General features: G+C 44.1%; 1 protein-coding gene across 3 annotated transcripts; it reads left to right on the forward strand.

Annotated features, from left to right (window-relative positions):
- The first annotated feature begins 25,967 nt into the window (after positions 1-25,967).
- On the forward strand, positions 25,968-121,596 carry LOC112573113. 3 transcript variants are annotated; one of them, XM_025253160.1, is made up of 4 exons: positions 25,968-27,166; positions 44,865-44,987; positions 85,654-85,833; positions 117,524-121,596. In XM_025253160.1, exons 1-4 carry the CDS (start codon positions 27,141-27,143, stop codon positions 118,017-118,019), a joined length of 825 nt encoding a protein of 274 aa, XP_025108945.1. In that variant the 5' UTR covers positions 25,968-27,140; the 3' UTR covers positions 118,020-121,596. The 3 variants fall into 3 exon arrangements, with proteins under 3 accessions (XP_025108945.1, XP_025108943.1, XP_025108944.1); XM_025253158.1 differs by lacking the exons at positions 25,968-27,166; positions 44,865-44,987 and adding an exon at positions 59,311-60,677; XM_025253159.1 differs by lacking the exons at positions 25,968-27,166; positions 44,865-44,987; positions 85,654-85,833 and adding an exon at positions 59,320-60,677.
- The last annotated feature ends 300 nt before the right edge of the window (positions 121,597-121,896 follow it).

The raw sequence follows: 121,896 nt of genomic DNA on the forward strand, positions 1-121,896 counted from the left end.
GACTGGCACGAAGGAGAATTATTTTTTAATTTTTATTTTAGGGGTAGAGGTTGGGGTGGGAGAGGTGGTCTCAGTAGTGCAGGCAAAGCACGTGTCTAGCGCTGCACGTGCGAAACAAAATAAATAACTAAAGGAAACAACAGGAGCGACGCTCGGCCGCTTGAAACATTTAAAAGGAGATAAAGAGCGCGTGAGGGCCTCTAGCTGCACGCTCACACTGTGCACGCACTGCCTTGCATGTGCACCAGGGGCCACAGCACGTGCCACTACGTAGGTTTGTCTCTCCTCTGAAATAGAAAAACCAAACTGCAGCTAAGAAAAAAAAAGTCAGGGGCCAGTTGCACAACAAGCTTTTAATTTAAACACCTTTAGGTCTTAAGTCTGTTAAGATCACCAGTTGTATATAAAAACATTGCGCAACACAATTTTATATATTCCCAAACTAAAATTGTTTTAAATAAATAAAATAACATTTCTGAAGCCAGACTTTCGGTCTCGTCAGCACATTTGTGTTTGTGCAAAACATCGAAATGGCATAAGAGTGATTTAACAGACACATCGTATTGATGTACTTATACAAACAAACGCCTTGTATTACTGAAACTATGTGATTGTAGGAAATGTAGGAATGCAGAAAAAACTGATCAAACAGTAAAAGATTGTGGGGGATGAAGGGAACACGTGACACACCCAACATGACGTCATCCAGCGACATGGCGCCTGCATAATGATTCATTAATGTTTTAGCCTTGTGTAACAGAAGTTGGTTTTGCCAAATATTTACCCGCTAGATGCTTACTGTCTTCATACAAACTTTTCTCTCTCTTTCTCTCTCCCTCACACAGAGAGTAACAAAAGAAGGTTTCGCCGGGCTACAGTCACCCAGGGTGCAGCATTATAACAGTTTATGGTCATATTTCTTGTCAAACTGCGGGCCAGAGATCTGTCTGTCTCGGGTGCACACAACCCCGTCAACATTCACCTTCCACCAAAAAAAAAAAAAAAATCCCTTTGTGAATATTTAGACGGAGGGCTTTAAACTCTACAGTATCGCGAATGTACTGAACCCACCGGCTGATAATGGGTGCTTGAGCAAGATGGTGGAAATAGGATGTTGTGTAATAAGTCGGGTGGGGGCCAACAGCCGTTAGACTGGTGTATATTCGATAAAGATGCTTTAGCTGTCATTCTGAAAGAGGTACTTGGCTCATGTTTAATGTTTCCGGCACTGCAGCTCATAAAGTTCTCTCAGTGTTCCACGACAAAGACAAAGAACTCTCCTGCCATAAATGTATTTCTTAAAATTAAATGGAAACTGAGATACATTGATCGGTTATCTGTGATGCATTAGTGATGTTTAAAGTTTTATGTCTGGCTAGTAACAATATTTAAATATGAGACCAAAGGACGAATGTGTATCTTTCTCTGATCGTCCGGAGTCTTGGTGTTATCATCGATGCATCATTATCTACTGAATCTCACATCCATGCTGTCGGTTGGTCTCTCGTCTTTGAGCTTCGCCAGATCACTCACATCAGGCCCTTCCGCTTTCATAGATAAGAGAAATTCTACTTATTTTCGGTTCTTCATCTTCATCTGTGCAGTTAGTAAAAGTTTACTATGATGTCACCTGTTTATTAACGCTTGTGTTTGTAATGTTGACTTTCAGCTCGTTTGTAGGCTTTTGTGAAGAATGCATTGGGTTTGCTTCTCCGAGGGGAAATGCGCTCAACTAATTATTATTTTATGATTATTGCAACTTGGTGTGGTCTGTGTGAATATACTGCGCCATTATCATATGAGAAAGGAAGAGGACAGAGAAAACAGATGATAGAATGGAAGAAAAGGAGATAAAATGGAATAAGGACAGCAATTTCCTAATGACAAACATACAAATACAGAATTTGGTGGAATCGCCTTAATGAAGTCAGGACCAGCGGTACAAAGAGGTCGCCTTGTCTTGTCATCCAGTCTGCCCAGCCCCAGCATCCTTCACGGTGCCTGCTGATGATGGAGACAGTTCAACTTCGTTTTCTACGGAGCTTTACGGAGAATTATGAATGAATGTAACGTCCACCCCGAGTGTCAGCAAGAACTATACACAAACCGGAAGAGCCTTAAACGACAAATCTTTCGCGCATATCTTTTGCGCACTTAATTACGAAAGAGGTCCATACTCGCAGCGGATAAGGCCTTTTTAAGCAGACACACTTGTGACTGTCTTTTGCAAATGTTATTTGAACATCAGGTACAAACTGGAATCAGGATGGGTCTGTCAGACTCACCCTAAGGGACCCAACCAGCAGATGGCGCCACTGCTGATTCTTGTCGCGCAACTTCGTCATGTCACGGGTACAAGTTCACCCCGAGTGTTCATTGTGATATCGCTCATGGCCTCATTCTCTACGTATTCATCCGCCGGAAGACACCAGCAGCCTCTGCTCCCACACTCCACCGCTACACCTCAGCGTCCACCAAGGGACTGCTCCCTATCCCCCCAACACACCCTCCCCCCGACTTGGCCCGATGGCCGCCAGATAGCGCTAGTGTCGGGCACGCCGCCTTTCCTAACACCGGGCAAGAAAGAAGGGCGATAACTCGCGCTTAATTAGTTTCCCGTGCTTTTCCGTGAGGATGACACAGTCATAACGAGGGGAGATAAACGACCGCGAGACGAGGGAGCATGCAAGAAGGGGTGGGGCGGGGGAGAGAGGTGATGATGGGGTGGGGGTTGAAGGTGAAATGAAAGTGGCTGGGGGAGAAGTGAACACGATGCAATAATGAACACAAGCCTCATCACCAGCAATTTCCACAGTGCCGCTGCCACAACTTTTTTTGCTCTGCCGACATCAGGAGGCGGGGGAGGCGCGTCACCCAATTTCTCGCGATGCACGCGGCAAACAAACGGTGGATCGTGATTGTTGCAAATTGCAAATGGCCGCCAACGAGGCAAGTCACGTGCCTTGCGCCATGCTCACTCTCTTCCGGTTTTTTTTTTTTTTTTTTGCATACCTGCGATTAGTTCTCTTGTCAAGCCTGCTCAAATGACGTCTGCATTATCAGCTCGCCGTCACCTCACCCGCTTATAACGAGATGTGTAACAGGGCGGGGTGACGTCAGCGGCGATAACGCTTGATGAGCTTTACCGTGCGTTAAATTACTTCCCTTGGCTGCCGGGTCAGACAGAAACATTAATAAATCTTGATGAATCTGCGATGATTCCGTTTTCATGGCAGTTGAAATCATCATTGTCGTCGTAGTCATCATCATCGTCATCGTCATCGTCATCGTCATCACGTAACATCGTGTACTTAAATGGTCGATGATGCTTATATGATAGATCACTAATTTTAGTGAAAAGTAATGATTAATTGGCATCAACATTGCCTTACACTTTTGGAGGTCTTTATTTTACGAAATGTCGTTAGTCTGCAAAAGGAGAAAAAATAAAGCTGACTAGTGTAGCTGTTTCCAATGATCGTAAAATCATTTGCTTTGTCATTCTTAAAGCAACCGAAGCTGAGCTGAAGTTGCCAAAAATGCTAGTGGTCTAATTAGGTTATCGGTCTGGAACACAGGGGAGCAGGTCGGAGTTCGTTTCCGCTAATTGCTCATTCACAGGAGAGCTCTGGGATTCTTAAAGGAAAAAAACAAGTGAAACGGAAAGTTGGGATTAAATTATAGATACTAAGGTTTTGAATCATTTTTGTTCAAAATTTTGGTTGCAAACAATCATTTACTTACAATCGCTTCTAAAATACAGCTGTCACGTGGTACAAGATCGCCCTGTTGTAACTGTGGAGCGTTATCGAGTCTACACTGTACCTGACTTTACTTCTGGGTTCCTGCGGGCGGTCGTCGAAACACTGGAAACATGAATGTGGGGGTCATTCGGTACAATGTTAAACCCTCGTACAGCAAGGAACAGGTGACCCAAATGAAGTTGACTCCCGTAACAGAGAGTTGTCTTCCTTCATGCGCAACGACTTCGGGATAACTTGGGTTTTTTTCTCTCGATAAAGTACAAAACACAGCGGAGTTAGAAAACAGGGAAACAGCACTGACAGAGATACGACTGTAAGTAAACGGTTCTTTGGAACGACCGAAGTTATGAGTGGAAACAATTCAAAACATCTGTTTATTTAATTTAAAGTCAACATTTATTTCACTTGCCTTGCCCTTTAATTTAAAGAAAGACCTGATACTCATGATTGGGGAAATGAGGGTTATCTCTATAGGTCATGTAGGCGTACAACGGTTGAAAGATTAACAATAAAAGGATTAACAACAAAGAAACTGATAACAAAAATGTTTAAAAGATGCTTAACGGATCGGATTGGATGTACATACAAACAGGGCGTGTTTGTCTATATAACTTATGACTCCAGAAATCGAGTTTGATGACAAAAGCTATTTTTTTCTCGGTACTCAGTGCATTTAATTTTGATCATCAACTGTTTCAGCATGTTTAACAAGGTCTTTTAGTTTAGTGGTTGCAGGACCGGCTGAGAGTGGTTTACTGTGTCTAGGGCATCTCTTAGCTGCCTGTGAATGTCTCGGTAACATCCAGCAGCCATTTGGTGCTCCCCTCTGATCTAGACCGACAACCTAATCAGACCATTTTCCACTCACTGGCCAATCGCCTGTCTGTAAGGGAGCAATATCTATTTAGCTGGAGTTATTTTACAAAAGGTCATCTCGCTGATGACAAGGAGACGTCATCATCAGTATCATCATCATCAGCAGCAGCACCAGTCGGCGGACTCGAAGCAACCATCCCGCCCGCGGGGCCAACCTGTCAGTACTAGTTTCTGGGGGATGCAATCAGGTGTAGAAGTGACACAGGCGCGCCATCGGGGCCGATCACGAGGACATTTAATTAGGTTTCCAGCCTGACCACTCCTTGGTGTTTCCCACCCAATTCTTCCCTTGTTTACCACAACCTCGTCCTCCTGACCCCTACCCCTGTAGCCCTGTCTTCCGTAAGGTGTCACCCCAAGCATGGCCTCACTTATCCCACCCTATACAGAGTCTGTTATCCCTCCATAGCAACGTCGACTAGTGACAAGTACACCGTTTCATAACCGTTCCCTCGATGTAGGTCCAGCCCTCTTCGTCCCCTCCCGACAAATTATGAACCCAGAATCAGCTGCTATGTGAACAGGTGGAGTTTCCCCCCACCAGCCCCTTAAACCATCCTCCTTCTACCCCAAAGCCGGGTACACAAACCACCCGGCTAGGACTTCAAATGTTTGATACGCAAGGTAAGAGAGAAGTACCTGTCCGCTGCCCATTGACAGATGGTAATGTCGGCTCTTGCCATCGGGTGGAATCCGTTTCCAGGGTACAAGAGAGGCGAGAGACTAGGCAAGGGACAGCACAACGTCTGACACCAAACAAGTGTCAAAACAGCGCCGCCTACAACGCCTGCTGTGAGGCCGTCAAGGGAGGCCACTCCGCCGCTTGGCAGCCTCAAGGGTCGCCTCGCTTGCACCGCGACTTGTGTACAAACAAGAGGAGGAGGCGCCGCGATAACAAAGCGCAGCAGATGGCTTCCAGTTCCGTACACAGTCCCGCTCACCTCGTGGACTGCAACACTCAGGGCAGAGGAGCTTGGAGAGAGGCATGACGGGTAGCGAGGTATCGAGTTCAAGAAAGTGGAGGAAAAAATGAGGAAATGATTGTCAGTCTTCTGTTCTTCCCGCATTCTGATATTGTTTTAGTTACCGATAAAAAATTGTGAATTTTCCCCTGTATGTTAGTCCTTAATACGAAAAAATAACACCTCTTTTCAATATTTTTTTAAAATATAAAACATAATAATAATTTTTTCTTGTCTGTCCTGCTAGCTGTCTGGTTTTTTTTTTTTTTTATAAGAAATATTCGAAGAATGAACACTGCAGGTCAGATTTCTAAAATAAAACAACAAAAAAGATCTTACGGTGTGTATCCTGAATACCTAACTCATGAATTTTCATTTCAATGATTGCAAGAAAAATAATTTGCTAACGACAGTGAAAGGGGGAAGGAAGAAGTGCACGTGCACCTTAGCACACGTGCAGCCCTGTGCATGGCGAACACGTGAGGCCCAGCCACGAGCTGGTGCAGGTAAAAGGGGACAAGGTGTTGACAAAGGCAAAAAAAGAAAAAAAAAAGAGAAAAAAAAATGAGTCCCTTGATGTTTGAGATTCCAGCCGGGCTCGATCTCTCGTCCTCTGACTCTCTGGGAATTGAACATTCGCTCATCACTGACAAGCGCAAAGTCGATATTTAATTAATTAAACTGAATCATCAGAACAGCTGTAGACTAATATGGAAGTATGTGACCCATATCTCTCAGTGCATAATTAAATTCAATTAAATGTATAGAAATTAAGACATGATGTCCCTCTGATCCTCTTCAAGTCCCTGCATCCCAAAGGTTATAAAGGAGTTTCCTAGTTTGGGGTCAATGTCCACCACACGAGAACAGTCACGTGTTTATTACTAATTAGTGTTATTTACGCCACTTGACGGAAAGCAGCTAATTAATGTGAAACGAACATATTAGGGATTGAGTCTGGGTGTGGGTGGCTTATACAGAATGACAAGCCGCGGGTGGAAAGATGTTTATTTTGTAAAGTTAACACATTCTGACAGAGAACAAGCGAATGTCACGTGGCGACCACATGCGTGGGTAGCCACCCTTATTTGCAGGAGCGTATGATCGCATGGACCAAGCAGCTACCCGGAAATACCCATAGAATCTTGCAAGGGAGATAAATGGTGAAGACTACAAACCGTTGGTGTGTCGACTGGGTCTCAGTTTGTTAGTGTTTTCCCCAAGTCACTGGAGGTTGCGTGGTTCTCTCCCCTGTTTACGGTGTAAAGACAACACTGTCACGAGAGATAAATGGCAAGTTCAGGTGCGCTGCCCTCTACCCCCGTTGGGTGCGGGGTGGATTTTGTGTGTGTGGGGGGGGGGGATGTTTTACACCGAGCCAGCAACTAAGTCTATATCACGGCAAGACAGCCAGCTCTGTAAACAGATGCCACAGGTAGAGAAAGAACAGCGTGCCCGAGACGAGAGCCGAACCCAGGACAGCCAACCTTCACTGTATTGGTGACAGACGCGAAATGTTGCGCCACCGGGCCGCCCGGGTGTGGGGTGGGGGTGAGGTCGTTCCATCCTTTCTCCCGTGTCTCATTTCTTTGTCATCCATTGCCTCTCGATAATTATAAAACAATTAACTCTGCCGACTGACTTAACTGTTCCTGTGTTTCATCGATCTTTATGGTCTCTGAGGTTTCTGCTTACCTTGTTTAGTATCGTGAAGATACAACACTCGTTTGTCACCACTGCAATCGGTTTGAAAGGCCATGGGTTCAAATCTCATTTCCGGTCAGTCGTATTTTTTTTTTCTCTCGATTAAAAATCTATTCATAGGGCTAGTCGCTTTTGATCAATCTCAGCTACTGGACTTTTGAATTTTGGCGCAACGAACGGTTGACTAAGGAGAATGCACTAAAGGCAAGCAAACCGTTATAAAAACCGTAATCTTATCGACAGTTGGAATCACGTCGTGGTGAGTGGAATTTACTGGACTACGTCTTCACGTCGGACTGAATTAACGGCGGTTGGCACGACAGAGACGAATTCGTGGCACTAGTCATCCTGGCATTATCAAGCACCAGCAGCAGGGTGCGCGAACACCGTTGTTTACTGGAACCGCCTTTTGTTTACGTCGCTAACCTTGGTGACGAGCGCACGAGTAAGCGTGAGTTATCTCCCGTCGCCAGCGTACATCACGTGACTGTAGAGCAACATTCGTATAGCGCAACACTTACAAACATGCTGCTGCTACTGATGATGATGATGATGATGATGATGTACTATGATGATGGTGATGATTAGTATTATTGGTATTATTTTTTTAAATTTTCTAATGTATTTTCTTATTAGCACTTTCCCAAGCAGTCTTATTTTAGAAAAAAAAATTATTCAGAAGAAAACCATGGAAAAAATTCACTTCCTGCAAGCAAAAGCCATTTATTGAAATTTCCTGTAGCTGATCCTTCGTGCCGGCCAAACTTCCTTTGAGGTGTTGGCGATGAGCGCTGTTCAGCCTTTAAGACAGAGCAAGCGAGAGAGCAAGATAAACATCCACACTTATCTTCCAGCCCTCAGGGAAGCCACTAAAAAAGAAGAGAGGATGAAAAAGTTCCTCTAAAAGCAACGACAGCTTCCTTCGCCACGAAGCACCGCGCCCCCATCCTCTCGTGCAAAGACTACCTGATGCGGGAATCGAAGAGAAAATATGGCCAGCTTTTCTGCCTCCAGACAATCCCGAAGGTGCCTCACCTCACCTCGCATCAATATCACGTGACAGCCCCACTTCCGGTTGCATCGCCGATTGTTTTCAAACACACCCTGTAGGGGCTGGAAGTCTCCTTGATATTTCCAGTCCGCAGCCATTTTAAAGGAAGAGCAAAGAAGTCGATTTTCTTCTATGATGGTTTTTTTTCCTCCTCTTCCTTTTCCTGTTTGTTATTTTCTTCCGCCTCTTCATCCGTTTTCCTCCGTCCTCCATTCCTTCTCCACCCGATATTTAGTCTGTTTAAAGTACCGATTAATATCCTTATTTGTTACTCTAATTAATAAAATTTCGGACTGTGAGATAGTCTACTCGAGGTGAACCACTAACAGTTCACTACTCACACCCCAACCCTACCCCTACCCCTCTCCACCCCAAAGAACAGAGCCTCCGTTATAGGACGCTCACAAATATTTCACTATGGCCACTTACTCTTCCACTTCTGATGTTCAAAACAACCTCGGAAATTGTTGTTGCTAAGAATGTGATAAACAGTTTTATTTGAAAGACCTCTTGAGTGAAAAAGAAAAAAAAAGTGTAACTGAATTTTTTTTTTTTTGCAGTTTGTTTTCACAAAAATATTCCAAAGATGTTTGTACAGTTATCTCAGTCCCCAAGACTATACTCTGGTAACTGTTGAATGGATTTAATTTTAATATGAATATTATTTCTGAAAATATAAAGTTCATCATATCAAGTTGAAATGTTCGTAACTTACCATCTGTACCTATCCGGGAGAGGAAGATAAAAAAATAATTTATTTCTTACCTGCTAAATTAAGCAAAGTAAATGAATGAGTGAATGAAAGAAAGAATGAGTGAATGAATGACCGTCGATTTAGCCCGGCTTGTCGGTGTAGGCCGGGGGCGCCAGGGGTCAGAGTGTGAAGAGGGAAGCAGGTTTGCAGGCGCACGGCGTGGACAGATGTCTGCAACAAACCACTGCCTGCTTCTTTCATCCTCAGACAGTTCGCACGGCCCTCAGAAGCGTGATGTATATTTTATCAGTATCTGGTTTATGTCCTTGGGGGCTAAAATAGCTAAGGAGGGATGCTCTCTCCCCCTCACTCTCTATTCTCTACCCCTCCTAAATCCTCTTCTACTTCTTTCCACTCGGTTACTAGTCTCTGCTTTTATTCGTTTTACCTCCATTCAGCTCTTCCTTTCTTCACACACTCACCTTGTAGCCAATGTCTCTTTCTGTCCTCCTCGGAGTATGCAGTTCTCAGAAGATGTCGTTTATATCAGCACCACAAGTTCCAGAAGAAAGAGACAAAGAAAGGTAAAGAGGATGGAAGACAGAGAAAACAGACACATCTAGGAAGCGAATAAAGCGGGGTGAGAGTGTTGTGTGGAGTGTGGGTGAGATTACATGGGATTTTTTTTAACCCAACACGAGAAAACAATTAGCCACGTGCAGCATTGACCTCCGACCTTGCAGCTCTGTCGTCACCATCCACCGGGGCGAGGCGCCAGTGTGCATCAATAATCTCACGCGAGATTTTGCCGAGAAAAATATCTCCATCTCTGCATATTCTTAACATTTCGCTTGAAGAAGAGTAGCAAGTGGGGGAAGGGAGAAAAAAAGGAAGAAATAAACAGAAAGACAACGATATGGACGCTGTCAACAGAGACTTGGTCGGTGGGTGTAGGTGTGGGTGTGGGTGGGAGGCTGTGACGTGAATGGTGATCTCACTGCAGGTGTTGAGCTCGTGCGGGTGTCCGTGCGTCTTGGAGCTGGAGGTTCCTGGAGGATCCTGGAGGTTCATTCGGCCAAACTGTGGCGAAGGGAGGCAGCAGGCGAACACTGAGACGAACGTTCGATAACGCACTCGCGAGCAAGTATGGCACGTGACGGGAAGGGTAGGGGGCGCTGTTTAGAGCTTCTGCTGGCACATCCAATTTTTCACCGGACTCGGTTCCTTTCACGCTCATCCTATTAGATAAAAGGGTGGGTGAAGGTGTACGGGGTGGGTGGGGAGGGAGGAACGATGCGCCAGGGTGGTCCGTTAACTAAGTCATTGGAAAAGAAATGAACGTTGAGCTCCCAGCATGTTGTCTGGCTGTCCGGCCGGCCGTATTTGTCAATTTGTTTGTGCAAAACTGTATTTGCCACCGTGCATGCGTGTTTGTGACTTTGAATAATGAACTCGTGTTGGAGGTGAGGGTATTGGTACTAAGCTACTAAGACTATATCTCAGCCCAGCAGCCTGCGCGCCACATGCAGAGAAAGAAAATTGTGCCTGAGACAAGATCCGAACCCAGAAATCCTATCAATAGCCAGTCCACTTTTTCCATAATTTCAAACTTAATTCATTTCTAAAGTAACTCCAGCGGACGGTCGACTGTACTAGAATATACAAGGCATTTGGGTTGTGGAGTAATTCAAAAGGTACAGTTACTTGTATTTGCATGAACAATAATTTGAGAAATGTTGTGATGTTTTTAACGAGGGGTAAACAAGCTCCAACAACTCCGTCTTTTAAAAGCATGGAGAGAATGGCTTTGAGGTTTATCTTCCGAAACCAGCACTTCTGCTTCGCACCTGATTTTTGTGGTTAAGTGTCTTTGCCACGTCAGTTAAGATCGAAGAGCTCCTTGAGAACTGCTGCCTGTGAGCAGACACATCGTCAATAACTTTGTTTTGAAGTAGTCGTCATGGTGACTGAAGGTGAAGGTCAATACATCGAGGACGATTCTTTTCTCTTTTTTTTTCCCCTCGAAACTTCTGAGTCTGTTTTCAAACATTCATTTTAAAGCCTCTGCCAAGGCAATTAGCGGTAAAGCAGCAACGCTTAAGTGCTGACGTGGACACACAAACATATCAGACTGCGGGGAGGTAACAGAGCACTCACGCTGCACGTGTAGAGTTACGCCCCCTGCTCTTCAAGAAGTTCTCAGGCGAGCAGATGATTACGCGCAGGTGGGCAAGGGTGATGTGGCTCCAGGTGAGAGAATTTCGTAAATGTCTTCAGAAGAATGCCGTTTATAGACTGTTAGTGTGCTGGGTGCCACTGGTGATTATCAGGTCGGGTGGGATCGGTGGGTCAGGTCAGATTCAGGAAAAATGCAGTCAGGCACTCAACTTGAAGAAGGGAAGCCAGCCTGATTCACAAAAACAGATTCAAAGACAGAGCTCGACTAAATTCACTGTTGGGCTTCAGCCTTTTACACTGAGTGGAGCTTACACAGTGCTGGACACACAAGAGCTCATAAATCAGAAAAAGCAATTTTAAAAATTTAAGATTAATTTCGTTGGTGCTTACACAAAGGCCACAGTCTCTCTCTCTCTCTCACATACACATGCACACTCTTGGACACCCTGTCTTTCTAGGATAACTTCCAATCCCCCGGACTCACTCAACATCTGGGCCATAGTCACATCGCGTCGACATTTTCATCGTCTCTAACCTCTAACCCCCAGAGAGCTGACCTCCACGCACACCATCAAGGACGATAAAGGCGACCGAAGGAGGCGGTGGGGGACCTCAACTTCAGTATAAAACTTGTTTTGCTAGGACCCTAGGATAGTGTGAACTACTTTAAATTCACTGCCTTCACAGCCCCCGTCCATGGCCAGAGGGTTATGGCTTTATTGTCTTTAACTTTTAGATAGAAAGGCGTCAAAGGTCACAACTGACAAAGTTACATCGGGTCATGGTCCGTCCCAAACCTCGCCACTACGATGAGTCTTCAGGAGTTCTCTCTCACTATATCATTTCTAAAACGCACTTACTATTATATTATTCACTGAACAATCTAACTGTAACTTGAGTCCATTATTCTATTTTTAACAAAACTCTCATTATTAAATATTTAAATAAATCTTTCTCATTATTATATTATTTTAAAAACTCATTACTTTAATAGTTTTAATTAAACTCTCATTTATATCATTTCTCAAACTCACTTGTTCAGTTTTTTTCCACTTCCTTCCCTCACCACTAAACTTACTCACCTCACCCTGCATACAATGAGTGCACCGGCACCTACCCCACAATGCCTGTGAACTCAACTTCTGTAAATTCAATTTAAAAGATAATAAACAAGCTGTCAAAGATACAGACTCGCTCCTTAGTTTGTTTATTCGCGAGCTCACAGGAGTTTTTGTCGCCCCCTTGACGGGCCGCTCCAAACACATGCGAGCACCTGCGACAGGTAACATCCGGGCTACCAGCGCCAGGTCGCACCATGCACCACGAGACCGGACACCGGAACTTGCAGCCCTCGTGCGGCATGCGTGCGCAGCGTCTTTGCACGTGCGCACTAGAGCGTGCGCCTGCGATGTGTCCACTGATGGCGTCCACCTGTCGGTGTTAGGCGCCAGATTAGGGGTTTATTGTTACCGGCGCATGTTGACAAGCACCAGCTGCTGCACCCTGTCTCGGTAGACAGACGATCAAAGCATCCTTCTACCTCTTTTCCTCCTTTTTTTCCTGTTCATCCTTTATTCTTTCCACGGTCTATAAATAAGTCTATTTTGAGCGAAAAGAGGTGTTTAGAGAAATAAAACAAATAACAGTTGGGCTAAAGAGAATGTACACGAAACACACACCAATGGACACACAGCAAGTGCACTCATCTACTCATTAATCAAGTTCGCCCTTCCGCACATCCGCTATGTCTGTTCTCTCTCTCTCCATCTCTCCCTCTCTCCCCCTCTCTCTCTCGCTGGTTTAGTGTTACCGGACTTTTTTTCACCAAGGACAAACGTATGCTCTTCATAAATGAAAACCATATTTTCAGTATTTCTTGTCACAATCATTGTTATTTTTATTTTCAGATGCTTTAAATGTACTTTATCACACAGGTCCACAAACTGTCTGGGTTTTATCGTCGGAGGGTACCAATGTCAAAGGGACATAACTGCTAATGCCCTCTAGGTACTAGTGCATCGTGGCTGTCTACATTTACGTGCAGAGGTGAACTACAAAGATTACAAGATCAAAATTAATAAATAATTAAACATTTTCCTTTTATTATTACCGCCAGAGCAGGTTATAGCGCGCGAGTTTTTATTCTCAATACAGTTTCTTTTATTTCTTTTCCAATAGATGTAACACAAGTAACACGAGATTTGTCGATCAAGGTAAACATTTAACTCTCAAGATATTTCCCTCAGTTTTTTTTTAAAGTTTACGATAAAACCGCGAAATATTATTATATTCTTTTAATACCTGTACATCACGATGATAATAATTAGGGACTTGTATAGCTGTAGAGCATGATGGGGAGAGCTAAGGACTTATATAATTGTACAGTATGATGGGGATAGCTACTAGCTAGGGACTTGTATAACTTAATCTTGTTGCTAAAGTGGATATGTTGATTGTCCTGTATCTTTCTGAGCCCCTCCATCACTGCCGTTGCTGCTGCGATCCTGAGACCACCCTCCGCTGCACAGCTGTTGTCCTGAGATGATCACACCCAGGTATTTAAAGTTCTGTACTTCCTCCAGTGGAACCCCACACCTCTAACCCACCTTTAAAAAGCACCTTCTCAGCAATGAAATCCACATCACTCATTAATTTTCCGGGGAACAGATCCCTTCACTAATTATTTGATGAATATTTGGGATGGCTAGTGTTGTATTTAATGGGAGGCTATTTGTTGTTCGTTGCCTAGTGAGGGTTGGTTGTGGTTGTCTCCCTTGTAATATGGTCTTCATTTCATTATTATTTCCACTTTCGAAGAATCTGTTTTGCAGCAAAAGGGATGAAAAAGTATAATTATGTTCTGCGCAAACTGGGAGTATTTTTTAAATTCTCATTCTAAAGCTGCTGTAGATTTGCTCATTTAAGTATCAACATAACCATAAGAGTTATTTTTTTATGATCTTTTTGACAATGGTGGATTTACATGCACTTGAGAGTAATGTGACCTAGTTGTAGCCCTGCGCAGTCAAAGTATTAAGTGTTAATACACCATTTAAAAAAGATCGTTTTTAAAAGTACAAAAAGATGAAGTCTTTAACGGTTAACACCTGCAGATGCCACCATGCCATCTTGCCACGCGCACCTGTCTGATGGGAAAAAAACTCAACATCTTGCAGGGTCCGAGTTTTTTGCTAGATAACCTCCGATTCTGCAGCAAATGATACATCCTAGGGCCACCGACACACTTTACAAGCTCCATCTACCACGTGCAGTTCAAGGGCAGACTATCGCGTCATCTTTTGCTTTGCTGCCGTGGTATTTATTATGTTCTGTACGCATGCGTGCCAACAGACAGAGTGGGAGAAGGAAATAAAGGACGCTAAACCAATGGAAATCTTTTGCAGGTGTAAACAGAAAACATCTAAACTACGGCGTGAATCCTGTCAATCTTACACTTCAAGGGAGAGAAAAAAGTTAGAGTTGTGTGCAGAGCACGAAAATGATTTGTCTCTCTTGCTGACGTGCGAAATGATGCGTAACACGCATGCGCGATTGCCAAGGAGACAGCGCCTCAAACGTGTGGGAGCACTTTGTTTTACTAATACTTTCTCTTTTATTTGCTTGTTTGTTTGCTTCTGAACTATTTCTTTTGGTACTTCAACACCGAAAAAACCTTAGTCAGGCATTTTATTGCAGGTGTTTCTCCGAGAAGACGCACAGTATTCCTGCGCGTGAAGAGTCTCAAAGGGAGATCAACCGTGTACGCACGGTTATTGTTCTTCATAATATGGGATTTTTATTTCCTTTTAGTACACATGTTTCTTCCTCCATTTTTCTCCATCGTACTTGAGAGAATGCCCTTCTCCAAGGGTTTGTATTCATCCTCGGGTATCGATGTCTGAATCTTAATGAGGTTTCCACGGTAACTGCTTATCTATTTCCTCGGTCTGCAATGGTTGTCAAAGAGGCATAGACTGCCGCCATTCTCTTGCTTTTGTAATTTGTTCTTTCTTTGGTAACTTAGTATTTATATTTCATGAGCTACTGTATCTCTGAAGCAAATGAACATTTTAGTTTTTGCTTTGTTGAAATTTACCTGACGTACACGCCTTTTCCTTCTGTCAGTCAACAGCTAGTATCTTGCAATTAAATGTTGGCTTGATTTAAAAAAAAATTAAATGCCAATATTAATTTCTTTCACAGAGGTCTATAATTAATTTGCATTGTTTTGCTATCGAGTTGTTTACTCTTTGTGTACGTCAGCGAAATAGCTCGAGGAACTTTAAGAGGGTGTCTGCAATCTAGGACCACCTGTATTTTTCGCTACCTTCGGGAAAAGTCTTCATGCCGTCAAGTGACTGTTTTTTTTCAACATGTCTGTTTGCAGATAAACATAATTCTTTTTTTTTTTAATTTACATACAGCTTTTTCTTCTGTTGTGGTCTACTTGGAGACACTTTAAACAAAATCAATGTGAGTAAAACTGACTGGCAAGACACTCAGGGAAATGAAACCAGCAGAGGGAAAGTCTTAAGGGCACTTTGGCGGTTGCTGATCTGTCCCTCGTCTGTCAATAACCACCTCCCTCATAATATCTCTGTCATCATGGAGATAGCATCGCGTGACCTGACACACTACCGTCCTGCTCTCGTAAAACGGGCGCCAACAGTAGTAAACGGTAGAAAATGAAAGTGCATTGACTGAAGCGCCACCTTCCGAGATGTTTACTGAGCAACACGGAAGGAGAGAGGAAGCAAGTAGTGCATCATAATCATCATCATCATCATCATCATCCATCAATCATCATCATCAATCATCATCATCGTCATCCATCAATCATCATCATCAATCATCATCATCGTCATCCATCAATCATCCATCATCAATCATCATCATCATCATCACTGCTGCTGTTAATTCTACTTCAATGTCTCAATGTTTTGCTATCAGGAGTGCACTAACTACAGGGTTAGTGGTCCCCGTGACACTTAACTACTTTTTTTTGGCACGTTTGTCTGCTTTTTATTTATTTTTTTAATTTTTTATTTCCTTTATTTAATATTTCTTTATTCGTTGTTTGCATGTTTGTTTGTTTACTTCTATGTGTTTTAAAGATAAAACTTCTTACGTAACACCTAAGTATATATGTATATATGTGAATGGCGCCGGTCTTTACGCTTTTGGGCTTGCTCACACAGGTACATACCGCAAGCTAAAGTGTGTGTGAGTGTGTGAGTGAGAGAGAGAGACGTGGGAGGTTTGGTGAAGGAGAAATGTTTGGAGGAAGCTAGTGCACAGATGGCAGGGGGAGAAATATGCCAAGGTTGTGGCCCTGTTGACTTCTTCATCTGTTTCAGCCAACTGCGCAAAGGAAGTTAATAAGCAAAATCGTATTTTCAAAACATCATAAAGCGCCAGCGAACATCTCTTGGCTTCTTGAGACACTAAGAGCATAAACATGGCGAAGGAAGACAGGTAATTATTCCAGGTGGGTAGCGGCTCGAGTACAGCTGACGATACCTTTCAGCTCGCGCGCCTCGAGTACGAAAACCAATTTCGAGAGCCTCTACAGCCAAAGTAGCTGTACAAACCAGTAAAAGCCGGTACAGTTCGACAAAGTAGCTACCTGAATCGACAAAGGACAGTACAGCACATTACAGACTTACAGGTGTACATACCGACAACAGACAGTACAAACTGACAGTACAGATCGAAAAAGTATCGGCATTAATTGACTAATGCTAATAATAAGGATAATGAAGAAGAAAAAGTTCATTCATCGGTCAGTTTCTAATCACTTTTCCTTGCAATACTGTGTTTATCTTGCACGTACACTTCTTATTCCAAAAAATGTCAAGTTTGTTTTTTTTTTGGCAGTGATCCACATGTACTTGTCAGGCGTTTGTTATTTGTTATTATCACCCCTCAGCGATTTATACCCGACATGCCTCACTTAAAGCAGTACACCAATCTCATAAAATGACATCTTCAAAAGCAAAACAAATTATGAAGCCGCCTCGCTCACTGATGAACCGAAAAGTTGGATTTATGTGCGGTTTTCAAGCCTCAGTACCAATGCCTCACCTTCGATTATGAGAAAACTGTTGGCTGCCTGCGGGTTGGGGGCTACTATAGTGATAAGAACCCCAGTGTGTGAGGTGAAGGTAGGCAAACAAAACATTCCTTGTGGTCGGACTGCTTCTCCTTCTTCTCTGTGAGTGTTACTTCCCCTAAGGTCGGGAAAAACTCACCAAAGAAAGGTGTTATTCTGTATCATCCTTGACTGCATTAACCGCATACCTGGACCGACATCCTCTTGTGTTCGGTAGAAACTTTGGGGGAACTGGTGCATGGCCCACAGGTGTCTGGCTGGGTTAGGTCGAGAGTTGGAGGAGTAAGTCTTCTTCTCATGTAGCTGCCATTTTTTGGTCTTCATGCAACAGAATCCAACGGAACTGCAAAGGTTCTGCAAACAGTGAAATGCCATTAGACCGACATTCTGTTAAAAGGGGTACAAGGTTTGTTATCGTTAATGGCAAGTGCTGACACCACAAGGGAGGGACGACACAAACTCTCAAACTATATAGCTGAACTTGCTAGCACTGGAGACTTGCTTTATTTCAGTGGAGGCTTAGGGTGAACATATATTCATTAAGGATCACCTGTTAAATTAACAGTTAAGTTAAAAAAAAAATTATACAAAGTGTGCTAGCGCGAGCACACACGCACATGCACACCAGCAAACGGATGGTCAATTCTACAACTATTGCCGGACTTAGTTATTTGGTAACAGCATGGTTGCAGAGAGAGAAGGGGGGAGTGACAGAAGTAGAAAAGAAAGTGTTCATATAAAACCTTTTCTTATGCCTGTTGACCAATAATTTGCTATCATGATGTCGCAGTCACACTAACATCATCACCTCGATACTGTCTCGCGGTTTATGTTGTGAAAGGGAAACAACTCTTCTTTCAACCTTCGGATGTTTCAGATTGCCTACCCTGCAAACATCTCCAATCAGGGAGGAGATCAGCTGCTGTGAGATGTTTGTAATACGTGCTGGCGCAGAAATTTCGAGTATTACATCACATAAAGTTTATAGTGAAGATAACATCGCCATTCTCGCACTCGGAGATTGCGCAGACAGGCATTCACACGGGGAATTCCCGCAGATAAGGCCTCGGCAGTGCCAGGCTGTTATCATAATACGGCCATAAACAAACGGGTTGGCAAACAGGCAGCGGACGCCCAGATCGTCGAGAATAAACGTCACTTCCGGTATGCCAGTGGCAACATGTCGCTAGAACAAAAAAATCAGTGGTATGGCGAGGGGAATTTCAATGTAAAAGACAATATTTCTGTTCTGTGCGGGCAAAGAAAATGGCGGCATCGCCAGAGTGATGACTGTGACCACTTTGTAAGGAGCTTCCGGTTGGCAGTCTCTGAAAAGCCCCATTCTTGGGTACATATATGGGAATTTATAGCTGAGTTTTATTAACGAAAGTAACTATGCATCGTTTTCATCATTTCGTAACATTTTCCAGCTTTAAAACCTGGTTTACAATTTCTCTTTTGTATTGTTTCTTACTGAAGTAGATGTGCATCAACAATCTTGAAATATCCAATGAAATAGGAGTCAATGATATATGAACGAATTTTAAAAATCACAAACATCTGCACACTTACCCTGAGTAAGTTAATCAATCAAAGCCTTTTCTTTTGCCAGGGTTGTCGGTTCTTGATCTTAGAAAAAGTGGCCGACATTGGTAAATGCAAGACACCCACAGCTGCCTCTTGAACTTGAGCCACAAAAAAGAAAACAACTCAAGCTACACTGACAGCTTGGAAAAAAGGAGCTGTCTCAAACAGTGAGATGTTTTGTGGCGCTAATGACGACTGACTCGCTGAAAATCATTTCCTGTTTTGCCGGAAGTCAACTAACGGAGTTCTCGAAGCTAAAAAAAGATGTCATCAGCTTCCGCAAATACATCCCTAGGGGTGAGCTTGAGAGCAGGTTGGCGGCTGATGACAGAGGCTATAAAGGAGCTGACAGTCGAGGCATTATTTATTTAATCATTTAAGACACAACAACACAAAAATCAGAGAAATGCAAAGCAAAGCAAAACTACTACTACTAATATTACTACTACTAAGAGGAAAGAAAGACAAGAAAAACTAATACAGAAATAAATACAGAAAGAAAGACATGATGGAAGAAAGAGAGAGAGGGAATAAGAAGAGTGCTATCGGTCCGTTCCTCTTGTTGTTCTAGAGAAGACAAACATTTTAGCTTTTACACTAACACTTCTTGTGTTCTTTCCTCCATCTACTGCACACCCGCATCTAGCCTCCTTGGAATCCGCAAAATACCTGCTTATTCCAAAAATGTGCTCAGGTGGTGTGTCAGTCAACTGTCGATTGGAAGGCTTCTTTCTCATCTTATTTCTCTCTCTGCCACAACTGCTTTAATTCTAGGTGTCAAGGATGCATGGGGAGGGAACACAGCACAGCCTATAGCTGTTCATTTGCGTTCATAAATCATAATAATAATACCACCACCATTGAAAACGATAACAACAAAGTGGAAAGAAGAGGAAGTTTGGCGATACGAAAAAAAAAACCAACTAAAATATGCAGGAATCAGCTGCCTTGTCTGTTCAGTACAAGAAAAACTTTTGCTGTGGGTGGGTGCTTCTGACCAAGATTTTCTCATCTTCCATCATATTTTCTGACCAAGGTATCGTTTCTCAAATTTGAATGGAATCGATGGCTCCCCTCCTCCACGCCTGTCCGATGAACAAACACGGTTACATGAGCGTGACATGCTTTACGTGATGGCCTCCGTGTACGTGAAACTACGTGATGGCTACGTAACCGATACCCGCATGATGGTCATACGCCGCGACCTGCTGGCAAGACAGGAAATGGAGAGAAAAGCTGGCATCCCGAGGTCTGCGAGGGCAGCTGCCGGTGTCTGTGGAGCGAACACAATCGATATTTACCAGCGCCACGTAGTTCCCTCCGCTCCACTTCAAAAGCCGTCTGTCTGAACTGTTCCTGGGAATGGCCGGGTGGCTGGGGGAGGAGAGAGACTCGGAGGTAGAGGCATCTCCACACAGATAATGGCCGCACTTCACGCAAAGAATCCCCCCGCCAAGGTTATCGCTCCCTTGGCCTTTTACACACTTACTGCAAAGTCATCATGAAGGTGAAGGACGAACGCAGCACCTGTCCCACATTCTGGAGAAGGAGAGCACCCAACATGGCGGTTCATGGTTACGTCCCTTGAAGGAAAGAAAAGAAGAAGCGGAAGTAACATTCTTTGATTCGTAAAACATTTGCAATTAATTTTAAAATACTATTTTATTAAGGAAAAAGACTTTCGCAGCCTCTGAGCAGTAAAAATGTTTACTAGTCAAACAGAAAATATTTTCTGAAAGATCATGGAGATAAATCGATACAGACATTGCAGGTAAGCTCTGCTTCTGGGCTTAAATATTTCATGTATGCTCTCATTTTAGCTGCGTGCTTGCGTTTGTTTGTTTGTTTTTTTGTTTGTTTGTTTGTTTGTTTGTTTGTTTGTTTGTTTGTTGCCTTATTTTACTTTCGCCTATCTGCGTCGCTCTACTGACCAGAAAAACCACAAACGAATGGGATGAAAATGTAAGCAGCTTCCTTCTCGGCAGTTTGCTCGCGAGGAACTAGACTACCAAGCTCCTGTTCTACAGAAAAGTGGTTTTTCGTACTGTCTTCCCACTTCTGAAGTAGGAGTAGTCTAGAATACAGTTCTTTGCTCAGTGCCCCACTGGTGTACTTTATTAATAACCTTTTAGTGGTGGGGAATCAGTCCCATGGTCCTTCGTCCTCCTGTAGCTAATATGAAAGGTGAGGGGAGTCTTCATCTGTCTTTCTCTCTCTCTACACGGAGAAATGGAGACGCATAGTTTATATTTTCTTTTTTTCACTGCTAAAATATACTGATGCCATTTTCTTCCAGAACATTGGCAAAGTAGATTGCACGTGACTGACATACCACGAGGTCTCTGCATTACACTGTTACTCAACACATGGTGTTACACATAACATGCTAAGACGTGTCTGGATTACATTGTGTTATACATTTAACTTGCATTAACCTTTTATAACATGACAGGGCAAGCCACGAGGTGCTACATACAGTGTAAAACACAAAGATGTGCTACACATTGTACATCAAGAGGTTTCTATATTACATCGTGTTACACAGGACATGCCAAGATATTTCTGCATTACTTTATGGTGAAGTTAATTGTGTTTAATTTACAACTTCACGAAATCGTGAAGATTTTTTATAACCTGGTAGTTCCGTAATGAAAAGTGCAAAGACTGTCCTTTCAAAGATATGGCGGTTTTGAGTGCTGAAATTCATTATTTCAAAGAAGAGAAACAAACTTTCTGTCAAAAGGCCTGTGGTGATATGCCAGCAAAATACGACAAATATCACAGCAGTGAGTGGCACTCACCCCAGTAAAACATGACTTGTTGATTTAATTCATGTGAAAATCCTTCCACCAAGTAACGACTTTGTACTGGAACAGTTTGGGGTGAAAAAGGTGGATTTATGAATTTATTTCCAATTAATTTGAAAATCCAGGTCTCTATGAAAAACACTAATTGGTTGTATAAAAGTGTGCATAGTATTCATTATAAATTTGCTCATGTTTTAAAACTAATAGAGCCCTATAACTTTTTTCTCTTGGTGCCCACAGAGAGTTCAGGATTATAAAAGGAGAGGAAACTGAAGTACCAGGAGAAATTAAAAAAAAAAAACCTCGGCAGGTAGCCTCGTCTAAAGGCGCCACATCCAGATGTGCACAGAGACTAGTTCTTCACACAAGACCTGCAGTCATAGCAAGTGAACTTAAACCTCACAGCTTTTATCTATGATAGCATTTAGACATCTATTGCATTAAATTAAGTCAGTTCAAGGGTATAAAGCGCATATCTTACTCTCAAACAAAAAGACCTGAGCAGAGCTCACCTGTATCAAAGAGGACAGGTAAGCAGCTTCCAGTGACATATGAGAGGATTGATTTCCTGGCTGTAAGTTCACACCTGGTAACTATGGTTACTACCCCTCTCCTTTGGACACCAAATAGTCTTTGTCTCCCCTACTGCAAGAGAGCTGGACTGAAACACTTTTGGCTACCTGACCAGATTTTTTTTTTTTTTTTTTTGGTCTGTTGGCGTGACTACACCACGTGACAATGTGTACTCTCCACATCAAAGAAATAGGGCGTTGACAAGATGAATGATTTTATTGTCTTGCATCTCAGGCAAGCCCTGGGCAACCTTTTTTTTTCCGTGCTGTAAGAATTTTTTTTTCCCTTCTGTGTGTGCGAGGTCCAAAGGCTGTAGCTATTGATCGGAGTGACAGACTAATTTTCATCCGGTCCTAACCTCCACTACAAAGAATCGCTTATCAAAAACAATAAGACAAGTAGGAAATCTTTGATTTTTGTTGAAATGTAAAGTACTCGTGTACTTAAGGTAAGGAGTCATCTTAAGATGTCTGCAGATATCATGTAAAGAAATCTCAAATTTAACTGGTTGATACCCAAGGTGAATATTTTGGGCATAGAAATCCTCGTTTAGATATCCTCTTAGTTAGTCTTTAATATCCCGTAGGTAGACACACGCATACACACATACACACACAACACACACACACACACACTCTCACACTCACACGCGCATACACACACTCACACTCATACACACAAGCACGCGGACGTGTAGGCAGGCACACCGACATTAATGCTCCACCGGGTAGAAACCAAATTCTTATCGCGGGTCTGTGATGGATGTTGTAGTTTCAGTGCCACAGACGAAGGTTGGCTGATTTTTCAGTCTCGTGTTGACGCCAATCAATAACACTACAGACATCAAACCTCAGACATTCCGGCTTCTTCGCAGCATCCTGGTTGGCGACACTGATGGTACCTGGCAGACAGTGGTGACCAAATTAAAGTAACCCTTGACAACCGACTCAAAGACTTTCTGACTAAAGGAAAGTAACCCTTGAGCGACAAAGTAAAGACCTTCTGACCAAAGTAAATTAACTCTTGAGAACTAACTTACAGACCTTCTGACCAAAGTATCACGAGAGTCGACTTAAAGACTTTATGTGATCAAAGTATCACTTGAGAGAAAACTTTTAAAGACTTGTGAGACCAAAGTTCTTTTGCGATCCAGTGAGAGAGAGAAAGAGAAAAAAATGCAAAAATATTCACTGCTTGATGCTCTGACCTTACAGACCCTATGATAACCCATAATATTCACTCGTTGGTTTTTCATCCTTCCCCTCCATTTTTTTTTTTTTTTTTTTGTGTAACTCCAACTAATGGTACGATAGGCAGTAGCAGGGAAGAACAGTATTAACCCCATGCCGACATTGTTGTGGTTTGAGACCCTCTCTTGCTTTTTAATTGATGTGGTGGATGGTGACAAGGAACCATAAACAACGGAAGATACTTTTTAAAGATAACAGAAGCAGGACGAGAGATAATAGAGAGGAAACGAGCTCAGTTTGCCACCTACAGGTGAATATGATCAAAAAGCGGACCGCAAGCAAGGTAGGTCTGTGTACCCACCCGCTGGAACCTTCTCACGAAAAAGCTCTTGCCTTCACCAAGAGGAATGACTATTCCCTACAGTATTCCTGAGTAAACCAGTTAGTGGAACAATTCTCTTCTGTATTCATTCCACATTCACGACACAATAAATAGCTGCTAGCATCCCTGTGGCAATAATGCGGCCTCCGGATATAAACTGAGCCTCCATTTGGCAATAGCGTGTCCGAGGGATATAAAGGCTGGCATCGACTCCTTGCACTTCTAGAAGTTGTGTAGAATTCTGTGCACTTTCCCTCTTTAAAACCAAGTTTTATCTCCCCTGTTGCAATTTTGTTTGCGTCAACTCGCATTCAAAGAGGGGTAAAAGGAGAGAGGGGGTAATTTAGCCACGTGACCGGAAGCCGTGCCACGCGCCACTTACGGAAGGAATCAAATGGTGGAGATTTCCGGTTCTCTTGATTTGAGTTGTTATCTTGACGACTGTAGACGATATTTTAAGAACTGATAATCGTGATGATAATGAGGGCGCTGATGAGAGAGAGAAAGGGGATGAAATAGAAAAAGAGAGGATATCAAGGGTCAAGGTTTACACAAGAACGAGTTAGCTTAGTCTGTGTGTGTGTGTGGGGGGGGGAGGTGCATGCGTGTGTGCGTGAGAGAGAGAGAAATCGTGTATACCAAATCGTGTATACAAAGACGAATAGTGTGAAGCCTCTGGGCCCATTCAAAAGTATTATCATACAACATACTACAGGGAAGATATATATATATATACAACAATATAACAATGGATGAACACTATCTTAGCGTAGAGTACAATTTTTTTCACCAGCCTCCCACAAAAGTGGCACACTACTACACTAGGCGCGATGCGCTTCCACAAACAATTAAGCACTTGCAGCACGTGCACTGTTATGACGCTGTGCATCCCCCGCGTGCTGCATGCACGAGGCTTTCTGGCTCGCCCTCTCCTTCAACCCCCACCACTACTCCCCACCCCTCAACCAGCAAACATCCAGCATCTGCACATGTTCAGACCTGAGTGCAAAACTGTTCACTTGGACAGACTCAGGACAACGCAGCATGCTACGGTTGTGAAATGTAAAGCTCCAATAATCTTTGTCCAACCAAACTTTATTTTCCATAAATTGTGAGTTCAGCATGAAGTTAATAACTGTCTTTCTTGACATAATATACATACATGTATTTCTACAATTATGTTATCAAAATCACCTGGCAAATGAGGATAAAGAACATGTCGAAATACACAACATAACACTATCTCAAAATATCCAAAAAATATTGTTTTTGTCATGTCCACGACCTGTCATGTCTTCACGTCCAGACCGTGGGTACACGATGTTTTGTATACATCCTGAAATGTACTATACTCTCGGCATCTTTAGTAGGATAATCACAATCCTTTTCGTTGGCTAGGAGACGACCTTTGCCCTCATAAAGGTATAACAGTTTTTCTAGAAAAGAGTTCATGCCTCATTGACTCTGTGAAGGATTTAAGCCAAACGATGGGTGTGCGAGCTTTTGAGCCTCTCACCAAGGTATCAATCTGTTGGACCTACATTTACACCTCGGGATGGTCAAACTATCTGAGAGTAATTATTACTTTCTGCCAAACAGATTTGCAACAAAATCTGAAGAAATATTTTTCTGTGTAAATTTTCATCTTTGTAAAACGAGTTTTTAACACACAAACTTTGTCTGTTTTTTGTCACGTGACAGGGCTAGCTTAGTGTCACTAGTTTTTACTAGTTGTTATTACCATCGTTGTTGTTTTAATGTGTGAAAAGACAAACATCATAACCTTCTGACCCTCAAAACTTCGAAGTGTTACTCAACAGAAATTATTGTTAATTATTATTATTGAAATATCTAGTTTTCGATGGACTCGATTTAATCCCGAGATCACTAACCTTGCGAATTAATGTAGTCTGTTACTGGGCTCTGTGTGTGTCTGTCTTTTTTCTGAACTGCACGTGAGCCTGGCGTCCCTTTCCGTAGCAGACGACCGTCTAGCTCCTCGGGCCGAGCGCGCGACCGCCTCAAACTCTCACTGCGTCTGCTGCGCAGTAAAGTGCAGTTAACAGCCAGCTACCCTGTCGAGGGCAGCACAACAAAGATGCTGCTGCTTCAGTGCTGTCAGTGCTGCAAGTGCTAGTCTATGGTGTGCAGGTTGATTATTTTCCTCCTTTTTCGTCTGCTACCATATTCTTCTTCTCTTTCGCTAAACGATTGTCTCTGCAGCGAAGGTAGACGAGAGTGATCTCCCGGTGTCGTCTGCTTTGACCGAACGTGCTGTCACCGGGAACTGTCAAGATCAAATTGTTTTGGATATTTTTGGTTTTAACTTTCGTCTGTACAGTGTTTGGGTCGCAGATAAGCTGTGCTCCACACTTGAAAGGTAACAGTAAGTTTAAATTTCTACACCACGAGTCATTCACTCAAAGAATGTTTTCATTTCTGATCAAGCTTTTCGTCGAGTTTCCATTTTGTGGAAATATCACTTCGGAAATTTCACTGAAGAGGCTTTGAAATTTTTAAAAAAAAAAAAAAAAAGCTTTTGGAGGTGAACAATTACTCAAGACATACGACAGACTGCTTTTGAAGAATGGTTTGCTGGACAGCTGTTTAATGCCACCCAAACCCTCTAGTTGCAGCGATAGCGTGCAATGAACTGATAATCTATCGCCAGCCCTCGCTAAAGGGCAGTGGGTGACCCAAGCTGTCAAACAGCTGGTTGTGTGCAAGTCGCCGTGTTGCTGTAGATGTCACCCGAGGGTTTGCTCGTTCCTTGCTTCAGTTGAGCAAGACAGGGCTCGAGGCTGTTGCACGCCTGCGTGTTCGACTCGGGCTTTATTGATCATCCTGACCGAGCGAGCGGTGCACGAGAAAATGCGGGAGGCGTTGAGCTGTGTCGATGGTGCCACGCGCAAAAGTCGACGATACGTCGTTCGTCTGTCCTGATTACGTGGTTCACGTCGTAGGAATAACCTGAAGCCTCGTGGACGAGGGCTTTGAACACGTGAAGTCCCATGCTAGACGGTGGAGTAACGTGAAGCCCATCGGACAAAGACTACGCGATCCGTACGTAGTTTTTACGGTGCAATTACGTGGAGCCTTTGACAAGGGCTAACCTATCGCTACCACCTAGCTGACCTCTCGTAACGTGGAGTGTAGAGTACAAGGATTACGTGATCTGTACGTCTTTTTCGGTTGGGATTGAGATACTGGAAAACACACCACGACAGTTACAGGAACATAATGACCAGGATCGACTAATCATGAAAACCATGAATAACCGTAAAAGGTGAGTCGCTTTATTTCCGCTTTATGAGTGTTGTGACGTGGTGCCGTGAAGACTCGCGTGCGTTATTGATTTTACCTTCTGGTATTCTTGTCTTTATGGTGCAATCATCGACCTCCTATTACTGGAGCGGCTTTGCAGGACACCTACTTCCTGTGTCTCTTAGTCTGATAGCTATGAGCTACTCCAGATGTAATGGTAGCTGTAGAGGATGGAATGGTGGTAGCCGCAGAAGATGTCATGGTAACAATACTTTAGGAAGCAACAGACGATGTGACAACAATGTCAGAAGGACCAGCTTCTATAAAAACACTAGGACTGCATACTTCAATTATCAGTAGAAATAGTTATATATTTTCAAAAATAATAGGAGTGAGGTTGGTCTGCTTGAAAGTGCATACAGGTGAGACAGATAGTAGAAGAATCAAACTGTGGGCATGATATACTTGTGGAACTACTGGATGTCCTGGAACTTGCAGGTCCAAGAACAATGGCCAAAGTACCAGTGAGAGCTGTGTAAAATATTTACATCCAGTGGTATAAAACAATAACAGGAGCAAGGAAACTACAACCTGCAGTAACTCAGTTACAGACTTAGTAAGGAAAGGTATACAGATTTCAATAAATTTCTAAGATTAGTTTAGGACAGTAAAAGAATGAACATCAGACCTTTCCAAAAAAAATTATTGTGACAGTTGAGACAATAACACTAGTAAAAGTACCAACGTTTATTACAACAGAGGACTTCAAAGGTAACAGGTAGAATATTCATCATCCCGATGCTAATCTTAGTTAAAGTGCTAATATAATTTTTGTAATGTAGAGGTGAGGCATTGACCTGCGTGTCAATAGCAACCCTTTCTAAACTGCGGCGCCATTTTCCTGCCTCCGAGGTATTAGATCATCCGCGAAATAAATTACCTTCTTCAGAAATGTTTTTCTCGGTGCGCCGGGCAAAGGTCACCGTCTAGGCAAGAACATAACCTCCATTTCCTCAAACCGCGGGTAAGACAAGTAAATCTTTTTTAATCTGTTCAAGGATACCAAAACGACAAATTTGTGTAATAGTTTCTATTTTTGTCACATCGTTTGGCGTTGGAACACTCGAACTAAACTTTTTTTTTTTTCATTTTTCATTTGAACTGAGAGGAAATCGTTTTTCGCATTCTCTGTCTCGAGGGTAGGGAGACATTAACTCTGGAGTCCAAATGGTTTGCAATATTCCGGAATAGCTCCTCGTCTGTCATTGAATCACATCCTTGAATTTGTCAGGAAGCTTTCAGTTTGATCGAGTACAGACATTCGCGGTGTAAGATGTGAGCATGCTGGGAAACATAAATCTTTAGATCATGTCACGTGATGTGCGTTTCCTATGGAGAAAAATGAAGTAGACAGCGAGTGTAATAAGAGTATTGATGTGAATAGGTGTAGACTAAAATGTCATGGGTCTGGATTGATGGTGAACTTACAATGTAAAATAAAATTCATTGTGTTTTCGTTGACCTGACAATAACATTTATATGTTGGTCAGGAGTTTTATTTCTTTCTTTTTAGTTTTTTTTTAATTCTTGCTTGGCTTTCAACATACTATTTTTCAATCTATGTGCGTCTGTTCGTTGGTGTGACTGATTATCTGATACAGAGCATTTGTGTGGAGAGTTATTTTCTTTAATGAAAAAAGACTTTCACAATAATCTGTTCTTCTTGTCTTTTTTTTCAAAATTATTTCACCATAAATTTGTGATTTTATTGTAGGGAAGGAGGGTGATAAAGTCCTGCGGCATTTATAGCTTTTAATGTTGCCATTAGTTACTTCTGTTTAAGACCACCCTTCACGAATGAATGGGCAGACCATGTTCTCGTGGGTTCTTCGTGATTTGACCAAGGCTTCAATCCAGTGTTAATGCGGACTTCCTTTAAGTAGTGTTGCCATGGGAATTCGGTGCCCAGTAGTCTTTCTCGAGAAAAAATGTCACCAAACAAGCACCACTAACCCTGAGCAAACATTGCCATGGCACTACAAACATCAGCTGCAGTTACTTAACGAGGGTTAGTCAAGTTTACTTAACGAGGGTTAGTCAAGTTTACTTAACGAGGGTTAGTCAAGTCTAGGGACAGCTACATCACACTTTACTGTGAAGAGAACAGGAACAAAGCTTGTCTCCATGCTGCCCCTACCCGCTGCATTATCATTGGTAACAGGCATAGACATCTAAGAGTGAGGTAGGGCTGGGAAGTGACCTTTCAACCTCACACGTATGCCGTTTTAACTAGATGGGATGGGTGAACAAAGAGATGAAGGCAAGAGGTAAGATGCTGCTGGAGATTTACCGAGCGGTGCACGGTGTGTGTGTGTTTGAAAGTGAAGTTGGCTGGGAGGTAAGGCTTGTGTATACAGTACCTGCACAATCCCATTTTCTTTAAATGTTTGCCAGTCCCCCCTACCCCTACCTGACTGGTGTGACCTCAGTATAAGACACTTTTTTATAACCCTTTTCCTTTGAAGTCCAGGAATGTCTCGAAATAACTTGTTCCATCCATTGGCTGCGCAATCATATTCACAAAGAAGCAGTCTCTTGAACTGCGCTAAGGATGCCATTTCAAAATTAAATTGCACTCTGCTGACCTTTAAGTGAGAAGCAGATCTCAAACTTTGGAATGTCAAAGGTCAAAACCTCTCTGCCCAGCAGAGTATGGGTCACACCGATCACAGAGTATGCTGAAATAGCCTGGCCTGCACTTTGTTATTTCGTGGTATGTTTGTCTCTTCACATTGTCAAGCTTCTGTCATCAATGTCAAGGTCGACAGTAAGTTTCTGTCTCAGGGTTCTCAAGGCTGGCAGCCATGTTGTCCTGGCATTGAGAAGGTCAGCAGTTTGTCTTGAGGTTATGTAATAAACAAGGGAACATACAAGAAGAACAGTCGAAGTACCCCGGGTGTACAACAAAGTAAGCGGAGATCTTAGAAAAACAAGAATTGTTATGGAAACGTATATTTGTTGTAGAAACGTATATCTGTTGCCCATCGCAATAGCAGAAGTGTTTCAGTCCCACGCACTCTAAGAACTACTGTGGTCAAAACTTTGTTACAGACAAAGCAGAAGAATTCCTCTTATAGTTAAATGTCAGCCATTCCGCAGTTTAACCACAGCCAAGTCGACTAACGGCTACTCTATGTATGCAGCTCGAGACAGAAACCTGTTTGTCTACCTATGCACCTGCCTGACACCTGTCCTCAAACTGATCGCAAGTACATGAGGCATTTCTTCTTTAACAGTCCTGTCCCCTGGCCACCTTCCTCTTCTACCCGGGTTTGTGTTCCCGTCTTGAGCTGACATTACAACCTCGTCCTTCGACTATCCCTCCCCCAGACCACCACCACCCAGCCTCCCTTTGAGCGGTTCGTGCTTTGACAAACGCTTATGAAGCACTTTTTCTACTTAGTTCCTCCTTCCTCCGTCTTGCTTTATTTCTTTTTTTCATCCAGACCGAGTGGGTGAGATCAATGGTTTTTTTCAGCTGAGAGACAGTGTGACCTTCCGCGAGGGGAGTGACAGAGTTCACATCTCGAGGTCGAACTGTGCGCGCCGTCTGACTCCCTGCGGCGGAGAGTGCGGGGTGTGTGCGTGTTGCCGCACATCAACAGAAAATTACTGGCTTTACTTCTCAGTCTTTTCAAAGTCACTGAAGCACAGTCTCCAGTCATCTACACATGAATACACAGACAGGTAGATATCAGGTATTTCTACACCACAAACATGCAGGTAAATATGCAGAAACAAATACTGTCAACGACAGAACTAGTTCTCTTATCTTCAGACAATGAGGACATGCATCTTTGTTTGTTTGTTTGTTTTTTATTTTATTTATTTATTTTTTTCTTTTTGCATGGAGGGGTGGAGGAGTAATTACTTTTGACAGCATTCATGTGCACTGAGGCACAAACCGTGAATACCACTCATGTTTTCAGTGTCAGGAAACTCATTTATTCACGAAAGGCGCCAGTGTCATAGTCCTACAAGCTTGTCAATACCTGGTTAGAATTATTCTTACTAAACTATGTAGACTGACTTGTGTACTGACTATCGGATGAACTTAAGAGTTTAACAGCCAAGGAACAAGTTTGCAAGAAGAAGGTCTTGTAAAAAGGTCTGGAGTGGGAAGGGGTAGGGCTATGAAGCTCACACACTGTCCACAGTTAATGCCTTGTCGCCATAGCAATGAGCTGCCTGTCTTTTTCTCAAAATTATTTTTTGTGTGTGTGCTAAAAATGCATTATCTTGTATTTCTTGTTTATTTTACTGAAATTCCTTCAGGATCCAGAAAATGTTCTTTGTTTCCACTGATCGATAAAAATAATTTTCTTCTCCGTATACAGTTCAGAGTTTTGACTCATGCACAATCTTTCAATCATCGGCTTGCATCATATATCATATGGTGAACTATAAATCTTCATCTGCCTTATTTCATGAGTAGTCTGTCGATGATGTCAGCGAGTCAACGGTTATACTGGAAACCGCCAGCGAAGACTTGTGCTGGACTGGTGTGGCAAAGGTAAAGAAACCTCGCAGCCTGGGGCGGAGGAAGCAGACATGACTGTCACATGTCTGTCTACTGTGGGCAAGCATTTGAACACAGATCGAACTCCATTAGCCTCGGGCTGCAGACGACAAGTTAATGCAAACAGGATCCCATAGCAGCCATGATGGCTCGCAGACAAGCCGCGTGCCCGCCACCTTTGTTGTGCAACAATTGTCCACAACTTTCTGTTTATTCATGGAGGATTTTTGTGCAGCAGTGATACATTACTGGCAGCTAATGAAAACCTCTGACAAAATAGTTTACACTCATCAGACCTCAGTGTTCAATAAACAATACAAATGGAATATTATGGGTTGAAAAAAATTTCATATTTTAAAAAATGTAACCATGGCTTTGAGCAAGGGCTGTCTGTAGGATACACAGCTCACAGGTGAGTCAGAAAGTCACCCTTCGGTTGCTGGGCTGTGGAGAGAAGATCATCATCCATTTTCCTGCACCCTGTGGCATTGCCATCCTGTCTAATTCATCCTTAAGATTCGGTGAACCCGATATTTCCTCCAACACCAAACAGCACTTGCTTGTGCATTTACCTGAGCTCTCACAACACCTGCTGCCTGGGGCGTCCCTCTGATGTAAGAGGCTCGGCGGGTCTGATTTCACACAAGTTTGAGTGCACAATCTTCTAACTTTGATGGAAATCAGCCAAAATTTGTTGAGATTTTTGTCAGTACGTGACTTTTATCATTTAAAATTCAACAAGGTATAAGGACATAGAGTTTTATCTTCTAAACTGTGTTGTTGGGCGGAGATATTAAAGCTCTTCTGTACTTAATTATTCATGACTTCGCAGATTTTCTGAAAGGTCTCTTAGCAACATGCCCAAAAATAATTGAAAGACACTTTTTTAAAATGTTCATACATAAAAATGTAAATCTCACAGAAACAGTTCAGCAGTGATTTCTTACACTGACTTCTCCACCCTGACATTTACATTTTTCATCATTTCTTTCATGTGCTGTCTGTCTACCCTGGTGGTCACAAGTTTAGAAAAGACAGTGCCCAGAGTTAGTTTCTCCCGATTTTCCAAAAACAGTCTTTCTCAAATTAATTGCATCGAGTGCAGTCTCTGTCGGACATGTATTGTGAATAAAACCGATCTCAGTATCATTACTCCTGCCACATGAAGCTGTGGGCTGTAGAATGCTACATTAAATTAATAAATCATATGGACGAGAAACAATTGGCTGAAGTGATGAAACTCACGTGCAAGAAGGTTTGAAGGGTAAAACAAATGTCGCACTTGCCTGTCACCGAAACATTGGAATTGTGAGCCACTCACTAGTGGTCAGTGCCTCTGCACACGACACTCTACAGAGAAACCTGTTTGTGGGTTGGGAGAGGACACGGGAGAGAAATGGGTGTGTGAAGATGGCTGCCATCCAGACACGTTCATTGTTCTCCTGAATATTATTATGGCCATGGTTTACTGTTTTCATTCCCTGATAATTGCGACATCCAACCTTAGTTGATTAGAGCCTCATACACAACTCGGTTATAAAATACAAATACAATTGTGTTCTTTGTCTACTGTACCAGATCAGCTAGTTACACATTTCATTCCATCTTTCCCACGTACTACCCTAAACTTATCTGATGTACCCCACTGTCCGTAGATGTCTGTAGTTCATCTTCTATGTAAGACTATAGTAGTATAGTATGTCTAGGCTTTCCCTTCTGTGAATACCTAACAATAACATGACTTAATTTAATATCCTGGAACGCAACACAACTTTTTAGAATATTTTGTTAGCCGCCATTGCAATTGTTACCATGGATTCTTTTCACCGGCAATCGTAGCAAATTATTTGGCTAAACATGTCACTGCTCTCCTTGGAGAACCTGAAGTACCTGAGCTACCGGAAGTGAATCGATCTAGCAATAACCCATTGTTGATTAAAGCCCTTGTGGGTCATAAATGAAGTGTTCAATTAGGAGCGGGTGCTCAGATGAAATACTTCATTTGAACCACTCCCAGGTAAAGCATGATTTAGCATGTCTCTTCATGTCCCACCAATCCAGTCACCACAAACCGTTACCACTTCCTTCTGCGCGCACTGCGCACCTTTCACTTCCACGTGTCTCGGAACAGAAACACACTTACCTGTACATTTCTTTTGGGTTTTGCTATCGTTGTATCGAAATCATCCTAAAACACTTGAATCCTGATGCAAAGAGCAGAAACGAGTTAGGGCAGATAGGGAGGCTTAGCAGAAGGAAAGCAATCTGGACGGGACAGCAGGGGAGAGAACCTCTGACATTTTCAAATGGCAAAGCCAGTCGAGCTGTCAGTGAGTTATGGCCCAACCGTCCGACTCCTCTGCACCCAACATTTTCTTACTATCATGACATTACTGGCATTTCTTTATTCAATTATAATATATATTATTAGCCTTATAACCTGTCTTTCCTCTCCGCGAGTAACCTTCGTGCTGAAGACATTTCTTTCTGTAGCCTAAGGTAATTTTCTGTAAACTGGTTCTAAACTATTTTTTGAAGTTAATTTACTGATCATGAATCATATTCTGACTGTGGACTGATTCTATGTTGTAAACTAGTGTTTCAAACTCTCCAGCTGCCATATTATTTTATTGTGCAGTAAATTCATTTTTACTTGCCCAGCTAATGGGGCCTGGTCAGACACGAATACAGAAACAAGAAATAACAGACTTCGTTTCGAGTTTTGCAGTTCTCTTGAATGCTCGACAAAGGCAAGTGTCGATTGCTAAGTCTGTGAAAATGTTAAACATGGAGTTTGTCATTCAAACATCTAAGTTTGTTCTTCATCTTTTCGCCTTTTATTGCGTGCAAGCGTCCAGCTCGATGATCTTATCAAAGCCGTTGACCACATACAAGACAGCGATCAGTGGCGACGCCTGTGGGCAGGAAGCCTTACTCACTGTCCCAGTTCTTTGAGCGAACAAAATGTTCCCAAGCACGGCTGTCGTTTGCAGAGCACTGTTGTCGAAAGGCTGATGAGAATAAGCAATGTGAAGATAAACAGGTGTGCCCAGTGGCCATGCTGGAGTAGAAAGCTCGGCATTCCGAGGGCTGTATGCAAGGAAGTAGTGAGCCACAGAAGAACGTACACACCTAATGAATCAGAAAAACTAAATATTTTTGGATCGTGCCTAGAGGATTTAGTCTTGTATGCAATTCATTTTTTTACATGCATTAAACTTCCCGTTGTAAATTTGTTGGGAAAGTGCGATTGACGGGGTATAAACCTGTTTGGCGAGAAAATATTGTCAACATGAAGTCCACGAGCACGTCCGTCTCGTGAAAAATATGCATGTCTCCCCCACACACACACACACCCACCCATCTACCCCATTATGTCAGCATTAACCGCTGGCTCACCTTCTCTAGCAAAAGACTGTGTAAACAGTGTAAACAGTGCTGGCAGGGGTTGCTGGTCACAACTACCTGTGACTGAGATGGTCTCAGACCGTTCGTTGCAGGGGGAACAAAAGAAACCTAGAGAGCGAGGGTAATTGAGGATAATTTACCAAGGTACCCGTATTGCACGTGGTTGTAAGTCGGTGTAATTATTTGTATTGTCAGCATCAGTGCAAGCTGCATTAACATGTTTGTATCTCATTTCCCATCACTAATAAACTCGCCCATTAAGTGAGAACTCGCTAATTCTCCCTTTGTCTGCTTATTAGAAGCTTAGTGGATGGAAAGAGAGATAAGAAAAGGAAATCGATTGTAAAGTAGAGTTGCTCCATACAAAAATTTATGGTGCTTTTGAATGAACAAAACTGTTTATTCTAGTTAACTAGCTTGTTCTCTTTCGTTGTTCCTAGTATTTGGAAAATCTTACAGAGGGGAGCTAAGTGCTTCCTGGTCTGGACTTAAACCAATTCTTTTCGAAAATACCTACTGTAATCGGTTTACCTGGTCTGTTACTTTCTCCAGCTTTCTTCTCTCTTTGGGTTTTTTTTTTTTTTTTCATTTTCCTGCCAATGTTCACTGTGCATGAGTGTTAGTACGGTTGCCTGATTGTGATGCTCTTTTCTGTCAAACTACTGACTACCTTTACATCTTGTAAACTGCACTGAGCTCGCCTCCATGTGGGGAAAGAGAGGTCATGAGAGAGTGTGTACGTGTGTATGAGCGCGTGTGTATGATTGTCCATGAGTAGGAAAATAAGGAAGGCAGACAAAATATAAACAGGCACAAAAATCGGAAGAAATGAGATTCTATATATGCCGAGTCTCCAAGGGTTGGTCGACTTTCTAACACATAATAGTTATTTACTTATTGCCCAGTACATACATTAGTTTGTAGTCAGTGTTGTGTCTCAAAAATGTTTCTGTGAGATGCTATGACTAAGAATGTTAGAAGTATTTTGCATGCTGGGAAGTGTTCCATCTACTGACAGCACACCTGTAACGGCAGGCGCAGCGCCACCTCCTTGTTCTGGCTCATTCCAGAGATGCCTGGGGTGTAGGCGCGCGCCATTAGGCAGAATGAGATGATTGCCCCAGGTGAGGTTCAACGTCATTTCAGGTAGACCTTATCGCCCACGACACTGATAACACGAGAACACCGGAGCTTCAATTTCACATCTTCGGCACGCGAGCTTTGGCTGAGGGTCGCCGCGGATAGATGAAGCTGCTTGGAGCTGGAGGGCACAGGTGTTGTGTACGATGCTGCGAACTCGTGTTGGGTGGGTGGGTGGTTTACACGCCCTTCATACACATTCGCAACCATCTGGGGCATCACCTGCACCATTCTACAGCTTCACAGCTGGTTGGAGCATCACCTATTAAAAGTGTGTGTGTGGCTGTGTGTGTGTGTGTGAAAGTGTTTACTTATCCATATAAATGTCACGGCAGGTGCTAGGAAAGGTGTAATGCAGTGTATTATTGTGAATAACCGACAAAGTCGTGCAAGTCGTTTACTTGTAATTTAGATTGCAGCTTTTTCAATTTTTGTTCCTGGCACGAGCCTCCCTTACCTCCTCTCCCATACCATCACCTTCAGATGCAGGCGAAGGTGTTTCAACTCCATCAGCCTACTTCCGGCTCTGTGGCTGACTAGGAGGGGGAGCTGTTTCCTGTATTGCGTGACGAGAGGCCAGAGTTTACAGCACCTGGGAGTTGGCCAAACTGCTTTTGGTTATCAAACCTTCTTGACTGCTGAATTACTCGTTCTGTCTTCTTGTGGATACTTCTTGGTTGTCTTCTGGCCTAACTTCTCTTTGCTGACCCCAAAACTCTTACTTCCGTTGATTGTCCTAGCTATTAATTATCTTTCTAGCTTCGTGGTTATCCTAGTTATTCTATGACTATTCTAGCTAAGGGTACAGTGGTACAGGGTCACAGGTCAAGCTGTACACTGGCCATCTACTTCTCTGAGTCCAGCGCATGAAACACCAAACTACAATGCTTTAGTGGCTATCATGGCTACTCCATGGCTATCCTGTCACACCCCAGCTGAGTGTCAAAAATTGTTATTAGTGTTTGTTTTATTATGCCAAATATTCTTGTGCAGAAGTTTTGAATGCATTACACAGAGCATTGGTCCTCATACCAGATGTTCCAAAGATGTCTGGCCTGAAAGATTTTGACAGACATTGAGAGTAAGACTTTCCTCAAGCTCCCTTTTGCTGGTGTGCTAGAATAAAATACAAAATTTATCATTTTGAGAATAAAGTTATGTTCTGAAAGTAAATTTGTGAAATTTTGAAATTCGAGGCAGACTGTTGACCTGCGCGGACAAATAAACAGATGACTTTTTACACCCACCACATTGCTCTTCAATTGCATTGTACCGCACGAGGCGGACTGGCCAAGTGCACGACAAATAAACAGAGAATCCCAAGGAAACGCCTTCAGAGATTCCCGGATGCACCTGCACGGTATTCACGGAGAAGTATTGAAATAAAGTATGTAAATGTGCTGGTCAGGTGATGCGATACAAAAATGGTGAGGGTTTAACCCAGCCCGCCATCTATACAAAGTATTATTTCGCGCCCCACATTTATCCCCCCACAAGTTGTTCTTCTGTGCTGGAAGTCGTGCCGATCCCTATTTACATTATTCTGACTACCTAAAAGAGTTTGCATTAATATAAGCCACCAGCCATCTTGTGCGTCCATGGAGGGCACAGACAGGACAGAGGCTAATGGACTCGGCAAACCTGTAAAGATTCACTGCTTCCATTCCTGGCCCTGAGCGCCCTCGACAGATTTAGAAGATGCTTTAGGCCACAACTTCCTAACTCAGTGAAGCTGACACAAGGCTGAAGTTTATTTTACGAGTCCCATCATTGTGCAACTGATTTTTATACTCAATATGCGGTTTAGTGGGCTTAATTTAAACTATCGTGCCTCGCTTCTGTTAAATAGAAGTATTAATACTTGCACTCGTCCACTCTCGGGTTTTCTTTTCAAGGACTGTAGAGTTCCTGTCTCCCCAAGCTACTCCACTATGAATATTTATCTTAATGATTGCTACTAAATCTTAATAAACGAGAACCACTGTTTCTGAAAATATATTTATTATTGATACTGTTCTGCATTCAATATTGACTTAAAAAATTTATAATCTTGGATAACTGTCAAAAATTTTAAAAGGAATAATATTTCGAAGGCTGAGCCTCTTCATAAGTAGCCAGCAGATAAAGGGCAACACAAACTAAATTCTTTTTACTAAAACCTAGTAACTCGGAAAGCGTGACTGCGGTATGAGAATGAGAGGTCAAGAGAAAGAAACTTTGGTCTTCCAGGGACCAGGGTGGCTGACAGAAAGACAGGTACAGACAGACAGACTCACACACTAACAGGTATGCAAACCTCTGTGTGGCATTGGAATTGTAACAAAGGTTCGACAACTCTCAATACCACTGCTTTCCACCAATCATTTGAGGATTTCTCTGTTAACTCGTTGTGAAGGCCTGGCGGTTGCCTAAGATTGGGAAGCAAATGGAAAAATCTTGGAGATGCGCGGTTCATATTCAAGACAGGTGTAGAGATCTCAGGTAAGCCTTCTGCAGGATAAACACTTCTCTCCCTTGCTTACAGGAAAAATTGCTTCACGTGTGGCATTTAAAGATAAACAAAAACATGAACTGGTGCTGCAGATGATTAGACATACACCACCAAAATATGAATCGTGTATTTATTTCTCGTGTCAGATTGGGCGTTTGCATCAATATCTGGATATTTTAGTGAATAAAAATAACTTGTCAGTTGTTTTTACTCTCGGGATATCCAAACCTGCTAGTGGGGGCAAGGTCACTCTTTTTTGCGTGTTTAATCTCTTTTTCAATATAGTTCGCTCCCCTTTAAAGTGCACGTGCATGTCAGGGCGGGAGATAACACGCTCGTGCAGGATTTGATGGACAGGTAGGAGAACACTCACAGAGCTCGCTCCATGCGAGAAGGGAACGTGTTCTGAAGTGAATCATGTTGATTATAGCAATGATGGATCACTCATGTTCGACCCATTCTACTCACTCGGTGACTCATGAAATCACTCACTCACTCATTCATTGTGCCAAACAGAAGCAGTCATGAGTAGAAGATTGTTTCTAACTAGGATACAATGCTGTGATATTTCATCATAATATGCCGATGATAATGAAATCTTATCCCCAAGATCCCAACTATAAAAGCTAGCCCAGCAGACATGCGCAGTTGTCTGTTTCCGGTTCGCAGACTAAGGATGAAGGGATCTCCCTAGCTTGCAAACTTAAAAGGCAAGCCTCCAACTTTGTACCGAGAAAAGGCGGTCTGTAAGCCTCCTAATTGCATCAGCAATTCATGGAGCTCACGGCCCTTTGGCCAAGGAACGAGAGTTTTAAAAAGAATCGACCGGAATCACCGGTGAATATAATGTTTTGAACCAGGCGTCTAATCCACTTTATTTCTGGCCAGATGATTAAAATGGTTGAAAGGAATCGACCAGTGCTTCTTGCAATGATCGTAATAGCACTTTTTACAAGTTTCACTGGCAGTTGTGTATGTGCTTTTGGAGCCGACCGGTCTGGACGACCGGATTCTGTTGTCATCAACTGAAGGTTAAAGTAGAGAAGTTGTTGAGTATGAAACTCCTACTACACCAGAATTTTTTAAGTTTTGAAAGTTGCATTTGCAAAAACGATAAAAAGATACCACAGTTGGAAAAGAATTTAAAAGTTAGAGATAGGAGTAGCAAGACATTTTATCAACACTGATGTTTGGAGAAAAATTTCTTAAGCAAAGAAGAACATATACAAATAACTAATAAGTTTGAATCCATCTAATGAAATGTGTTACAGACAACTGAGGGTGTAAGCACTGTTCATAATTTATTATCTTACTGATCAATATGATAAATTTGACTCCTGTTATAATCTTGTTACTGAATATTATACGACGTGTGAACAATTCACTATAAATAATATTATTAATCATTTGAAGACACTTATTGCATGTTGATAGCCATGATATCAGTGTAGGTTGAATGCACGTGTCTACGTGTGTTGACTGATTTAAGGTATAAAGTATTTGATGAGTTAAAACAAATTGCTGTACAGTGTTATATTCCTGCTTAAGTCAGTGATAATCGGACAAACGGTGTCGAATTGCAAGGACCTCTGTCTTCCACACACACACATCATCGCTGTGTGATTTATTGAACTCCACTCAGTCTGTCGACAATTGATCATCAGACCTAACAACTCGTTAGAGTAAGTAATCACGGACAGATGTCAAGCAGATGTTTACACTATTGCTATCAGGTGTTACACGGGTCAATACTTTGCACTGGCTGCCATGTAGTTATTCGGGTGACTAGTGCCAGCTACGTCCAGATGGTGTTCATTGTTACGTCCTCATCACGTTGTCACGTTCTGTATCCTTCCGCCATGACGCCGATGCAGCTTTAGAAGCAAGAGCACCGGAAGTTGTCCGGAGGGAGGGAATTACAGTGTGAGTATACTGACAAGGCCTCAAACTATCGCGATGGGGAGGTGGGTTACCTACAGAGCAAGTGTTGAAAAGTCCGACTCACCTGAGTGAGCAGCAGTTTGAAATGGACTCGAGGTGTAGTGTAGTGCCGCGGACACTCACTGGGAGTAAAATGATAATGTCGAGAGGTAAAAGAAGTCAAGCACCCTACGCAGTCAAAAATTTTTACATAACATCACACAGTACGAGTGTCATATTTTAATTTTTAAAATTAAAAAATCCAATATTCTTCAGTTGAACATGAAACAATACAATACCATGTCACACATGATTAAGAAGAGGTTTTTTGGTGAAAAAAGAGATATAATCAAATAAGCAGAAGATATTGCACAAAAATGTTCATAGCCTGGCCCCTTTGGGAACCCAGAATGAGTAGAGATCACCCAAACATAAGTCTTATCGTGTTAATAAGGTTTGTTTGGTGAATAGTTGTTTACAATCGCAGTTCTAGGAGCTCCGTTCCACCTTTCCCACAAGTATGGAATGATGTTTCCATTCTGTGTAGGCTTAATAAGTATGGCATGATGCCTCCATTCTGTCTCAGGTGAGTAAGGAGAGACCCGTCAGTGACATTCCACCTCCACCTTAATTGCTGCGTAAAACCGAGCGCTTGTCGAGTGAAGCATGTCTTCCGGTGTGCTCGTTGTCTGGAAGCTTCTCTGCCGCCTGGGGGCAGAAATCCCGCTAGTATGTCGACGTAGATATGAGAAAGAGATAAGATCTTGAGAAGAATTTTTCTTTCTTTTGTAGTCAGAGAGGAGTGTATGCAGAGACTGTAAACATGAGATCAGTTGCAAGGCGGCCGTTTCAGCAGATTGCAGCAACTGTGCTTCCGAGGCTTGAAAGATTCACGAATAAAAGGCTAAAAAATGATAGTGCCTCTATAGAGAAATTTAGATGTTAGTTTAGAAGACCCTCAGAAACTTTTAAGAAGAGCTCAGGGACTTAAGAGTGGCAAGATTAAGTACAAGACCAGATACCGTTTTGATGTTGGCTATCATGAAATGATTTGCAATAAATTTTTCAAAATTAACAACTCCAAAATAATCAAAACTTAATTATACTCAAATGCACTCTTATTTTAAGCTCTGTTGTGTAAGTAATTGCTCAAAACGAACAAAACATCCTTATAAATGCTAATTACTAGATGTCACATTAATTTGTCACATTTCACCCTGGGTACACTGACATAAAATGAAGTTTACATTTAGATGGCTTTATAATATAACATAACAGCAATGTCATCATGCTCACAAAACTAGAGGAAATTTGAACATGTCAGATTGGCCAGAAGCTGGTGCACTCAGCTAGTTAGGATCAATCCACCAATGGGACTACACGAACTTTTAAACACTTCAGTTTTAAAATGAATTCGTGACAGGTCGCCCATCGTTCATCTCTGTGGTCAACATGTGACCCTCCACAATCGATTTTCTGAGCCTCTGTTTGTTATCTATAAATGTTTGCGACAAAATAATTAACCTCTTTGGGGGAAACACACAGTTTCTTCCGCGGCATGCTGTGAAATAATTTCAGAAAGCTAATATTTTATGACTAATATAACAAGACAGGCAGGAAGCGAGCAGGCTGGAAAAGAAGAGGACATTTCTAAAATTCTGGAAATCTCACGTGACTTGGCAGCTGCATTCACTGACAGGGGAGGGTGCACACACTGTCAGTTACTGCTGAAATTTTATAAAGATTTAACGATGGTTAGCATCCAGCTCGCTCGTCTGACCCGATCTGGTTGACTAGAGTCAAAGGTCGACTAAAGTTCACAGCAAGCATAAAAGAGGAAATTTTCTGAAAAGGGAATAAAATGCTTATTTTATTTGATTAGAAATATCTCCAGCACTGGAATTAATTATTGAAAAATGTGTTTTGAACTAGGCAGGAGAGTGTTAATCAATGCCGTGTGCATCTGTCGTCGTTGATACTCATTCTTCTGTTGTTGCTTCTACAAGTAGAGGAACAACAAGCAGGGGTAGACAACAAAGATTTCGTTGAATCTGACGTCGGTAAAGTAACCAACAATAACAACAGCAATGACAAAAATAATCACAGCAACAGTAACAACAAAAATAAAAATAATTAATAATTCTAACATTAAAAAATAAAAAACAAAGAAAAAATAATGATGGACATAATAATAATGAAGGTTATGATGCATGTGCACTCTGTCAAGGAAACTACATATTAAATCACAATTAAAATTTAATGAGTAACAAGTTACAGTTAGAAATGGTTACCGAAGGTTTGTTCATCACTCACAGGCCTGAATATTTCTTTTGAAAGGGGAGGGGAAGGGGAATTGCAGCCATTGGATGCCCAATAAGTCAGCCTTATGTCTTCTTTGTGGTCGTTGGCTTTGTTTTGTAATGTCGGAGGAAAGAGGTTTCTGGGGTAGAACTCACAGACAGCAGCATGAATCTTAGAAGACAGACAGAACTAAGCACAAACAGAACTAAGCACAAATAAGCTGATTAGCAGCACATTTTCATCCCAGACTTGCCTTTAATCTCAACTTCAATCCACATTAAGACAGGGCGACATGTTAGTTGTCTTTCATTTATACATGAGCCTAAAGTTCAACGACAAAAAGGGAAAATAACACAAGGAAAATTTTCAGACATCATGTTATGTTTATTTTGAGCAACAAAATAAAAATTGTTAAAAAAAAAAAAAAACAGTTGTTTGTGCGTCTGGGCACGTGCAGCTGGCGCGAGCTCATTCGACAGCTGATACATGCTCGAAGATCAAACACCTGATAAGCAGTGTTCAACAGCAAATAGCTTTCAGTGCTAGGCACACAGCCGCCATACTGTCAGACCACCAAGTTTCTTTTTCCCCTTCTTTCAAAACGAGGCTGTCGCCACTTTATTACCAATCGCTTTCTCTTTTACAAACATTTATGCAAATAAGAAGACAGGCTGAAGAGAGACTACAGAAACATCAGATGGAACGGAACTGGTCTGCCGGGGGGCGCTGATGTAGTTTCTGATCAGTGTAGTTGAGATGCCCTGATGCTGAAGCAGCCGGCGAGCTCTGATTCATCAGCAGCGAAGCAAATCGATGTCTTTTTTCCGGTGAGCCTCACGATCGAACACATGTGTGAAGCAGTAGACTGGCCGGGCCCTGGCAAGACTAGAATGGACTAGAATGGTTCCAGGCCTGGAAATGGCTGTCATAACCATCGTCTGAGGTCGGCCTGACCTGCCCATCGGCATTGTGGGTATTTTAGGAAAGTGCTGATAAACTGCTGGCACTTTCCTGGTCATGCGGCAACAAAACTATGGGATTCTTGCCTTTTTTAATGTTGCTGATAGCGGGATGCTTCATCAAAGAGACTTTTCTGGGGCTTTTCACACATGATTACAACAGCAGTGGTGTTGCTGTCCGATGCAACTTCCGATTCATTATAAATCATTGTCACTCGATGTCAATGTTAATGACCTGTGACCTTTCCCGAAGAAAAAGCCAACAATAGTACCATCTGATTCTCTCTCTCTGTCTCTCCACTTTTGCATGTTCATTTGTTTCATCTGCTTTTTCGCTTTTTTCTGAAAATGTAGGTCTCTTTTTCTCTTGAGGGAAAACAAGGAACACGCAGTCATTGAACGATGAAAAAAAAAACCTTTTTTAATAAGCTACTTGCAATAAAACAATGACAAGACAGGAGAGAATTTTTTGCTTTAGAACTGGTAAATGCAATGAACATTCCTTCTGATACTGTAAGGACTAAATTACCATTATAACATCCCCTTTCTATTGTAATATTATTTCTGTATTCCATAATTACAAAGTAAAGCTCGTCAAACCTCCTTTTATCGACCAACATATCTGCTCGGTTTCCTTTTAAGCCATGTGTATTTGGAAATTTAACCCACACACCTTCATATCGACCATCCTAGTTTTTCTTTCCTGGAATCTCTTAAATATTTTATCCTTTGTTCCCAGTTATTGCACCTTAAATTTTGTTGTCTTTTTTTTTTCTTCAAATGATAATTTTATTCTGCTATGGATATAAGGTTTGCACACGCTCCCCTATCGTCCTGTTTACCGCCCACAGCCCGGACTATTTTTGCCGGGAGATTGGAATTGTCTCTACATTAATCATGTTTTGTTTCTTCCTCTTGGCAGAGTGTCGTTCGGGAGTAAAGGATCGATGGTGGAGACATGGATTATAGAGGATTTTCCTACACCGCGCAGCAGCAAAGAGGAGGAATTTTTCAGTTCACTCGTCACGAGCAAATCGGACTCGGGGTAAGCTCCCTTAGGTCTGTGCTTTGTGTGAATGTGCCCGAAATAATGCGAGAAGTTGTCTCCCTTCTGGCAGTTGATGTGGTAAAACTTTAGACGATTAAATGATGTTGTATTTCTTTTTCTCGTTTGTTGCACTAGTCAGGTCTTGCAACCAGGTATTTATTTTCGTTCGCATGAATGTTTTGCATTTGCGTGTCAAATAATCTGGTACTTCCTGTTGAGCTTATGAGATTATGCTGTTGAAACATTTGATGTTTGAATAATTTAGACTGCATGAACTAATAAACTTAAAACATTTAAGCCGAACAAAACATAAGAGGTAAATAAATTGTAAACGTTGTCGAATTGGTGTCGAGCATTCAAATGAAGATTACAGATTTTTTCAGCAAACGTTAGTTAAAGATCTTTCTAAGAAAACATTTTCAAGAAAAGTTATACCAGACTACCAAAATTATGGAACCAAGCTACAAAAATGTTGAAAAGGATAAAAAAAAAAAAGCTGAAGTTTAAGAATACCCCGAAAACATCCTTTGCACTGAGCGCCTTTTATCGACATGCAGCGTCGCCTTCATTGAACAGAAAGAGATATACAGTAGACCAAGCCATGCACCTTGCACACATCCACACTCAGCAAACTCTCGAAATCGATTTGGCGACACTGGGAGTGGTTGACTGCCAGACTGGATTCACTCTGGCCAGAGACATTTCGCTTGCTCAGACTAACAGAAAGTTGCCAAGTCAAAGGACCCTTTAGAGAGAGCGTGTTCTTATTTTCAACATGGTTTGATGGTAGATCCCAGTGAGCTATGGAGGAGACAGAAAAAAGGCTCGTTCTTGGGTGTTAAGATTAGTCATTACTTCTGGCTAGGACAGTCGTAAAAGACATGTATCCATCGCTCATTTTTTCTTTTGCTAGTAGTCCTTCTGCTCATAACCTTTGTAAGGTCGTGAGTGAGTGAGAGACCTCACAGTTCTCAGGGCCAGCTTTCATGAGTGCGGTACCCAGCGCCTCTCTCATCCTGCAGTACCTTCCCCAATCCTCTTTAGAGTCAGCTGTGTCGACTGGGGGAATGCTTCCTGCACTCCACGGGTATCGAACCGGCGCGCCTCCCATTTTGACGCCAGCGCTGTAACCATTCTGCTATCCCTTCACCTGTGTGATTAGAAAGGCTCGTAACTCGTCAGTTTGAAAAAGAACATTATGGGGGATGTTAAAAATTTGATTCAGCAATAAATTTCTATCCTTTTATGGGTTTCGCCTAAGTGTTCCCCTGGCTGAGTTCGCACGAACTGACTTTTGACCCCGCGCATCCCCCTGGCGGTGCTGGGCTGCCTCTCAATTCCTGTGCTGCAGTGTGGGGCCCATTTCATTGCACATCAGCATGGAGGCCCATTTCATGGCCCACATCAGCGGTAAATAATTCACCGGATGTGTGTGCGCCGGAAGTTACCTCCCGCTTACGACCTGCTGCATTGTACCCTCGGCACGCCTGGCACCTTTGATAAACTGCTCTTCACTTTTATGGGCTTGGGTTTTGTGTTATTGTCTTTTTTATTATTTGGTTTGAGTGTGTTCTCGGCTTTTTTATCTCCATCTCCTGCAATCTGGCTTTCGTAATCTCTCGACTAAGGTGTCCTCATTCATATTAATTTGTTGTTTACTCTTTCTGCACCCGGAATAAAAAAAATGTCAATCATTATTTATTTCTGGGATGAAAGAAATCCGAGAGCTGCACTGTTTTTTGCTATAATATTGTGAGTCCTGTGTGGACATAATTTTTTACGAACAGAGGAAAGAAAAAACTGACTAGTTGTGAGAAAACAGCTGTTGTGAACTTACTAACAAATCCCAAAAAGGGTATTAACGGGTTTAGGGACTGTAGTGTTGGGGCTGTGTCTGGCAGGTTCGGGGTCTTCTCGCTGAACAGGTCGTTTGTTTCGATCGATTCCTAACGGCCAAAAAAGTTTTATCATGGACTTTGCATTGTTGTTTTTTATGTTATTGTGATGTAAACAGCGCAGTGAGTTTGTCTGTTTGCTGTATCCCCCAATATAATCAGGGTTTTGGTGTGAATGTTTATGTGTTTAATATGAAAACATTTATTACTGTGAATTCCTAAATGAAATCCAGTGGTGTGCTCGACATTAAGCTTTCCCTGCCAGCTGGTGTGAAGATAAAGATGATTAATAATATAATAATGCCCATGTACCGAACTCTAATGGGGCAGGCGGCCGTGTGTGTCTATGCACGCGCCATAGCCGAAAACACATGGCACGTGATCCATTTAGTGAAGTGCGACTTCCACGTGACTGGCAACATCTTCTTCCCATTGCTGCCACCCTTTTTCAAAATCTGAATCACAAATAAAATTCAGTCCATGCTTTGTGCCCACCTGTGAAGGGCTTAGACAGTTGTAATACCTGTGTAGGTCATGATTGAGGTCTGTTCCCACGACACACTAATGCCATCTGTCGGACACCTGATTAAAGGTCTTGTTTCGAGCTTTTATCATCGATTGCCTTCTGTGGCACACGCACGTGTATTGGCCACGTGACCCTGCAATACATTTCATTGTCAGTCGATAATTGTAACTGGCTGTACTCTTCTGTAAGTGCATCGAGCTCGTTGCCAAGTAAGCAAATGTGCTATATACGAATTTTTTTAATAATAATAATAATACCATCTCCGATTTTCACTCCTTCTGCCCATGCCGCAGTCAATACCAAATATTAAATACATAGGTAAGGCCGGGTGTGCAGGTGTGGCTCTAATCCCAAAGTTTTTTATCAAAGCTAGAAAGCTTCTCTACAGGCGAGTCATAATCACCTCAGCAAGATCGCCTTAAGGCGGGGCCTGTCTGCCGAGTCGCTTGTGCCCTCGTCTGATCGATCCCTGTCTCGCTTCACGCCGCCTCGTGTTTACTGCATGTGCGTGGCCCACAATACGGACAAATATATTATCTTGGCAAAGTAGCTCCAAAACTAATATTAACAACTACCATCATAGATATTTCTTGTAGCCAGTCTACTTTATTTTTCTTTGTCTGTATCATTTACACTTTCTGTCACACTCTCATTCGATCTTTCACTCACACACTCCCTCCATCGCCATGTATCTCACTAAATGAGAAACTCTTGCTTGTAGCGCCTACGACCGTTGTTTGATCAATCCCGTCCTGTGGCCGGCTTACCAACCGACAACAGCATGCTACACCCCATCCCCTCCCCCATCCACCCCGCTCCACACCCCGCCTGTCATGAGCTGCATTTGCAATGGGATTTCGTCTCAGGTAGGGGGTCACCCTGACCTGGGCTAAATCCGCCACGCTTGGCAGGTCGTCAGGCTGACTTATGAAACACACGCACGCGATCTGTATCAACACCACGAGCGCGCGCACGGCAAGATGGCGGCGCCATGCATCTTACGCTGAACTCTTACCTACCCAGCAGTCATCCGTGCTAGCCGATTATCTCGCTTCTTCAAACTATTGTCACCGGCCTTGCAATGATGCACTTATTAAAGCTCACTTTCATAATAAAAGACATTTTTCTGCTTATCCATTAAAAAAAAAAAAATCTCCGTCTCTCCAAGAACATACTGTAGAGCAGTTCATGTCTGTGGTGAGTGTTCTACAAGAAACACCAGCCTAGGAGGTGTGTGTACCCGGGCTGTGTACCCGGTGTCATTCCCACCCACGCCTCTCCTCATGAGAGGATTAAGTGGCTCAACAGACATGGTGGATAGAGCTATCGCCAAAGAAACAGGAAGTACAAGCTTTTAGTGAATTGAACGAGAGACAAGGGAGCGAACGGGGCGTCCGTCATATCGACAAGAGCGCCACCAGCGTTGTCTTGCTGTAGCACATGGATTTGTCTCCCTTGGATTGACCAGTTAAAGTAATGCTAACGGCATTCGCTGTCGGGTTCGGGTCTTGTTCAAGTGCTGGTTGTTTCTTTGAAAATAAAACAACCTACTCTTTGTGCACCGGATCAAGGGTAGACTTGCCAAGAGGCAGATGTCAGTTTATTTATTATTTGAAAAGGCTTTCTGAATAACAGACTTTAAATATTTTTTTTCCTTAGACAAACACGCAGGCACGTTACAAACAGACAGATCTCACACACACACAGACAGCTCTATTACATTCTCTCTTTCTCTTTCTCTAAACACAGATCTTAAACTCACAGGTCCACACACCTACCTGTTAATGGCTTTCATAGGAAGGCTGGGAAATAACATCCATAATTACAGAACAACACTATTATATTAAGCTCACGTATCATATAAAATGTTTGTATTAAATAATGAAAAAATGTATGGTATGATTGCAAAAAGTGTAAATATATACTAGTAAAAACATATTTAACATATCGTCATTGCATCTCGAACTGTGCAATTGAAAGCCCTCATCGTGCCGATACATACACTAACTTTCTTATTATGTTTTACAGCACAAAAAAAAACAAATATATATCAGGTTGCTTTACAGGATACACATGCAATGAAGCGATTCCCTGGAGCCTTACCGAGCGGGCAAATAAACAGGAAGTGACGTTGAAGAACTCTATCTCACTGTGTACGTTTACTCAACTGTCTGACGTCAGAGCTACGTCACTGCATACAAAAACCACCAACGTTTTATTCCCTCCCGCGGAGAATTAAGAAAATGTCTCATTACTTTAACAGCCGAGACCTGGCCAAACCAAACCCGATATTGTGGTTGGTGGACATGATCCATTGCTTGGGAACTCGTTTTTCTTTGTGTTCAAAACATCTGTGAACGAGCAGATGTTCTTTATTACTGAGGATAGTAAACAATTTTTTCCACAACCACGGGGAAAATTAGGCGGCGGCAAAGCCTGGCTCTACTGCAGACAGAAGGAGGAATGCAATTTAATTAAAGAAAACCTTCACGCGCTAACACACCACACATACTTCCGAAATGGAAGCAAAAATATTTTGTTGTATGCTGATTCTGATTTTCAAAGAGGGATTTCCGGCAATTATCTGAGATTTGAGGGATACAAATGCTTGTAGCTTGCGTGATCTCCCCTTCCAAGATGTCCAGGCTATGGAATGTGGAATGTGCCGCCGACACAAGCGGAGTCTTCATGTCGAACATAAAAACAAAGATCAGGCTTTCTTCAACAAAAAATATTAGCTAGAACATTTACCCTCTTGCGCCCCCGCTTATTTAATTACAAAAATGTTTTACAAAAGTTACCTGAGTATTCGAGACTTCATCAAAGCAATGGAAAAAATAATAAAAGCTGCTATGTAATTCTGTCAAACATTCAGAGGTGAAGGGTCACAAATAAAACAACACTTAACCTCGTGGGAAATCAAACTTGTGGCAATCATTGTTAACGATAAATAGAGAGAACCAGTCAACAGATGGATTCAAAAATGTAATACTTCTTGAGACTAGAATTTTTCTGTAAAGAAAAGCAGTTAAAAGAAGTGTAATCTATTGCCTTGCTTACATCCAATGCTAAGTTTTGTCAAAGTTCACTTCCTATTCTCTGTTTTCTTTTAAATCTGTTGTCATTGAATTAGCATTTTGGACTGAACATTTCTCCACTCATTTTGCACCCCACTAGTTCTTTAACATTCACACTCCACGCAGTCACACATATGAAGATATGCGCGTGAATGTACGAACACCTGCACGATCTTTTATTCCAAGTCTTCAAGTCTTTCAACTGGCAAATATTTTTCCTCCGCCTCGTTGTCTTCATCCTTCAGGTCTCGACACAAAAATAAGCTGATGCATGGTGTCAAAGAGTAGACCAGACATCCCACCGACTTTTTACGGGTTAATTCCGGTGTCAAACACTACATTTTTACCTGCTTGCCACGAGTTGGATGGTGCTCCCAAGAATAAAAAGAAGAAACTCTCGATGAAAGGCTGTCTACTGCGGATGGTTTTTTCCACGCCCTTGGTAACACGGGCTTTCAACTAGTCTGACTTACAACTACTGGTAGCCGGGTATTATATTAAGCTTAATTCAGGAGCAGTGAATAGCATGGAAAACTCGGTTCACGATTTTTTTTTTCAGTCTTCGTGTTTGCTGGTATGTGGATATTTTAGTCATTAACTGTTTTGGTTGCTTTATCAATCGATAATCTCAAAAAGCTGTCGCCCTGTAGACAAAATTAATCATTCGTGTTTGTTCGGCTGATGCATGTGTATTTGTGTAGGGTGGAGAGGAAGGGAATTTCGCTTGTAACGAAATATGAAAGCATGTTGTTTTATTGCTTGTGAATATACATTAAAAAGTCGCCATTAACGTGGATCTTCTGTCAAACGCACTCCATCCTCACAAACATCCCTTTGTTTCCTCTACACTCACCAAAACAGTGATAAACATATATCAAAACATTGTGTCACATTCCGAGAACGCTTCATGCCATCCGCAGCCCTCGTCTATACACACTCGTGAAGTCTTCATTGTTTCCAGGCTCCACGTGTATCCCTCCGCCGTCCTTAGTAAGCAGCTAGTTCACATTATGTTCGTTAGTAGCTATCATTTTACCATTGACACAACATTATACGGGTTTTATTTTAAATTATGATGCTTCGGGTGCAACTAGTCTGTCTTCGGTAAGCTTCGCTTTGTCCTTTTGCACTCATCGTTCTCAGGGTGGCCATGTCGGTGAGTTGACTGCCAGGCGAGTTCTGCTGTCTGCTAGGTGTCAGCACTAGCACTGTGCACCTGCCCTTTAATGTACAGCATCATTTCGCATTTATCTCACATGCGGCTATTTTCAAGCAAAGCGGCAGTTGCAATGTAAAAGATGAGATTGTAAAAAATTAAGCTCGCAGTGTCCGCCATGTATCAAGCCCTCGTGTGTTCTGGAAATGAAAGCAGCCTCTTTGGTGCGATGATTTATGAAAAGAAAGAAAATTTAAAATTCAACCATTAAATGTATGTTTGAAATCTCTTTTCGAAAGATTTATAACGAGCCGTGTGACTTGGAATGTCTGCTGTTGACGTCACGGCTGCGTCATGATGCTATAAATAGAGACAAATCATCGCCAGCAGGCGCTCGTAAACGCTCAGAAGTTCTTCTGTTCCTAATCATTCATATCCGGTGAAACATAAAATAGAGACAAATAATGTGTAGTTAAATTGCTGCTTTTCATTGAGAAACTACCGACCCTATCAGTTTATTTCCGTGCAGCTGTAAAAAAACAGATTCTTGCTTTAGGCAGGCTGTTCGCATTTCTGTGTTTCTCTCTCTCCCTCCCGTTACCATCCCTCCTTTCTTCCCCTATTCATTACACATCTAAAAATATCCATTATCTAGTTTATATATGATATTCATTTTTTCCAGTGGATTGTTTGGTGCTTGTGTCAAGTGTTGTTGGTGCCCTCCATCACAGCTCACAACACTAAACTGTGCTCTCACTCAATGAACCAGCGTTCGTACCTCTCTCGTCTCTTCTGCAAAGTTCAGTCGAGTCCCCCGCGGTTTTTTCTGTTCCAAATGTAGTGAATACACGAAAAACAAACACATCAGAAATGGAATCCTGTCTTAAATCGAGGTCTATGCTGCATATATGAGAAACAGAACATGTCATATGATGTAAGACTGACCTCATGGCCAGAGCAAAAGGAAGCTTTGTTTACAATTTTAAGTGGAGGAAAGATCCACAGTTTTGAACCGTAAATGCCATAAACTACAAACCACCCAATTTTTGTTCACTTATTGTTGTTGGAGGGCAGAGAACGCCCTGTGTCTCTCTCAACTACCCAAAAACCACCGCCGAATCCTCCTCCCACCTCCCCGTGCCTTCTCCTCATCGGCCTTTGATCTCACCTGGCTGTTTGTGGGAGTGGGGCGGAACGCCCTGGCTCAGCCTGTTGAACTTCAAAACGTTTACAGCTCCTGCCTCATGACATTACCCTTCATGCTTTTTTTAAAAAAAAATCCTCGAGGATGGCAAGTGCTAATGCTGCAACAATTTCCTGCAGCAAATGTGGAGCCAGAACCTCGACAACAGACGATTTGAAAACGATCCAACTGCAAGAAATAAACTTGATTGCACAAACAAGAGAAAGAAAAGTGCGCTGTAAACAAAAAGTTCCAGTAATTTTTTCTTAGCCGTTATTTTCATAATTCCTGTAATACTATTTCAAATAAATCTGACGGCTACTCCTTAATATTAAACATGTCCGCATTACTTATTTCCCACAGAAGTAACTACTGTATTATGTTGGTGTGAATTGTATATGAAATAATAATGGCAAGGCGATGTACGGTGTCTATAATCATTCCTTTCCAATGTCATATGTACGTATATAACTTGCTATATTTGGTGTGTATTCAATTTGCTTTATTTAATAATAATAATAATAAGAAGAAGAAGAAGAAGAAGAAGAAGAAGAAGATTTATTTAAGTTTCTATGGTTGTAGTCACAGTACCAAGAGCAGCGTGTAGCTGTTGGAAGGCGTGAGGTCGCTGACAGGTAGGACAAGTGAGATAAAGTCTTCATCACCATCACACTCGTCAATAGAGATATTTGTCTGTCTCTCACATGTGACAGATCTTCATTTTCACGCAGATATCCAAATCATAAACTTAATTCACATCATGTAGCAGCGTCCATGGTCCTTCAATCAGAAAATGGAGAGCAGCGCCGGAAGTTAATGTGTCGATGAAGAAAGCTCAAAACCCTGTTATGTGTTAACCCACGAACTCAAAGCAAAATAGAACAGGATATAAAAGCCGTTAGTGAATGAAGGTGTCGATGGGAAGAATAGAGATGAACGGCGCAACAAACTTCACAAATTTATTTATTTATTATTCACTCTGACTGAAAAGTCTGACTTTGCCTAAAGTCTTCCTCTTTGAAGAACCTTGTCGCCTGTGTTTTCTCCATTTTTTCTTGCCTCTGTGTAAAAGGTACGGGCTCTACTTGGGGATAAAGCGATGACAGATAAGGAATTTACAACCATTTTCTAAATCCCCTGACTGCAGTATATTATAATTTTGGTTTTCACTGTGGCATACGGCATCAGACCTGATAATGGGGACTGGTGTAGTCATTGCAGAAGACCAGACACCTTACCTTCAATTGACGAAAATTTTAATTTTTTAGCCATTTTGAAATTATGGCATATTGTGACTGTTCAACAACTCTTCTGCCCACTCTTCAAGTGATTTTTATAGAACAATCTTGAAATGTGTATATTTTGTCACTAAAGACCGTGACTGATTTCATATTTACTTTTGCCGAGCGCAGAATTTGTACATTTGAATAAATGGTTATATGTGATCTCGTCTGTCTCTCTGTCTGTCTTCTCTCTATAACAAAAGCAGCAGTCTTACCCACCTTCAAAATGGCGCAAGCCAGATTCGTGAGCAGTGCGCAGTGCAGACGATTTTCTGCGATATCATTCCCACCCCTGAATTATGGACCTCGTTTAATTAAGCTCAGCCATTTGAGAGGCGGTGAAGGCGACAGATGGCAGGCAGCTCACGAGCTCACTTCATCCACGGTGGCAAGAGTAATTAATTCTGCTTACGGGGAGACAACCTCATGAGATTATCGACTGATTCGTCAGGGTACCTCGATTTCATGACAATTTCATCGTGACCTGTGACATGGGGTTGACATGGAACGAGTGGTTAGTGAACCGTACTTAGTATTGTGTACTTTTACTTAGTGTGATATAACGGGTGTCGTACTATTTCCACACGCAGCAACTCAAACATTCAAATAATTTGTACCCAGTAGTGGAGGAGTAACATCAGTCGATCTTCAGTGGGTATCCATGTTTTAACATGTGTCGTCGTCTCTGCCCCCACCCACCACACTGAGCACGGTTGTAGTAGTGGTAGGTAGTAGTGAGTAATGCAGTGGAATGTGTAGTAATGTCAGTGTGTACAGTAATGTTATGTAACAGTGACGTGAGCTGTCATCACTCGGCGGAATGGCCCGTCATGCAGCAGTGACGATGTTCAGGTGGCGCCAGGTATGCACGTCACGATGTCAGGTATGCGTTACACGACAGACACGGAGGTTACTCGCAGACAGGTATTTGTACCTGGAGACAACAGAAACGAGAGGTGTACGCTGCTCAGCCTCACTGCCTACCTTCGGGTGCAGTAAAGATGGAGGGTGGGTGGGCGATACATTCCGGGAATGTCCGCGAGCAGTAGGAAGCTGGCTCCCTCTATGTTCTTTATTCGTTTTCCTTACACGAAAGCTCGCCATGAAGATATTTGATTGCAGAGCTTTACAGGATTATCTCTCCTGGTGAATAGAGATTTAAACGTAGGCTTATGAGCACTAACAGTAACTACACTGAATAATAATAATAATAATAATAATAATAATAACAACAACAGAACTCATACTCCAGTCTAAAAGTGCTTTTAGTGCGCACAAACGAACCAACACAACCAGTCGAAGAAACATAAATAATGCATCCGATGATGACATCGGGGTGATGATGTTTTTTTCTGTTATCACCCTTCTCGTCCTTCTCTATCTTTCTGGGCTTGTTGAAAGAGGAAGGTTACCGATCAAGTGTTTATCAGCGAGCTTGTTCTTGTTCGGGGAAGCTTCTAGTCGATGGGTTGTAGTTCCGGCGTCGAAAGCTGGAGACACGCGTTTTACCCGGTTCGATTCCCCAGCCGACCCAGCTGTTTATCTGTGCCTGACCCCTTTAAGGTTGTGAAAGGAAACCAGTGAGATGAGATGAGGATACCGTTTCCCCATTATCTGCTCTCCTGGTAAATATGGTTTTCGTCCCCCACTCTCTCCAACGACACCACAGTACTTATTTAATTCTATAATAATTATTACATTAAAAAACATAGACTGATGTCGTTTATCAGCCTACGTCACTCAGACTTTTTCACCATCTTTATGTCACCATCATCATCGTCATCATCGTCTATTCCAATTACCACAAAAGGACAACGGCCTACAGAAAGCTGACTACACCATTTCAGTCCCCCTCACCGGAGCAGGTAACACCCACGCTCTTTCGAAAGGTCATGAACTTAGCTGACATGCGCAAACAATCCAATAACAGGGCGTCTGCTGTCACGCTTGGTTGCATTGTGCACTGCCCACAGACTTTGCACAGGAAACCCTGGGGCACGAAACAGACACATAAAAGTCCTCAGAGTGTTGGGAAACATCCACCCAGCCTGACTGTAAACTTTTACAGTTTTACATCCGTGTGAATGGTTTCCCGGTGAAAACTGTCTCTTGATCCTTACATTCAATGACGTGGCGAGAGTATTTATGTCGAGAGAGAGAGAGAGGGAGGGGATTATACCCAGTGTGTAAACCTCAAAACAGCATGTCTAGAGCAATGTTTGGGTACTAACATTTCTGGCAGATAGCCAAGAACAAGTTTATTTTATGTGACAAGAATGAGCTCACCTTCTTTCCCTTACACTCGTGTGCTCTCTCACACACACACAGGCGCATGCGCAAGCTTACAAACATATATATAGAGAGTGTGAGAGAGAATATAAAGAGAGAGGGTGTAAACCTTTGTGTATATGTGTTAAGAGGAGGGTATGTGGGTTTAAACCTGAGAGTAGATGTGGCTAAGGTCAATGTACATTCGTGTGTGTGCCTTGAGAGAATGCGAGGGCTTGAAATGATTACTTATGAACTCCGCTCTGTGGGCACTAAACTCAAACTTATTTCCAAGATATCAAAAATGTTGATAAACCAAGGCCAGATACACTATGGAGCGATTTCAGCGCTCAGTGCTTCACATGGGAGGTAAAAACTAATCAACGTTCGTGCAGGAAGTTGGCTTCAAAAAGTTACAGAAGCAAAGACAGTCTACTGGCTCTAACGGAAATGGGGCAAAACCACTCACAAAAGTATCAAAAGGAATCTTCCCGTAGTTTAGGTCAATATTATTTTCTTGACGATTTTAGGAACCAACAGAGCAGCAGGCATTCCTTTCGTGCTTTCAGTTCATGAAACATTCACCCCTCCTCCCCACCCTCCCCTTCCCCACATCAAGCCTCATGGTTAAAAAATAGAAATCATTATATCCACATTCTTGAGGAGGTTATCTTTTCATCGGCCTGGCAAGCAGCCAGTGGAAGACAGCTTTCCATCTCGAAATTGTTCGTCTGTCTCACACGGAGGCAAGGAAAGGCTGCAGCGGCAGCTGATGGCAGATGTCGATGTTGGGGGGGAGCTGTTCTGGCACCGCCTGCAGGCTGGTGTGCGCCCGCCCGGCACCACTGGGGCCTCAGTGTAGTAACATTCAGTCTGGGGACCCCGGGCAGCGCCTTGTCTGAACGTTGCCCGCAGTGTGCTTATCACGTGACCATGCCACAGTTTTTAGACAGTTGAGTCTGTCCTGAAATTATAGTTTACCTTGACCATCTTTTACTAACCTTCTTTCCTTAGGATGCATTCTTACATGTGATTCTTTCTTCATTTGTATCTTGAGTTATTCATCTGTCTACATCATATATACTTCCATCATCAGATGTATTCATTTGTCTACACAATACATTTATCTATATATATATATAGACTATCGTGAAGTTGTTAAAGTAGCCTGCAATATAGCAGCTAATATACGAACCTACTGACATGCTTGTTTGTTTTTTTAATTTTTTTAAATTTTATTTATTTATTTATTTTTTTTTTTTTTTGCGCTAGTCTGCGGTCAACGGGTAAAGTATAGATACATGAAGATTCATTCATTTTTCATTCACAATGCAGTCAATGGTTTGAAATATACATACAGGGTTTGTTGTCGGGGATAGACAAATGGAATAGGTAGGTAAAAAATAAGGCTCACTCTGATTTTTTATATCTTTCAGCCAAGACCCAGATTTCTTGACTGTTGGATGTTTTGACATAGTCCTTGACCCATTCAACCTCCTTTTTACACATCCGTCCATAGACATCAACGCCTTTCTGTTGACTGTACATGTCTACTGCAGTCCCCAATCTGTTGAGGATTTTTTTAAAATTTTGTTTATTGGTGATTGCATATAAAAGGTCGCCTGTAAGATGTCACAGAGCGGATCATCATCATCAACGGAATAAACGGTCATCGTCGTCATCATCAACAACAGAGTGAATGACCCCCTCACAGGAACACTATTGAAATATGTTCACGCATTCAGGTGTGATGTGGATGTACTTGTCAACCTCACGAGACTCCTGATGGTGTTATTGGGCTTTCTCGAGGGCGTCACCAGGGGTCAGGGTCGAGGTTTGGTTATCGTCCAGCTCTCGGCACGATGTTTATTTTTAGAGTTTAGCTCATCAAGATTGCGAAGCAGAAATTTCGCGACGAAGTTCCTCACGTTTCCTCATTTCGAACTTATACCTTTCACATCTGGGCAACTTCTAGAGAATTTCACTCTTCGCCTGGACATACTTGCCAAACCGCCGAGGTTGCAGCTTCAAAGACCGTGGCCCTCCATCGTTCAACAGAGGTGCGCCACATTGCAAGCAGTGCGGACGATATGACGTTGTGTACGCGCCGAATTCCGGGTCAAAGGGCATTGGAAGTCAGATAGATAAATGTTTTTGATCGTGTGTTGACCTTCACCTGGCGAGCTCGTTGACGAGTTGTTATCAGGTCGACTGTTGTGGTAGTGTCGCAGCAGGTGGCTTCGTCCCCAGAGTTAGAAATATTTTACTTTGATCTTTGTGCGTGCTCGTTCTCTCTCACACACACGCACACAAACACATTGATGTCTGTTCAGAAGTAGGATGGAGAGAGGGGGGCGGGGCGAGAGACGAAAAGCAAGTCGCCATTTTTTCGAGGAAAACTTCTTAGGTTGAGGGAGACTTTTTTGTTTTTATGGGAGGGGGAAGTGGGACTTGAACACGACTTGGTGCAGTTCTGTGCCCCGCATGGGTCAGAGCCCGGGGCGAAGGGGTGGCAGTTGCAGGTATAAACCTCCGGGCGACAGCTGAACTCTCCAAAACTGTCACAGCTAGTCTTCTCGCAACGTTCAGGACAAATAAAGCGCTCCTCGCACACAGAACAGGTTTTTCTTTTGAAAAAAAAATGAAAGCTATTCATAGAACTAGTGGAATCTTCTCCCCCCCCCCACCACCACCACCACCACCCCACGGCTCTGTGTGAGTGCCTACCCGCACGAAAGATTGTGTAAAACTGTGCGTGTGCACGTGTATGCATGTGTGTGTGCGTGCGTGCGCTGTGCGCCGACACACAGTCATGCTCGCACCCAGCGGGATGAGCGCGTCACGTCAGCGCAGGGCGCGTGCAGATCGACCGAGCGAGGCGCCGTCGAGTGCTTGCAACTTACCTCAGCGGCTGCACGCAAACTGCGGGGTGACTGCGGCGGGCGCACCGCCTCGCGCTCACAAGGCTGATCCCGCAGTCGAGTATCGAAGAGGGACCCGCCGCTGTCCGACAACTGCACCGCTCAGTCGCCTCCCCAAACTTTTCGTATTCCTGCCATGCTGCGGGGCGGCTAGCGAGGGCTGCCTCACAGGGGGGGACTAAGCTGCTGCTTGAATAATTATACATGCGTCCAGCGAACAGGAGCGCCTTAGGAGCAACCCGCAAAAAAGTCGTCTTCCTTCGTTTCCTGGTTTCCTCGCCGGGTCACCGGGACCGTTGAGCGCGTGCTCAGTAGTAGCTGTGGCCTTGACAGTACCTATTAACCCTGACCAAAAGTGTACCAGTGCTCGACCGGGGGGTTTTCGTACATCTGTCTGCCTACGAGAAAGTGAAAGAGATGCTGTGACTGGTTTCTTGGGCTTCCGAGTCGGGTGACGCAGAAAATCGTGCGTATCCCCATCCGGGTGACATGTTGACAGGCGATTCGCTCATCAATCGGGTAACGTACCTGTATTAAAACTGAATTCTGATTTTAAAAGTTGAGGATCATGTTTTCATGCTTCGGTTTAGAAATATAATGAAGAGAATGAAGTAGCTGGACATCAAAAGTAGTATACCTGTCATGGATGAAGCTGCGCTAGTTTAATTGTGAAGCTCGTAATGTTTGGCGAGTTCTGAAACCATTCCGACCGTTGACAGTATTTGTCAGGATGAGCCACTCCGATACTCACCCACAGTCTCAAAGCTTTGTGTGACTGTGACCTCGTGCATCAAAGACCTTCCACCAAACGGACAGATCAAGAAATAAATCTTGCCGAACCACGAACTGTAGTGATGTTGCCACCAGACCCAGAAATGGCCGTTAACGGGCCTCCTGACCCCAAAACTGTAGAAGCAGAACCTGAGCTGCACTCTTGCATCACCCGGCCCTTATCTCCCCTTCTTCTGGACAACTCGCCCGAGCGCCTGTCTCTCTGCCCCGGACCTACGTCACCGGGCAAGAAGCGTGTGCGAATCAGCGACTCCACCAGCGTCATGCTCATTCATGACGTCAGCGAGTCGCGGCATCGTCGGCAACACAGCGATGACGTAGATGGGATCGGTGACGTGAGCAGCGGTCTCATGAACTCTCACGAAAGCCCGAGAGCCAGGAAAGAATTGAGTTTTCAAGGCGGAGAAAATAATGCTGATCTCCATGGCAACAAAGAGTTGGTGTTCTTGAGAAGGCAGCAGGTCGGTGAGGAGTATGGGGAGTACAAGGAGTACATCGACGGGCCAGGCAGAGACGAGGAGTATACCATCAGCACCTTGGACAAACTTACCTTTCCCCCGGTTGTACAGACCACAGTCGCCAACAGGTAGTGATTCTTTGTCGGTATTATTGTCACCATCATCGCCATCCTTATCATCATCATCATCTCCTTCATCATTTTTCTACCATCAGTACCATACTTTGTTCTTTTCTTTCTTTCCTTCTTACCATCACCATATCATCGTTGTTGTTATCCCACATTACCATCACCATATCATCGTTGCTGTTATCGTCTCGCAGTATCAGCTGCAGTCTCGGCCTCACATCACCTTCCAAGCGACACCTGTCCACTTATCAGCATCCGAAGCATGAGCTGGTGGCAGTCGGTGTACACTCATGCTGACTTACTGACATGTTTATCTTATGTGCTCCTATATTTTGTCATGCTTATTTTCGTTAACATCCGTCTAAACTGAAATGTTTGCATGTACGTGTACAGCTATTGTTTGCGGACACTCGGCGAAACACAACCTTGTTTGTGTACTTTTATCCAGGTGACTCAACTACACCTAAAGCCACCGCAGACAATTAATCGAAATCGAAATCTGCTTTGGTTCTGACCTGTGTTTGGTAGAGAGGGACATGCTGTCCTCAGCCTTATTATATCTATGTCTGATCTGCTAAATCATCATCAAAATATTCATGCACATCACTGGTTTAAAAATTAATAACACCTGAGTCTACTCTGATACACCTGTACTGTATCGTAACCGCTACACCTGCAGAAAATGTTATTGGCGAGCACTGAATGCCTGTGTGACCTCGCCCCTTGTACCCCGAGCAAGGTGTGCAGGGAACAGGTAGCGAAAACACTTTTCTCACCTGACAATAACAGTTACAACACAGATCGAGGCGGTACCCGCCCTGTGAATGAACTTATTCGTTGACATGTTTTCACTGTCGTTGATGTGAATCTAGCAGGTTGTTAGTGACACCAGCACAGGTATGGTGTGAAAGCTGTTGTGTGCTTTGGAGGGTAGAAGGGTGTGTGTGTGTTGTGTGTACCCCGTGAGACCTGTAACATTAGACTTATACCTGTGAAAACCTCCGCAATAAATTTCACGGATCAGCAACCTGCTCACACACAGTGTATACAACACGAGGGAGAAAGATGTGTATTTAAAATTGATTTCCCGGTGAATATGTGAAAACAAATTAGCTTCTGGGACAAAAGTTTAGTTGCTTGTTCACTCGTCAAACACGTCACTACCCGCTGTTCACATTCGCCTCCTCTCTCACCTCTTCTTCTCTCCCTCCAGGCATGTCTGGCACAGTTCGACACCAGTCCAGCGAGACATGTGGTCACGTGGTACTAGGCTCTCACAACTCAGCATAAATGCGCATAAGACGTATGAAAGTTTTTTCTTTCTCACACACACGCACAGTGACTTTCAAACACACGCACGCACAGTGACTTTCCGTGCACGTGCAGGTGGACTACTCCTGTGCAAATAGCGCGAGACCTAGTTCTACAAGGAAAGGTGCCTTTCTCACTCACTTTCATTCACGCGCCTCCTTCCTCTCTGCTGTTCATCCCCTGCATAGATGTTACCTGCCTCCTCCCCAACCTGGCCTGGGGCAGTCCGAGCATCACTCGCTATTGCTGATCTATTCCTCCGCCCCCAGAAGCCCCTCCTTTTTTATGAGGGGAGGAGGAACATGGAGTACCTGTACGCATTCGCCGTTTAGTTTCTCGTTACTCTAGTAACGGAGAGTGTGGTCTACACAGCCGCTCAATCAACTAATTAATCATCTCCCCGTACTTTGTAACATTAAAGTAACCAGTCACAGTAAACAACACAGTGTACAAATTTTGACTGCATTGGCAACATTATTTAAAATGGAAACCAGCGAACACACAGACAAACACACGCGCAGGAACATATACAGAAAATGCGTTCCAAAATCGATATGTACTTTATTCAAGTAAACTTTTGGTCTTATAAGGAATTTTTTTTAAAAGACAAACAGAATAGCGATGGCGAGAGAGCCCGCAAAACCGGCGCCAGGTCGCTAGCGCCCTCTGGGAGGGAGCTCTCAAGCGGCGTAATCTGGCACAGCGCCTCGTTTTCAGTCTGTCGTGCAGCACGAGCGAAGAACAGTTCGACCGCTTCCCTTGGCGGTTCCTAAGCACCCTGGTGTGGGAAGGGGGGCAAATGAAAAAATTCCTTCCCTGATGGTGGTGCGGTGTGTGCGGATGTATTTATAGTATTCCTACGCGCCAGAACAGCTAAAAGGAGCGTTCACCTCCCCTCGATCACCTGCCTCGGTCTACATAACTGCTGAGTGTGGGGACATGTTGAGCACCATCACGCGCGTTTAGTTTCGCCCTCGTGGTCCACGTTCGCACGCACGTGTTTGGCAATACCATTGCAACAGCTGGCGAGCAGTTGGCTTGCTGCACATTAAAGCAGCCATGCACAATAACAACTCCTTCCACCCCGCCATGCAGTGGGCGGCCTTGAGACCTCTTGATTCTGTTAGTCCCCTCGCCCACCCTCAGTTTTCCCTTATGTCTGTCTTTGGAATTGTTGTTTCCAAGAGGTCAGGACCAATATTTGTCCTCCTAACCACAATCCTTCCTCTTTTGATAATGTGATCACGTGTTTTTATCTCCATCATACATCATGGGGTTAAAAAAAACAAAAAAAAAAATGTAAAATATTTTTATAGCTTCAATTTCAACATTTGTAATGCAGGTACATGAGGTCAAGGGTTAAGAGAGCTCACGACACGGCAGATAACTCTTGTTTCTTGGGATGTGGGAAGGTAATAGAATATGACAAATTTTCGTCTTCTTCTGTAATTATCTCACCTTGTACATCTGGTTCATCCACAGCCGAGATTTCAATTGTTTTGGTGTTGTGTTCTCTCAAGCTGCAATGGATACCCGTATGTTTACACAGCTAAGTGTGCTTCGGGAAACTAAAGGCTTATCTGCCCTCACCAGGGTGCGTCGCAATAACAATTTGTTAACAACTTTTCACACAGATGAATCGTTCTCAACATGCGACCTGTGACAGGCAGGTGCTTACATAGCGTTTTATTATTTTATCTACATTTTGTGGGGAGCCACTTGGCTGTACTCGACCACAACCCCTTGACATTCACACTCGGTGAGTTAGAGAGCGGTCCTTACAAAGTCCTCCAGCTTGGTGGAGGATCATCGGGTATAATCTCAGATTGGGGTGTTGTTGTGGCCGTCACAGCCCATGACTCATATTTATTAAACTCTTGTTCATCATCAGCAACTTTAGGAAGTTTGTTTCTGGAGTAGATGGTCATGAAACTGGAGTGACCATGTCACGATGTTCCACAGTCAGCACATCACGACTCCAGAAAGAACTACCTGTAGCTACCTGACGACAAAATCATCAACAGGTTGGGTAGCTTCGGTTACATTTCGGCCAACCTTGCCTTCCGGTTCAGCAAGTCTAAATTTAGCTCTTCCTCTATCTCATTCTCCAGTCTTACACAACACCCACCCCCACCCCAGTTATCGCACCACGCACCACAGCAGCTTGCTTACTTAATTTTGCACCTGGAGAAGTAAGAAGGTGGTCAAGTGCATCTCATAGGCGACCTAAATGTCAGTTAATCATCAAGAGTCACAGCCGTGCTGTGCACGAAGTGGCTGTGGGTTCTGTTTCACAGCTCATCACCATCACAGACACGGGTTTGTACCTCAAAGTCAGACCCTGGCAGTGCAAGGTGAGTGAAGAGCGGCGCCCCTTGCATGTTCCTGACACCTTGACACCTCACCTGCGTGACAGATTGCCATCCGCCGACATCCGGCTCCACGAGCTCTAGCGAGGCTGTCGGTGATCGATACACCAGCAGCGCCTGACGGGAGGGTTGGGGGATGGTGGCAAGTCTGTATAATCCTTCTCCTCCCTTCACATTCCACGTACAGGTAAATATGGATGGGGTGATACCGGCATCTCTTCTACACCATCACGTGGTGTTACCGAGGTCTCTTCTCTACCAACTTATGTGAGCATCCCACGCAACCTGTTTCCCAAAACAGCGAAGTCCTTATCTCCCTCTGTCATGCAACCTTATTTCTGACTTTCTGTGGGAGTGTTCTCTGTTGTGTGTGTCTAATTATAGAAATGTCGAAATGCAGATAAATAGTTGTTTTATATTTATATAATGCATTCTTGGCATTAATTCCTACGAGGCGAAAGAGAAACAAAAGATTGGAGAAAAAAAATAACTTGTCTGCTAGCGATTGTCCCTACCACCATTTACCTGACCGTAGCTGCTCCAGATTTTACCTGTTCCTCACCTGAGTTGCTCACACCTTACCTGCTCATCGTCTGTCCTTGTTGTGAGTATGAACCATGAACCTGCTGGAACAACGAATGGCGAAGCGGAAGCGAACCCAGCCAAGCAATGAGGAGAAGCTCTGAGGGTGTGAGTGCGTGCTTTCCGGCCTTCTTTTAGTGTCAGTATTAAACATTTCCTCATAAAAATCATTCATTTCCTCCACCATTCTGCTATCATATAAAGTTTTCACAATCTGTCTGTAAAATAACCCTAAACGCCAATACCCTAAGGAGACGGACCCTCAGGGCGAGGTAAGTGTATCGCCAACACAATTAGTTTGTCTCTCAGAAATTAACTACAACACTAACTGCCACCATTGTATACGCCGAAGGAGGTGCAGGGCAGGTAATCCATGTCAGATAAATTGAGTCTGATTTAAATCAGGAAAGAGAGCAGAGCCTTGGCGAGTGCTCCGCTATTCAAGGAAACTTATCTCCCCTTCCTTTCAGCTTCGTTCCTTGCTCTTGGAGCATGGTAAGAAACTGATAGCGAGACTAACAGATTATTTTGTGTGCTATCTCTGCCAATATGTTCATGAATCTCCTGCAAGGCTCATTTAATAGGAGGCAACGGTTGGACGATTCGCATAAGGGGAGAAAACAATGGTTTATTAACTATTGTCTTTGACAAGTTCATTCAGTTTGGTATCGTTGTAAAAATACAGTTTATCTCTGAAACGATCCATTCACCATATAGAATTTTTTGGTACATTGAAAAGTTTGTCCGTATATTCATGGTAATTTCATGATAATAGATATGACTAGTTAATAATTCTATGTCAGCATTATTCTTTTATATTTCAATTAGTATTAAGTATTATCCAGGGTTTCCGGTTTCTCTCGGGGTGTTTCCCACTGCTGTCGTCCATGCCTAGCTGTGATTTTATTGTCAATAATTTATCAATCTACCACATTGTTTTTAAATTAAGCTTATTCTAGTGTGGAGTCAGTGTAAGGGAACAATGGAACATTACTTCCCCTGGCTCCACAGAATGGCAGTTCTTCTGCAACAGGGGCCCAACGATTCTGGTGAAGGAAGAGGTCAGCGGCTCCTTGGCTCTCTCTCTGAAATCCCCTTCTGTGCCAGCTTTCTTCTTCACTATCTCCCTGTTGACCCTCCCTCCCTGGTTTTCGCTGTCATATTCTCTCAGATTATGGTGTTGGCCGCCATTGTAAAAGACAAATATCAATTTCTTCCGCGTAGCGATTGCTTCATCAGAAAAGAAACATAAAAACATAAAAAATAATATGATTCCGAGCAGCAACCTATGATCTTATCGTCTTCGAAATGAATAGTCTCGCCAATGTTGTGGGGATGGAATAAAAAGTGTGGATGTGATGAGACCTGTGACACACACACACCCGCCACATACACACACCAACACACACTCACACCCGACAGACACACACACACACTGCTTCACATTTAAGTTGGTCAAATGTTTATTCTCATGCAGAAAGCATCAGTGGTGTCCCTTCCCCTTACCTCGAGATTTTACGGGACCTGGAGCAGTCTGCAGTGCGATCAAATTCTATTTTGTCCATCATTTTGTTTTTCTTTGCCGCTGTTGATCCTATCCTTGTCTCTCATTCATCTTCCCCCTGAGGCGTCTGCTGGTGGCTTTCTCCACATACTGGCATCATTGTAAGTGTATGAGACTACTTACTCGCATCACTGTAAACAGAACACGACTATTTCTTGCATCATTGTAAAGAATGGAGAGTATATCATCGTCCTTTTATCACGTGTTTTCATGCCAGTCTGTAATTATTTAGTGATCGAGGCTTTTCATGTATTTTTTTAACTTCTTGAAACAAAACCTTTCTTCAACGGCGAGTAAACTCCTCCTTCCCCCCGTTGGCGACCGGCTTATTTCTGTGGTTCAGGTGGGCAACAATGGCGGTCGTTCTGTTTTCCATCGACCCCAAAGCTCGCATTTTTGGCACCTGCATTACAGAATTATAGAAGCACCCTTACTGCTTCCGGTCCGTCTCTGTGCGGCAGGAAAGGCGGGAGGCTTATCTGCTCCTCGTCAGGCAGAGATAGAGACTTCACCTCACCGCAGCGTCTTGCGGGGTCAGAGGTTACGTAAGATGCTGTCCGATAGCTGGCGAGGAGCTGGCAACAGAATGCAGCGAGAGATCCGGGAAGCCAGTTTGATCAGCCTGGCTTACAGCAGGAAACATCCGCCATTTTGTGTTGATCTCCGGCCTTCTCCGTGAAACTAACTGTTGTAGTATTTGTTTTGAACCTCAACGGCTTAACTCTTGCTTCAACTTCCCGCGAGGTTAGAACACTCGGCATTTTGAACCCTCGTTGTCACCTCCACCGATCCCCTCCATGTCCTGCATCAGTCGCAGTGGTTGTTAGGAAAGTAGATGTGTCTGTATCAATCGACTATTTCCCTACACATCAAGTAGTAGTAGCTGGGTAGGGGGAGATGCTGGCAGGTTACTATTCACACCCAGACGGCAGTCAGTGAAGTCAATGACTGTGTCTGGCGGAGCAGACAGTCAATAAACCCGCAAACTATTCAACCGATGATAGATATGGGTGAAGAAAGGCAAGAGAATTGGCGAAAGACATGATTTAGTAGTCATTTAGAAAGTTTACTACAAGTTATTTTAGCAGTAAGAGTATCCATTGGTGCTTCTTATTCCAGTATGTCCACACAAGATATATCACTCTGGGTTGGTTTTGTTTGTTTTTGTTTCTACCCGAGCTGCAAATTATGTCAGACTTTTAACAAATTCCTAATATTCTCGGCATTTTGTTTGTTTTATTTGATTTTTGCTCCATCAGACACGTAAAATATCACTGTTACTAAGCTATAAGTAAAATTGTCGATTTGTTTAGCGATTTAGTAGATGAAAACGGAATTTGTTGGCCGGCGGAAGTGAAGTAGTCGTGTCATGTCGCCCGCCATACGATGGTCACAATCCTAAGATGTTATGTTGGCCATCTTTTAAACCTGTGATTTCAAACATTTAAAATATATCGCATTCTTTCTTCTTGTATCTGATGTCAGAGGTCAACTCATATCCGACTTACTCTACCTTCGAGAACATGGGCAACATTTGTGTCGATAAAAAAAAACAAAAAAAAAAAACGCCTGAGTGCAGTAAGTAAAGGATGCCTGGAAGCTTCCAGTCTTCTTGGTTCAGATCAACATCCTTAATAATTCCTTGGAATTTTCTTCGGTTTCCCTCAGCCGGTATTGCGCCGTGGATGTAGTTTTTTAACACCAGAGGTAGGGAGGTGGGCGCAGGTCTGTGTCGACCCAGACGCAGGCGGTTCGTTATCGATTATCGCTGAGCAGACGTGAAGTTTATAGACGACCCTCACTGCGGGTGGGCTACAAATAGTCTCTTTGATATCCTTAGATGAGAAATGATCACAGTTTCATGTGACCTGTCATCTGATGAAACAAGCAGTGTTCACTGTCCGCTCATGAAGTTTATTTCCGGCTTTAACCGTTAACTGCCAGCACCGTTGTATAGTTGATGAACATCAGTACAGCCTGACCTCACATCATAAGGTCAGCAACGTTCGATAGGAGGTTGGATTTTGTATTCGATGTCAAATGCAGCTGGCATCAAAATATATTGCTCGACATCACATATTTTTGGGATAAGTCCAAAGAAGTAAGATATCTCGTTATAAAGCGTTGGCTGCTGACACGGTGTGAAATTCAACCATCATGGCTGATGTGAGGTATCTGTATAGCAACTGTTGACATCAGATTTATAAAAAAAAACAAACTACAGTCTAGTTCGAATGAACCGAAGGAAAAGTTTCAACCCAGACTTTTTATTTGACAGGAAAATCATTAAGCCATGACTTTGGGGGAGAGGGGCCCAAACTACCCGAAATAATTCTTGGAGATTGTGTCGTTATTGTGATACATCCTTTGAAGTGGTTTTCCTGGCACATTCTTGGACAGCTTGCCCTTTATGTGAGCCTTTAACCTTAGGGAAGCAGAAAGTCACGATCAATGAAGCCTCTTTCTCACTTGTGACAGGTTTGTGTTGCCATAACCCTGGGTGCCCGCGGTTGGCGGGGCGCCGCTTTCATGTATTTTTTCGGAGATAATCTCCCAGACAGGAGGCCGACACCCCACCACCACGACGACCACCACCACCAGCGAGAGCGCCATGTCCCTGGGTGATCTGGGACTGGTCTCTGATCGATACCCCGTTGCTGAACGGTCTTGAGTCTGCGCTCCGACACCCGCCACCCCAGCGCCTCTGACGTCAGAGCAGCAGGCCAGCAGCAGAAATATTGAGTTGATGGTCAGTCCCACTTGTTGGACATGTCCGTTTGTTCTGTGTTTAAGAGGCAAGAGAGGTGAAGCATATTTTTCTGGATACAACCTCGTTGTTATTGCGGTTTATTTTACTTTCGATCGTCTACGGTTTAATAATATCTCGAAAGAAGTATCGGTTACCTGGTTGTAACATAATGTTTGTGCGCTGTTAGCTTTGAAAAGTTGTTGATGTGAACTTTTCACAGGAGGGGTAATCAGAATTTAAGAGCTGGTTAATAACCAATCACTTCATCAACAATTAAGATTTCAGCGACTTCTGGTCGAAACATTGTCTACTCAACCTCCACTCAGTGAAGTCGAGCGTGGATGGCATTGTCAGTCTGCTGGAAAATGGTAAATGCAATAATAGAAGTTTTTATGTTTGAAGTGTCTGAATGGTAAAGCATTTTAAGAGTAACGGAGTAAAAAAAATTAACCGCTCGCTAGGGGCCTCGTTCATTTGGGAAGTTTTGATGGTCATGGCTGTGTCACGGTGAGTCACGCAGTTTGTAGAGATGTGTCGTCAATGATCAGGTCTCTGTAACGGTGAATCATGACTATGGAGAAGGGTGTAAATGGACAGTGATGCTTTAAGGTGAGTCACCAGCCAGCAAGAAGCTGTTGCAAACGAGATGCAACACAAAAATTAACTCCCTTTGACTGAAGAGGAGAGTTAACGACCTTGACGCATCCCCACGCAGGCCGTCGGATTCATCTACTGCTTCTCGGCGAAGTCTCGTGAATGATTGATGAGGCGATCGGTGATGTTATCGGTCCGGTTCCTGGGCCACCTCAGGTCTCGCCTCCTGCCTTTCGTCTGTGGGAAGCACCAGCTTGTTTCACGTTTAATCGCGGTTTTCTCGAAGTGAAACGATCTGTCATGGCGTGACAGCCGAGGCCTCGTTGCCAGCGGTTCATCGCCGACGGTCTCGGCGAGTGTTTCCGTCAGGTGGTTCTGCTCCTTCTACGATTACCCAGCCGTGAGAGAAGGTTGTTAGCAGGGCTACAACCTCCTTCAGCCTCATATCTGTCATTTTCCAACCCTTCTGTGAACTTACCAGCGTTTAAATGAGGCTCTGTGGCTGTGGGCCCGGTGCTCAGTACTACTCAGTGAGTGCTGGGTGTCAGGACTAGGAGCAGTAACTGACCCGGGGTGGTTAAGGCTGGGGTTACTTCTCTGGTGGATTGGGGTGCGAACCCTGGTGGCTGGTTAGGGCTACGGCCTTTTAGTGATTAGTAATGGAGCAGAAGGTTGAAACCTTCGATTCCTGCTTGGGTCAGTTGCTGGATTAACCTGCCTTGTCGACAACCGGGGAAAGGGTACCCGACTTACCAGAGATGGTGAAAGCAGTGGAAAGAGACTCTTATTGTCTTCCATATCCGAGCTCTGAGCATGTTGAACATCCTACATCTTCATTCCGTACTCCCATGAAGGTTAAGGACTTCAAGCGAATAAGTCTTTTCAGATGAGTCATCTACCAATTCCTCCAATCTTTACTAATATATAACTTAATATGTAAAGACATATAATACATCCCTTAAGGACAACTTTATGCAAAGTCAGGTTCGATTAGGGTATCACTTCTTATCTGGGTTTGATATCAAACCGTCTGTGGCTGTTTCTATGCCGGTCCCCCTGCGGGCGGCCTGTCACTTCAGTGTTTTATATTCCCATGATACCTGGCGAAGGAAAAAAAGAATGGTTTGGGTAATACCGGTCGATGAGGAAACCGTCGCAGAGAAAAGTTTGCTGAAAAATGGCAATGCTGGCTCATTTCACATGCTAATAGCAGCCCTGACCCACGCTGACCTCTGAGCGGAAAAGATGCAGAAATTCAGAAAGAAAACTGAATAAGTAATTTTATTATGGTGGAGGGGGGTGTTCAGTGAACTGACAGTGAAACCTGCGAGCTACCGTGGAACCTTTCTTTGATCGTCTTGCGTATTCAGAACTCACTTCATGAACCTATCACGTGACATTGCTGTCACCGAGACTTCGGAGACGAGTGTCAACAGGAGCTAGTGCTGACCTGAACCAGAGATATTTGTTCGAGAAGTTCAGTTGTCACTCCTCTATTTTAATAATTCCTCCTTAAAACATCAGTATTGTTTTCGTTTAGATAGAAAAAAAGTTTAAGTGCTTTGAACAAGTGTCTGTATGCAGATTCTCTTTTCCCACTTCACCATGCACTCAATGAGGATCTTGATGGAGACATACCCATCACAGGATTAGTTCATTATTTATTATTTGTGGAGGCGAGGGTCGTAATGCCTCTAAAACCTGTGAAAAGAGATCTCTTCGTCCTTTTCTAGTGCAGCTCTCTACCACAGCTTGTGTCACCGGCAAGTGATGATCTCGTTGTGCCCACGCGTTCTTCGGAGTTACAGGTTAGAGGTCAGGCTGCACCGGAAGTGAGTGCTACGTGGGGGCATTCTCGTGCTGTTTGCCGTAATGGAACTGCAGGTGGATCGTGTGTTGCGGTATGAGGGGTTCTTTAGGGAAGGGGGAAAGACTCTTGATAGCCACTCTCCTCGGTTAGTCTCGTTGATGCTAACATTTACCCAAACTCTGCATGCGCTGTCGATGTTCGATGATGAAAGGAAAGGTTAATGGAGTGGAAGGAGTGTGTCAGTGCATGCAAACACACATAATGTCTATCACTACTTTCAAAATAACAAGGGTCACGAATATTCGAAAACTTTCCTCTATTTTTTTGTTCTAGCCCTTTCTTTATTGACGGATACATTTTACCCCGAGTAACATGTAAACTGATAATGGAGATAAGTTGTGGCACGCTGGAGACTTCTTGTTCTTCTCAAGCTGCGACCACAAACAGCCTCCATCAGTCCACCCCGCTCGATGCCAGGAACAAGGGAGCTCAGTGGAGATGCTTGGCAGATGTGGCATCGACGCCGCCGAAAAAATCCAATATTCCGGCCGTCACCTGGCAACAGTTGCAGGCAATCAGCGATGATATTTGTCATAGGAAGCAGGCAAACTGATACATTTTACCGTGGAGACGTTCCGCCATATCTAATCGACCTTTGATGAGGGCACGATGACCCCGCTGAGACGAGCCAGACCAGCAGACGTCAGCCGCCTTATCGCTTGGACATTTCACGATGGTGGTGACCCTGATAGGGGACCACGTGTTTGTTGAGTCATAGGTCACATTTATATATTTATGGCAGATTTAGGAATACGAGTATACTGCTCTCAAAATACGAACTCGTCCAATCAGCTCGCATAAGTCAACATCTTACGAAGGACCGACCTCCGCCTACACCATCGGTATAAACATATACATAGAGTCTACAGACGGCCACTGTGCTCATATTCATAGTATTGTCGACACAACGCCAGGTCAAAGTGCAAAGGTTGCCAAATGCGATTCTCGTCTACCCGTGTCGTTCACGTACTAACCACGTACAACAACGTCATCGCGCCATTAACGCCGTTAGAATCGCCCTCCACCAGTTATCACCCTTGTGCGCGAGGGTTTGAAGTCTTGAGCGCCTTCCCTTTTCATGTTTCTTCCCAAGACTTCGGCCCACCTGCCTGAGAATGTACTGGGCATCACAGGCCAGGTATGTGGCCGCTGCCTTGACGAAGATCGCTCCGCCGTCAGCGCGCGCGCTGTTGTCTGTTGGCTGATGCTGTTGTCGCTGCTCGCGAGGTAAAAGCAAACAGAGCAATGCAAATCCTTGTCAACACCATGTTATGTTGTCATACCGCTCACGCAGAACCTTTCAGATCCCAACCGCCAGACTCAACTTTCTTTTTTTATTTCTTATTTCATTTTTTTTTTCTTCCCTCTTTCAATCATTTCCTCCTTCTGTCTTTTCTTCCCTTTTTCTTTCTTTATTTCGTCTCCGTTTCATGTTTCGTTTTTCTGTCTGTCTACCTTGTTTCTTCTTTCATTTTCTTTTCACTGTGTAGCTCTTTTATTGAGAAGTCAGTAATAGATTATTTATCACAGAGGTTGATAGTGCCAACGTCAGCGAAAAATCAATGAAGATAAAAGTAATTTCAAATCCCTCGCTCGGCCCTTCAGGTCTCTCAGGTCAAACTACACTCCATGTAATAAATTCCTAATGTTTTAGTAATCAATATTAAGTAGATTTTTGTAAATTTATTTAGTTTGTGCATTGCTTTACACTTTACCTGACTGATGCCTTGGAGAGGCTACAAAGGGAGATAAGAAATCGAAGAGCGAGGAAATTACATGGAAGTGAGATCAAACGAAATTGAACTTTTCCAGGTGCACTCGAAAATTGATAAATTGGACTTCAGAAGAAGTTATCGCAAGTGTTGTCACAGTGTGGTTACAGCAAGGCCGATCGAATTACATAAAATGTAAATCAAGAGTATGAACAGAAGCGAGCAATAAAAACACATCTTGCTTGCACACAAAGCATCAGTTGTAAGACAGGTAACACAGACAACAAAGGTGAATGCAATCATGTGTGTCGTCTGCTGCTGTTGCTCGCTTTGTAGATGCTGAACTCATTATGGAAGAACTGGCATGCGGCTTCTTTTAAGTTGTAACATGCTGATTTCGAGAAAATATGCCAAAAATGTGTTATAGATATATAACTAGGTAACACCTATTGAAAGTTTATTTTCTTCAAGCGGTTGAAATGTAGAAGTTGGTCGGGAGATTGGAGAAAATTCCCATCGGTATTCCATTTCCGGCTACATTACTGTAACTTCTTGCTTTCAGGCTTCCTCGCAAACCTTCCTCATGAACTCCAGGACTCCTGCCAGTCTAGTGCTTAGAACACAGGACCATCTTGGTTCCTCGTCATCTTCATTATCTTCACTCTCACATTCAGTACAAACTGTCCATGCTGTGTTTTCATTTCTTTTCTACCTGCTGCCCTGACAATTTCTTGTAAATATACACAGAAGCAAACATTTATCAAACAGCGATAACTATGAATGATTGGAAAACGAGCACAGCTTTGAAAAAGAATCACTGCCTTGATTGACATTGAAAATGCTTTCTAACAGTTTTTATACAAAACAGAACTGTTTAGTAATTCGTTCAACACAGTTGGACAGAAGTTGCCCGCAATTTTCGAGTCCCATAGCCTCGTTGTCATAGGGTCTGGGTACATTAGCCTGCTATCAGGATGCTCAGCTGCTAATATTTCAAATGTATTTGAACTGACTGCCGAGTGTTAACATCCATCACTGACAGTGCACCACACTCCTGACATGCGCAGAACGAAGAGCAGCCCTCTTCCTTCGCTTCCCTTTAACTATATTGAGAAATCAGATACAGTAACCATATGCTTTTAGGGTATGGGCGGAATTTGGGTTTTTTTTCAGTAACAAACCGGACGAGCCTTCATCTGTCGACTGTTTGATGTGAAGACGAGCGGCCAAACCACTAGGATGCTGTCATCTTTCCATTAAGAGGGAGTTGAAAAAATCGGCTAAATTTTTGCTTCATCAAGAGGGAGATAAAGATTTCAGCTAAACATCAAAGAAAGATGAAAATGTCAGCTAAATGTTATCGTACATCATTGAAAACACAAGTTAGTTAACAAGTTGGTTTGGCGGCCTATAAGTTGGAAGGATGCATGATGAAGACCTGTAAAAAGGAATCAGTCGGGGTTTATACACTGCACACACAAGTCTTGACTTCTCCCTGCGCCAGACGAGGAACCAGATCATTGACATCATTGCCCCCACACGAGGTCGTGACCCTCACACTGTCATCAGCAACATACTTGAGAAGAGGTACAAGCCTCGTTTGCGGTCTGTGCTTGTCCAACCTGTGGTCAAACTCTTGTCAACAAAAGCTGCAGGAAGCAGGCCCGGTGAAGAAGCCGCCAGTTCTGGAATCGGAACAGGAAGTGGGATGCTGGGAGGACATGAAAGAAAGCCGCTGCGTTGTTTGTTCAGTTTTCGGAAGTCGATCTAACGGCGGTCGATAACGGCTCAGCCTGGACATGCTGGTCCTCAGAGTGTGTGCGCATGCGCAGATTACTTCCGGCTGCCTGGAAACGGCACGTGCAGTGTCCTACACTCCTTGTGACCCCAGGCTCTCCTTCCTTAGAGGCCACCCTCCTCCCCCCCATACACAGACACACAGACACACACGCCCTGCCATTCATCGTCTTGCTTTTTCCTTCCGCTGTTTTACATTCATATGATAAAGTATTAACATTAATAAAGTATTAATACGCATCCTGTCATATCTTGAAATAGGAAGATGTGTTCCATGCATTGCCTTTACATATTTACATATTTACATTCCATGCTTGTCTATCACTAGACATGCATCTCGTATCATCTTTGAGAAGGCTTCTGAATATTTGTACTTATCTATATACAGTTCATCTCATATCATTTTTAATGCACGGGTCATAAAAATATTTTCTAAATGCAGAAACCCAGGAGCTTTGTTTACTGTTGCACAAAGTGTAAACACTTGCCTGGCGGCCCTTAATTCTCAAGTAAAGAGTACTTGCCACCCTTGTCAGAAACCGAGTGAAACAGGGAACACCATTCTCTTGCATGATCGCCGAGTTTTCTGAATTGAAAATACTTTGGATGCCGGCCAGGTAGCACTGTGCACCTTTATTTACCTGTCACGTGCGGTCCAAGATCAACTTCCGAGCGCTCGATAAAATTAGAAACTTAAGTCCAATGAAAAGTGGTCTGGTGTGGTCTTCCGGTTGTCTGCCATGACCGACCTCTGTCTGAACCCTTTCCTGTACAAAGGGGAGGTAACTTCGTAGCTGGAAGTCCGTTTTTTCGCCGTTTCTAACAAAAATCAATGTTAGATATCAAATGTTTGCACTTTTTTTCATTTCCCTGATGGATCTCAGCTGTCAGAACTCCCAAAGTCGCCCCGTTTCGCTTCTTTGAAGGAGTGATTTCCTCCTGTAAACTCTGTGCCAGCTTTTCGATGGAACGAAGAACCACTTTCAAACAATTCCCGCTTTTGTGAAGGATGGTTTGTGCTAACAAATCACTGTTAATGGATAGCTTCTGCGACAGACCTCCCTGAGTAAATCTCTGGTCAATTTCCGATGAAAAGGACAAACTGTAAGATGAGCAGAGAATCAGAGGGTTGTTGCAATATGCCCTAGAGAAATTTTGTAGAAACAGGAGCTGATTTTTTTTCTCATTTCTCTAGTTAGCTGCTGTTCTGGTCTGGATTACTGGCGGTTTATTCCTCAGCATCGTTTTCTCCCCGCTTGTAGTGAATTCTCGTACCTGGATGTTTGTTGCCTTGTTTTTAAAACAAACTTTTTTGAGGAAGATTCTTGGCTTAGCTTCTTAGAGTTCTGTGGAATGAATCCTAACCCCTTTGAATTTGGGCAAAGGTTACCAGAACTACAAGTCGTACCAGCCATCCAGGAGATGTCAAAAGACAGAAGAAGAGCTTTTCACACCCAGACTCTCTTGGATGGAAGTCGGGATTTTTGTCTTTGTAAAGAGAAGTCTTATGCTGGACTAATTTGCAATAGCATGGGCCCTCGGTCATTCCGTCCTGCTCTCCTTTGATCATCTCCTGTTTCCCTTCATGTCTGTGTCCAGTCTTATGATTGGTTGTGTAGGGTACGAAGACCTAGACATCTTTATTTCCTGCTCACGATGAACCCAGCTCACTCAAGAACATCTCTTTGTTCACACACGGACGATCATGGCAAGCTGATTGAAAGGTCATGCCGGGTTCGTGCTCACGAATAAGTTTATTCGATTACAAAAAACGACAAGCAATTAGTGAGAGTGAATAAATTCTGTTTGATCTTGCATGCTTAGAACAGTTTTTAGATGGTGCTGTTCGTTTTTTTATTTGTTTTTCTTTTATTCCTCGGTTGGGTCTTTCTCTTGATATGTCAGATGGTACATGTTGCTTTGAAAACTTTTGTAGCCATCTTGATTACGATGGTTTGATATTTATGTTAGTACTTGATAAAAAAGAATATCAAAAGCATGGACACAAACACACAGATACACACATACCCGCAGATAGAGACAGATTTATATACACTGACACTACACACCCATATAGATGTATACACACTGATACATACACATACCAGATATAAATATACAAACTGATTATACACACGTGGTCTGAGCTTCACTCATCCATTTGGCTTGAAAATGAAAAGTCCTTTTGCCTACCCAGAAAGTGTCTACCTGGTTCATCATGAAAGGTCAAGGCCGCTAAAGGTGAAAGTTGTCTTCTCATTCTTTTCACAAGATAAGGGGTGGAGGCTATTTTTATGTCCATAGAAATAGGAAATTTCATGAATACTGTTGTTCTTTGTATCGTTGTGAGATGCCGAGGATGCACGTGACTGTGAGTAAACTGACACCCGCCATTCTCACCTTCACTCCCTCCCCACTCACTCCCCTCCAGTCCGAGACATTCCGCGCATTGAGGCTGTAGTAAGGTGACCAGACGTTTCGGGGGCGAAAGCGGGACACGTGCCGATGATGGTGTCGTCACCGTCAAAAAACGGCGAAAAAAGTGATTTTTAAAGACAACTGGGACATTTGATGGACTTGCCAGAAAGCCAGAAAGCGGGACATTGGGCTTCCCGCCCGATATTCAGGCGGGACACGAGGTCAAAAGCGGGACTGTCCCGCCAAATGCGGGACGTCTGGTCACCTTAGGCTGTAGGGAAGGTTGGTGCCATGTCTCTGAGTCTGTTGAGGAATGAGAAAGTAGCACTTAACCCCGGCCCCCTAGCGGCAGGTCGCCGGTACAGCGCACACTACTTGTGGCTGCTGGAGCCTCGCAACGTGCAGCACGTGCAGAGCAACTACACGGCCTGGCTGCCAGCAACACCTTCTGCAAGGTCTCTCTTGGCACTGACCCTGGACTCTAGTCAAGGCGAGGGTTAATATCCGACCTGCGTGCTCCACGTGGTGGGCAAAACCATGGCTGGTGAAAGTTATAAATACTGGAAATTCTGTAGGGCAATATCATGGCCAGATGGTCATTCTTGTTGTGAGTCAGATGATTTGAGAAAACAGAGAGGTGATCGACAGGGAGAGAATTGATGGTGAGATAAGAATGCTGCATGGGCTAATCAAGGCGAGGAAGGAACGAGGATGATGTCATGAGGATGTAGATGATGTGAGCTGCAGAAATCTTAGCTTAACTCAAAAGCCCACAGAAACTGTGTTTATGAGCATGGTTGGGGAGGCCTAAGTTAAAAAAAGCTCGTAAGACAATGAAACAAAAATCTAGAACAAAACTAAAACTAAACACATTCATATCACTCGTTATCTAGCCACCAACACACCTTGAAGACCAGCAACAGACGCTAGGAGAAAAACTCTAAGTTGCTATAGCAACAGAGAAAATAGCAATGGATGGTAATCCGACTGTCTCATCAGTCTTGGAAATGGCGAATAACAAAATCCGCGAGTTAATTAAAGTCTGGAGGGAGGACAAGCTGTGTTGTATATAACAGACAAGGATCCAGACCTTTGCCTCACTTTTCTAGAGAATGGTGTTGGCTGCTGTCTCCCATGGCAACAAAAGTCTCATTCAGACTTCCCTAATAGTAAAGACATTAAAACTTGAAGATCAAACAGCAGGAGGGGGAGGGGAATGGCGGTAAAGATTTGTGGTCAACACAAGCTGATTGTTGCATCCAGCAGAAGCTAACTTATTCAAAGCAGAAAAAAAAACCCTAAAACTTTGTCGAATAATTTGTTTTCAAATTATTTTTCTAATAGCAAAGCGCCTTTTTCCATTGGTATCAAACCTGAAGCTTTGACTGACTGCATGCTTGAACACAATTTGCTAGGGTTCATCAGTCAGGGACCTGCCAGTGATAAACACTCGTACCTCCACACTCGCCGATCGTGAAGAAGCGAAAAATTCTTCTCTGCTGTCCAACATGTCTTCAAACTCTGGAAGAAGCTAGAGTTGGCAATGGAGATGTCTGATCCTTTTTTTTTTTCTTTTCGTCTTTCATGCTGGCTTTCTTGAACTAGTTGAAGTTCCTGGCTGATTAAAGCGATAGAAAGATGCTGATACAAAAATATCTTTGTCCCTACGGACAGCACGTGCTGGCGACGGTGAGTGCCGGAGATCGATTACAGTTCTATTTCTGTACAGGTAGCCTGCGCGCACACCTGCAGCTCCTCCTTCCACCCAGTCTCCTCCCCGCACCCTCCTTCCTCCTATCTCCACTATTCCTCTTACACACCTCTGTGTTTCTAGCCTGACTACTTTCAATCCGTTCTTCCTCGTTAGGGTCAACAAATGTTAGAAAGGTAAGAACAAAGGTGGAGCTTTTACTTTCAGCTGATAAAAAAGAAAAATAGTTTTTAATTTCATGTAGGCAGCGAAGATTTGTTACTGTTTGACAGAGTTCACTGGTGTGGGGAGGTTGCACAATAGGGTGGTGAGGGGATTGAACAGTAAAATTATGGTACATGGGGCAGGGAGGACCTTTAACATATGAGTATTATACGTAGGTCTCTGGCAGTCACGTGGTAGTCTGTAATCGAAGTCTTCCTTCTTGCCTTCATAGCCGGTGGTAGAATTAATTTTGCTTCTAAAGATTTTTTTTAAAGTTTCGTTTTTTGTAGTTGTTTCTTTTGGAATGTAGTGGTTGTTCATCTCAAGTCAGACTCAAAGTTTAAGCATGTTGCATGACGGGACTGTTCCGAGTCAGGTATTGTCTGGAATGCTTGAGAATATTTACGACCTTGGAGTTCCAGGTGAAGTGAGTGTTTCTCTTGTTTTCGTTTGACTGGAGTCCAAGAGTCTAAAAGAGCTGTTGGCATTGGATTGGCAATTATCTGCTGCAAAGTGCAGTCTCTTTAGCTTTCTTACAGCCCTCGCTCTGTCTGGCTAATTTGTCCACCTGTAGTCCTTTATTTCTTCTTCATATCCTGTGTGCTGTCGTCTGTATATCACTTTCAATTTTCTGTCTGTCTGTCTGTCTGTCTGTCTGTCTGTCTGTCTGTCTGTGTGCGGTCAGTCTTAACTCATAATTGCAACTCATCTTTATTACTGTCGTTTTTTTGCTTGGGTGTTGATGACAACTTTCTGAATACTCATAATCTAGGCTGGGTCTTTGATATTGAACATGTACATTGCCTTAATCAGGAATCTTAATGTTAATGATTATAATTGTTGTTGTTCACTTCCCCTTGACATTGGCTCAGGCCTATTCAGTAAAAGCTCACTTCCCTCCTTATTTTTTATTTCTCTATCCTTCTTTTTCTGTCACGAGACTTCCTGGAGGATTCCCACTTTTTGTGACTTTGCTCTCGTCAGTCATCTTCAACATCATCAACCACCTCCTCCGGACATTCCATCCGCCTCCGTGTATTGTTTTCTGCTTTTTTCGTGTTTATCTCTCTTTATTCAACACAATGCACACACTCACGGAGACAATAAAAATGATCAGCTACATCCTAACATTTTTTATTTATTCAGATCATTCCATATTAGCCAATCCGATATATCGTCTGTTTTCTGAGACACACTTCCGTTAAATCAAGTTAAAGAAAAAAAATATTTACGATTAATAAAAGCAGAATCAGAGACACTCTTCCGTAAAATGAGGCTCCCAAAAAAGTTGTATTTTACGAGTTTAAAAAAAACAGTTGGCACCTGTAGGCCCACTGACTTCATTATTGTAACGAAGGCGGTTTAGCGAGGGCCACCACACTAGTAATAGCGGCGCACGAGAGGGTTTGAATTAAAACAGCATTTAACCGAAAAAACTAGCTGCAAAGCAGACTGGATGCTTAAATTAACGGCCATTCTAGTCAACCCTTAATTCAATCTCGCCTCGACCGCAGACCTCCTGCCAAATGTTATGAAAACCTTCATCTTCACCACCCTGTCCTCTCTTATCTTAATGATCGGCTGTTCTCCATCATCTCTGGCACCGGCCCTGCTTCACGGCAGCTTTTCTTTTTCTTTTTCTTTCTTTTTTCATGCTGTATTTATGAGCTACAAGAGAGACTTTAGTGGTGTCTGGCGTTAATGACATTCTATAAAAACAAAAAGTAATTATTCTGAAAAATAATGCATGCTCTTGCTTATTCCGATGATGATGATATTCCTGATAAATAAACTGTTTTTCATGGTTTTGTGTGCAAGATGAAGCAAGGGTATCGTAAGTCACATGATCTTTAACTCCCAGTCAACATGAGCTGCATTTTTGCTTACCAAGTCATTTACCAAGTAAACTGTACAACGGTTTGTTGTCTGTATATTTAAATGTCTTCTGTATGTTAAGTACACGTTGTTTCATGACTACAAACTTAACTCTTCTAAAGAAATAACCAAAGGTGAGGTAGATGTGAAGCAGGGTTTGCAGCTCGAACTTTCTTCACAACCCGTTAGTGATAAAGTTGTTAATCAGACCTTTCTTCACAAGCCACCAGCCTCATTAATGTTAATCAAACCCTCATAAAGTAGGGCGTGGGGAGGGTTAAGGACCTGACTGACGATAACATCTTAGGGGCGGGTATGGGGGAGCTCAAGGTTCACACGATGGTAAATTAATCGAAAATTTCTTGTTAAGACCATCAACATTTATAATTGTTTCTCTTGAGGTGTTGGTAATCCCGAGTTAATTGGGAAAAGATGAAGGGAGAGCAGAAAATGAGACGTAGACATATAGACCTCCGTCTTTCACTCCTTTAAACAAATTAAAGCATCTGTTGATATGATCAGGAAACCTCTGACATATTTGTTTACCTTGCTGATGTTCCTTGTGGTTCAAGAAATTGTCCTTAGCGGGTAAACATCACTTGCAGCTTGTTGCATGCTTTTCTCATATATTTCTGTGTCTGTAGGGAAATGAAGTCTCGTCTACTGCCATGTCCTCTGCTCTTTATTTTATCTACACATTGCTCTCCTGCACCGTTGTTGATCACTGGTCAGTTATCTAGTCTCCAAACACAACAAATCGTTAAAAAAATGTTTGTGGTTATATCTTCTCCGAGTTGTTTGTGGTTCATTGATTCTATCTTGTCTGAAAAGTCAGGGATCGCTTGGTGGGCTGAAACACTTATCACTGAATGTTAGTTTGATTACCTCCCCTGTATGCTACCTTCTGTTTTAGGATTCCCTCCCCTTCGACTTGATGAAACCATGGAGCTCCGACCTTTTGAAGCATCCATTACTTGTTCCCTTGTGTTAAACGCTTTTCTCATTTAATGTTGCTGTATATCCTGAAGCCTGGGTTCATTAGCACGGCTCAGGTGAGAAATATTTCTAGTTCATGTTGTGCTTAATTACACAGCAGTGCCGGTGTGCTGCTGGTGAACAGAGCTGTGTGTCGGCTACAATCATATACACGAAAAGTTCGTGGAAACTTTTAGAAACTTCTACACTGTTACAACACTCTTCCCCCTTCTCTCTCTCTTGATTTGCATACACAGGTGAGTCGTATAAACACCTGGTCCACATCCTCTACAGCCGCGACTGCTTTTCACTGACTTGACCGTGGCAGGCGAGGAGGCTTTGTTGTTAAGAACCGGTTTTCTCAGGTGAGAATGATTCATACCTGGGTTTGCAGGCGATACCGAAATTCGAGTGAGCACTCTAAAGGTGACTCACCTACACTTGCTAGGTAAAGCAAACACGACTCATTACACAGCCATGCGAAGTTTTAATACCTTTCTCCTTCACACGAGGAAACTTGAGAGGACCGACCCAATTATGGAAGGACTGTGTCTGGTGCGTGGGAGGCTGGGGGAGGAACAGAATAATTACAAAGTGTAAAGAAATGCAGTATGCTTGAAATAGTTTAGACATACGTGGAAATGCAAATTGTACCAAAAAAAGTAGAATTTGAAACATAGAAAGACCATCGATTTCTGTACCCGGGGTGTGCGCAAGTCAAGTCTTTTATGTCATCGCAGTACTAAAGCCTGTTAGTTATAGTTCATACCTTGCCACAAGCTTTGCCTTCAGGCTATACACCTATTTAGAAACAAAGAACAAAAAGAATAATCTATTGTCCTCATGTTTCCCAGATTAGCTTAAATCAGCTTCCTTTGGGATTTGTTCTTTCATTTTCTCTTTTCTTTCATTTTCTTATTGCCAGTTATGTTGCTGACCTCAACCTGAAAGTCTGGCAACCTGTTTTTCTTGTAATAATTTTTATCTGTCCATCTTGTCCTCAAGTTTCCCGTTGCTTTTCTTCAGAACCTTCCACACTCTCCGCCTCGCCCTAAAGGTATTTGAAGAGGGATCCTTTATATCATCAACTTGAGAACGTTATCTCTATAAAGGATGTTCAAGCGCTCGCCAAGAGTAGCGCCTTCTCTGCATTCTAAGAGTTGAATACCCTTTTACCTACCCACCCACCCTGTGCACCCTCACACTCCGAACATTGCAATGGAGAAAGGTATCCAGCTACAAACTTTCAGAGGTTGTCGACCTTTGTACCTCAGATGTAAACAGCCTGCAGCGCCGCGCCAGCTTTGCCAAGCGTGCATCTCAGAGAGGAAACCTGTCCTCAGGCCATTGGTTAATAACGCACCACGTGAACTCTTGCAAGTGTGAGTCAAAATCAGAACGTAACGCGTTGTGTAACTTCCGGTTGCTAGGTAACAACGCTTGTTGACGATGTGAGTGCCTTCGCAGCCTGGATACACCTTTGACCCTCACCACAATCACGTGGATGGCTTAGGAACGTCATGTGACCACGTGGCGAACGTTACTCTGCTTTGGCTACGTCACCGCTCACCTCGGGCAATACGTCACCTCCCACGACTTCTGTGAGCGCGTGCAAACAAACGGAACTGCAGCACGAGGTAGACGCCAAGCCTCACGACGGAACAAAGATGGTTTTGTGTGTCAAGACAACAGAGGCATTGTTTACTAATTATATTTACAAGCAGGGCGTGTTTATTCTTCCCTTGATCGACTTCTCCGATCTCTTTCTCTCTCTTCCCCCCTCTCGCTCTTCTGGAATTAATAAACAGATTTAAATTCACTAAAGTTTGCTAGTCTATAAAATAGTAACGGTCAAAATGTCCCCTAGACTTTTACACTATTATCTTCCAAAATAATAGTAGGGTCCCTCATGCTCAGTGCTCTGGAGCCAAGAATCCTTTAATTTGAGACGAGCCTGAAATATGTAGCGTTATAAAGAACACCTGTCCTTCACACCTGCAATAAGTGGAATCCAGTTTATACCCGTTATATAAGACTTGTAAAATGTTTTTATCAAAACCTTTGATCGCCTCCAGCGGCCTGTCGTATGTAAAAATAAATAAAAATAAATCTCTCCTATCACTAAACCCATATAAAAAAAAAACCGATATATATATATCTTGATTACTAAAAATTAACAAAATTAATCAAAATGAACTTCATGTTTGTACATGTAATCTTGTTTCCCTGTTATTTTATTGTAGTGTCTGATTCGTAGTAGTATAGTGCTTTCGTCACTTTTTTTAATTGATGGCTAGATGTGAAAAAACATAAATTTTGTTTATTCTGTAACCGTCATAAATAATATTTGTTGTTTGTATTTCTCCCGCTTTCTCTTTCTCTCTTTATCTCTCTTTCACTCTATCTCACTGCGCGCGCAACCTATTTGCACCCTGTAGTCAGACATGCTTGTTCATTTCTCAGTTTGATCTTTACTTTTCAATTAATTATCTACAATCATATGGGTAAACGCCGAAACATTGGCCCAGAGGGATCATACGTATATAGACAAATTACAGGTGTTTACCTGTACAAAATGGTGGACCTCACCCTTTTTGTCGTACCTACTTGTTACGAGCACTGGAGGCGTCCTAACTCCTGTTCACAGAAGGAGATAACTCCTGCCCTTTCGGGAGTGTTTTTTGCGATCGTGAGGAGGAGTTCCGGACTCCAGTTGAAACTTGCCGCATGGCGATCCGCAGAAAACCTTAACAACTGAATATTAGCAGTTTGCTACATTGTTCTTTTGCATGCTACAGAGTGGTGTTATCTCCCCTAACCACTAACGTCCCCTTGTTGCTCCAAGTTCATTACTAAAATTTGTTTTAGGTATTGTGGAATGTGCTGGCTGCCTTCTTGTGTTTTGTCTTGACTAATGTAGAGAGTATGTAGATAACATGGTTGTCACATGCTGTACTAATGTTTGCTGTGGTGCGGTGATGCTCGAGCGCGTGAGGTTGGAGGGAGCGGAGGAGTTCAAGTGAGAGAGAGAGAGTGTGTTATACATCTGAGTCAGCGAGTGAGTGCGCGTGCAATGTGTGAGACTGTCCCTGCATGCTCCCACCCCGTCCCACGGGCTTTCAGTGCGCATGCCCATAGAGAAAGACTGGTTGCTTGCCTCTTGTGTCCCGCCAACTGTCTTGCAGACTGTGGACGCTGATGACCTCTCTGATGACCTCTCTGATGTTTTTGCTCTCTATGTCCAGCCTTCACAGCAGTAGCACGGGTTCCCCCGACTCCTTGTCCCCCTATCGGGACTCCTGCAATCGCGTGCTTGTTTTGCACGACCCCCAGGGTCAAGGCCTGGGGTCACCCCTGGACGTACCCAACAACGCCATCTTCGTCACAGATCACGTCACGGGCTGGCCACTGAAACGATCCCCCAGGTAAGAGGGCCGCACCCGATTGGTGGCCCCTCGTGATGCTGTTGTCACGTGATCCTCTACTTAACACAGTAGCTGCTACGTCCCTTTGGTGTGTCACACCCAGTCCCCGTACATGTTTTCTCGTATCCTTGTGTTTGTTACAAACATGGCGCCGTAGCACTTGATGTTGTCTCGGGAGTCTGTGTCCTCCATTACCACGTGATGGAGGCGTGTTGTACGTGCAGATGACATTTCTTCCTTCTAAAAGTTTGTACCACAGAAACGAATCAAGAAATAAGTTCGAAACTGTTGACTCCAGTCCACCGACACACATTTCAAGCTTTTTAGGACTAGTAAGGTAAAAACAAATTGTCTAATAACTTGGTAAAGCTCGGTGTAAAATACTTTCAAACTCCAAGTGAATTCTTTTCCGTCCTACAAGCATCACCATTCACATAAAGAGGTCATCATCACAAAGGTCATGATAGCGCATAGATACACTGAAGACCAGCCAGTGGGAAAGCTGGGAAGTAGTACCTTGACCTGAGCTCTACCCAGTCATTAGAAAAACAACAAAATGTCCACCCCAGTGCAAGTTATTAGCTTGCTTACTTTATTGTTTATTTTGCCTAGGTTTTTTCCTAATTGTTTTGTCTTTGTCTCACAATTAGTCTTTGCGATTAGGTCCTCTCCGTGACCTCCGAGATAAGTTGTTCGCAATATAACTAAATGTTGCTGCACATTTTATCACTAAGTTTCAGTTCCACCCACAATTTCTGCCAAGCTTACTTGGACGGAAATTTTGGAGACACTGTGATCGCAAAATAATCTTTCAAAAGCAACACAATGAAAATAGGCTTAGACATGTACACAGGACATGGTCTCGTATAATTCAGGTCTCTTGGCGTTCATCCATTTTTCCTGCTTTTTAAAACTTTTTCTTTTTGTCGTTGTTGTTGCTTTTGTTTGTTTTGGGGGATTTTTTTTTTTTTGCATTGGTACATTTGCTAGTTCATTGCCTATTAACAGCTTGAAAGATCATAGGATTAAAATGTCTTTTATAGGAATTAAGGAAAATAAATTTCAAAATTCCTTTGTAAGTTCCACTTGTTTCCTCACAAAGAAGTAAAATTTTGTAAAACGCGTGACCACCTTACTTTCGGGGAAAAAACCATTGTCCGCAGAACTCTTTCTTGAGATCGCTTTGCCACCTGCATCTTTTAGAGCTTGGTGCTTATTGTTGTAACCACGAGGGGTAGTCGAGGATGCTACATTATTTGGTTTACAGTAGGGAGGTTTTGTTCGTAACAGACAAATGCGCCGCGTGCCCGAGTTCTACTAATGGCAGCGGCTCCTTTTGGGATCCGTCAGCCTGGTCCCCTTTTGAGGTCTTCCAGCATGATTTCCTTTTCATCCAGATTCATTTTGAAAGAACAGCTAGCTATAGCCATGGCCTATACAACTTGGGATCAGTGTGGTTCTGCGATTGTCTCAGTGATTGTAGAAATCCACTCCTGTAACTGACCGGTATGATATCTTGTGATTAAACGGTCATGTCTACCATTGCTCTGTTCTAGTTTCTTTAGCTATTCTGTCTTTGTTTCAAATGACAGTTTACCAAATAGTTGTCTGCTCTTCAGTGAACCATTCTGACAGCCGGGTTCTGCTCTGTAAGACCGGCGAAGTGTTTTACTGTGTCTTCAGTAGCTTTTCCCGTTGTTTGAAAAGCTGTCAAAGTTATCCCTTACCTTTTTCCTTTCTTAACTCAGTTGCCACAGCAACGACCTGCAGGCGTTGAAAGGCGTGAAGGAACGGATACTGTGCATGCTTGGAGAAAATGGGTGAAAATTCCGGTCTGGTCTGTGTGGGTGGCACAAAGGTTGGTTGTGTTGGCCGGGTAGCCAGTGAGAGCGGTTACTCGTGATTAAACAGGATAAGATCATCTGAAGGTCTGGCAGCTTCTCTATAATAACAATTATATGTACCTTCATCGTGGAATGTTTTCAGAATATCTTTACTGTACTTCGTGATCTGAAAGTTCAGTTAGGTGATAAAAGCACCGCTGGAGTAAGGTTCACCGGGAGAAATCAAAGGTTACTGTTTGTGACTGTGGAACCTCCCACAAAAGGCCCAAAGCAATTACGAAATGGCGAGTCTAACCATATCTGAGAGCAAAATGCCTGCTATCTGTAGCTACAGCCCTCTGAAGTCCACCACACAATCCTGGTGGTGCATGTATCACCACAAACAACCGAGTGTAACTGTCCGAGCCACTGGCGACGCGGTTCTCGTCAGTTCTCGTTGCACGTGCCCCCAAGTGGTGCTGCTTATGAAAAGTTTCCAGACTCTTTTTCCGTGCTCGTGACTAATCACAGGTGGTGCACACTCCACTGTGTCTCGTTTGATGTCGAGGAAGCTGCCACTTGACTGAAGCGCCCTCTTCTGTCGGTGGGGAAAGGGTTTACAGCCCGGCGTGCGAGCAGGTACAGCCCTCGAAATAGCGAGTGTGCTCGGAGCGAATCTGACACCAAAACATACAATATAAATACACTCTTGATAACATGAAATGCACACATTTAAGTAAAATACACTTAAAATCGTGCACTAACGAAATTTTGAAAATTTAATTCCAAGCCCGCTGTGAGATCTTCGCACGAGAGCTCATTCATACCTGTAGACACAGAGAGTACAAAGTTTTGAGCAAGTCGTTCTCGTGCATCCTATTTAATAACTTTTTAATCACAACATTTCTGATAGTGTTTTTACAGCCAATATAGCCAATTGTATCGCCAAAAAAAAAGTTCGTTTTTATTTGTTTTATCGTAATTGTAACCACAAAACCGCACCTTCGAATCATAACTGACTTCTGGACAAGAGACAGCTTTTAAGAGTTAATGGGTGGAAGTAAGATGCTCTCAGACTCACAGAGGGAGTGTGCCAAGAACGAAAACAGCAAGAAACAACTGCAGTGATGTGAATAAAGATTTCAATAGATGACCGTTCAGTGTGATGAGTCAGTTGTTTGTGAAAGTGAAACAGTCGGAAATGACAAGAGGCGAGGTGCCAGTAAGCGAACTGTCCTGTACAGCTCAAGAGCAGGGAGATGGATGGGCGGACTGGCTGCTGGCTCGCACGACAGGGTGCACGCATCCTAAACAAGTGGCACCTGTGGAAACATCGCCCCGTGCCCGTGGAGAGCGCGTGCAGCCAAGAGTCGTGCCTGGCCTCACTACACTCATTCCCCTTCCGCTTGGTTGGCAGCGAACTCTACTCACTCCCCAAGATGTCTTCCTCCTTGGCGCGGCCCTGCGACCGCTAGTCGCCCCTCGCCAGCAGACAATTCGCGATGTATTGAGATAACTCCTACTTTATCCAGAACTTTCCTCCCCTGCCCACAACAATTACGGTTTGGTATCGTCAGTTTCCTCTTTCTTCTCCTTATCATTCTCCTCTGCCGCCTCCTCCTCTCCCATCAATCATTTTAAAATCATTTGATCTTCCTTCGGTGCATGTATGCCTCCATCTTTCTGCAAAATACCGAATCGCTTCTACATCCGCTGATGTAACTGCCGCGCTCTTCAAGTCTCAGGCCTGCAAGGCTGACCTTTTATCTCCCCGGGTCAATCTCTTGACTCTGCTGCGGAGGATAATGTCAGGCCGTTTCTCCGCCCCGCCAATTACCTTTCCGACGAGAATGCAAATGAAAAGAGGATTTAAACGCAGGAGGCTCATAATAACAAGTTAACAGGAAAACTCGGGGAAATCTGGCACAGTGTCAGCTGGGAGGAAACACTCCCTCCACCTCCTCTTAAAAAATATAAACGGACAAGGTCAAACAGCTTTTTAAAGCTGGAGACATGTTCGAGTGTCTTCAGTTCCTGCCAGTCTAGTTCGACCCACCATTCTGATACTTTGAGACCATGGTCGTTAAGGAGTGTCTATACTGACCGCATTGAATCGGACTTGAGTTCTGCTGCTATTCTTATCTCCGCCTTTGTATATCTTCGTACACTTAGATAATTACATAATGTCACACTGCAGTCATTTTTTTTTAAAAAAAAGGTGATGGAAGTGAACCTTTATACAAGCTTAATGTCTGAAAAGTTTAGCGTATGTCAATATTGCAACTACTTTTACATAAACTACAATTACTGTTCACTCACCCCGTGATACATAACCTGAATGTGTGTTCTCATTAAGAAAAACAAAATGTAAGAATTGCGTGACAACTGGTTTTATAACGGACATGTTGGGTTGAAAAATAGTTTTCGGAGGTTAGTTACTGCCTCGCTGCCTCTCTATCACTCTCTCCCCTTCTCTCACCCTCCCCCTCGCGCTCTCTCTCTCTCTCTCTCCCTCGCTCTCTCTCTCTCATACACACGCACAGAGCCACACAAGGAACATTCAACTAACAGACGAGATTACACGAAGATAAAGACAAAATAAGTTCATCTTTAGCAAAGATTTGAAAGCAGAGATTGACGGCTTATGCTTGCAATGAAATGAATTCCACAGCTGAGTTCCAGAAACAGCAAGAGATAATAACTACGCCAGGTATCCACGAGATATCCAGGTCGCCACTTCAGATAAAGAAGCCGAGCAGGTTTGAGCTCGTTGCTGTGTGCACCCGTTGATGGAATTCAGTTTTAATATCGTTAACAGTCGCGGTCCAATGGCCACAAGCCAAGTGTGACCTCAGCCTACCCAAAACTGAGTTATGTTTGTGCTTGCACGATCAGGGGGAGGGGGAATTTGTGTTGACACACCGCAACGTAAAGGGGAGCTACTCCGTCAACGTTCTTCCCTATAGTTGTCACGGAGTTGCTGCCCATGTTCGCGGCTTTTCCCGTTTGTCTCGCAAAAAAAAAAAAAGTGTCGACTAAATCGTGTTGTTTGTTTGCAAGTTCCTTAGGGTTTGTAGATGAAGGGAGGGTGTTTACGATTTTCTATTAGTCTTACAGTCAGATAATAGTTTTCAAGCCAGGACCATCAGGTTAAAGTTCATCGTACTGTAAACATACCCTCCCTCTGGTCATCTCGCAGCGACCGTTTCTGTAACCATTGACAGGTCTTCGCAGTTTGTAGAGTCTGATTATATGTGATTCACATGTTTACTTCTCGTGTTGGCCTTCTCTAGGAGTAAGAGCAGGGGTGGGTGTGGGGTGGAGGGTGACATTTCGCTGCAAACGTCAACATTAATCAGAGGGAGGTCACAAACTGTAAAACTTCCATCCTTGTCAGGAAATTGACTATCGGGTTTCAAGCCGGTGCTGACGCTAATGTGCCAACTCAGGGCGGGGTTGAATCATTTCCCCAGGGAAAGATAGGTAACTCAAGGTGAAGCGTCTTGCTTTCGTAATTACAGAGCGATGCTTAGACCCTGTGGATATTTAATGTTTCTTTGCCTCGGGACATGTTTGCCACCGATTAGTCAGTATGGGGAGAAAGGATAGCCGAGTGGTTTGAACGCTGGTGTCCGAACTGAGAAGCACACCGGTTCGATACCCATGTAGCGCAGCTCCCCTCCCCCAGTCCACCCAGCTGGCGGGAATGGGTACCTGACCCCAGAGGGTTGGGGAAGGGAAGGGAAGATGGGCACCGCCCTCACGTGAAAATGGCCCTCAGAAAAGTAAGGTTTCTAACACCTTACCCCCTAACAACTAGAAAAAGGTCATGGAGGACCTTTTGTTTATAAATATGGTTCCAATGGTAAAGCAATATGCGCAGGGTACGGAACAGCTTTGTAACTTAGGAAACATGACGCATGTCCTGTCCACACCCATGCTGAGTGTGCAACCAGGATGAGGAAAAAGCATTCTATATTATCCTCACTCAACTCACTGTTGAAGGATGCAGCTTGTAATGTAAAGCCAGACCGAGGTTAGGCGATATCTGTTATGTTCGATGGACTGTTGCGACCTTTCTTTGCCCTGGGGTCCGAGAAACAAATATTAAATACAGTGACCTAAAAAAAAATTTGGCTGAGCCATAGAATAGAGCCACCTGCATGCCTGCTTCGCATCCATACATACCTGTACATATTTGCGCAGGTGTTTCTGACCGTATTATTTCTTTTGACCTTTCACCTTTCTACGAAGACTGTAAACCGATGGTAACACCGCCTGCTCACCGTCTGTTAGCTCATCCTCTTCTGCCAACAAGTCAGGTCTTCGCGGCAACTTTTTTTCTAGCGGATTGTTGACGAGTTTTCCAAGCTGCATCTTCTACCAGGGGTGTCCGAGCGGAATCAGGAGAATGTAAGGATGCGGAAGGTGCTACAGGTAGAATGGACGCCATTGTTCGCCAGATGTCGGCGGTGGTGTTACCGTCTTGCCGCGCGGCAATGTGTACCGTCTTGCCGCGCGGCACCACACTGTTTCCACAAACCCTGATTGGCTAATCCGAGGCTCACTTTTTTTTATTTTTTTTTTATTTTTTTTTTTTTGGCATGTCGTCACAACCTCTCAATATACCTATCCACGTGTACCTGAGGTTCCTCCATACCCTTGGCACGCGTTCATCCTCTTGCCCAAATTTTCAGACCTCATCACCAGCCAACATGATTGATTCGCACTATCGTCTGCGTGCCTTGTCCTCGAATCACCTCCCCTCTCTGGTGCTGACCTTTATCAGAATGAGAAGTTGAGATCGGATGCTTTGTGAACTTCCAGATCTCTTGTCAACAGTATGAAGTAAACAGCGACAAAGAAAAGGTCATCAACATAAGAAATATTTTGTTAAAGACCATGCCAAGTGCAAAAAGCGTGTTCGGCATTAAAGACCCTCTTAGTAGCAACAGTTAATGCCTCTAACCAACACTGCATATAGAAAAATAAAATTACAGAAATTAAATAAAAATTGCCGCGGCCAAGCTATAGGAAGTGACGTCAGCTTGGTGGACAACCAATAAAAGATGAGTTTCAGAAAATGTCAGATTTATGAAATATCAGATGTAGGGACCATTGTTCTCCTGCTGTCTAGTGAAGACGGGTCATGAAGTAAATTTAACACAGGTGAAGTCTAGACTAAAACTTGACCACGTGATCACACCCAGAGACCCTTGTTCACAGCGTAGTAAAAAGCATTAAGTAAGGCAGACAACTTTAATTTACCAGAAAACAGCCAATGGGAGCAGCTGCGCCTGATGGGGTCGGCGCACGGGTGCCACCACGGCCGCCAGCGGAGGTGCGAACGATGTCTGAGACAGAGGGACAACGGTTTCGTCTGACAACTGGAGAGAAAACAACCGAGGACATTTTTCACCTGTGAAAGAAATAATTCCCCCTCCCCTCCCCGTCAACTGTGAGGTGTGGCTAGAGCTGGTCACTGGTCTAACGGGTGTGGTAATCCTTTCTGTTGGTGCTGGTTAATTGATGATTGGTTGAAAGAAATGGGTTATGTGTTTGTCCAATGGACATCCATTGTTGTAGGTCATGTGTGTGAATGTGTGACGTTTAAGTGAGAACAAGAACCACTCAGGGACGAAGGCAATGTTAGTGGACCTCAAGTTTTATGGTCTGTCGTTGGCAGTAAAGGTCCAGGACTTTTTCCAAAAAAATTAAAAGCTATTAAGTAAAACAAAAAAAAGTTGTTCCAGGTCATTATCGACTAAAACATAATGTATTGCTGCTCCGGATATTAAAGTTCGCCGAGACCTGACAGCCTACAAGCTCGCGAGAGGCTATTAGTCTCGGCAAACAGCCAGCACTCCAGGTATATACTTCCATGGACATGAGGCGGCCATGAGAACATCAGCGACTCCTCGTCACGAGAGCTCTCAGCGAGGGCTGGCCTCACACTGGAACGTGCAGCGGAATACCAGGCTGGCCGATCTTTCTTTTCAGCCTCCAGACTCTCCATGCCTACAACTGCGTGAGCAGTAGAGTTCAGAGAGCGAAGGGACACCACTCCAAGTGGTCGAACGCTAACTTTATTATTCCTCCTGTTCTAATATTTACCCCGGGTATGATTCACACAACATTCCACTTCATGCAAAGTCTTGTAGACCAGAGCCCGCTAGTAGTCGTAGTTCTATGGTCAGAAGGTCAGAGGTGAATGCCAAAGAGGAAGCGCGGAGAATCTTTAGCCTTGACAACCAATCGCATCGATCGGTTTTTCTGACCGCTCGAGGTCAACGTCCTCAGCGCGCGCGTTCCTGGACACCAGGAGGTCGATACTCGTGCATCTCGAGCCTCCACGCGGGTACAAGCGGGAGGAGGGAGGGTAGAGACGAAGGGGTAACGAGAGGGGAAGGGAGTGAATGGGACGATTATCTCAGGGCACACTTGGCACGATGTCTGCAGGGTTCAATCACGTCCGTGGATTTCCTCTTCTAAGTCTCTGGACGTGGTACTCGGTCTCGAGCCTCGTCAAATTATGTTAATTAATTTTTTTTTTAACTATTTGTGGCTTTTTAGTCACACATTGCGGTAATGTACTGGACATCTTTTACCAGATGACTGATTCCCCATATTGTATTAAATTCTCCTTCAGTTCCAACATGGATCTCCTGGTAAATGTTTCATTTCTTTTATAACACGTGCCGCAGGCCAGGTGATGTCAGTTGGGACAGGGTCGACCCACCTCCATGTAGTGACCTTAGTCAATTTCAAAACAACACTAACTGGCAGTCAAAACTCTTTGGCCGTTTCATCGTCATTGATATACTGAGAGGAGATATGGACAGGTGAAGACCGTTGTCCATCACTTCATGGAATTTCTATGCAGAACTTTTAGCAACATCTACGAGTTCTTTCTGAGGGTCAGAAGAAGCTACACTTTACCTGGAGGCCATCAAGCGAATACCTGCCCATCACTAACCAATCACTGGCTCGGTTGCCGAGCCACAACACGGAGAGTTGGGGGGAGGGGAGTTTTTTTGGGGGAGATAGGGCTCCCTCATGTTGACAGATTAACTAGAAACCCAAGGTGCCATATCTCGCTCTTTATAGAGCGCGAGCACAGAAGGTTATCGACATCCTCAGCGCCAAATTTACAGCGCACTTTTTTTTTTGTGGTAGAGGGGTGGATGATAAGGGGAGGAACCCTTCCGCAACACGTGGTTGCTGCAAGTCGAAAGAACAAGTGTGGATTTTTTTTTTTTTTTTAACTCGTTTGACAGTCATCCGTCACCTGCAACTGTCCCTAAACCCATCAGGCCCTCGAGCCATTACTTTCTCGCCGATGTGCGATTGAAGATAAGGCACACACACACGCGAGGTATTGATACGCACGCGGGACAACTTAGAAAACGCGCGGAGGCGAAGACAATCTCCTCACAAAAGGCGCCCGTGGCACATTGAGGGCAAGTTTTTGTTTGAAAAATGGAATGTAAGGCAGCTGTAGCCGCCTCGGCTTTATTGAGCTGCTATGCAGCGCGCGTGCACGCACACACACACACACGCAAGGATAGTGGGGACCGAGGGCGCGAGGCAAGAGCCGGCGACGACACGAGAGCTTAGCGAGCGCCACTGCCCGCGGAAACTGCCGAGCTCACGCATATTAGCATAAAATTTCTCGGTTGGCATAGCAACTCTGTGCTTATTGGGTAGCACGTCATCTGTTTGTGCTGTGCCCTCTTCCAGCGCTCGAGCTCTCTAGGCGTCGCTCGCGAAGGCCAGGCCTCACAACATGGAGGAAGGTTGGGGGAGCTGTGCCGAGGCGCCAGGCGTTGGTCGAAGGTAAGCAAGCAGTTGCACGCATCATGCGGCCCCCGTTTGCTGCATTCCCCTCGTCTGTCTTTCTTGTCGAGGTCTGTGATTTCATGAGCCTGCTGGCAATGAACCTAGTCTGTGTCCGGGTCAACTTCCGATGCTCGGTTTTTCTCATGGTGTCTCCCTGCCTCTTATCTCGTGTGTGTGGCGGTTAGGAGGAGCAGCAGCCGCTGGCTTGGGGTGGACGGGGGCGTGCGTGTCCTTCCAGATTCCTCCATCTTTAGCCCGCTGACGAATTGGAAATGGAGCCGCCGTCTCCGTTGAATTAGTGTCACAATGGCTCTGGCACTCACCCAGGGTTCCGGTGGCTCCAGAACATCGGGTGCAGGAAGTGTCATTCGTGCTCGTGTGCTCACCGACATTTTCTATGCGTTAGTCTGTGTGTGAGTGTGTTTGTGCGTGTGTGTGTGTGTTGTGTGTGAGTGTGTGATAGCTTGTTTTGACATCGTGACATCAGTTAGCACTTGTCATTATCCGTGTTTCCGACAGAGAACGTGCAGGCTGGTCGTGCCTGATGTCAGCGGCAGTTAAAGACTCGTTATTGTTTATTATCTGAAAGGACGACCCGCAGAGGACGAAAAAATGGGAGAAATTGTTTGTATCAACCTGAGCCGCATCTTTGATCCTCCCTCGTTTAGCCAAGTGGTAGCTGGTCTGCTTAGTATGTATGCGTAGAGTTGGGTAACGGGTCTACACACTTCTAAACATTCCTTGTTTACAACATCTTGAGAAAATATGTAGATAATGTTTTTACAGGGTCAGAATGTACTCTGAGCTAGAGGTCACGTGCAGTTTTCTCTCACTCTTTCTCTCTCTCACACACAAAAGCGACAGACTCAAACATATGTCACAAAACACGACCTTATCTCAGTTAACCATCTTTTTCTGTCGTCAATATTTCTGTAACCCGGGGGTAAGGTGTGTTTGGAATACATTCCATCGCATCCCTCCCCCTCCCACTCTCGGTTCCCTTTATCCACGAGCACCTAATAATCATTTCCGTCGTTTCCCACCATCATCTCCGAGTTGACGACGACTGAGGAGCGAGATGACAAATGGAGCAGCCTGCGCATTGTCACCAAGCCCAGGATCAGGTAGCTCGGCGTGCGTGTATAGATTAGTGGAGGGCCTTGTAATGAGTCACCCGCCGAGGTCACGGCTTCGGTAGGCAGTGCCCGTGTCGACCGCCTGGCTGCTGAGGGAGGAGGGTGAGATGCTGATGTCGTATTGTCAGGTTGTTGCTGCCTACTGTCCGTACTCCCAGTCCTATTCTCTCCTCGTCGCCAGTCTATTGTGCGAGCGTGCATGCTTGTCATGCTACCCGCTCGTGCGACCGCTGGCACGAGGAGATAAAGTGATTGTACACACACACTGTTTATCAGTAAACAAGTATGTCACCCTCATCGCTAGTCCCCGATACTTTGCTCTACCAGGATTTTGTTGATGACATATTGTTGACATTCTGAGTTTATGACCCGGTCGGGGTGTGTGTGAGAGAGAGAGAAATAGAGAGAGCGGGGGTATGTGTGTGTGTGAATGAGTGAGAGGCATGTCTATAATCAAGTCTGGGCCGACTGGCGTGAAATTGTCAAGCAGAACATCGTATCGACCCACCAACCCATTTTCATTCAGTTTCGGAGAGGCACCCGATGGTTGGGAAAAACAGAGAGATATGGACACGAAAAATCTGCCCTCGCGATAACCCCTATCTCGCTGACGACCATAATTAAGGTCACAGGACTAGCTTTTATATGTATTGCAAGTCACACGATACCTGCGCACACCAGGGAATCCCCAGTTGTGAGCCAGGTAAGGCGTGCTGTGATTGTTTACCCGGTCCTCGCTGTCTGGTTAAGCGGCGGGCACACGAGAAGCGAGCTTTTCCAGCGACCACCACTAAAGTGCTTCGTAAGCCTGCTTGGCTTTAGCTTGCGCGCTTCGCGCTTTAGAACCTGTTCTACTTTTCCACGCGTTTTCCACATGGCTTGTGAAAGCAACAGGGCCTCTGGCGAGCCTCAGCGAGGACAGACAGTTCGATCGAATTAATCTAATTCCCATAGCGAGCTATGGACTCGAGACGGCCTAAATATAGGCACAAACAATTTAAGACCGAAACAGCGTCTCAAGCAGCCCGCAAGCGGGCTCGGAAAAGCGCTGCTTCGAAAGCCAAGCTTGCGAAGCCGCTTTTGGCTTCTCGTGTGTCCGCACCTTTAGTGTGGCACGAGGATCGGTGAGATAGATATTTACATCACAATAAAAATTATTACAGCCTCGTCTGTACGAAACTTGAGAGCAGGACGAGTGGTGTTGATACAAGGTGTTGACGGGAAGTTATGGGACTTGCCGGGTTGTCTGACCTCACATTGATTGACGCGATGAATACAGGATTCAAAAGATTACTTCACTCAGGAAATTGTTGCAACTGATTGCCTATGGGAATAAAGTTGATTGAATTTTCTTCCTTTAAAATATTCCTGACTGCTTGTTTTCTGGAAAGATGTCTCTCGGTGAACCTTCGAAAGAAAAGGTTGAATGATGGATGCTGATGTTCTAAGCGGCTTTCGCTCAAAACTTCGTGTTTGTGAGAAAACTCATCTTACCTAAGAAGGGAGAAAATATATGTCCTGCAGATGTCACAAACTCCGAAGTCTTGCTGTGAACATCAGATATAGTAGGTCACGAGCAACGAGGTCAAACAAGCTTTTATATGCTGCTGCACTCACCTTACTAAAAGGCAAGGGAAGATGAAATGGATGCTTTACGCTGAATCAGCAGCAAAGGTTGTACTACAGCAGAACAGCCGATCCTATAAAAGATGCCACATGTATAGAAAGAATATCTTGACCGAGACGAGATCTGAACCCAGGACGTCTGATTGTCACGTTGTTGGTGTAAAAACAAAGGATTTAGAAGGTACGCCTCTACGATATATTACCAACTGTGTTTTTTTGTTTGTTTTGTTTTTTGTTTTTTTTTGCAATGTGCGTATGTGTCATCAATTGATATCAGTTTCCCGCGATGCTCGAGACACCCTTTAGAAACGCAGTCAGTATTTTTTCAAAGGGCGGAGCACTATGATTTTAACGGTCATAGGCAGTTGAGAGGTCTGAAAGCTGGCGATTGTGACCCGCAGTGCTCGTGTCTCACCCTGCATGCCGATAACGAGAGACAGGGAGGGCGGTTATCTACGAGCAAACACCAGTCAGCATCCGGCATTAACCTGACAGAGCGACACGCGTGGGCAAAGCAAAATGTCAGAGGTCTGTGACTGAGCTTCCATGGGTGGAGGCGAGGTGCGGGGTGGTGTCAAACTAAATATTTGTGTTTTTGCGATCACAGGTAGGATGATGGATGGTAAACCCTGCCATGTAAACGGGTACCATTCCGGATGGAAAATCTACCCGTTGTTTGTTGGCAAGGTATTGCAGGTAGAGTGGAGGGCGTCTGAGGAAATATGAGTGGGTGTCACAGCCACACGGTCTGACATGCGTCCTCTTTCACAAAAACATAATGGTTTTGTCAGGACTTCACCCGGCACAGTACAAACACATTCAAATTAAGCAAACAAACTTTATCTTTAAATTCTTACAGTCACTGTGGCATCTTGCCACATACATAGTCACAAAAATATCCCAACACTGGATACAATCTTAGAAACTTGTTTGTGAATAGTCAAGCCTCGGGGCAGTTTCAGTCTGTTAACTCGGATTATTTATTCTCTGTTGTGTTTCTACACTTCTGTTCTTGTAATACTAGTTCTCTCTCGTTCACTTTACCACAACCGAAGAATTCGCTCATGCTAGAAGCACGCAGCTGTCCCCAGGGTAGCGGTCTCCTGTCTTCGCAGGATGCTGCTGTCTCTACACCCGGGTAGCTCTGTCACGACCTGACGTCGGACTTGCGCATTCTTTTACGAAAAACACGAGATCACTTCCAGGTTGGAACGTTTCTTTTACTAATACACATAAAAACATAAACAAGCATACACAGGAGAACAGCAATTTCCACAATTGTTAACTTAAATCCACTGATAGCTACGACAATCTGTCAATAACAAGGCACTGGTGAAGATACGTCTTAAAGCACCTTTCAAATCGCACGAAAGGTCCACGTGCACAAATATTCGCAACACAAATCAAGGAGTAAGGGTGCACATGCACCGCTACTTACACCCGCTCTACCAGTTCGCTTCTCACAGTGTCTCTGTCTTCTTAAACTCAAACATGGGCCTTACCCTGATCATTCTTCAAAGGAGTATGAATGACTCACGGTCCCTCCCGTGGGTGACGATGGTGCCTCAGTCCTTCGGCACCTGCTTCAGTGTAGTCAGGTCTCTGCTGAGTCCTCGCTCCTCCTGTAGAGTTGCTGAAGACAGGCCTTCTCTAGCTGTTTGGGATGGTGGGGGGGTTCCTCTACTCGGGCCACCATCATTCCAGTTGCAGGTGTCGTCGTCGTCGTCGTCGTCGCACCGACTCCGGCTGTCCAACCTCTAGCCGTCTCGAGCCCGGCGCCTCACTTCCCGCACACAGCAGTAGAGTTCGCTTCTCCGCAGACAATCGCAGAGCTTCTTGGAGACTGCAGCGAGACTCTCTGGTCCCACTCGTTTCTTGTCTCACGACACACCTTGCTCCCGCTAGCAACTTCCAAAAACAGCTTCTTCACGTTTACACACCGTCTGTGTTAATCCAAAGATCGCCCCCTTAGGCTTTCAACTCTCGTCTATATATATATACTCCTGTCACACCCACTCGGGGTGAGCACTTCCTGCCTCGCTCACGAGGTCCACAAATACACGTCCAGAGACCCACGATTTCCAACTATAACAGGACAATCACGCTCTCAACCTTCCATCCGTCCTCTCTTACACTGTTGACAATTACATGGCAGAGGGGCGACACACAGGGCGGGCTACTCCACCCTGCTCCCCTCCACCTCTTTCTACTATACTCAGGTGAAGAAACACTGGAGGCACGGACTAGTCCGTGACAAGCTCTCGTGTCCTCCTCACAGCTCGGCACCCGTAAGTCTGGTCAGCACGTGACTAAGTCACAGACTTGCTCTGTTGGCGACCCTCAAGTCTTTCGCCCTGTGTCTCGGCAGAGGGTCAGGTGTCGTGCAGCTCACCTAGCGATGTGGCTACCTGACTGATTCTCTGGTGTATTCCATATTTTACGTAGAAGGGGTAAGCAACGAGAGAAGTTAATATAATTTATTCAGACGTGAGAAACATACAGCAATGATTTAACTGACAGGTCAGCAGGTGAGAAGCAGCAGTCAGAGCGAGACTGCCCCTGTTGACCTCTCTGTACACGGATGTGAGTCCAGCTTCACCAGTGGCGAGTGCACTTAAGTGGGGGGGCGAGGGGTGCAGTGAGCCAAAGGGTGGCTGGGTTCTGACAGGAGAACCGCGTGTGGCACCGTGACATCCAGTGCAGTTCACTCACCCACCTTCCTTCTTCCCCGTCCACCCTACTGCTTTCTTGTCCTCCCTCTTCCTCTCTTTCTCTCCAGAAAGAACCTCTTTAGAGATTCTTGATGCTTTTTTACCCGCGCTTCTCTCTCTCATCTTTCTGTAATTATGTTTCCCTCTCTTCCAACTATTCTCCTGCATCTATCTTTTTTTCCTCTAAACTTTCATTCTCTGGTTTCGTTTAAGAGGAGTAAATGAAATCACGGGCTAGAGGAGGACAAGTGTATCGGGGTGGAGATAAGGAAAAGGAGAGCTAAAGATACCTGCACGAGTTACATTTCCTGTGAAACTAATTGTTACATCATATCTACCTTCCCTCCCGCCAACCCCCATTAGGAAAGAAGCAGACGATGATTTACATTAGCAGAAATGTGATTAAAAGGAAAGATAAACACATATTTCCGTTTTGACATGTTTCCAAGGCAATATTACTTTTTCGCAGCGTGTTGCCAGGTGTGTAATATTGCACGTGTAGTGGCGAGAAGAGATTTTAATCTTCTGCAGCCAGATAAAAAAAATTTTTTTTTTTTTTTGAAGTTGATTGAAGCTTCGTGTTGCAAATGTTGCTACGAATGTCGGGAAATCTCAACTGACTGCTGGACGCCATCATGTGAGGAGGATTATTATATCATCATGGTGTCAGGCAAGATGTTTAGTGAAGGTCTTCTGTCTGTCTTGCTTCCTCCGTCACTCTCCGCAACCAGTCTGTCTCGCCTCCTGTCTCTGCCTCGCCACTTCTCGCACTGTCTCTCAGTCTCGCGTGATTTTCCTTATTATTTGGCCGTCTTCCAGGGAGGATGTCATATTCGCTCAATTTCCTGGCCAATTAGGAAGCTAGCTGATGGGCATTTTTTATTTCTTAAAACTGAGATAGCATGCGATCCACGAGGATAATCAAGCTACTTGTGAGACCGAGGGCTAGTTGCATAACATGTTTGTAAACCTTTAGTTTAAAGAAGCAAATTTTGAAACATTTTTTCTTAATCGTTCCTATACATTTTGATGCGTTGCACTAGAGAATACGAAAAGGTTGTCAGATAAAAACGAAGTTTGACTTGTCTTGTTTCTAAGAGAAGTTATAAGTGTATTGTTCACTGTGTTTCTATAAAACTCATTATGAAAATAATCTAAGGCCTAGAAGTGTTTAGTATTACAAATGTGTCGTGCAGCTGACCCCAGAGCTTAGCTACACATCTACTGACTTAGGTTGTGTCGGTTGGGAGCCACGTGCAGCAGACCTCCCGACACTGTGACGTGCTGGATGCATGCGTCACTGCAACATCGTGCTGCACGCACCAGTGTGCATTACATGCAGCTGCTCGCTGCCTCATAGTTGGTATTCCATCCAGCCCAGCTGTTCACAGCCTCACCTTGGGTATTCAGCTGCACACTGCCTGACCCTGGTCATTTCTCGTGACCTGGATGACATGCACGTGACCTGATAAACCTCTACAACATGTCGGCTGATAGAGAGAACGTGCATTGTATTTTTCTTGACAAATAATTTTGAGGGTGTGGATGTCGTTAAAGAAGAACGAGTCCCGCAAAAATAAAGTTTAAAAAAAAACCACGCACACACAGATTTCAAGTATGTCTGTACAAGTTTCTCATCTGTTTTTCGTCCTAACAAAAGAACAGACGTTGCACGCGCCAGCATCACGCGCTCGTCTTTGACCCCGACATCGTGATAGAATAATCAGGTCCCGAAATATTTTGCACCAGGACAGCGCAAAATGTGATTCAAACATCACGTGCAGTCCATCGGCAGCTTCAACCCGTCCCTCCCCACCTCCCCCTGCAACACCCACCCCACTCTGAGCTCGTGTGTCTGCTGTAGCCAGGTCGTACCCAGGATACAAACAGTGCTTCAGGGTGTATTCTTCCTTGGTGTGCATCTTCCTCGTGCTGTTATTTAAATGTTTACATAGATCTTTGCGGTGTGGAGGTTTTTTTTAACATCTTCAAACTGTTGTAACCTGTTTTGTGAAGGAGGAGCAGGGTGGTGAGTGTGTTCCAGGGAGACCATCGTTGGTGCACCGTGTGGTGTGTTTATCTTGACAGCCGAACTCCTCCACCTTGTCTCTGTGCACTGCTCCACACGCAGGGCTTCATTATGGGGCCTGTACAAAGGACTTCTGTGTGGCAGCAGCTTGCCAGGACCCGAGGGGAGCTGATAAGAGGCAGATGTACGTCACTGCTGAGGCACTTCCTTGGATACCTGAACAGGAAGCCAGTAAAAGCTCTGCCAGCTTCCTTGGTTACCTGTTCCCCTCCCCTTAAATTGATTTTTGTTTTATGAAGGAGCGTTTATATTTCGTAAAAACTTTTAATTCAAGACTTTAAACCCTCGCCTGCTGCTAACGTGTGCTGGATGTGCACATAGCGAAAAATTGGCTGAGGATACAACAATCGAGTTTTATTTATCTTGTTCGGATTTAAAGGCCGAAGTCGAAATGGGCGTGTTTTCAAATGGTTTCGCCCGTGCGAGGGAAGGTAGGAGTACACGGGGTCAGTACCAGCGGTCAGTCTTCCCTAATTGCTACCCTGGCCCCGAGGCAGGGTGGAGATCGCAAGCGATAAACCGAGCCATAAAACGTGTTTCTCAGCCGAGTACTGGTGTTGGCAGTTAGAAAGCTGGAGTGAAACGGTTTGCAACTGAACATACTGTCAGGGTTAGGACCGACAATTGAATGTATTCTCCATCAAATAAAAATAAGGGAGAAAGAGATGAACAGCGGAAATGACACAAACACAAAGACAACCGCATTTTAAAACTTTATTTTGAATGCTTTCGTCTATCTGTTTATATCTCTCTATATCTTTCTTCACTCATAAGGGATGATAATATTCAATATTTTTCCCTGGTGACTGACATAAAGTATATCTGTTTTGAGTGCAATGTTCGTACCTTTACAAATAGGCAACAATTCACACCTGTAACACAGAGTCCATCCACCATCTACAACAGCGGCCCCACGGTCCATGTTTGTCTGTTGGTGAGTACGACAAGGTGAATAACATTGTAGGTCACGTGCATACACATTCAGTCTCGTGCACCTCTTGGCTCAAAGTGAAGATTTCAAAAATGGGTGGACATGTGTTGATCATCTTTGGTTGTCCTAACGGAGGATGACATGTGCACCCAGGAGCACCACGTGGTGGGTGCGAGAGGATGTATGAAAGTATGAATGCCTCAGATGCCATCATTCAAGAGGAAGTTCTCGACCGTAACCTGGCAATTAATAAGTTAGTGAGAACTAGAGTTGTAAGAAACATCAACGAGAGGTGGCACGTTGCTAAAAGTATAAAAGTTGGGATAAAAAAAAAACTGGCACAAGGTAGAAAAGCGAACCTCTGCAAGACCTGGCGCCCTCAGCTCAGTGACTTTCAGTGGATTCTGAATGTTACGTAAATCATGAGATGAAGGGGGATCGAAGGTGTTTGAAACTGTGTAAATAAATTAAACGAGTTTCAGTTGCAAACTATATTTAGCAATAAAACGCCTTTCTCAGCCGACTAGTACTTGATGTAGGGTCTAAGAAAAGTGAGGCGAAACGGCTTCTATCTGAACATACTGTCTTTCCTTACATCTTTCTTTTCTCATAAGAGGGGATAATAATATTTAATACTTTCAGTTCATTTCTGTTCAGTTGGAAACCGTTTCACTTCAGCTTTCTAACCGCCAACACCAAGTACTCAGCTCAGAAAGACATTGCATTGCTAGGAATTAGAGCCTGTGACAGTAGGTTCACATAGAAGCCGTTTCGCCTCATCGCTCAGACCCTGCGGCAAGTACAATGGTCGGGTAAGGAAGACGTTTTATGGCCAGGCCACTCGGCGGTGCCTCTGATCTCTACCCCGCCTTTGTCCAGGTACAGTAGTAATTTGAGACGACTGGACACAAATAGTCAGCACCGCGTGTACTCCTACCTTCCCTCGCACGGGCGATACCACTGTCTTTCCTCCGGACACAAAACTTCGGCCTTTAAGAATCAACAGATTCTCCTCTTTAGTCCAAATATATTGATGTGTCCAGATAAGTACTCGTTCTTCGTAAAACTACAGTTTACGGCAATAAATCGTGTTCGTGAGTGTATTCTTACCTCTGTCAAAGACCTACGAAAAACAAAAATACATGTGCGGAAGTCGAGATCGGAATCTTGTACCCTCGCGGTTAAGGGGACAAAGAGTTTGACCGCGGTATCAACGGATCAGCACTGCGTGGAGGCGATGGTAGCCATGGAACATTTTAAACCTAAAGTAATAAACGTGCATTTAATGAAACCTGACACTGAAAAATGCTGTAGAGTTCAGCATGCATTCATAGTTACAACTATCGCAGGCTCGTGAACTTTATAATATCTCGCTTAATACGCTGACACGAGGGCACTGTTAAGGGGAGATAAGCAGGGTGCATTCTACACGAGCAAGCAAGTGCTGTAAAACATTTAGTAAAAAAATACCAGAATGTGGGACATTAGGCTTTGCATCAGTGTAATCTACCCTGCACAACAAATACGAAGTTCAGAAGTTCACCACAATTTTGTTTATAGGCGATTATCGGTCTTTGCACTGCCCCTGGCCGTCGAATCATGGACTTGGTTTATAGTCGTCCGCGGCCTCAGCTTTCATTTGTGATGTTTGTAGAGAGATTTCATGCCTGTGTTTTCTTTAGGAACCTTACGAGTAATTCTCCATGTTGTTTGAAGGGACATGTACTCGTTGTTCGTGAGAAGAACACAGAAAACATGGCGATCGAAGGACTTGCCGTCTACTTTGTAAAGATCTTACCAGTTTCTGAATTGAAAGAATTGGTCATGTTTAGCAACAATTTCTTTGAATTGCAAAATCCCAGACCGTCAAAAAAACAAACATGATGGTAGATACAAGAAGCAACAATGGGATGAAGAATAACCAGTCGTTTTCAAAAAGGGAAATAAAAGGAACTGCGGTAAGTAGATGAAGCTTTCTGAAGAAACAGAACATCTCAGAATCCTACACCACCTGCGTCCTCAACATCGATCTCCATCCGTTTCCTAAACAGCTTCATCTATTCACTGTGTTCCTCGTGTTGCATAGCCATGTTGTCTGCAGGTTTGTCAGTCTGTCAATTGCCGGGTACCACAGCTGTGGTCTTCGTCACTACCCGAGCTGTCTCAGCAAGTTTGTTTTTTTTTTCTGCTGCTGCAGTTTTCATCATCAGATTTTTCTGTTCTGCGTGTATTTTTGCTGTACTTCCGACAATAGCAGTTGCTCGTAAACCAAGCCTAGCTTGAGAGCTACCCGAACAAAATGGCCGGCCAGGGACCTTGGCATTGCATTTCATCATAAACAGCCAATCGGCCGTCTGCATCTTTATGGTAATGTTTGTAATTGTAGAAAGGGTGGGGGTGACAATGAGACCTGTCGTTGGGAGGGTCTTTTCGCCATGCAGAGTAAGAATAAAATGTGAGAGAAATAAAACCAGGTTTTGGCCTCCTCCGTTCATCTACATCCCTGCGACTGAAGAGCCACTGGACAAAATGTCTCCCCCCATCTGAAGCAGCGGTTAACACCCGTTTAGGCAACACACCTTTGTTCTACCGTCCCAGTGGAATCGGTCTCGGGTGGGGCCAACGGGCTTAATGTTCACAGAGGTATAATTAAAAGGCAGAGTGATTGCCATCTGATCATAATGTAGTAAATACTCCACAAATTGTTTAAATATTTGTAAACAACAGCAGGAATGTTTCGTGCCATCCTCGAGGAATGTGTTCACGAGTTTCTCCCTCTCGGACAATGGCGGGGAAGGGGCGGATAATTCGGAGGGAAAAGCGGTTTACAGTTCAGCTCTCAGAAGACAAATTTATTCCCGTATCTGTAATTCGTGTGGGAATGACTGCAGGGAGACACGGTGTGCTTTCGGCATAATTAGCTGCTAAACGAATTTATCGGCGGAGGTGAGAGGAGATTGTCGATCTTTGCGCAGCTCCCTCTGTTTGGCCTGTCGTGGCTTCTCGCAGCTTCCTCCAGCTTTGCCTCCCTCTGGTTCTCTTTTACACACAGACACACAGACAAACCACACACACACAGACAAACCACACACACACAGACTTCTGGAGACAGCGACACCAGATAACTAAGATTAGCCGTGTGGAGAGAAGGGGAGGTAATGCTGGTGGGTTTAGCGTCCATCGACTTTGGGTTTTTGTTTGTTTTACTGGGTTTTTTTGTTGTCTTCGATTTCCGCATGCACGTGCTGCCATCTCAAGTGCTCATGGAGGAAAAGAACAGGAAGTTCAGACTGAAAGAAACAGAAATTCAGAATCCCCAGAGAAATTCCGCCTTTGTGATGTCACCCTCACGTTTGTTCCTGACATTTCTCGTCTTTGATGTTACCTGTGTTTAATTCTGACCTCTGACCTTTAAATTTATATGGCTTTGCTGGAAATTGTGGATGTTAAGTAAAACCAAGCATTGATAAAAAAACATGCTTTTAGATGTTCGACGTGGTTGGCAGTGGGCTTTGATGAAAAGCGCTGTTGTGAATACTTATAAAGCTGTGTGATGTCACCTCTGATTATTGTAACCGCCCTTCTTCAAGTCTTTGTGATGTCACGTGTTAACTCTGCACGATTTCGTGGACTTCCGTTTCAACTTATGTAATGTCGTTGATGCTGACAAGTTTTGTACAATCTCAGACAAATGCGTGTCAGTGTGTTTGCGGTTACAGGTATGGGGATGAACAGGTGCGCGTGTTCTGAATGTGGAGACCGATGCTGCAGGCGTCTGTTGTTTGCATCATGCTGCACAGATACTGCAGGCAGCAGCTCGGGTAGAAATCGTGGAGCTTCTTCTCTTCTTCATCTTCTCTCACCTCACACTTTCTATGCACTCTTTTCTTTTCTTTTCTTTTTTTTTGTTCCTTTTTTTTTCCTTGCCAAACTGTAGCATTTCTGCTTGTCCTCCATAGTTTGGAAATTCAGAAAATTTAGAAAATATTTTTAAAGCTAAATTTGGATGGATGGAGTGCTCGAGCACGTTTGCTTTGTGCGGGTGGCTATTTATATGTGCGTTTATGTGTGAATGTGTATGCGTGCGTGCCTGCATGCGTGTGTATGTGTGTGTGTAAGAGTGCGCATGCGCTTACTTGGCACAGGCTAACAGCTTCGTACCCGAGTGATGGCAGCCGTATTCCAGTCACGTTGAGAGGCGAGGCTCGGGTAGCCCTTCAGGCGCGGTGCCAAGACCGAGAACTCTCGGGACCAGTAGTACGTGTAACGTCAGCGCCGCTTCTCCCAGTTACGTCACCGCAACGTTTGCTGCCGAGTTCTTGCCCTTGAGCCTTTGTCGGTCAATCGTTTTTAACGGATGCGCTACAAAAGCTCAAACGTAACTGCCCTCCTTTGTCCTCGTCAACAATTTACACAACACAGCCCTCGATACGAATATACTGAAACACGGGGAACTTGGCTTCTGCTTTTTTTTTTCTTTCTTTCTTTCATTTTTTCTTGTCACTGAGCAGGTAGGGCGATGAGTTGGAGTGGTTCAGCTGTAGCTGTTTTGCAAGTGGGTGAGGGTGTAAACGGATATATTTACGACCTGATGAAATAACAGGCTACTTGTGGTGACTCGCTAGAAGACCTTTGGTGGCTCGCATAAAATATTCTTTAATTTGACTTTAATTTGACTGTCAAGAGACTGAGTGTGAGTGTTAGGATCATGGATACGTCACCATGGCGAGAAAGGTTAGAATCGGTTGAGAAAAGATTTACAATGATGAAAGACGAGTACAGGTAAAGTGGCAGAGCATGGGTGGAAGATGACAGTGCGGGTGGATTTCCTATCAGTTCGAAGCAATGGTGTAAAATAATGTTTACGCGATCTTGCCCATGAAATGTAGCTATACATTATTTTCATTTCATTGATTTCTAGTTTTGTCTGCAAGGTGTCAGAATAACCTGAATGTTTCTCTGATTTTATTTTTCCACAAGCGCTTATTAGGGGGAAGGGGTTGTGGTACTATTTTCCACATCTGAGTGACATTAGCCACATTCCTCCATCAAAACACAAGCCTGAAAAACATCACATGCACAGAATCAGGTCAGAAATACTGGCATCACGAATATAAAGGATACGTCGCCATCGCTACAGCCAATGAGAGAGCCGGGATCGCAACAGGACCATCTGTGGACATACCTGACGTCACGACACTTTGCATCACGTGATATTTGAAGTCTCGTGCCACTCAGACTGTGGGAGACAGTACAACAGGTCGTGCTGAGGTCACTGCAGTAAGTGGAGAATGTTTGCTGTCTGGGGGACCGTGTCCGCATGGCATGAACAGTAAGAATTATTCCAGCGCAGCAGGACAGATGATCGTTATCCTGGCGGTCAATGTCTGTTCCATTTACTCGCCTGCTGTTGTCTTTACACCGACTTCCACATTTTGCACACAGTAGACATGTGTCCGCCATGAGGCTCCACTGCGAATAGACCGCTCTCCTATCTCGTGTGTGTGCGAGAGAGAGAGGAAGGGAGCTTCGGGTGAAAACAACAACAACAATAATAACAACAATAATAACAAAAAAACGGCAACGACTATGTGCGCTACTGAATAATGTTTTCTTGCTTCCCAATCTGTCCACTGCTCAGGTCTACTGCCCTCAGTACCTTAAACATCTTACTCCTAACAAAGGTAGTGGGTCGGGTTGTGAAAGCTTTGTCGGAGATAACAAGACAATTCCATGGCTACTGACTTATTTGACGAAATATGGACACATGTTTGGCCAAGTTTGGAAAACTTTTGTTCAATAATATTGTTCACTGTTATTGTGCTATAATAATAATAATATCATTATATTATCATTTGAAGAACATGGCATGACAGACAGCCGTGCGTGTGAACACTCCGAATTGCCTCATATAAACAAATGTAGCTATATTAATAAGTGAATATTACTATTGTGCGTTGCACGCGTGAACTTTTTTTTCCTTCAGTCAAGTGCAGACAATGTGTGTCAAGGCTCCAAGAGGCTTGAGGAACAAGCTAAGATTGAAGGATGTTGACTTATTAGGATTATGACATCTTCAAGCACATCTCAGAAGAAGAGGAATGCAATTTTTGCTGGCTGATGTGCAATTATTAAGAACACGAACATAGAGTTGAGCCTAAATGTAGACCTTAGTGCAGCGAGAAGTAAGCGGACTTAGTTGTTAATCCAGTGAGAATTAAACTAAACCTTTGTCTTTAATCCAGCTTTAATGTGCATCACCTGGTGACGTCATCACACCAGGACACGTGTAGATGTCGAGCTTTGCGCCGGAGAACATGATCACGCTCAAGCCTCAAATTTTATCGCGAGATTCAAGAATGGTGTTGATGCTTCGCATGCGGACCTCATTACCTAGCAGATATGTTTCCCAGGTGTTAGGCGGACAATCTTCAAAAATTCTCTGTAAAATCTGGTAAATTGTCCGTCTTCCTGTTACACCTGGTAATCATGGCAAGCTCCTTTACACCTGTAATTTGTTTTTAACTAAACTTATGTTTCTGATGGTTATTTGATTTTTGCTGTGAACACGATTGTGATACACTAGGCTTCATCTCGTGTTCTTGCCCCGAACGTGTCCATAATAGATTAGGTAAAGTTCTGTAACCTTTTTTCGATTGAAAAGGAAAAAAAAAAGAAAGATAATTTCCCATCAATGTTCCTGACTTTTTTCTTTCTCGTACAATGCTGGAGTTTATCGGAGCTGGTGTGCATTGAGCCTTGCCCTTTAAACCCAGCGTGAAATGTCGGGTCCGCTGGAAACCAAAAAAAAAGTGTTCTCCAGGGACTTGAGCACAGTAAGAGAAAGTGCAAACACTTGTATGAAATATTTATGCCATTGCGGTCTGCAGACCTCGTGCTCACGTGCAGACCAGTGACTGGCGTCTGCTTCCTGCTCACCCCGGGACCCGTGTAAATACACTCTCTTAAAACAATCCTTTCACGACAGACACGAAATGTTGTGGGGTGCCGAGCACGTGTGCATTTTCACCGAGACTTGTTGATATGTAAGGTGGCTAAGGATCGTAAGATGGCAGCTAGGTGGCGCTGTGTAATTATCTTTAAACGACAGAAAATTACTTTAGGCTTCTGTTGCTGTAATAAGGAGGCTTCTTCCGGAAGTGACTGACTTTGATGACGGGAAGACACTTCCTGGTTAACGGATCAGCGTGGACTACGTGTCCTCTCCTACGTGGCACGCATTGACGTCACCAAAAGATCTGCTCGGGTCACTTGTCGAGGGCTGAGGAAAAGCCCGGATGTCCGTTGACAATCACAGGCCTTTGAGCCGAAAACCGTGCGCAGCGCCAGCTATCGACCGCAGCGCGCGTGAGCAGCCGATGGCTGCCAGGGCTTTGTGAAGGGAGAGAGTGAGCTTCGTTCACTGCTACTAATCGCATGAAGCATCTTTGTCTTCTTCACTTTTCCTTTGGACATCACTCAGCTGCCAAAAAAACACTTGAAGTCGGATGAGGGCAGATGTCAGTTAGTGACGTAACAACCCAGCTCCATCCATCCACCCACCCATCCAGTCCCAAGCGTAAGCGACATTGTTGACTATGTGTAACCATGGATACCGATACGCTAGCGATAGTAACCTTATTTATACTTTAATCCATTTATTTATTGCCTTATCACGGTCCGTAAACTAAACTTTTATGTGAAACTCAGAATTTGAAAAGCAACGGTTTTTTTTTTAAATCCTCGAATGTTGTTAAGAACTTAGAACTGCGCGAGACAACGCCTCCTTTTGACAATGTTTTTCTTCATCCCCATTGTACCCTCCCCAAACTTTCTTAACAGCAGTCGGCATCTTGCAGCATTCCGGCATTTCGTGTCGATATCTAAACGCCCGAAATAAACCTCCAACAATTCCGATGTTGTGTTCTGGAGCCTGGTGGCATCGCCCAAGACGTCCATTTCGCTTCTGCGCCGAACCCGCTGATCGCCCTCGGATACGCAATGTCGCTCTGCGCATGCGCGTGCCCCCCATGTGCCTCGCCTTGTGCACGTGACCTAGGATGCTGGCTACCGCAGTTGCCGAGTCTCGCCTTGATGCTGAGCGGAACAGTTGGCTGTGTTGACGAATCAGTGCTGGTCTAGTGAGCTTTGTAGCGCGTGTAATTTGGCTGCTGATGGCGGCGAGTGGGAGGCGGAGTGATTCTGGCTTCGTGACGCAATGTTCGATAAAAGCCGGCGGTTGGGTTCAGTTCCATTGAAGAACCCCGCGGTGCTGATGCGTTCTCGGGAGATGCATAATTTGTTTTTATTTGCGGCAAGCATCGATGTTATGCATCATCTTTTTGTTCATTCAGAAAGGAAGCCCGCGCTCCTGCCAGGCGTCGAAGAGTTATGCGTGTGTTATGGAACATTTGAGAAAGCTGATTGTCGAGGGGTTAGAGTAGAGTCAGTAGACCATTGGCGTCTGCGATTGGAAGTGGGTGTTCGATTCCCATGTGGCGCAACTTATTTTCTCACATTTCACTTGGTTATTGAATGGGTACGTTGACCCTGTAAACTGTAGAGGGTCGGGGAAGGAAGTGCATGGAGGCACCACCCTCACACTGACCCCCGAGATAAGGGAGGGTCTAACACTTCACACACTGTGGGTAAAAGGTTAGGGTCCTTTTATTCAACATTTAGATAAACAGGATAGACACGCAACGCCTGTTAGCGGAGTTCACCCAGAGTGGGCTCATGGGTATTAAGTACTAAGGTCAGAGTTGAAACACAGAGAGAGAAAGATGAAGCTTGTTTTCATGGTGCAGTACTTCGCTTAGACCAAACCCTGGGTGGGGACACTGATATAAAATAAAAGCTGTGAAGTTTTCTGTTCATGACAATAATTGACATCGTTCACATCTTCTCGCAAGACGCCTGTCGTCTTTGTTGATGAGCTTTGATACCCAGAATCCTCGTTGGCTGTTCGACAATAAACCACCTCGCGCAGCCTGAACCTTCCACAGGGTTATGACCTGCCACGCAGCCCCAAGCCCCGGAGCATCGATCTTTATGGGAGAACATAAAACCTCGGTGACTTGCACGTAAATGAGAATTTTTTTAAGTCCTCTTCCTCCTCCTCCCTGTCCGAACACCCTCGTGTATCCTCGGCACCACCCACCTGTCATTACTGTCTAATCAGAGCACATCATGTCACGTGCTGGGTGTTGAGGGAAGGGGGCAGGGACATGACAATACCTCCTACAGGTCGTGTTACGTAAGGTCAGGCTGCGCGCGCATCGCTGGCGGGCCATTCAGTAAGTACCCCGGTGGTTGCCAGTCGCGATGCGCGTAACGGTTGACACGAGGCAGCGGGCGCGCGAGACAAGACGCCGGTTATATTTAGCGCACAGCTGCATGACGCACAGCGGCACCGCGCGCTATTCTCACCCACAGCTGCAGCTACCAGCGGTAGACAGCAACACGAGGTGGGAGGGAGGCTGCATTGTGCCGGACAGAAAATGCCAAACCGTTAGCGACCTTCTCACTGGGATGTGGGATGATGTAGGTGTGGGTACCGTCTACCACCAGTTCGCCTGTTGAGCGGTTAGTGTGGGGTGGGTGAGTAGGTAGGTGTAGGTGCAAGCTGTGGTGGTGGTGTTGTGCGGACTTCGGTGGTCGCTCGGCGTGGAGGGACCGCGAAAATATTTCCACAGACGGCGAAGGGCTTAGCCATCATCCATCATGCTGACTGCACGGTAAGTGATTCGCTCGTCTGTTTGTTGGCGCGTGTCCCTGCAACAGCTTGTCCACAAACTTCATACAACGGAATTTGTAAAGAGGGTGCATTGTTTGTGGCTGTCGGGTCACGTGTAAGTTGGTGGCGAGGGTGGGAAAGTAGGATGAGACGAATTGTCGTGTTTTTCTTCCTCGGTTATTTGTCAAATATTGAGTGATGACCGGTCTTGTTTGTTTATTTCCTCACGTCACGAGTGGAAATGTTTGTCAGGCAAACCGAGGGCGCTGTGAGTAGCAGGTACAGATAATGTAGCTTGTCGTATCCTTATCATGGCTTACTCCTGTCGTGAGTCATGTGAGCGTGCGACGCAGATGTGTAAATCGACCCGAGGCGTGATCGAGTGACGGAGTGGGTGGGGAACGAGCGGGATACGACAAGGAGGAATAACGAGAAAAGGGAATCAGAGAAATAGGACGATCCTGTCAGACCGTGCATACTTTCACATCTGTTGCTATTTATTCGTATGGAACGCCAATCGTGATCACACGATTTCATGTTGTTTATTTTATTTTACTTCTTACCGTTATTATCTTTCATTCTCGGGACTACGTCAGTAGAAAATCGTCAACACTTAACACCGGCTGGATCCCACATCTCGAGTTCAAAGGTCACGCTCAACGAACCTCCATGGCGCCGCGAGATGCACCAGCTGTTGCTGTTCGTTTCACCTTGACCTTCATTCTCGTACAACGCCCAACGGAGGAAAAATAAATACAGTACGACTGGCGGCGTCCAGTGATGAGTGGTATAACGGTCTAACGGCGCAGTGCACCCCGCGCACGTGACGTCATCTCCGCGCCCGTTTTGTAGGACGGTGACGCCATGCACAGGAGTTGATGCCAGAAGACAGGAGGAAAATATGCGAGCTGACTGGCGCCTGGTGTACTGCGCCATGTTCCCTCGTCCTTTCCTTCTGTGTGTCTGTGTGTTTGTGTGCCTGTGAGCGCCTGATGCTTTTAATACTTCTAGCCACGAAAATATTTGTTCCTAATTCATAAAGTATCGTAGATCAGTTCTTCTCTCCTCCTTTCTCTTTCTCGTTCTCTCTCTCACGCGCTTGCCCCCTACCCTACCCTCCCTCTCTCTCTTTAAAGCAGCGCACGAGTTGTCTTTGTTACCTGTGGCCACACCATCGATCAAAGACCGGTCACACCATCAAACATGCAGTTCAGAACCCAGTCGCGCGTAATGGCCATAAAACAGCCATCGTGGTGGTCACGCAAGACTAAACGCAATGAAGAACAAAATATAAATAAATAAAAATTCCGTTTGTCAGATGTATTCGTGCGGTGCATTGTCCTCGTGCTGGAGTTGATCAGTGACCGAGACGGTGAGGCCGGCGGTGTGTGCTTAAGTGATCAAAGAGACCGACATGCACACGTGCTGTTCACACTGACTGGGGGGGGGGGTCTCCTTAGTGATTGATTTAATGTACTTGTGTCTCCGGTCTTACATGTTGTACCCTGACCACCTACTTCTTTATCTCTCTCTTTTCTTTTCCTTCCTTCCTCCCCTTCTCTAACCCTTTCTACCTTCTCAGCCCACCTGATGATTTTTATCCAGCCACCGTCTTCCCTAAAATAGTTCTTGCAAACGACATCCCGGGTTATTGTGTGTCTGCGGTGCAGTGTAGTTGTTGTTAGGTTTATAAACTAACGGTCTAGCGGCATGCGTCCACACACACACAAGAAAAAAGTAATGTCTTTGCTCGAGAACGTACTTGTGGTTGCTATAGAAACCACCTGCAGTTTTTTCCTTCTGTTGGCACTGTTTGTCGGAGTGAGAGTTCCTTGGGGATGGGGGTGGGGTGAAGGAGGGCGTTAGCGGTAGTATGCGAGATATGTCTTTGATCAAAGGTCATGACCTGCCGAACGGTTACATGACAGACTTGCTGCCAGCGCGTCCAAGATCCTGCCGCCTGGCCACCTGCCCCTCCCGCTCCGTCGTGCAGGTTTCCGGGTATCCACCCTGGACCTCAGGCTCCTGTGCTTTCCGTGTGCCGAGTTTGGGTTGGTTTGGTTTATTGTTGTTGGGGTTTTTTATTTTTGCAGGGTGGGGGGATCCACGAGGCTCGGTATACTACTTACCTAATCTAAGGGTCGTAATTTACCATTACCTTGCCATCTGTCTTTCATGTTTCCTTTCTTCCTTTTGTTTATACGAACTTTATTCCAGCCTTGGAGACTATCTTTCTTTGGTACTTGACAACAAACCCGTGCATAACTCGGTTTGGAATTTCCTTCGTTTGTGAACTCTCAGAACGAGACGGTTCCAGTCATGTACAGATGGACCCAGCGATGTGGCTGCAGTTGGAGGTTTGAGTGAGGGTTTGGTTTATCTGAGGAAATTTACAGATCTTGAAAAATAAGAGTCGATACCCCGATGTGGTATACATTTTGATGACAGAATTTATTAGCGGGATTGTTCAGACTTTATTCATTACTCTGTTTATTATTTTCACGTGGGAAGATTAATGTTAGGAACAGTTACAGCTTGTTAGCCCCCGCAAGTCTGTGTCACATACAAGGACTCCGTTGCCTTCATACCCGTCCACTAACCGACAGCATCGTTTGGTGACGTCAGGACGGTTTATAAGCCACAAACACGCATGGTGTATCCGCTGCTGCTGGTCGTGGTGGTTACAATGAAGCAGCAGCTGCGACGTCGGCGGATCGATGGAGAGAGAGAGAGACTGCGAGGCGACGACTGACGAGTAGAGACTTTGTCAGAGGCGGTCAATACAGCTTTCCTGGCCCCACACCCCCGCCCCTGGGCTGATAAGGGGGCAGTGCAGTCCCGCTACTGCTGTAGGCTGCAAGAAAATACACAGGAAAGAAGGAATGAAAGGAAAAGCTTTGTGATGATGTGTATCTAAGTGTGTGATCGTAGAACTGTTACCCATCTTATTGCCTTCTGACGAAGACGGGGAACCGTTTGAACAGCTCAGAGATCGATTCCTAACTGGGTCACTCGCTTTCATTGCTGCGCCAAGAAGTCTCGGAGTACACGGCGATAAAGTTGTTGTATTTAAATGTAAATAATATCGAGGATGTCAGTCTTATCTGCGTGCCAAGCTCACGTGATGTTATTGTTGTTAATTGACCATGTTTGCCAGCCTCAGCTGCTCATAGTGATGAGTGGGGAAGGGGGGGGGGATACATTGCCGGGTTTCCAACTGCTATCAACCCTCTACCGACTGCGAATTGATCAGATGAAATTTGTTGTGCTTTCTTGGGTCTCTTAGTTTTGCTCCCTCTATTCCCCCTGTGTGTGTTTTTGTGAAGGTGCGCTTGTTCTGTTTGATTGTGATGGTCCATGTGCGTGTCAGTGTAAAGTTTCACACCGTCTAGGCCTTTGAATAGTTCATAAGATTAACTGTTCCTTCAGTGTTCTGCTCTTACTTTTCTGGTCTTGTTTTGATATTTGCCAGCTTACCAGGGGTCACTCTGTTGCAGTTGTTAACCTGATGTCCCTTTTCCCTTGTGAGAAGTTTCCCTACTTAGTCTGGAGCATGGATGTATCTTACAGTCAAATTCTTTTGGGGAACATTTCGCTTATAAATTTTCTTCCAAACATAGTGTCTGAAGATAATTTGGTCTGCACAGGTTTCTCGTTTTAAACTGAAAAATAATTGCATTGATATTAATAAGTCTTGAAGATTTTTATTTTACCTAAGAGATGTTTAAGTTGTTCGACGACATTGATTATGATTATGATGTTGATGATGATGATGATGATGATGATGATCTTCTTTCAGCTTGGAGAGCCGCGACAACCCATTTCAACCAGACGGGGATCTGAGAAAAGAGGTGGAAGAACTGTTGAAGCGAGCGACCATCGTGCGCGACAAGTTCTACCTGACGGAGGATGAGAAGTCTCGGCAGCAAGAACTGCTAGCCAGGGGAGACTACTCCCCTGTCACCAAAGAACACACGACCGTGGATGGCGTGCTGACGAGCGGCGGTCCGGACACCAGTCCTCGTGCGGTGCACGAGAGGATCGCTCCCCCTACGACCACGACAACCACACAGGCGGCAGCGGCGTCACCCCCTCCTCATCCCCGGGAGAACGGCAAGGCCACGGGGCCGGACGAGGTAGCGGGCCCTGAGACATCCCCCGATGGAGTCAGGGTGGACGTAGGGGGCTCCCCCACTGCCGACGGCCCCCGGGGGGCTGGGAACACTGACAGTTCCGGCGAGCAGCAGGAAAAAGACAAAGCCAAGCGGCGCCCCAAGTGCTGTGTTGTGATGTAGCGGCGAGCCAGGACCTCGCGCTTACGTCATCACGGTGTCCAGATGCGCCTCACGTTCCACCACCGTGTGAAACCTCGCAGACGGACGAGGGCGCGCAGCGCGCGCTTTGCACGTGACGCCGCGTTTCGAGCCAGACGGAACCTAGAGAGTTTGTGATGTCATCATCATCCGGGACTGTTTATGTTTCCAACTACGAGCAGAGCGTGTGTTAACATGGACTTAACCTATTGCAATGTCTCTCCCACGTGATTGATAAAAGAGAGAAAACTTTTTTTTTCCTAAACCAGTGGGGATCTTCCTTGTGTTACTGAGATCCAAACGGATCCTTCGTAACACGCTTTTGTTCGCTCGGCTTCGTGGACTACGCGGCTAGCTTTTTGGGATTCATGTCGTCACTTCCGGTACTCGTGTCTGCCAACAGTCGTCGCGCCGGGGAGGGGTTGGGGGAAAGTCGCCCAGGGAGAGGCAAAAGTCGGGGCAGACGATTTCCATACGGATGTATTCCATGCATAATCCGGTCTGCCTCCCGGAACGATGGGATTGAGTGATGAGGCTAGCAAGAGGAAGTTTGCTGCTTTCCAAGGGATATCATAAATCGATGTGTGCTGCATGTGTTAAGTTGCTCGATTCTACCCTCCCTCTCCTCGCCAAGCACATCTGGTTTGTCTCATCTTCAATGTGTGTATGTCACAAACGTCAACAGTCTGGTGGAAATCCTTCCGAGGTTCTCACCACAGTGGAACTCTTAACGCATTGTGGAGTTTGACAACGGATTTAACTTTTGTTTATTTGTTTTTTAGTGCATCAGACTGCTACTCCATTCGCCATTCACGCTTTTAATACCCTTTTTTTTTTTTGCAGATGTTACGTTTTTAATTTGTTTTGTTTTGTTTTATATTTTAAAAGATTGATTTTATGATGTCCTTCGCACCTCCACACCCTCGCCAAGCATTTTCTGTCTGAAGGTGCTGTCATCGTTTTACCTTGCCTGCTCACCATGTGAATGATGTCATGCGGAAGATTTGATCTCGATGTCTTTAAATGTGAAGCTCTTTGTCCTTATGTTAGCGAGTCCGTTCGACTCTCTGTGGCTGTGCATTGCAAGCGTTGTTCCTTTGATCAGAAAGAGCAGAAATAAAATAAAGACGAGCTGGCATGAGAAGAGGTTATTTCCCTCCCCCCTACGATCGCGCCTCGTCCTCCCCTTCCCCCCTGCTGTCATGTTTTGTCTCGGACTGGAATGCTGTCAACTCACAAACGTGAGCTCTACTTGGTGAATGACGAGTGAATGAGCAGAGCCCCAGGTTTGGTGGGAGGGGGGACCATACTGGTTCTTCGCAGGCTAGCCAATATGACGTCATCAAAGTATATCACACTCACGTGTGTGTGGCCAGGATGCTGCCAAGCCACATTTCACACAGAGAGGCAACAGACTGTCATCGTGAAGAGTAGACCCTCCACTGAAATAAGTGGCAGACGAAGCGATGCCATGTGACCGGACAGTGTAAACCACGCGACTCAATCTTTTCCCCCTTCTCTGTTAAAAGGGGATTATTCCTCCTCCCCCACCCTTCCAAAAAAAAAAAACTTTTTCCGATTTGGGTTAGTATGTACCACGTTAGCATATTCTGGCCACAAAGAGGTCGCGTAGGTTCTGGCCACTAAAAGACAGGACACTTGAGCCCTTTATTCTTCCTTCATTCCCATAGAAGTTTTGCACGCAGCAGACAATGTTTGGCGCACGAAGTCTACGGTGATATCACATACTCTGCATTTTTACATATTGGCTCACAGGGTTAAACTAAAGCAAATGATGTTCAAGAGTGTAGAGATACTTAAAAATAATTGTCTACTTCAAGAATACTTTGTTTTGAACTAACGTCTTTAGTTCCGTGTGGAGATGAACTGCAGACATCGATAGGAAACAGATCAACGCCTGCCCTTGTCTGACACTGACACCGAGGAAAGCTTGAAAGACATTTTTACAATTTAAAGCTAACCTCAAGTAAATCTGTATCATCGGTACCCGATGTTCATCCGCCATCATGTATGTACTGGCTCAGGTCGGCAAATATACCAAGAGAGATAACTGCTATCTGTGATCTGCTAGGGATGGAAACGACGGGCGTTCTTACTTCCCTTTATTAAGAGACTCGCCATGTGGAGGATAGCAGTAGTCTTTGCTCCTGTCAACCGTCGCTAAAAAAAGGAAACTAACAGAATACCTAGGAACAAGTAGTGCCAGACAAACCAGTTTTTATTTGGCTTTTGTTATCTGTTCAATATTTATTTATCATAGTGCTGCTTGTTGCAATTTTCACGGTCATTTTTTTTTCTTTTTAGCAGTAGTTGCTGGATGAACGAAGGTGCGTTAGCTTTTAAACATTTTATATCCAGATAAAACATTCTTTTCCACAATGTTTTCTGAAGCATTCTTTAAAAAAAATAGTGTGAACTTTATATTTATTATATTTTATGGGGATTTCTAATAAACTTTTATGGTTTTTTTGTGGGGAGGGGATGTTGCATATCCGCTGAAGGCTGCATTTTTCTGTCCTGAAGTGGACTTGAATGTAAATATTTATATCAATGCAACCACCACCGGCTATACTTGTAGCGTATCTGTTTGCACGTAAATGTTTCATGCATTTCTTTTTAAATCATCACAAGCAGCTTTAAGTCCGTCGTGAAACGGAATCATGAGTATGCAAACTATAAAAAAAAATGAAGCAAAGAAAATACATGTTATGCACTTGCTTGCAACTTGATCATTTTATCATCTCATGCATAATTTTATATACATTTTTTTTAAATTGTCTTTTGCGCATGTTCTTTTCTGTCCGGCCTGGTTCTTCCGGTATCTGTTAACGGACGTCCTGACAGTACTGTTCACCTTCTCTGTGTAAACTGCTTCGGTTCAGTACTTGTAGTTGCATGATGAGCTAGGGGGGAAGATGGCGAACACCTGTTTTTAAACCACCACCACCCGACATGTGATGTTAGCAAGACACCTACACACGCATACAGCCCTTGTATTCAATCCAACCCTTGTATTTAAACTCTTCCAGGTCTAATCCGACAGAGAACAGCCATGTGTCGTGAGAATTTCACATCAACCCCAACAGGGATAAATACTGCTACATTATGACCTGACATGTTTCCTGGATGGCCGTTATAAACAGTTATTGCTGGACACACCCAGTGCTCACAGCGAGCACCTGGCCGAGCGTACTACGGACATCGCGACTGAGGCTTCAGACCCGAGGGCAAATTATATAATAATGCAACTACAATCTCTGGACAGGTGTTTTAAACGGTTTGTGGCATATGCGTTATTCTGGCCGGACTTGATGACGTCAGTGACGTATGCATGATTATGGGGAAGAAGTGAGCAGAGTACAGAAGGATGCAGGTGATTAGTTTGTCCATAGTCTCAGTTATTAAACAGATGCTTGATCATTTCAATGCCGTTTGTGTTTATGTTATTTTATTCTTTTTTTTTCTTTTTGAGTCGTGCATCGTTGCTTAGTCCGCCTGAATAAAACTTCAGAATGCTGTCTGGCTATCTCAACACCAATATATGTTGGAGTTTTTTTTTCCCCATAAAAATTCTGTTCGTGTAATTTGTTCGCTCGTGATTGTATTCCACTGTAAAGGCTGTGACATTTTTCGTGTATCAAACATCGATCTGATGTTTCGCCGCGAGTTAACGAGCCGTGAGGGTTCGGGAGGTGAGGGTTGAGTCATGCCTCTCTACACATCAGTTCCACTACCAGCTGGTTTTTGTGCTAATATTTTATCGATACAGTCTGAGGTAGCCCAGGCGTGTCCTTCTTTCAGGACTGATGTGAGTGGGTAATGAAGCCACACAGTTGCC

The sequence above is a fragment of the Pomacea canaliculata genome, linkage group LG10 (assembly GCF_003073045.1).
Source record: "Pomacea canaliculata isolate SZHN2017 linkage group LG10, ASM307304v1, whole genome shotgun sequence".
NCBI classification, from domain to species: Eukaryota; Metazoa; Mollusca; class Gastropoda; order Architaenioglossa; family Ampullariidae; genus Pomacea; species Pomacea canaliculata.

What these genes read in the sequence shown, in the direction of transcription:
- LOC112573113 (XM_025253158.1), top strand. Translation starts at nt 60,154, where the DNA reads ATGTTGCCACCAGACCCAGAAATGGCCGTTAACGGGCCTCCTGACCCC. An exon ending in CAGACCACAGTCGCCAACAG is followed by an intron (nt 60,678 to 85,653) that starts GTAGTGATTCTT and finishes CTCTATGTCCAG; the next exon opens with CCTTCACAGCAGTAGCACGG. An exon ending in CCACTGAAACGATCCCCCAG is followed by an intron (nt 85,834 to 117,523) that starts GTAAGAGGGCCG and finishes ATCTTCTTTCAG; the next exon opens with CTTGGAGAGCCGCGACAACC.